We start from the raw sequence: 143,662 nt of genomic DNA, 5'->3' as shown, positions 1-143,662 counted from the left end.
ACAAGGCAAGTCTTGTCGCTATTAAACAAACATTAAAGCCGCACCCAACTTTAGTTTGATTGAAATTAACACATTTTTATTTTCTAAAAAGCAATAAGATTACTTTTGTTTTTTATTTAAAGGCAATTTAGGGGTGTGCTAATGTGATGCAATAGGGCAGCATAGAAATAAAACCTGAAGTTTATGTTATCATTCAAAAGCATTTACTAACAAAACACAGGTGTAAATAAACTCCAAAACGTTATTGATTAAAGATAACCCAAAGAACTATAAACTCCAGTATAGGGAAGTGTGTTATTATTTACTAAGTGATGTCGTCACCAGGCCCCGTGATGACGTCAAAATTGCGCGCCTGAAACGGGCTCAGACTCGGAGACTTACGGATCGAAAACACCAGAAGCTTCTGTTTTGCTGTAATTTTGTTTAAAGCAGACAAAATGCCGAAAGTAAAGAGGAGTAGAAAGCCACCCCCAGATGGATGGGAGCTCATTGAGCCCACTTTGGATGAGCTGGATCAGAAAATGAGAGAAGGTAGGTCGGATGTTTAATGAACGAAATGGCAGGAGAAAAGGATACAGGAAGCCTGTGAGATAAAGCCTAATGTCCCTATTTACGTGCTTCTAATGTTTTACCTACGTAAAGTAAAAATATGTCCATGCTTATACTTTAGTGGTGTGCCATGGGCTTTTAAATTAAGATAGTCCAGCAATAGCTTTGGAAAGGATTGCCAACACAAGTCTGGCATTAAAGCTACCAGCCAGACAGTCTCTAAAATCTTATACTAAATACTTAAACTAAAAGCATACTCACTTTAGATATAGTTTGTCACAAAAAAAAAAACAAAAAACATTTCAAGGTCGTTTTTTTCCCATTTTGTTAGGATATTTGGCAATAAATCATTTAATCAAGATCAAAACTACCCTCCAAAACACAAGCACGCACATGCCTCAAGTGACATCACACAAGGCATAACCAAAGTGTTTTTTAGTCTACTTAGATCTATAACACATAAAACAGACAAAACGGTTCTGTGGGTTCTTAAAATAGTAGTTTTTCTCACAGAAAAATGAAAAAAAAAAAGCTCTTCATCAGATTTTTACTGATGTCAAAAAAGTGCATAAAACACATTCTGTTGTTTTGAAATGGTTTCAGTTCTTTATTAGGATGTTTTTAATGAATTGGAAATAAATCAGATTTTTCACTATTTGACCTTCAGATCACTTTGGCTCAGCAAAATAAATTTCTAAGTTTCCCACGCCAATACATGAAGGCTTCAAAGTCTGTTGAAATGTGTCATTAGTCACTTGTCCACTCTGCTTGGTGCTTTGTGCCTCTTGTGATGTCATCATCCCACACAAAGCCGAATCAACTCTTTATTTTTCTTTTTTGCACGTTTTGAAAACCTCTGCTTTTGGAAAAAATCCTGGTTTGGAAATTAAAACAAAATTAGACAGGACTGTTCTTAATCTTAGTGTTAATTTATTAATGGGGAAAATTACTGACATATTAGTAAGCAGGCTCCAATATTTTTTTCCTGCTTTATTTTGGGTTAATACACAACATCTCTGGATAATTTATTAAAATATCTTCACACAATATTTCCGTCTGTGTCCCAGCTGAAACAGACCCTCATGAGGGGAAGCGAAAGGTGGAGTCTCTCTGGCCAATTTTCAGGCTGCACCATCAGCGCAGTCGATACATCTACGACCTCTTCTACAAAAGAAAAGCCATCAGCCGAGGTACGCAGGACCCACAGAGATGCTCAGCACTTGTTTCTCTGCTCTTTCTTGACTGCTCTAATGATTTAAATGTAAATGTTACTGTGTCTGTGTAAACTTTTGAATGGTAACCTGAAGTCAGGGTTCATGCAAAATTTGTAAACTGATATTTGATATTGTCCAGATCTGGACTAGTTTGGCAAGATGTTTAATTTCCAGATGCCATTTCCCATCCCATTTTCTAAATGTTGTATCCTTCCATCATCTCTACATCTCTAGTTTATCAAATAGGAGAGCAGTTTATATCTGCCAGATTAAATGTTTCTTTTGTTTGTTTTTTGGCAGAGTTGTATGACTACTGCATAAAGGAAGGCTATGCAGACAAGAACCTGATAGCCAAGTGGAAGAAGCAGGGCTATGAGAACCTGTGCTGCCTGCGCTGCATCCAAACACGAGACACCAACTTTGGAACTAACTGCATTTGCAGAGTCCCCAAGAGCAAGCTGGAAGTCGTACGTTTGGCGGAGTTTTAGCAAACCTCATTGTTTAAACCAGCTTTATTTTTAATGTGTTTGCTACAGAAAGCTGTCTGGTCTTATATTGAAATTGTCTGTCTTTTGCAGGGAAGGATCATTGAGTGCACTCACTGTGGATGCAGAGGATGCTCTGGCTGAGCGAAGTTTATGTTTGACATGAGGACTCATCCGGTTTTCATAACATAAGCCTAAAGCATTTGTTTTTGTTTCATTCATCTGCATCAGAAACACATCACACCATCACCCTCAGCTGTCCTTATGTGGGATCAATATTCTTGATGTTCCTCTGTGTTTAACCACAGCAAAGCAGTGGGGAGAGCACAGTGGCTGGGGCCACTTTTTTCCTTACCATCAGTTTTTATGTGTGCTTTTTATTCTAGAAGTGAAGGACTGTTTCTGAGTCAGTCCTGTCATTTCAGATAGACAAGCTCACTATGAAGGTCAGTTCTAATGCATTGATTTTCATTTGTTGTACTCTGAAGTAGCTTTGGTCTTGATTTTATTTTGGGGATTTTGGGAGTTTTTTTGATGAAAATCTAAATGTCTCTCCATCATTATTACAGTATGATTTTTAAATAAAACATTTCAGTCATTTTGTGTCTTTTGTGCTATTCATTTGGCATTTAAAGACATTTACAAGTTTAGTGTCATCTTTTTCAGCTGTTGCATAAGTATATTTAAAAATCCAATATTAGATACATAAACAGAATTCAACAGGGCGAGTTTTAATCTTCCTCAAAATTAATTAGATGTTGAGAGTAATGTTTGAATTCTCCAGCTGTCCAGGGTTTGATTCCCAATCCCAGGGCCTTCATTTCAGATCTTTCTATTTGTGCCTGTTTTCTGACTGAATATTATTAATAAAAAGCACACAGGCAACAAACCTTCAAAAAAGAACAGCTTTTTATTTTTTTTCTAACAAATGTCTATCAAATCTGATCAAAAAAGGTACTTGATTTTTAGGACTCGTGTGTAACGTATAGTACAGACCAAAACTTTGGACACACCTCATTCAAAGAGTTTTCTTTATTTTCATGACTATGAATATTGTAGCTTCACATTGAAGGCATCAAAACTATGAATTAACACATGTGGAATTATATACTGAACAAAAAAGTGTGAAACAACTGAAAATATGTCTTATATTCTAGGTTCTTCAAAGTAGCCACCTTTTGCTCTGATTGCTGCTCCACACACTCTTGGCATTCTGTTGATGAGCTTCAAGAGGTAGTCACCTGAAATAGTTTTCCAACAGTCTTGAAGGAGTTCCTAGAGATGCTTAACACTTATTGGCCCTTTTGCCTTCACTCTGCGGTCCAGCTCACCCCAAACCATCTCGATTGGGTTCAGGTCCGGTGACTGTGGAGGCCAGGTCATCTGGCGCAGCACCCCATCACTCTCCTTCTTGGTCAAATAGCCCTTACACAGCCTGGAGGTGTGTTTGGGGTCATTGTCCTGTTGAAAAATAAATGAAGGTCCAACTAAACGCAAACCGGATGGAATAGCATGCTGCTGCAAGATGCTGTGGTAGCCATGCTGGTTCAGTATGCCTTCAATTCTGAATAAATCCCCAACAGTGTCACCAGCAAAGCACCCCCACACCATCACACCTCCTCCTCCATGCTTCACGGTGGGAACCAGGCATGTAGAGTCCATCCGTTCACCTCTTCTGCACCGCACAAAGACACGGTGGTTGGAACCAAAGATCTCAAACTTGGACTCATCAGACCAAAGCACAGATTTCCACTGGTCTAATGTCCATTCCTTGTGTTCTTTAACCCAAACAAGTCTCTTCTGCTTGTTGCCTGTCCTCAGCAGTGGTTTCCTAGCAGCTATTTTACCATGAAGGCCTGATTCACACAGTCTCCTCTTAACAGTTGTTCTAGAGATGTGTCTGCTGCTAGAACTCTGTGTGGCATTGACCTGTTCTCTAATCTGAGCTGCTGTTAACCTGCGATTTATAGGCTGGTGACTCGGATGAACTTATCGTCCGCAGCAGAGGTGACTCTTGGTCTTCCTTTCCTGGGGTGGTCCTCATGTGAGCCAGTTTCTTTATAGAGCTTGATGGTTTTTGCGACTGCACTTGGGGACACTTTCAAAGTTTTCCCAGTTGTTCCAACCGACTGACCTTCATTTCTTAAAGTAATGATGGCCACTTGTTTTTCTTTACTTAGCTGCTTTTTTCTTGCCATAATACAAATTCTAACAGTCTGTTCAGTAGGACTATCAGCTGTGTACTGTATCCACCTCCTGCACAACACAACTGATGGTCCCAACCCCATTTATAAGGCTTGAAATCCCACTTATTAAACCTGACAGAGCACACCTGTGAAGTGAAAACCATTTCAGGTGACGACCTCTTGAAGCTCATCAACAGAATGTCAAGAGTGTGTGGGGCAGTAATCAAAGCAAAAGGTGGCTACTTTGAAGAACCTGGAATATAAGACATATTTTCAGTTGTTTCACACTTTTTTGTTCAGTATATAATTCCACATGTGTTAATTCATAGTTTTGATGCCTTCAGTGTGAAGCTACAATATTCAGTCATGAAAATAAAGAAAACTCTTTGAAAGAGGTGTGTCCAAACGTTTGGTCTGTACTGTATGTCATATTTATGTAAGTAAAGTAATTTATGTAATGGTTTGTATTTAGCCCTTTTTACTATAATACCTCTAAAAACAATGCACTACAACCATTTGTCCTCAGACGTCACCTTATTAATACACAGAGTGCATCTGTGCCCATCTAAACTGATTTAGGGATCACGAAGACCAAGCATGCGACCATGTGCAGAGGCTATATTGCTTGATGCGGCTGTCCTGGGTTCGAGTCCCGGACCCGGTGACCTTTGCCGAAAGTCTCCCCCTCTCTTTGCCCTCTTTCCTGTCTACCTACTGTCAAAAAATGAAAAATAAAGGCCTCTAGAGCTACAAAAAAAAAAAACAGGCAAGTCCGGGACATGGTTCTTAGCAGGGTTGAGAAAACATCTCACTGTTCAAAATCCATCATCAAAAGATGAAAGGAGATGGGCGTCCACCTATACTGACAAGCCACATATAAATGGGTCCACAGAACTCTGGAGGAGCTGCAGAGATCCACAGCTCAGGTGGGATTATCCATTAACAGGACAATAAAACCTGCCTATATGGAAGTTTAACGAGTTCGCAGTATGCTACAAGCTATGTAGGAGACATAAAAAATTATGAACAAGGTGCTCTGGTCAGATGACAGACCAAAGAGAGTTAGACTAGAGACCAGGGCAGAGGTTCATCTACCAGCAGGACAATAACCCTAAACACATCACCAGAGCTACAATGGAATGACTTAAAGCTTTTTTAAAGGTTAGAATCCATATATTCAAAAGTTTATTATAAGACTCGGGTCTATAATTATAATGAGACCAATCTATATATAAAACTACAATTGAAAATATAAAAGAAAAAAATAAAATCATATACAAAATATAATTACAAGTAATCAACATGTAAATCAGTGCATTCTCAAACTGGATAAGTGGAAGGAACAACTCAGCAGGACAATAAAACATTTCTTAAATGTGCTTTAAATGTGCAAACGTCTGCAGTTAAAGACATCTGACTGGTACTCCCCACTCTGGGTACTTTAAGGAGGATTCTCAGTGCATCTGTCTATGCAACACTGAACGTCTGCAGTGTTTGTAAGAGGACCACAGATGGACTGCATAGAGTGATGTGCAACATGCTTTTAAAAAAGCCACTCTTTCTTGAACTGTTAAGAGCAAACCTTGGCTGGAGTTGGATTTGTCTGAGCAACAACATTTGCTCAGAATAACATTGTGTGTTAAAATCATCATTCATTTGATATTACTCCACAGGAGCATTGTTGGGACATTTTAAGCACAGGAACATTTACCCATATGTTCTGACGTTATGTTTCATATCCAATTGCATACAATATGCTGTCCGTACAGCACTAAAAACAGCACTACTTGGGCTGAAGGTCACCAGGTCATCTGCATATGTTAGATGGTTTATCATACAATCATTGTTACAGACTCTCAGCTGCATAGACAATTTATATTTTTATAGCACAACCCTAAAGACTGGCAGCTGTTTTGCAGTGAGATGTGGTTCTACAGTAAAACAAGAGGTGGCAGCGTTTAGCTTAGAAGCTCTTTGGCCTCGGAACAAACTCCATGAAAACCTCAGATGTGCAGAAACTGTTTGGCTCTTTAAACAGGGACTGAAAACATTTTGGCTTTCCTGTAGAGGTCAAATATTGCTTCATCCTGTGATATCTACCATGTCTTACTTAAATATGCATTTTGACGTTTCTTTCATGTGACTCTTGTGTTTTTATATATTTAGTGTTTAACGTGTCTTATCCTGTAAGGCACTTTGAATTCCCCTGTTTGTGAAGGGGTTCTATACAAATAAACTTGCCTTGTCTTACAAAGTCTTGACCCAGGAAAGCTGAATTAAAATCCACACTTTGTGTTGATCTATCTCAGACATGTCAAGGTAAGGGTCCACAGACTACATCTGAGCCGTCAGATAAGTTCATACATTAATGGTCTGCTAGTATCACACTACATAACCCATAATTCACTGCAACAGCTACTCAAAGCTTAACATGGGTCGTGCATAAACAGCGCTTGCGGCAGACAGATGCAGGAAGGAAACTTAAGGTGTTTTCCCTGTTGCCAAGCAACGAGAAACCAAGTCAGCTCCAATGTGTTTTAAAATACACATCTTGTGCTGTGAGTTCACCCTAATTCACTGACTTTGAGCCAAATAAAATAATTTGGTTCTGTGGATATCTGTTCGCTTCTGCTATGGATAGAGAACCTGGATGTATCCAGATGGAGCTTGTAGAACTTCAGAATAACAGCAGAATCAATGCAAAGTTTCCCCTATTCATCCCCAAGATCATGTCCCAACTCCACCTCCAAGCTACACAAATATGCAGAGCTGAGAGTAACTGATCTCAGTGATGAAGATAAACATGATGGCTCACATAAGCCAGCCGACCGATGCACACATTTAAAGTATGCAAAGATGTTCACAATGAGCGATAATTAACTTGTTGTAAATAAGGAAATATTTGCCAAGCATTCTTCAGATGTGAAAGAGTTCTAGGTCTGTGAATACTATACCAAAGACTGAATTAAAAGAAAATCCCAAAAGTGGTCAGGTACAAATAATGGACTGAAAACCAAAAATGAAAAAGCAGTTAATATTCTGAAAAAAGCTAGAACTGCTGACAGACCACTTTAAAACATAAGAACATAGTTTGGATTCAAGGGAGCAAAAAAAAGTAAATGTGGCCTTTGTACATAATTTTATGTTTTATTCAAACGTTGACTTCACCGCTGCTGCTTTTAAGAACATTGGTATCTCCTTCACAGAATGTTCTTTCATATTCTGACTCTGACCAATCTCATTACAGATGTGATCAATATTAACCTGCAGGGAGGGTAAATAGATAAAGTGCATCAACTCTTCCTCTGAGCATCTCTGATCGATTCTGCAAAAGAAAAAGCATCTCCTGTAGCTCATCTCTCATAAATTGACTATCAAATTCAGTTTTTACACGCTAAATGCTGAGGCAAACTAGTTCACATCACAAGCTGCACACCGAGCCGCCCACCCGCCTTTTAGTGCAGTGTTATGATGGATCATATTGTTGCAGGCTTGTTTTCGCATCAGACACCTTTACATCCGCTGCTCCAGCAGGGCAATTAGAAGTGTTTTGCAGATGAGCATTTATTATTCATGACATCTCAGATGCTCGCACATCCGTCATCGCTGAAGTAAGTCACAGAGACGGGGCTGTTGGTTTATTGGAAGTTCAGCAGAGTTGTACGTTTTCAACCAGCAAGTGAAAACAAACGAACAAAAAGGCAAACAGGACATTCACATCGTGCTTTATTCAAATTCCTGCAGGGCTGAATGAACTCAGCGGTCTGCTGATGATGAGATACAAAAAGCAGACACAACATGGCAACATAAGGACACTGGGTGACGACTTGTTAAGCACATAAGCGGCATGGCTTCTCAGATTACATTCAGGTTGTTTTTTTTTTGTTTGTTTTTTGCATGAACAGGAAAATGACCAAAACAAAACAAATTGATCGGGTGTAACACTTCATCACATGCGGCAAAAATATCCACAAGGTAGTTAAAAACCGCACTTTTGACCTTTCACATTAAACTCTGACCATGCAGTCATGTAATTACCATCCTACAGAATCACAGACAGCACAAAACGAGATATAACCTCCCCCAAAGATTAGCAGCTTCTTTGAAGATTTATTTTTAGTTTGTTAAATCCCAAATCAGAAACTCTGACATGGGGAACTTGTATCCTGGAATGGTTTAACCACCGAGATGCACCAATTAATTGGCGAGAGATCAGGAATTAGACAGTGTTCCCATTTTGTCTCTGATTGGTGATCAGCAAGTCAAACACACACAAATATCAGTTGCATTAATACCAAGAACTCCCACCACTGTTCTAAGGTTATAAAAATCAGATGATTAGCAACATGCAGGTGAATCTCAATAATTTAGAATATCACTGAAAAGCTGATTTATTGCATTTATTAAAGTCAAAATATTTCAAGTTTTTTTCTGTTCACTTTGATGATTGTGGCTCAAAATTCACACTCTCACAAAATTTGAATATAAGTTAATACCAATAATAAATAAAAGTATTTAATTTCAGAGATGTCATTTTGTGGCCTACACATTTTGGGGAAGAGTGTTGACCCGACAGTTACCCAGCAGACAGTCATTGACCATTAAGACAAGTCACAGAAGGCCATTGATAAGGAAGCTGGCTGTTCAGAGTGCTGTACATATGAATAATAATGGAACGTATAGTGGAAGGAAAAACTGTGGTTGAAAACATTTACAAAAGCAACAGAAGTAACCACAGGCTTGAGAGGATCCTGAAGTAAAAGCCTATGTGGATTGCCATGTGGGCTTTTTGTTTTTAAATCAAGGTCCCAGAGTCTGGAAGAAGAGTGAAGAGGCACATAATTAAAGCTGCTTGAGGTCCCGTGTGAATTTTCCACAGACAGTGATGATTTGGAGAACCATGTCATGTGCTGCTGTTGGTCCACTTTGTTTTATCAAGCCAAAAGTCAGAGCAGCCGTCGCAAGTTGATCACCTCCATGCCACACCTCATTGATGCAGTAATTTATGCAAAAGGAACAATTATTGAGTGCATCTACTGTATGATACATGGACATACATTACAGTAGGCTAAACATTTGTATATAAAAAAATATCATATTCTTGTTGGTCTGAGTTCATATTTTAATTTTGAGAGATGCTGAATTTTGGGTTTTTATTATTGGTCAGTCATAATCATCAAAATTAACAGACATAAAAGCTTGAAATAAACTATTGTGTGTTTTACATTTTAAATGAATGCAAAAAAATTTACTTTTTATGATATTCTAATTTATTACGATGCACAGACATAAGTTTCTTAGGGATAAAACTCAGTAATTATGTTTCTGGTGGATTCAAAACTACTACTTTAAGGAACTTGCAGCACATTATTTCTTCTTTAATGCGTTATAGTCCTCAGACAAAAGAAACAAACAAAACACGACTACAACGGGCATTTCTTATTTAAAAAAAAAAAAAAATCAGTTTCAGCCAGTAAAAGCCTGATTGGTGCATCTGCATTTAATAAATAAAGGTTAGGCAGGTGTCTGGAGTGAAACTTAGGCTTCTATTGGCACGAGAAACAAAAGTTTATTCATAAGAGCTTAAAAAAAGCCATTGCTTCAGTAAATCTTACTGAGACAAAACTGAAATATTAGCAACACAATGATCACTCTGACACAAGAATGTCCCATGCTGACAACACATCACTCAACTTTAAGACAACAGTGAAATTCAATACATTTAGATTAACTAGCTTTAAAATCTTTCATTATTTCTCTGGACCGACAGGATGTAGCTCTCATCCCCCTTTGACATCCCAACCCCCCAAAAAAGGTTTGAACAAATTGAATTTACTTAGCAACAACTCTGAATGATATTGCTATTTGGAACAAAATGGACATGTGTCAGTTTCTGCAAGAATGTGGGTTGCAAAAACTAAAAATATTGTTGAGTGAAGCAAAACCATAAAAACAGGACAGATGGGAGTCAGTTTCCAAAGAGAGGGGCTAGTTACAAAACCAGGTGCAACGCGCCCGTGTTCCACGAACTGACGTCTGTTCCCAGCGGACAGAAAATGTCAGCATACGTGGTGTTGCAGTGCTGAAAAACATGTTTACGTGTGAATGATATAAAAGCTGTTGACACATAGGCTGAACCTGCTGGCAAGCCGGTCCAAGTCAAACCAGACGGTGGTGATGCTACAGTTCTTTGCCAGTGGGTGAGAGTTTTGTTTTTGCTTCATTTGTATGGACTTGAAAAACAAAAATTCAAAGGACTGCCTGTGTAGCTAGTCTTCATCTGCTCTGATATGAAAGTGTCGCGAAGAGGACACTGCAGAGACATTCAGCGCTCGGTTTTCTCTGCAACCAGAGGAAGGTGTGAGATCAGAGAGAAGCACAGCGAGCCAGACATGGATACAACAATCAGTGCAGAGATTTTAACCTTAGTCAGATCACTTTTGGTCCAAATGAACCCAAAGTATCACCGCTGATGTCTGCTAAGGTGTTGGTAAGGATCCAGCTTGTCCTGCAGAATCAGATTTTGTATAAAACGCTGGTTATGTAGTTAAAACTAAAGGATGGTAGAGCAGCACTACAGCTGCCATTAGCGGACTGCAGGTACTGCTGAGTGATGAGCCGGCTGAGGTAGAGCATGATCTGCATGTCCTCCTCATCCAGCCCCAGCTGCTCCTGCAGGAAGCACCGCCGTCTGGCCTCCACCACCTTGGGCCCCTCCGTGGGGCTGACCGGCAGGTGGAGGTGGTGCGTGAAAGTGAGCAGGAAAGCCTTGGCTGCCAGGCGACAGAGCGTGCTCTGTAGGTGGAGGAAGTAGGTTGAGCCGCGGCGGATGTAGGTGCGGTGGTCGGCCATGTTGGCGAGGAGCTGGCCGCGGTACTGCGGGCAGCGCAGGGTCTTCATGTCGACGTCCAGGATGGAAATGTAGCGGCTGTAGCGGGACAGGGAGTAGAGTGCGCTGGAGCTGGCTGGAGATGCAACCCTGTAAGAAAAAAAATCACAAAGCAGAACTTTGCATACAATCATCACGAAAGCAAATGTCATTCCTTTTGGGCTTTTAATGATTTTTGACTCAAGATGAATGATTACACAACAGGCAGGATTAGATTGATTTGAATTTTTTTGTGATTAATCTCTAATCCACACTGGGGTACAACTACACATCTAGAGTCAAATGCATACATACACACCCCACTGACATCCACTTAAACACCCTTTAGCGAGTTGCACCACATGTTTTTTTTTTCAAGCCATCAACAATTTCCTGGCATAATTAATCAATCTCATTTGCAGAAATGGCAAAGTCCATGTAAACTGGCTACATTCCTGATCAGACTTTTAAGCACAATCCATAACCTTTCAATAGGTCAAGGTCATTCCAGAAACCTAATGCAAACCTGCTTTATCAATTTCCCAAACCAGTTTGACGTGTGTTTGGGAACACTGTCCTGTTAAAACACCTCAATGTGTAAAAGTTACAACCTTCTGACCTTCAGATGACCTAAAATTAGTTAGCATGATCAGGAACAGCACAGGAACTGCCGAGGCTCAAGCCGACCACAACCTCATACCTTTAACAAAAATCAATGACACTGTCCAAAGCAAACCAGTTTGAGATCAACATGAAATGAAAAGGTGCAGCAAGTGAAAACAAGACAGAGCTATTTGGTCCCAATGACAAGGAGTATATCTGTAAGTCTCAAGCTGAAGCTTATAAACCTAAAAACACCAACAGCTGTCAAGCATGTTGGTGGCAGGATAATCGTGTGGGTAAAGATGATGGAACAACAAGAAGTAGGACAATCTAAAAAATGCATCAACTTCACTTCAAATAAAAAGAAACTGACACACCTGGGTGGCTGACAGGAGAATGACCCAAAACACACATTTAAACTGGTTTAATAAACAGTAAAGCCAGCTAACATTTAGCTTCTGGAACAGCCTTGACCTCAACCTTGCAAAAAGCACGTGGTTGAGGTGCATGTTGTTAAGGGACTTTTACCCAAAATATCATGTTTATTTTGAACCTGCATGTAGGACTTTGCTTCTGTTCCTTAGAGAAAATCCACAACAAATTGAAATGTCTATCCTAAACTCCATTCGTGTTCTTGACTGTGGATAATAAAGAGTTCTGAACAATTATTAAAGTCCATAATTTAAGGGCATTAATGTCAGGATAAGTAAATGTTAACTTCAAATTCTATATGCACAATTAAAAGGGAAACAAAAACCTCTCGTTTCTTTACAGTTTCTTCTCTTTGATTTTTAAACTACCTAAACATGAGAGTGTGCTTGTCGCAGCCAATATATATATATATAAAAAGAAGTATATTTGCCTGCAGATGCATCATTTGAAGAGTGTAAGAATGCAACGATAAAAGCACACGCTGACTTGACAAATGGGGTCACCACTTGGTGCATTTTATCCTGATTGGTTTTTAAATGTTCTTCTTGAACTCTTTTCACTCAAAATGCCCAAAACTAGGAGATTTTATACATAATGTGTAATTTAAAGCTCATGAACTCAAAAAATACTGAATAAGAATCATGTTTTCAAATCAGCTAAACGCTCTCCTGATTTTTAGATTCAGATTTCATTTCTTATTTGCTTTTGTTCCTCTCCTTTAAAAATGCCTCGAAGTGTTGAAAAGTCATGGTTCTGTTTGCAGAAACCGAGCAGAAAAGAAACGTTCATGGACAGATGTGCATGAAAAGCTGCATGGTTGTCAGCGTGAGTCATCGAGGGCTGAGTCAGAGCAGATGAGTAACTGTGGAATGATAGAACCTACATGGTGATAAGCTACAGGTGATGATATCATCAGCTTCAAATTTAACTGTTGCAGAAACTCTGCAAAACCCTCAGAAACTGAAGGTTTCATTCTGGTGAATAGTGACATGTCTGATTTCTTGTTCTGCAGCAAATGCTGCCTTAAAAAAATGATTGATACCTGCTGAACATTCTGCCACATTCCATCACAAACCTTAATGTATATTAATCACTTTATATGTGATAGATCAAGATAAAATTGTACATAATTGCGCAAAACTGCTCAAGCTCGGTCAGACAGGCTGGAGACCATCTTTGATCAAACCACTGATTCTCAATGGGCTTTAGACTGGACTTTGACTTGGCCACTCTAACATGAATTTAATGCATTCCACACTGTTAAATTATAGATCTAGCTGTATGTATCGTCGCCCTGCTGTAAGGTGAACCTCTGCCCCAGACTCAAGTCTGTTGCAGCCTCTAACAGGGTTTCTATTAACCCATCATTCCTTAACATCCTCCCTGTCCCTGAAGAATTCCTGACAGCATGAAGCTGCATCTGCAGTATTTCATGGTGGGAGTAGTGCATTCAGGGTGAAGTAGTGTTAGCATTTTGCATGTAGGCATCTCCTTCCACACGTTTACTGTGACAAACTGCAAAACAGGTTTTCTTTCAGCAGTAACTTTCTTCTTGCCACTCTTCCATAAAGCTAGATCTCTAAAGTGCACCACTAGTAGTTGTGCTGTTGACAGGTTCTCGCATCCAAGCTCTGGATCTCTGGATCTCCTCCAAAGTTACCACTGGTCTCTTCGATCTGATTACCGTTTTCCGTGTCCAGTCTGTATTGGTAGGTTTCTTTCATTCTCTTTCCATTGTCAGATGCTTGGATTGAACAGTTCTCTGTGATAAATAGAAAGCTTGGTATTTTGTTTAATAACCTAACCCTGCTTTATTTCTACATAACTTCCTCCCTTTCCTGTCTGCTGTGTTCCTGGGTCTTCATGATGCTGATTGTTCATGAATGTTCTCTAACAAACCCCTGAGGTTTTCACAGAACAGCTGGATTTAAGCGAGATGAGTTTAAATTACAGAAAAGGTGCAGCTTAATAACAGATTTGTTGAATTCTGAAGGCAATTTGTTGAGCTGAATTTTATATGGGTATTAGAGTAAAAGGACCCAAATACATATGCATGCCACACTTGTGACTTATTAGTAAACAATGTTGAAAACCATGTATCATTTTCCTTTCACTGCACAGTTCTACTCTGTTTTGTGCTGGTTTATCACCTAGTATGCAAATAAAATACAATAGAGTCATAGTTGAAACATCAGTCACTTTCTACCACTTCTTCCATAGTGGGTCGCAGGGAAGCTGGTGCCTATCTCCAGCAGTCTATGGGCGGGAAGCAGGGTGCATCCTGGACAGATTGCCAGTCAATCGCCGGTCAACACAGACAAACACAGGACAAACAACCAAGCACACACTCATTCACACCTAAGGGCAATATAGAGAAACCAATTAACCTAACAGTCATGTTTTTGGACTGTGGGAGGAAGCTGGAGTAATCGGAGAGAACCCACGCATGCACGGGGAGAACATGCAAACTCCATGCCCTGGCTGGGAGTCGAACCCAGGGCCTTCTTGCTGCAAGGCGCCTGTGCTACCAACTGTGCCATGACAAAATGTAAAACTGCAACACGACAATATGTAAAAAAAACATCCATGTTTATAAATATTTCACGGGGCTCTGTACATCGAGTTAAAAGCCTAAAATCACTGATTCTTACCTTTGCAGTCCAATTAATTTCCACCTATGAAGGTCAGTGAGGGTGAAGGAACTGGTCAGCCAGGGTTGAACCCTCTCTCCACTCTTCCCGGGGCTGGGTACAAAGAGCACCAGAGCAGACACAAGGCGGCGAACTCTCCCCTCGTCCGCCCCGAGGACCACCAGCGTTCTGCCGCTCAGCAGACACCACAGGGCTTGCATGGCAAACGAGTACTGACGCACAAACTTCAAAGCGCCTTGACCGGCTTTTTTCCTCTGACGGAGGGTCACCGATCCCCCGTAGCCGAGGGGTGAGGCGGCCCGATCAGAGCCCATGGAAGCACTCATGGTATAGTCCGACCCATCCTCCACAGAGGTCTGCGAAACTGCATCGCCAAGAGTGCCCACAGGAAGCTCCAACCCTGTTGCTGGACGTTCTGAGCACGGGGAACCCACCGTGTATTCATCCTGGATAAGGTGAAGGGCATGGGGCTCCTGGTTGACCACCAGAATCTGAGAGGGGTTCAGGTTAGAATTTGGACCCGCATCAGGGTCAGCTGATTCATAAAGAAAACCCTCTTGGGCCATACAGCAAGCTGTGTCCATGGGAACCAGCAGTTCTGAGTGAGTTCCCACCTCACACTCATCATCCTTCCTGGCCTCCAGCTCAGACGCTATTTCCAGCAGAGACATGGGGGTCTGGTCTTGTCCAATATCACAGTCCTCACTACTGCTTTCTCTCTCTGGGTAAGTGATTTGGTCAGGTTCTGGTGTCAATTCTGAGTATGGATCAGGACATTCTGTATTCCTACTCGCCAGACTCTCCTGCTTCTCTCCTTGGTCTGTTCCACTCTTATCGCTGCTGAAGCTTTTGGTCCCTTCTGAGCTCTCCTGTGTCTCCAAGGTCTGGTCTGAGGGAGAGGACTCCAGATGGCTTCCCAGAAGTCCAAGCTCTTGAGCAGTGGTGGTTTCACGCATCAGGTCTAGTGTACCTTGAGGTTTCAACCCATCAAGCTCAAGAGCCTCTGATCCCAGGACAATATGAGGTGGATTTAAGTGCACGTAGTTGTCTATGGCGTGATTCACAGCACAGAATGGTCTTAGTGTCTCAGCTTCATCCTCCAAATTATCGTTGAGGTCTTCCTCAAACAGGAAGCTGACAATTTTCTGCTTCCTGTGCAGTGCCTTGTCCAGGCGGCGAGTGTAGAGGTAACACAGGTTGCCACGGAAACTCCTCTCCGTCTCCTTCAAAAGATCCACAGTGGCCTCGTAGAAAGTCTCCTCGCACAGTTCTTGCAAGGTCTTGAGGCGTTTGTCAAAACACTTGGCAGACTTGGCTTTGATCAGCTGTGGCGTGTACGATGGCCTTCGTTTAATACCTTCATCATCCACCTCTTCTTGCCCTCGGTCATCATCAAATTGACTTTGCCCACCTTCTCTTTTGGGAGGCCTTTCGCTGTAACCAAGGGGATTTGCAAACTTGGCGTATTTGTCCAACAGCTCCTCACATTCTCTCAAGCACTCACTCATACACTTCTGACATGAGACGGCATGCGGATCCCGTCGTGGACGCCGATGGTAGGCGCTGATCTGTTTCAGAAGGTCTCTGTGTTCATAAATGCTCTTCTCTACGTTTGCAAGCTCATTCGCCTTCTCCACGGTGGTGGCAGAGTAAACGCATTGAGGACCCGCCCCTCTTTGCAGGCCCTCCTCTCGCTGCAGCACAGAGTGGGTGTACCTGAGCAGAGCAAAACAGATGCAGCGAGACATTTCATTGCACGGTTCTAAAAATACCAATGATTGTCTGCAACTGATTTCTTTTCATTATTTTGTCAGGATTTAAATACTTAAATAGTTAATACTTTGATTATTTGAACATTTTAGAAATCAAGGTTATAATGATAGAGCTCACCTAATTTACCAATCTGTTTATAGTAGCACTATGAAAAAGCAGCGCAAATGTAATATTATAGTTGAATATTGCAAAAATGTTGAGTGCAATTAAGGTACAAGAAAGAGCTGCCAAAGGAACCAAAAGCTGATCCAATGACCATGGTGCTACTGTGCTTGATTGACCAGTAAGCTGGCCTGACCTGAACCCCGTAGAGAATCTTTGGGGTATTGTCAAGAGGAAGATAAGGAAAACCAGACCCAATGATGCAGCTGACCTGAAGGCAGGTATCACAGCAACCTGGCCTTTCATTACACCTCAGCAGAACCACAGGCTGATCGCCTCCATGCCGCGCCGCATTGATGGAGTAGTTCAGGCAAAACGAGCGCCAACCTAGTACTGAGTGCATAGAAATGAAAATACTTTTCAAAAGCCTGACATTTCTGTTTAAGATATCCCCTTTTATTGATCTTATCCAATTTTATTAATATTCTAGTTTTCTGAGACACTGAATTTTGGGTTTTCATTATCTAGAAGAAATAAAACTACAACAAATAGAGGCTTAAAATATATTAAACTCTGCGTAATAAATCTATATAATACACGAGCTTGAATATCTGAAATAAGTGACAACAAAAATTTAACTTTTTTACGATATTCAATATTTTTGAGATTTTTTCCAAAACTTTAAATCATCGTCTGTCAAAGCAGGTAAGAAATTTTACCACTATTAGATAAATTCTTAATACAGAGTGCCCTGAGACAGGCAGCTCCTTTTCATACCAAAAAAGTTTTACACAAAATGATCAAAATTGCAAAAGGCAAGGGGGCAGTGTAACCTCCTACCTCACAAACTCTAATCAGGCAATTCAGACAATCTGAAGCTTCCACTGTCAGATACTTAGCTTCATATTCAAGACACGCTTTAGTTTACAGGTCCTTCTCAAAATATTAGCATATTGTGATAAAGTTCATTATTTTCCATAATGTCATGATGAAAATTTAACATTCATATATTTTAGATTCATTGCACCCTAACTGAAATATTTCAGGTCTTTTATTATCTTAATACGGATGATTTTGGCATACAGCTCATGAAAACCCAAAATTCCTATCTCACAAAATTAGCATATTTCATCCGACCAATAAAAGAAAAGTGTTTTTAATACAAAAAACGTCAACCTTCAAATAATCATGTATAGTTATGCACTCAATACTTGGTCGGGAATCCTTTTGCAGAAATGACTGCTTCAATGCGGCGTGGCATGGAGGCAATCAGCCTGTGGCACTGCTGAGGTCTTATGGAGGCCCAGGATGCTTCGATAGCGGCCTTTAGCTCATCCAGAGTGTTGGGTCTTGAGTCTCTCAACGTTCTCTTCACAATATCCCACAGATTCTCTATGGGGTTCAGGTCAGGAGAGTTGGCAGGCCAATTGAGCACAGTGATACCATGGTCAGTAAACCATTTACCAGTGGTTTTGGCACTGTGAGCAGGTGCCAGGTCGTGCTGAAAAATGAAATCTTCATCTCCATAAAGCTTTCAGCAGATGGAAGCATGAAGTGCTCCAAAAAATCCTGATAGCTAGCTGCATTGACCCTGCCCTTGATAAAACACAGTGGACCAACACCAGCAGCTGACACGGCACCCCAGACCATCACTGACTGTGGGTACTTGACACTGGACTTCTGGCATTTTGGCATTTCCTTCTCCCCAGTCTTCCTCCAGACTCTGGCACCTTGATTTCCGAATGACATGCAGAATTTGCTTTCATCCGAAAAAAGTACTTTGGACCACTGAGCAACAGTCCAGTGCTGCTTCTCTGTAGCCCAGGTCAGGCGCTTCTGCCGCTGTTTATGGTTCAAAAGTGGCTTGACCTGGGGAATGCGGCACCTGTAGCCCATTTCCTGCACACGCCTGTGCACGGTGGCTCTGGATGTTTCTACTCCAGACTCAGTCCACTGCTTCCGCAGGTCCCCCAAGGTCTGGAATCAGGCCTTCTCCACAATCTTCCTCAGGGTCCGGTCACCTCTTCTCGTTGTGCAGCGTTTTCTGCCACACTTTTTCCTTCCCACAGACTTCCCACTGAGGTGCCTTGATACAGCACTCTGGGAACAGCCTATTCGTTCAGAAATTCTTTCTGTGTCTTACCCTCTTGCTTGAGGGTGTCAATAGTGGCCTTCTGGACAGCAGTCAGGTCGGCAGTCTTACCCATGATTGGGGTTTTGAGTGATGAACCAGGCTGGGAGTTTTAAAGGCCTCAGGAATCTTTTGCAGGTGTTTAGAGTTAACTCGTTGATTCAGATGATTAGGTTCATAGCTCGTTTAGATACCCTTTTAATGATATGCTAATTTTGTGAGATAGGAATTTGGGGTTTTCATGAGCTGTATGCCAAAATCATCTGTATTAAGACAATAAAAGACCTGAAATATTTCAGTTAGTGTGCAATGAATCTAAAATATATGAATGTTAAATTTTCATCATGACATTATGGAAAATAATGAACTTTATCACAATATGCTAATATTTTGAGAAGGACCTGTACACAGGAGGGCTTGGTCATCTTAGTGCAAAGAGAGTGCCAAGGTCCTGTGGCAGCGAACCCAAATCATCACGCCTCTGCCCCCGTGCTTGACAGGTGGTATGATTTGCAAATGCTGCATTTTAGGTTTCAACATTTAACACTGGCCATTATAATCAAACTGGTCCACTCTGGTTTTGTTTGTTCAGCGTACACTGTTCAGGAAGTTTTGTGGTTTATATAAAATTAAAGTTTGCACATCTAAGCCGTGCTGTCATTCCTTTTTTAAAAGAAAGACAGACTCTCTCTCTGCAATCCTTCCTAACAAGCCATACTTAAAACTTTTTTTCCCTTATTACTCTGACATGCATTTAATATGCAAGCAGATAATCTGTTTTCTGAATGGTTTCAGTAAAGCACATAAAAGCTGTCAATTTCTTACCTGCAGGCTTATGAGGCCAGAGTTGTTTTAGATAAGACAAGATTTGCTCATCTCATGTACCCATTGTTTTTTTTAACAGTTTCTTTAACCACTGAACCTCGACCTCTGGCCCCATGTAGCTGATTGGCAGCATTCTGCAATGTTTTCCACATGTGAGTAATTCAGAATCAATAATGATGGACTCCATTGTTTGTAAATTCATGTCTAATCCCTCCCAGATTAATGTAGCACTGTATTGAGTTAATGCACCTCTAAAAACTACAAACTATCAGGTCGGCCCTGAAAAGCTACAAACTACATGGTGCATATCATATATAGATGACTCATCGCACCTATATATAGTGCACATGCTCTTCGTGCACATCACTCGCTGCCATAAACGTTTGCTTCCATGGACAAACTTACTAATAACCAGCTATGGTAATGCATTTGAAAAACAGAGCTTTGATGGTAATGTTCTCATGTAACCGCTTTACTGCTTCTGGATATTTGCCTGGTTTGATTTGGACAAAGTGTAACATGTTTTTGTTCATTGGAGTAGGTGTTAGCCTAATCCTAAAAACTTGTAGGAAGCACATAATTTCAGGTATATCTTCATACACAACCCTTTAGGCGATCATTACAGTTACTGTAAATTAAACAACAGACCCTTTATGGCAGCGGTTCTCAAAATGCAGGCACATATTCCTATTTAGCTAGTCAATCCAGAACCCGTCCACACCTTATTTTTTGGGCACTATGATTACCGAGATGCGAACCGAGTCATAACAGTGGACATAAAAAACAGAGGAATATGATAGAATTTGGCAATTTTGGTGATTTAATTTGAGGTCCCAGTGGCCGGGCACTTCCCTAGAGATAAGGTGAGGAGCTCAACCATCTGGGAAGAGCTAAAAGTAGAGACACTGCTCCTCCAGAGGTGTTCCAGGCACGTCCCACCAGGAGGAGGCCCAAGGGACGGCCCAGGACACGCTGGAGGAACTATGTCTCTCGGCTGGCCTGGGAACACCTTAGGCTCCCCCCCGGAGGAGCTGAAGGTGGTGTCCGGGCTAGGCGGCTCTACGTCGAGTATGAGCACGAGTAATTCGAGGTTGACTGAAACGGGGTTTTCTATTGCCAGGAACAATAAATAAAATTCAACAAGTCATATCAAAAAAGCTATGGTAGCATTAGCCTTGCACCTTAGCTAACTTCACCTGGTGCCAAGTTTCCTCAGCAAAGTGAGATCCGAGTTTATTGTAAAATATTTGTAGCTGAATGTGTCGAGGCGGAGGGCCCTTTCAAATAAATGATAAAACCTAAGTGCAAAACCCACACAGTTTTTAGAATGTTATAGCAGCTTTATAAAACCCAAGTAAGAGTTTTGAAGACCTATGATTTTACAAAAAGAATTATGGAAGAGTGCCGAAACTTGACAGACAAGTAGATAATACTTTAATTTTATTTTTTTTACCTGTGTCAACTTTTACCGGCCATAACTTTGATTTAAACTAACATAACAGTTTTAGGCATTGGCAATGCTGTATGTATATATTGCATATTTATTTTACTATGTGTAAATGTTAGACAAATCCTGAATTTACCATATACATTTTTTCTTATTTTGTGGCACTAGAGGCCTTTATTTCACACAATACCGACAGGAACTAGCCAAAGAGAGAAGGAGGGAAGACATGCAGCAAAGCTCCCAGGGTCAGAAATCAAACCCAAGACAGCTGCTCTACTTCTACACCATGTGCCACCCCTCAGCACTTGTTATTCCAGACCTTCGACCTTATGTAGAAATCAGTTTTAGACTTTTCAACAAGAAACTTTAGAACCCCTTCTATGTAAGATAGTAAGTAAAATTTTAAATAAGGCTCTTACTCCAGGTCCTGGAGCTTCCTCTGGAGTTCCTTGGCGAATGCTCTTCTGTTCCCGGCTTTTAGACACTCAGAGGCTTGAGAGAAACGGAGGGACAGCTCCTGAAACTGGAGCATGATTTTCTTCTCATCTGCTGCTACATACGCCATGCAGAAGGGCCGCACAAAGCCCCTTGCCTCCAAGTCGTAAAGTGTGAAGTGATGGACATACGCAAAAGCTCCCTCCTTCGAGTCTCCCAAGACAACCCTCGAGTCCTCCACAAAGCTGAGCCTCGGATAACCGCTGCCAGGCGGATGCCCCACAAAAGAGGCTTGGTAGTCCACGGACATGATCCGTAGGGAAAAGTAGTTAAGATCAAAGGTCCCGCAGACTTTTGGATCATCTGGGATGGTGAGGAGAGGCTGAGGGCCGACTTGCTCAGAGAACTCCGAGATGAGGATGAAGTCTTTGGTGAACTTGGCGTAGGAGGTTTTGGCCCAAGGATTGGAGTCTGCCAGCGGGTGGAGGGGTATGGAAAACTCCTCTGGGAGATCCAAAGGCTCTGGAACTGTCTGCCCATATTCATCCTCTTTAGTGAAAGCTACCACATCTGGGGAGCCTATCATAGTGTTATTACTGAGAGAGGCATGAGAAGCAGCAGAAGCACAAACTGTCATAGACAACAGAGATTCAGACTGGCCATCATCACACTAGTAGGACCTTCACTAAGGTGTTGATGCTGGAATGTAGCTGCTCCATAAAACAATGCAGCTTGCTGAAAGCATGCAGAAAAGAGCACCGGAATTAACATCGGCAAGAAGCAGTCTGCAAATAAATAAAAAAATACAAATAATTAACTCGACAAAAATACTATTCAGCGCCTTGGTTGAGAAAAGCAATCATCAGGAATCACAGCGTCCGAAGACTCAGTAGAGCCTTCATGTTGCAGCCGCCTCAGAGAGCGTCGGTCCTCCACTTCCTCATGTCTCCATGTGGGGCTACTGTCCCTCTGCTCCCTGATGTCCGGATCAAAGTCCGTGGAGTGGATCAAACAACCGCGCTGACGGAGAAAACGCTACATCTGCCGTTCACATCCAGAGACAGCCGCCATGATTACCCAGCTGGACGCTGCCTGGTCATGTGATCACAACTCCGCCTATCGAAAGAAAACTCCGTCGGAAATGTAGATTTTTTTATTGAACAAATACAGTTACGTAATAAATAAATAAATGAATGAAATTATATTTTAAAAATAACAGTTTTGAACTTATTTATACTCCTCTCAATAATTAATAGAAAAAATGAATTTCCATTATAGCAATTAAATCCCTTTTGTATTTGCCGATAATTTTTTGCATGGTTCCACTGGTGTTTTAATGAGTAATATTTGGGGCTGGAAGGCCTCTTTGCCATCACCCTAATCTTCAGCTCCCTCCACAGATTATCTATCAAATTCAAGTGAGGATTCGGGCCGGGTGACAACACGCGTTAGTACTTAAAGTCAAAAGAAACATGATGGTAAAATTAAAAGATTACTTTACCCCTAAATCTGGCTGGAGATTAATCTTTTTTTTTTTTTGCTTAAATGTGATTTCAAAATGAGGAAAGTGTACAAGTGTAAGACAAAATAAGGAAGAAGGCTGACCTGTTTATCAATAGGAACTAATAGGAGAAATAAAATACAGCAAAGATCTCTCACGGGAACTGACAGATGCATCACCCCCCCCAGTTAATTTCCTGTATGACTGGATTTCAGCTGTTACTTTGTGGAAGCTTTAAAACTGTGGCAAAAGATGAGATTGGCAGAGCAATGGCTGCAAACCTAGAAAATTCTGTTCACCATCTTTGCTATCATACTTTCAAAAGGAAAAATGTGTTGATTTAACTGGAGAAAAAGTGGCCAGTAGGACCGTAGAACCAATTTGTGTCTCCTAAGTTGTCTATTATGCATGGGAGAGAAACATGATTCATCCTGTGAGTTTATGGACCTGTTTGATGCCTGAGTGGCACATAGGTCAGCTGAGCAGTGTGAGCTGGAAAAATAAAATAAGAACTTGACAAAAACAAATCAGGTTTTGACTTTACTTTCTCATTTTTCTTTGCAATCCTGCAAAAAAAAAAAAAAGAGAGAAGTGAAACAGACAAACAGGAGACCATGTGATCTAAAAAAAAAAAGCATATTAGATTGTGAAAATGCAGAGCTTCAGCACCCAGTTTAGATAATGGCTTTGTGACCAATCTCGAGGCTCGTATATTTCATTCGGTTTACTCCAGCTGTTTGCTAAAAATAGAAATAATGAATGCAACAGAAACAACGCATTTATTTTTAGCCTGTTTCCCATTAGATGGCATGTGGACATTTTACACGTTAGAATTGTCAAAACCAGAACTGACAGGCCTACAATGAAGGATGCAAACTTGCTTATAACACCTCATTTGTCATTTTATTGTATTAGTAAAAGCAACCAAAAGAGAACAGGGACCTTGAGATTGCCCGATTCAGATTCAAAAACAAATAGATAAAAATCAAAATGACTAGATAAAAACATGTAAAAGAAGCCTGATAATATAAAGTGCATAATCTCAACAGTACTCCAATGACCTTCTCGGGTCCCCTTATTATCCTGTGCAGGGCTTCCTTGTCTGTCATGTTGCAGCTGGAGAAACACACTGAGATGAGGCTCGTCAGCATTGGAACCCTGAAGAATAGCGAGAGGGTGCTGATAGGAAGTTATGCATGTTGCTGTTTCCTTTCAAAGTGCAATCTTTGTCCGGACTCGTTTCAATATCCAAATACCAGGGACAGTTCTTACAGAAATAGTGCCTTGGGTGAGGCATCCGTTCTCATTTAGGCATCTAGGCATCAGTTCTCATTTTTATTCTTATAACTGGTTTTCATCCAGTCATAAGTAGCAAACATAAAAATAAATTACTGGGCAAACACAGTGTTCCGAATCATCACAAATAAACAGACAATATCAAATAGTCCGTTGATCTCTGAACAATTTCATTTCTGTCAATCCTATAAGTTAGGTTTTTTATTGGTTGATTTGTTTGTTCTTTTTTTTAAATGTTACATTTTTTCTGAACGTTTTTCTTTATTTCTACAATCTGACCATCTAAACCATAGTTGATTTGTATATTCTCTAAGTCGTCAATAAGTGATTAAAATGTGTATTACTGAAATGTATTATACAGGGGTTGGACAATGAAACTGAAACATCTGTCATTTTAGTGTGGGAGGTTTCATGGCTAAATTGGACCAGCCTGGTAGCCAGTCTTCATTGATTGCACATTGCACCAGTAAGAGAAGAGTGTGAAGGTTCAATTAGCAGGGTAAGAGCACAGTTTTGCTCAAAATATTGAAATGCACACAACATTATGGGTGACATACCAGAGTTCAAAAGAGGACAAATTGTTGGTGCACGTCTAGCTGGCGCATCTGTGACCAAGACAGCAAGTCTTTGTGATGTATCAAGAGCCACGATATCCAGGGTAATGTCAGCATACCACCAAGAAGGACGAACCACATCCAACAGGATTAACTGTGGAAGAGGAAGCTGTCTGAAAGGGATGTTCGGGTGCTAACTCGGATTGTATCCAAAAAACATAAAACCACGTCTGCCCAAATCACGGCAGAATTAAATGTGCACCTCAACTCTCCTGTTTCCACCAGAACTGTCCGTCGGGAGCTCCACAGGGTCAATATACACGGCCGGGCTGCTATAGCCAAACCTTTGGACACTCATGCCAATGCCAAACGTCAGTTTCAATGGTGCCAGGAGCGCAAATCTTGGGCTGTGGACAATGTGAAACATGTATTGTTCTCTGATGAGTCCACCTTTATTGTTTTCCCCACATCCGGGAGAGTTACGGTGTGGAGAAGCCCCAAAGAAGCGTACCTCCCAGACTGTTGCATGCCCAGAGTGAAGCATGGGGGTGGATCAGTGATGGTTTGGGCAGCCATATCATGGCATTCCCTTGGCCCAATACTTGTGCTAGATGGGCGCGTCACTGCCAAGGACTAGCCGTAAACATTCGTGAGGGACCATGTGGCATCAATGGTTCAAACATTCGTATTCCTGAAGGCGGTGTCCGTGTGTCAGGAGGACTAATGCGCTAATACACACAGCAATACTGGTGAAAGATTGGTTTGATGAACATTGAAAGTGAAGTTGAACATCTCCCATGGCCTGCACAGTCACCAGATCTAAATATTAGGTGAGCCACTTTAGGGTGTTTTGGAGGAGCGAGTCAGGAAACTTTTTCCTCCACCAGTATCACGTAGTGACCTGGACACTATCCTGCAAGAAGAATGGCTTAAATCCCTCTGACCACTGTGCAGGACTTGTATATGTCATTCCCAAGACGAATTGACCCTGTATTGGCCGCAAAAGGAGGCCCTACACCATACTAATAAATTATTGTGGTCTAAAACCAGGTGTTTCAGTTTCATTGTCCAAGCCCTGTAGATGTTTAGAAGGTTTTTCCATGAAAAAACAATAACAACCCAACATATAGTATATGGGTACAGCCGTATTAAAACTAAAATGTTTTGTTATTAATTATTGCATGGTGGACAGTGCAGTAGACAGCTATCCAAAGGTTGATTTCTTGTGTGAGGTTTACAAATCAGCTTCAATTCACTTCAATGTGTCACACCACACACTGTCACCTATTGGCCAGCCAGTGTAAGTGCACAAATGCATTTAGACGTGCCAAACACATTAGAATTATCTAGCCAGCCCTTGTATAGTATTGAACGCTGGTAATAATAATAATAATAATAATAATAATAATAATTTATATAAATTAAGAACTGACAACATTGTTAACATTTTGAAGCACTGGTTTCTTTTTCTATTAAATTACATAATGCACCATTGGTTTACTTCCCAAGTCATAACTAATTCTCAATTCATTATAGTCAAGTCACAAGTCAAGTTATAAGTCAAGACTAACAAGGTCCTAGTCCAAGCCCTATGGTGTATGTTTTAAGTCATAATAAGCGAGCCATGAAACACTATGCACACAAAAAAAAAAAAAAAAAATTGTTTGGTAATTTTTTTACCTTAATTAAAGCATCAGTCATTTCAAGTACAGACGCTCAAGTCCAAGCACAAGTCTTTTCTAATATAACCAAGTTCATATCTCAAGTCATCAAATCTGGTGACTCTAGTGTGATTTGAGTCAATGTCCACCCGTCTACTATACTGTTCTTGAAAACATCTCTCAACAGGAGCAAATGTTGCTGCAGGTACAAAGTCATTTGTGTTAACAATGTGCTTACAGATAGCTTTTTGTAACCAAAACTATATTTGTTGGAAATTAGTCCAGTAGTCCGAGTTTCACTTAAGCGATTTCTTATTTTGTAAGTCTAAAGTGCAGTGCATATCAAAAAAACAACAGGTGGGTAGGGGAGTTAACGTTTAAATCAATGAGGATGACTGTGCCTATAAATGCCGATTAGATAGGGAAGCACTGCATAATGTTATGTGTAGGGACAGCGGGGCAGAGGAAGCTCCTGCCACTTGCCAGAGTTAAATTATACAGGAAGTGGAATAAAGGGACCTCAAATGAATCAGTTTTTTGTGTGGCAAAATATACAGTTAAAGAAGGGAGAGAGGATTAGAGCAACATTTTGGGAGCATAGGCTGAATAGCAATGAAAATTTTAGCAGCAGTTTAGTTTTGGTCATAATCTTTTGCTAAAAAGTAACTCATAATTGAATCATATGTAGGGTATGCAGTTTTTACATTTCTGTTACATTTATTGTAAATTTTGTCAAATGAAACTTAGAGTCATAGAGTAGTAATCATGTCTTTGCATCAAGGTGCCACAATTCTCCTGGGACTGAATGGAAGTCAAGTTTTGGAAAGAAATGGGCTCATTTACTTTCAATTTGAAACAATTTTAGATTAAGTCTTTTTCAGCTTGTCCTGCCTTTCCATAGAGCTACAATTAGATAAGACTGGACGTCATTCTCTAATATTTTCATCTGTTCTGTTTTTTTTTTTTTTTTTTTCTTTTATAAATGTTCTTATAGTTTTAGCTGTTCTTTGTGAGTTTTTATTTAGTTTTAGTCTAGTTTTTGTCCAGAAAAGGTTTGTTTTCAATGAAGAAAGTTTTTAGTCCACAAAGTTTACACTGTTGAGGAATTCGTTATTTTTTTCCGGTGATTAATATTGGAAAACTGTATTTGTTTAGCAGCTAAATTTTTATGTAGCTTGCAGCTTTCATTGAATAAAGATAATTATTAATTTATGTTCATGCTTTAAAAATAAATGCGTACAGATTTTTAAAAACAAAGATAAAATATAATGAGTACCGTTATTATAATTCGTGGATAAAATGATGATTACTAATTTCCCTTAAATCGACTCGACGTTTTAGACTGGTGACTTTACGACACTTTTTCGGTCTGCTTTACGGTAGCTTTGACTGTCAGGCGCGGATTTTGTAAACAAGGCTAACTGTGTCAATCTGTCTGAGTTCGATTCGCTTCATTTTATTAAGAAGATTATATACCTTAGTATTTAGTTTTTTTTTCTTTTTTAAAACTATTTCTCATAGATAAAAAGAGAAAGTGTTCTGCTGAAGAAAATGTTTCAGCTGTTTGGGAAACTTTCTGAGAGCTGCGGCAGTATGGCTTTAACCAGCACCGCTAGCTAACATGCTAACGGTGCGGAGGAACAGCAGCAGCGGGGAGGCTGTCCGAGAGGAGCCGCTACTTCTTCATGTGACAGCGGCCAGGCATGCTATTAGCGCACCTCCTCGGCAGATTGACGCTTAGATCCAGATTACCGCGGGTAAGGCCAAGCTTTTTCTGGGCGGCACGGAGCGGCTGGTGCTCGGACACAGCGAAGGGGGAAAACATGATTCGCAGCCGGGGTCAGATCAAACGGGTCCTCTGCGTGGCCGAGAAGAACGACGCAGCCAAAGGCATCTCTGAGTTCATGTCCAGGGGCAGAGCCAGGAGGGTCAGTCACAGCTGATTAGACATTCACCGTTACTAAAGCTTTTAAATATAGAGCTGACATCATTGCAATCTGAAATAGTCTAAAATAAAATAAAAAATAGCGACACGTTTCTGCTATTTCTATTGTTGTGTAAATATAACTGTATTGGCTTATGTTTATTTGTCAGTACAACTCATAATATGTTTATCTGTTGTAGAGGGAAGGATTTTCGAAGTTTAATAAAATATACGAGTATGAATATCATCTTTTTGGCCAGGTGAGCAACCCACACATGCACCTGAACATCTCATCCTCATTCACCCTGATTACTCTGATTGTTGTCCTGATCTCACACCAGAATGTGACAGTGACGATGACTTCAGTGTCAGGCCATTTGCTGGGCCTGGAGTTCAAAGCACCTTTCCAGAAATGGCAAGTTTAAACAAATAAGCCTTCAGTTGAATATGGTTGCCTCAGCTGAGTGTTTTAACAGTGGAAGTTGTGTCCCTTCTCCTCCAAGGCACAGCTGCAATCCCGTGTTGCTGTTTGATGCAGAGGTAGAGAAGTATTGCCCAGACAACATAACACAAATCAAGGTATGTGTAGGAGTTAGAGAAAAAAACAAAACACCAAAACATGTCACCTTGCATTTCATTAAGCATCCATATTTGTTCATATAGCCTGAATGAATTGAGGAGGAAAGTCCCAACAAAGCATGGGGTGGTATGAGATTTTTGTATTAAGAAAAAAATCCTATGTTTTTACACTATTATCAGCAATGATGTTATGCTATATGTTAAATGTTATTTAGATTTTTATACATACACTTATGCAAAATATAGAATAAACACCTGCTAGATTTGGTTGTAGTTTTCAAGTGTCTATTTTGCAGAATAATACAGACCCTTTCAGTGAATATTGTTGAAAGGTTCATTTATTTCAGTAACTTGGCTCATTAAGGGAAACACATTATATAGATCAATTGCACACCAACTGATAGTTTCAAGCCTTTATTTTTGTTACTTATGATTTTGCGCTTACAGCCTAATGAAAACACGACATTTAAGATTGGAATATTACATCAGACTGATCCTATCCATCTGCTAGAAACTTGCCATCTATAGTTTCAAAACTGCTTTAGTTTCTACATCACGCCGGTCTGTGTTTTTTGCAACCAGAAATATTTTGAAGCAGCCAAATTTGTCAGTTTTTATAATAGAATACGTAACTATCTGTATTTCAATCCAGCTCCTTTGTATCAGTGGTCAATAATTATGTTTTATACTCTGAAATTTTAGAATGTCACCTGGAGTAGTTTCATTGGATTATTAACATTTGTTAAGTTATGGTACAGTGTTATCACACCTTAATAATATTTTGGAATAAGGCAGAAAGTTTCTCCTTTTTTTTTCCTCTGCATTTTGTGTTCTGTTTTGTTCTCTGTAGCGGACTCTAGAGAAGGAAGCGAGGCAGTGCCAGGCTGTGATCATCTGGACTGACTGTGATCGGGAGGGAGAAAACATCGGCTTTGAAATCATTGATGTTTGTAAAGCAGGTAGTAGGACTGTGTGTTGATATAAATCATGATGGAGAGTGCTAAATGTTTATATTTGTCCACAACCAGGGTTTGGTAATTGCACGTTATTCCTGTGTATGCTTTATTTTCTTTAGTGAAACCCAATTTGCAATTCTTTCGGGCAAAGTTTTCTGAGATCACTCCCAACTCAATTCAAAGAGCGTGTGAGACGCTGACCGAGCCCAACGTTAACATCAGCGATGCTGTGGATGTCCGGCAGGAGCTGGATTTACGGATAGGTAAAGTGGCGACTGCTCCATTAAACATAAAAACATAGAATAAAGATTAAAAAAAAGATTTTTTTAAAATTGAAAATTTGGGAAAAAAAGAATGGATGATCTGGAACAATATTCAAGAGTGAATAACATAATTATACAAGGACTGGAAACAAAAACACTGAACATATGGAAGAGCTGTATCAACCGATAGGGAGGATGGAGAGTATGCACCAGTTGAACTAGAAACATTTGAACAGCAAAATAGGAACATGTCCATCCAGAGTAGTTGCATCAAAGCCTGTCACACGATCCAAACAAGGATGAGAAGGCAAAACCTGCTACAGGTTCTGGAACAGAAAGCATAATATTGAGTTACTTAAACAAGCAAAAAAAAAACTTAAGGATACTGAGATTTACTTAAATGAGCACTTGACTCCAGCTGAAATTGCCAAACATGCACATATTCTTAAGAAACAACAAAATTAAAGCAATATGGATCAGAAATTGTAAGGCGATGATGCGACCCAAGGACGGAACCAGAGTTCCGATTGTTAAAGAACTCGAAGATTTAGACAAATATAGATAAGGTAGAATAAATGCTGCTTATTAAAATGGAAGCATTAACTGAAAGTAAATGAAATGAATACATTCATTAACGTCTGGTGTATGAAAATAAAACATTTAGGAATGTCACATATTAATGAGGAGAAATGCAACCGTTTACAATGGCAGCCAGTCATATTTCATCCAATGATTTAGGGACACAACAAAGGATACTGGATTCCGAGCACTGGGAACTGAAATCGATTGAGTACACTGAACACAATGCATTTGACTTAGAAGATGAACTGGACCCTGATAACAAGTTTTAGCATCTAATTACTAATGATTGCAACTACTACACTGAAGATGATTATAATAATTCTGTGAAATCAGAACGGAAATTCTCAGTTCTTCATTTCAATAGTAGAAACATGTACTCAAACTTTAATATTATCAAAAAATATTTACAACAATTTGTTCAGCCATTTGGTATTATAGCAATATCAGAGACATGGTTTAATGAAGATATTGGAATTAATTTCGAGTTAGACGGTTGCTAAATATGTTTATAAAACATTCAGATTTCAAGTAATTAAAAATATGACATCAACAATAAATTGTGTATTTGAATGCATAACAATGGAAATACTCAATGAAAAATAAAAAAATTATTGTGAGTTGTTTATATAGGTCACCAGGCTCCACTTTGGTAATACTTACAGAGTGGGTGGAAAAAACATTTTCAAAAATAGGTAACAAAAAATATTTATCTGTGGGGATTATAATATTGATTTGATAAATCCAAATAATCATGAAACAACTGATGAATAAATCAACAGGATGTACAGTATGAGTCTATTTCCAACTATTACAAAACGCAGTAGAATTACATTGGACAGTGCTACTCTCATTGACATTTATACAAATAATATGGAGTCTACTAATGTCAGTGGCCTGATGATTTGTGATATACCTGATATGCTGATGATATAACTGTTAAGTACCACAAAGCACCCCAAAAAACCCATATATAAACAAGTGAGAACTGAAGACGTAATTAACTCCCTTTGTTCCAACTGAACAGAACAAGACTGGAATACTGTATACATAAAGAAAGCGGCGGATTGTGCTTTTGATAAATTTTGAGGTGTTTTTAGTTCAGGATACAATAAAAATAGTCCAGTTCGACAATTTAGTTAAAACAACACATTTATAAAATGTCGATGGTTTACCAGGGGTTTAAAAAATTCTTTGTGGACAATTCATCAGATTAAGGGCTAAAGAATCTGAACATAGATATAAAATATATAAAAACAAATTGACTGATATTATAAGAACTAATAAGAAATTACATTACACAAGAATACGACTAAAAGGCTCTGAGGAATACTAAATATTGGTATTAAGTGGAATACAAAAAAATACATATCCAGAATACTTTATTGATAAGAACAGTGAGAACTATAATATGAATGAAATTGTAGGTAGTTTCAATAAGTTTTATGTAAATGTTGGGCCAGACTGGGCAGATAAAATCCCTGAGTGTGTAAGCAATAAATTTGATAATTCATCCATAGAAATAAATTCAAAGATGATGTTTCTGTCTGGAGTAACTAATGTAGAATTAATACATATTATTAAAAAGTCTAAGAACAAAAAATCATCTACTGATTGTTTTAATATAGATATGATATTAGTAAACGGAATTATACATTGTATCTCTAAACCATTAACCTATATATGTAACCTATCATTTCAAGCCGGAACGTTTCCAGTCATCGGGGTGCACCCTGGACAAGTCGCCAGTCCATCGCAGCGCAACAGAGACACACACACGACAAACAACCACGCACACACTCAGTCACACCTAAGGGCAATTTAGAGATACCAATCGACAGTCATGTTTTTGGACTGTGGGAGGAACCCGGAGAGAACCCACACATGCACGGGGAGAACTTGCAAACTCCATGCAGAAAGACCCCCAGCCGGGAATCGAACCCGGGACCTTCTTGCTGCAACCAACTGCCCCACCGTGCAGCCAAGTTTATTTGGAACTTTTCCAAATAAAATAAAAATTGCACTAGTAATTCCACATTTCCACTAACTATAGAGCAGTTTCTCTGCTCTCTGTTTTCTAAAAGTTTAGAAAAACTCTTCAATAATAAATTAGAGAAATTTATAGATAAACATATTATAATTAATGTCAGTATGGTTTTAGGTCAGCTAGGTCAACATCACAGGCCATAATTGATCTGGGTGTTTGGGCATTGGGCTTGTGGGGTCCCATAGGGATCTCTATTTGGTCCAAAGTTGTTTAATGTATATATTAATAATTTATCTAATGTATCCAAGTTATTACATTTAATTCTAGTTGCTGATGACACCAATATATTTTACTCTAGTGATAGTTATAGTGAAATAATGTAAAATGTAAATAATGAACTACTTAAACTAAAATCATGGATGGATATTAAATTATCTCTTAATTTAAATAAAACTAAAATAATGTTCTTTTGAAAGTACAAGGAAAATTTAAACTCAGTAATAAATATAGATGGTGTTGGTATTGATACCGTGTCAGAAATTAAATTTGTGGAAATACCTATTGACAACAAATGGAGCTAAAAACCACAAATCAGACACATACAAAGTACAATTTCTAAAAGTGTCTCAATTATTAACAAGGTTAAATACTTCTTGGAAAATAATCCACTGCACTTATTGTATTGCATATTAGTTTTGCCCGATTTAACCTACAGTATAGAATTTGGGGCAGTAACTCTAAAAGTTTACTACATCCCCTCTTTATACTCCAAAAACGTGCTGTGAGAGTTTTACATGAAGTGTGTGGTGTTAAACTTTGGAACCGACCGGGATGGCAGCTCAAGCATTGTCTGGCTTGCAATAAACCTTAAATAAAAGAAAACATCTATTCAGCTAAATATGAAAGCATCTGGGACTCGTTTATCATAAGTTGTAACTCTAGAGTTTGTCTGAAAATATAAACCTTATCAATCTACCCCTCAATGTAACCCTGTGATTATGCTGATCATCTTCAGGTGCGTCCTTTACTCGGTTCCAGACGCTTCGCCTGCAGAAGATCTTCCCCAAATCCTTGGCTAATCAGCTGATCTCATATGGCAGCTGTCAGTTTCCCACTCTGGGATTTGTGGTGGAGCGGTTTAAAGCCATTCAGGCCTTTATACCCGAGACTTTCTATAAGATTAATGGTAAGAATAAAAGTTGATAATTATGTTTGGTTTAAAACTTTGATAGTATGGTCAATCTTATCTTATCTGTCTTTGTTTCAGTGCTCCATGAGGTGGAAGAGGACTGCGTTGAGTTCAGTTGGAAGAGAAAACGTCTCTTCCACCACACAGCTTGCCTGGTGCTCTACCAGATCTGCATGGAGGTATGCTCCAGTTTCTTAGAGCATGTCGTGTGATCAGGCTGTGTGTTTAGGTCTTCTGCGTCAATTCTTGTGGTATTTCTCGAGAAGGTTTGCACATCCAGAAGCTGAAATTTGTCCCCATTTTTCTTTGCAAAATAGTTCAAGCTCGCCCAGGTTAGATGGAGAGTGTCAATTACCATCGATCTTCACGTTTTTCCACAAATTCCTCCTAAAGAGTTACCATGGGCCTATTGGTTTCTTCTTCAATCAGTGCTCTCTTTGGTCAGCCTATCAGATTAGGTGGGCGGTCATGTTTTAGTAGGTTTGCAGCTGTGCCATACAGTCCCGTGGTGGTCCCAATTTTTAAGAAAGGGGACCAGAGAGTGTGTTCCAATTATCAAGAGGTCACACGTCTCGGCCTCCCTGGGAAATTATACTACAACTGTGTCCCCAAGGTATTACGTGAGGGGTTGCTGCCCATCCCAACCTTATGGGCTCAAAGCAGGAGCTGCGTCTGCATTCCCGGCATGATGTCGAACCTGCTCCCAGTAAGCGTTGGACTCCTTGCCCCTTGTCATTGATCCTGTTTGTGGTGTTCATGGACAGGAGCTCAAGGTATAGTTGTGGAGAGAAGCTTGCCTGATCTGGGAACCGATGGATGGATGGATGGATGGATGGAAGAGTAGAGCTGCACACTATATTGAATCGCAGTCATCAGCGTCACAATCTCAAGATACTGTATTTTAATCACCATGCATGTAAGTTCTGCATGGCAACAATATTTTTGTCCTGTTTGAGAGACTTTCACCATCCCTGATGCCCAAAATGTCAGGGTGGTTGAGACATTGCGATTAATGAAAACACAGAAATTGTGTATCAGTTGCCGTTAATATTGACACTAGAATAAAATTGCAATTTCCAGCTTTGCTCATATCCTGCAGCCCTGCAGAAGAACCTTTGACTAAACCTACTGAGTGAATCATTGAACTACGGTACTCCTTATTTAAAAGGGATGGGTAATTGCGATGATAAACTATAATTGATGATTGTTTGAAAAACGGACAGTATGGTTGGGATTGTTATTTTTATCGTTATCGCAATTAATGTCTTAAAATAACATTATAGAGGTTTTAAGTCTGTATCGTACTTTCTTATACCAAAGTATTTTTTGGTGTTTGTCAGGTTTCCCAGCAGCTTCACCAGAACAACAAATCTGAACACAGAATGGCTGAAAAAAACAATCTATATTACGACATAATGATGAAGTTTCCTGCATACCAACAACATTCAGTATTGCCCCCCTGTACACCTTAAACATTCTGTTTTTCTGAGGTTTGTGCTCAGACTGAGTGAGGTTGGATCATCTTTCTAATCTTCTGTTTGTTGATCCAGCTTCATCACGTTTGAGCTCTAAATCCCGAGTGGTTTCACTCACTGACGACAGAACAGAAGAGGTGTCGTCTGAATCTAGGAGCGTCATCAAAAGAAACACTTATTCTTTCCCAGCGAGGCTGACGAGCCCTGTAATTATCACTCAGCTAGTTTTTCACTGTTTCCCACAGAGCGAGCTGTGAGTGTCAGAAGGCAGAATCAGGACAGAGCGCCTCGCACACTCTATCACAGGCTGGCTATTATTTCTATACTTCTGTTTATTCAAGGTTAGCTCGTTGGGGGGGTTGCATTTACATTTCACTGTAACAGGGCTCCAAATGACTGCAGACTTTAATACATCCATTGTAGTCATAAAGCAGCCAAGAATCTATAATCAATTACATTTTTTATTCACTGCATTCCTTTCATGAACTTAAAGCTGGTACCTATTACTTCAGATGGCATTCGGTATTTCTAAAAAAAAAAAAAAAACCACAGTGTGAGTGTTCTAGCATTTGGCCCATTTTTCCAACATATACTACATTGTGAGGATCCACTGCCTCTCATGGGGCCCAAATCCTAGACCCCATAAGAAGAACGGCTGTTTTGGGGTTAGGGGTTAGGTTTAGGACTAAGGTGTGAATTGAGTTAGGGTAAGGCCATAAAAATGAATGGAAATCAATGCAAAGTCCTTGTAAAGATAGAAAGACGTAATAAGGGTCCGTGTGGTTGTGCAGAACGGCAAAAACTCACCCACTTTAGAAGAGAGATCGAATTTAAAAGAAAAATATCACAGAGGCGGAGGCTAAGACATAAACATAGAAAAAAATATTCCTCCACAGACTTCTACACCCAGTTGGGTGTTGGCTGGATACAAAATCACATTTACATTTAAAAAAGGTTTCTTTTATGGCAGCTGCCAAACCCTAAGCTGGATGTTGTGCACTGATAACAAACAGTTAACCACATCTGAATGTTAACTATTGCATTTCCTGCTACTCCCGACACACTGAGAAGCATTCCTCTTTATAGGGATCTACATTTATTGATAAAACATCTGAGCGCTAAGAAAAGCACTCAGAATGAATGATCTGATTTATTTAATTTTTGGGATTAATAAAGTATTTTTGAATTTGAATTTTTCGGTGACTTCTGACTGCGGCTGGTCGCACACAATTTTATTTAGGGGGCATCAGAGTACAGGGGGCTGAATACAAATGCACATCGCACTTTTTAGATCATCATTTTCTTTCCTCTTCACAATTATTCACCACATTGCGCTGATATATCTAAAAAAATCTGTGTATTGTAAACGGAAGTTTGTGGTGACAAAATATGAACACACTCAAGGGGTGTGAATACTTTTGCATCAGGCCTTTGAGGCCTCTGTGTGTGTTGCACCTTCCAGACTCATGCATGTCTAAAATGTGAACCATGTCGAGCGTTTTGGAGCCAGTTATGCTGGCTACGCTGGCTGCTGTCACAACTCACTGTTGTCACTGACTGTAAGATGCTCTGGAAACTGCCTGACAACACTGTTTCTCTATTCGTTATGCACAAGCACCCGTTCTTGACGTGCCAGCTCTGTTCAAGTAAAAATATTCACATATCCAACGCTGGTCTAGATGTGCACTGTGTTACATCCAAACCTGACCATTTTTTCTAGATGCTTAACTGTTTCCTGACTAAAAGGAGGGTTAGAAGGTTATGAAGGTTAGAAGCCATGACTTGACCAATTGTTTTTTAAATTACTATGATATTTAGTTTTCTGTAAATGATTGCTTTTAATTGGTGTCCAAGAACTCCCTGGTGATAGTAGAACTTGCACATTAAACCAACGCCAGCAGTCTGTGTGTGTCTACTCTCTGATGTAAGCATACAGAGGTGTATTTTACGAGCAACACACCGCGGTCCATTTTGAAAACGTTGCTGACTTGTGTGAATAAAAATGGTTTAAAAATAACATGTGGAAACAGAATATATTATAATTTATTTCCAGGATCCCATGGCAACAGTCACCTCAGTAACGAGCAAACCCAAAAGCAAATGGAGACCGCTGCCTTTGGACACTGTTGTAAGATGATGAAACCCCCCAAAAAAAAAAAAAACACAGTCCCACACAAATAATGTAAGCTCCAGCATTAAAAACTAATCTGTTCATGGTGCAAACTACATCAAATGCAGGTGGGAGATAATAAAATGTCTCTTTCTTGTTTGCAACTTCTTCTATGTTTATCTGGCCTGCAGGAACTGGAGAAACTGGCATCTAGGAAGCTCAGAATAAACGCCAAAGAGACCATGAAGATTGCTGAAAAGCTTTACACTCAAGGGTGGGTATGACACACTGTATGTGCTGCCTCTCAGAGAGGCAAGTGTGGTCTTAGTCCAAGCCGCTAAATCTTTACTTGGTTCACCACACCAGCCCAAAGCCGCCTTAGTCACAGTCAAATGTCCTTTTTCTTTACCTGATTGTCAAACTATTTTGCATTTATAAACATGCATCTGGGGTTTTGCACAGCATCATCTCCATGACTTGACACTGCATTTTTTTCCTGCTTAGGTTTATCAGCTACCCTCGCACAGAAACAAACATATTTCTTGCAAACCTTCCCCTCGCATCCCTGGTGGAGCAGCAGGCACAGAGTCCAGAGTGGGGAACCTTCGCCCAGCGGGTGCTGGACCAGCCTGGGGGCCCCAACCCACGGCAGGGCAAAAACTCTGACCAGGCCCACCCTCCCATACACCCCACCAAGTACACCAACACACTGCAGGTGGGTTAATTCACATCTTTGTTTTCATCCATTGTCTTTTTTTCTTTCATTTGTTCATTGGGCAAAAAATGTGCACTGAAGTGTTTTAGCAAGTACTTACTTTTGAAATGTTGTACTGAGTAATCATGGGCCTGTATGAGATTCTTACAGTAAGGTAACCTTGACTAAAAACACCAGAACCTTGTTGTATAGATGCAACAATTTCAGACAAAAAAGTAAAACATTATTTAAGTTTTTTATTTAAAACAGAAAGACACCAATTATTTCTACTGCTGCTAAAGTTATTTAACCAATTGATTAAGACTACGAGTTTTAATAATGTTATGTTTAACACTTCTTTATTGTTACTTGATTGTATTTTATTGTATATTTTATTTCTTTGTGCTTTTATGCTCTTTATTGAGTAACACAAGTATGACAAGCTGTTATCAGCTGGTTAATTAGTCAGGCTATCTGCTCCGATAGCTGCTTAACAGACAGCTGTACTCTGCACTCCCGCAATTTTATTAGAATGATTTCAAACCACACGAATGATATGGCTGAAAATGTTAAAGTTAAAACTTGTCCCTTGTCTAATACTGAGACAATGTTTTAATTATTTGTTTTGAGCTTTGTTTTATGCAAGCATGTAGTTTATTGGAATATATTTTAAATCATGCATTGCAGAGAGTTGGCCCAGGAATTTCATATATAGTCTGAGCAACTAAAAATGCAACTTTTTTTGCATTTTGCAAATTAATAAAAAGAAGAAGATTTACATATGCATCTATTTGGGGAAAATAAGTGATTTATGTGTCCCCTTTTTTTAAGTGAAAGAGAACTTTACAAATCACAGTCACTGTTTGTGAACTTTGATCTTGTGAAACAGTCTGCAGGGTTAGACAGCTGCTCACACTGAGCCAGGTTCTGGATCTGCTGGAGGTTTCTTCCTGTTAAAGCGGAGTTCTCCATCCCGCTGTCTCTACATGCTCATCCAGGAGGAGTGAACTCTGCAAAGTCACTGACTCGATGCAATCTGCTGGGTTTCCTGACATAGAAAACCGTTTAACTCATTTGAATAATAAACTGCATTGTTTGAAAACTAGGATCAATCTGAAAGGGATCTGTTGGTTTGATGCCATTGAATCGACTTTTTTTTTGTAAAGTGCCTTGAGATGACATTTGTTGTGAATAGGCGCTCTGTAAATAAACTGAATTAAATGGAAACTGAATTTTTAGGCTGGCTTAAAAAGTCTGCAAAGGTATGAAACTGGCTTTTCGTAATTGTAGTTTGGGATATCGGTGGAACAGAGAAAACTGAGGACAAGAGTGATACATTTCAAACTTTATTGCTTATTGCTCCAGTCTGATCATCATGTTGTTTCGGGATTTGTGGATCATGTAGATACTAAAACCCAGTTCGGTAAATGTTTAGCACTCAAATGTCCAGAATGTTGTAGATTCACTTAGAATCTCGATTGTGTATCCTGTTTCCAGGGCAACGAAGGACGTGTGTATGAGTTCATTGTCCGGCACTTCCTGGCCTGCGTATCCCAGGATGCTTTGGGGCATGAGACCGTGGTGGACATAGAAATTGCTCAAGAAAGGTTCTCCACATCTGGACTCATGATTATTGCCAGGAATTACCTGGATGTTTACCCGTACGAGAGGTGGAGTACAAAGGTAGGTATACCTTTTAATAATGAAATAACTGCTTAAATTGTGGTCATTATTACTAACTTCCTCTTGCTCCCTTTAAGTGACTAATTCAGGAAAATTTGTTTTTTTTAGCTGATACCAGTGTATGAGCAGGGCTCCCAGTTCCAGCCCTCTGCTATTGAGATGGTGGATGGACAGACCAGTCCACCTCAGCTGCTCACCGAAGCCGACCTCATATCGCTGATGGAGAAGCACGGCATTGGTACTTGAGCCACAAATACTTTCTGTGGGAAAAAAAGAGATCAAGAACCTAAAAGCAATAACGCTATTAATGACTTTTCCTATGAAAAAGTCAGTGAAACACAGAGGCATTGGGCCTGTGGTACTTTCCACGAGTAGGAACCCTGAAGAGAGTACTCCAAGTTAAAAGCAGCAGCAAGCATGTTAAGGACTTTTATATTGTAATAATCTAGAAGTTTTGTAAAATATTTATATTATAATAAAAAGACAGAAAAATGCAGAAGCAGTGGACCAGAAGTGCTTTCTCTTGGAAAGAAAAACAAAGAATATTCAGAGTTCATAGCAGCTATAGGTCAGTCCAGAAAAGAGACCCAGGTTAACATGGAAGATTGTTCTATGGGTAGAAAAAACAAGGCAACTAATCAACATCCTGAACTTAAAAGCAGCTACTTTATTTGAATCGTCATAGATGTTTGTTCCAGATGTTGGTGCATTTTCTACACTAATTGTGTATCTCACAGGTACCGATGCCACCCACGCAGACCATATCGAGACCATTAAGAGTCGCATGTATGTTGGTTTGACAGCGGACCAGAGGTTCCTCCCAGGAGAGCTTGGCATGGGACTAGTGGAGGGTAGCTGTGCACACATGTCCATACCATAGGTATCAGCCGGCTGTGTGAACTGTTGAGCTATTACATGTTGTCACTCCTTGTAATTGTGAGTTCAGGTTACAACTCCATGGGTTACGAGATGTCCAAACCGGACCTCCGTGCTGAACTGGAGGCCGATCTCAAACTGGTGTCTGAGGGCAGGAAGGACAAGCAGAGTGTGCTGCAGCATCACATCCAGAAATACAAAACTGTCTTCATAGAGTCTGTTAGGAAAGCAAAGAAGTTAGTTGCACTTTAAATTCTATTATAACTTGATCTGTTTGTTTTAAACGATAGAATGATGGAGTAGGTTGGCATCCTGCATTCTTTGTGTTCTTCTGTTTCTTCAGGTTGGATGAAGCCCTGTCACCTTACCTGGGTGCAGCTCATGAGATCCCTGAGGCAGAGCAGCAGGACATGGAGATCCCGCTGCCTGTGAGGAAGTGTCCAAACTGTGGTCAGGACATGGTGCTGAAGAAGAAGAGGGAGGGAAACAGGTCAGAGCAGAGGAAGAACAAGAGCACAAACTAACTCTAACTAATCTACATTTAATGATTCTTCTGAGACATAACTACTCATATTTTAATCTTCCTCCAGAGGCAGCAGGTGTTTCTGTACACATGGTCTTACTTCAGCTTTGTTTTAGCTTGTTTACAAAAGCATGCATAAGTATTTATTTCCACATTATGTAACTTTACAACCACAAACTTCAGCATATTTAATTGAGATTTGATGTGATGAAGCAACACAAAGTAGTACATAACTGTGAAGCAGAAGGAACATGCTACAGCATGGCTTTCAGAAAATCATTATAATTATTATTAATCAGAAAGGTGTTGTGTGCACCTGTATTCTCCGAGTCAATACTTTGTAATACCACCATACAGCCGGATGTTCATAGATTATTTTTCAAGTCTTGCCAAAGATTCGTAATAGGATTTGGTTCTGGAGTAAAGGAACTGAATACAAATACATGCCACACTTTTCAGATTTTTACTTTTTATTTTTAAAAAGTAAAAATCTGAAATTGGCAGCTCAGGCATAGAAATGTCAACAGGAACAACAAGCAGAACCAAAAAACAACTTTAATAACAGACCTTGTGCGCGTAGCATAGGAGTCATGAAAAATAATCATTGTTTTATTTTTTTTATTTTTTTTGAGTTTCAAAAATGTTACAATATTAGAAATTTAAGTCTGTTGTTCATATTTTAAATTATCTGGAGTGCAAATCTGAACAATTCTGTTTTGTTAAATGAGTCTGAGCATAATTGACTGATAAGTTAACAGTTTTTATCTGACCTGCTGGCTCTGTGTTTGTATCTGCAGTAAGTTCCTGACATGTGTGGGCTACCCAGCCTGTAAGACAGCATTGTGGTTCCCTGACATGGTGCTGGAGGTCAGCAGGGACGACAGTATTTGTCCCACTTGTCAACCAAGCCCCATTCACATGTGAGTATTGACGTTACGCCAAACTATATTTCTTTAGATTCACTCTAGAAAAGCAGCAAACAACAGGCTTAGTTAAGTACCCTTATACGACCCTTCCACTGGATCTAATATCTTAAAAAGAGACAACACACAGAAAAATAACTTACAAACCACTTTAGGTTTCAGGAAGTTGTTTTGGCTGTTTAATCTGTCCCTAGATTCATTAAAATTTCCAAAAGAAAAAGGGTTTTTTCTGGTGCTGTTTGTCCATCACAGCGATGTAAGGGGAAGTATGATGGCATATTTGTGTCAACATGGGGACGTCCCTGTGAATTGTTTCACTCCGGCTCCCTGTTGGACTGCTGTGGTTAAAAAGGTAATAAAGGCATTTGTTTGCTGCTAAATTCAGTAGAAACTGTTGTGACACATTAAAAGTTACAGCCAGGGAAGTCCAGCTTTTATTTATTTATTACTTAATATAAACTAAATCAATGAGCAGATTACAGTAGAGATACACCAAGTAATCAAAGAGAGATCAGAATGTTCCCTTTATTCTATTCAGTAAATTGTTTAAAACTACACCCACCTTTTTCAGTTCATTAATTAATCAACCAACAGAATGTACTTTTATGGAGAATGTTTGAGTAATAAATATCAGATAAGGGTCAGGCACATGAATTGGTATAAATTTATAATTGCTTCATTTTATGTTAGTTTCAAAACTACTACCTCTATCAGAGAGCCTGCTGCACATTTTTATCTATAACATTCTTACAAAAATTGAAGATGGCCTGAACTGGTATAGCTCTTTATCAAGTACCCAGACACCCCAAAGCTCTTTATACTACAACCAGTCATCCACCCATTCACACACTGACAGTGACAGGCTACATTGTACCTACAGCTGCCCTGGGGCTGACTGACAAAGGTGGGGCTACAATTGGTCCCACTGAACCCTCTGACCACCATCAGCAGGCAAGTTAGGTGAAGTGTCTTGCCCAAAGGACACAACTACTGAGACGGACAGTAGCTTTTTAGCAAGAGCTTTTAAAAAAGATGTCCACTCCATCTATTATACAGTGTGGAGAACAAGTATTTGATACACTGCTGATTTTGCAGGTTTTCCTACTTACAAAGCATGTAGAGGTTGTTAATTTTTATCATAGATACTCTTCATCTGTGAGAGACGGAATCTAAAACAAAAAACCACAATCACATTGTGTGATTTTTAAGTAATTAATTAGCATTTTATTGCATGACATAAGTATTTGATCACCTGCCAACCAGTCACAATCCCAGCTCTCACAGACCTGTTAGTTCTTCTCCACTCATCACTTGTATTAACTGCACCTGTTTGAACTCGTTATCTGTCTAAAAGACACCTGTCCACACACTCAATCAAACAAACTCCAACTTCTCCACCATGGCCAAGACCAGAGAGCTGTGTGAGGACATCAGGGATCAAATAGTAGAACTGCACAAGGCTGGGATGGGCTACAGGAAAATAGCCAAGCAGGTTGGTGAGAAGGCAACAACTGTTGATGCAATTATAAGAAAATGGAAGAAGTTCAAGATGAGGGTCAATTTCCCTTGGTCTAAGAGCTCCATGCAAGATCTCACTCCACGAGGTGAGATCAATGGTCATGAGGAAGGTGAAGGATCAGCCCAGAACTACACGGCAGGACCTAGTCAGTGACCTGAAGAGAGCTGGGACCACAGTCTCAAAGAAGACCATTAGTAACACGCTACGCCGCCATGGATTCAATGCCTGCAGCGCACGCAAGGTCCCCCTGCTCAAGCCAGCGCATGTTCATGCCCGTCTGAAGTTGGCCAATGATGAATCATCTGGATGATCCAGAGGAGGAATGGGAGAAGGTCATGTGGTCTGATGAGACAAAATAGAGCTTTTTGGTCTGAACTCCACTCGCCGTGTTTGGAGGAAGAAGAAGGATGAGTACAACCCCAAGAACACCATCCCTACCATGAAGCATGGAGGTGGAAACATCATTCTTTGGAGATACTTTTCTGAAAAAGGGACAGAATGACTGCACCGTATTGAGGGGAGGATGGATGGAGCCATGTATCAGGAGATCTTAGCCAACAACCTCCTTCCCTCAGTAAGAGCATTGAAGATGGGTCGTGGCTGGGTCTTCAAGCATGACAACGACCCAAAGCACACAGCCATGGCAACTAAGGAGTGGCTCTGTAAGAAGCATCTCTAGGTCCTGAAGTGGTCTAGCCAGTCTCCAGACCTGAACCCAACTGAAAATCTTTGGAGGAGCTGAAAGTCCACATTGCCCAGCGACAGCCCCGAAACCTGGAGGATCTAGAGAAGACCTGTAAGGAGGAGTGGTCCAAAATCCCTGCTGCTGTGTCTGCAAACCTGGTCAAGAACTACAGGAAACATTTGATATCTGTAATCGCAAACAAAGGTTTCTGTACCAAATATTAAGTTTTGTTTTTCTGATGTATCAAATACTATCAAATACAATGAAATGCAAATAATTACTTAAAAATCACACAATGTGATTTTCTGGATTTTTGTTTTAGATTTCGTCACTCAGTTTAAGAGTACCTATGATAAAAATCAAAGACTTGTAGGTCCTTTGCAGGTGGGAAAACCTGCAAAATTGGCAGCGTATCAAATACTTATTCTCATTGCAGATCATCACTGCCTTAATGTTCAGGAGTAAATACAACCTATTCTGTTCTCAACACCATACAGGCCTACAGGAGCTACACTAATGTACTGTTGGGACTTTTGCTTGGAGTACCTTCAGTTCCCTCTGAACTGTGACAACAGCAACAACAAAAGCTTGCAGCGGCCTCACTGGTGCAAGTAATCTGTGTAAACTCTTGTTTGAACAAGTAGGCGTTAACCTCCTGAGCACTGGCCTCAGCTCAGTCCAAATATAGGGCACGCTCGCTCAGAGCGAGCCAAAGAGCTCCACACCAGCTTGCATTACCATAGCAACCAAGCTGTACAGAGCTCAAAGTTGAGCTTCAGCGTTTGTTCAAAAGCAACATTATTCTCTAATCAGTTGGGTAACTTCAGCAGCACATGTCGGACTAAGCCGTGTCTATCTCAGAAACTTATCCTCCTGATTTTTGGGTGGGTTGTGTGCATCTGTGGTTGGCTACAGCTGGCTCGGGCTAATCGAGAATATCAGAGGGTCTGTTTAAGCGTCTTTGCCTCTCGATTGTGTTGTGGTCACCTAGTGTTTTTCAGCTTAGCTCATTAGTCTGTGGCCCCGCTGCTCTGAAGAACCTGCAGGGCTCCCGCTCTTTTACCAAAAGAAATCACGTTAAAATAAATCATGTTTATGTATGTAGTAACACTTAGAGAGACTAGTTTTAACAGTTTTATGTGTGAAACATTAAATATGTGTGACAGCTGGATAAACTAAATCTGCTTAAAAATGGAAAAAATCCCATCAGCATATGATACCTCCTTGAACATGAATTTAATACACTTAAAGAACTTCATAAGAGTATAATTGCATATTGGAATGAGGCAAAATAACTACTAAAAAATAATTACAAAATAATATTTTTTTTTCTGAAAAGAATCTGTAAAGTGTGGTGTGCATTTGTGTTTAGCCCCCCTCTTCTTTGATGCCGCTAAACTGGCAGGCTGAGCAAAGAGAACATTTGACATAGAGGCAATCAACAAGCCCATGTTAACTCTGGTGGAGCTGCAGAGATCAAGAGGAAGAAGCAACCCATTGTTGGAAGAAGGCCATAGGAAGTTAAGCAGGGGACACAACAAACACGTAGAAGAAAGTGTCATGTCCAGATGGATGATAACAAAGCTACAGTGGAATGATTTTTTCATTCCCATGCATTCGAATGGCCTAGTCAAAGTCCAGACCTAAATCCAATTGAGAAAATTGTGGCAAGACTTGAAATGTGCTCTTCAGACACTCTCCAAGAAATCTGACTGTGTTTAAGCTGTTTTACAACAAAGAATGGGTAAATAGCTATTAGGATATTCCCCATAATATCTGCAGCTTTGAACAAAGAAAATAAAACTGATGTATTATTTTACCTTCATTTCATAATTACTCACTACTTTGTGTTGGCCTGTCAAGTAAAATCCCAACACAACACAGTGTAGTTTGTGGTTTTAACATGACAAAATGTAACTAACTTTGCATGATCAACTTTTTGAATGATCATTTATATAAAACTTAAGCTGTCTTTATTTCAAAGACCAAGTATGCTTTGCTGCTAAGGTTAGTTTTTTGGGTTTAAAGAGGGGAGGCAGTTGTAGACCTTTTTATTCTAACTGATGCTTTTTTTATCTTGTTTCCTCTGTGGGCTCGGTTCTGGACACCACTAAATTTGGATCCTGTGTGTCTCGACTTTTTCAGGGTGAAGTTCAAGTTCCGCAGAGGCAGCCTGCCTCCCATGATGCCTCTGGAATTTGTCGGCTGCATTGGTGGCTGCGACGAGACACTCCGATAAGTGCTGTTCCTCAAGTACCTCCTCTGAGGTACTCGAGGTCCAGCACCTCAAGTACCTCAAGTCCTCTGCTACCCCCTCCTCCTCAGAGGAGGCGGAGGGGGAAGCAGAGGACCAGGGGATGCTGCAGGACGGAATGGAGGGTGGGGAGGAGGTGCAGGAGATGATCCTCCACCTCCAAGGCCCCCTAGACCACAACCGCCCAGAGCTCCAAGCTCAAATCCTCGCTCTTCCCTTCCTGCTGTTCCTGCTTGGACCCCACAGCCAACACCTCCGCTGGGTGGCAGCAGTATTTGCGTAGATCCCAGCAGTGATGCAGTTGTGTGCAACTGTGGTCAGGATGCTCTCCTCCTGACTGTGCACAAAGACGGTCCCAACCAAGGTCGTCAATTCTACAAGTGCAACTCCGAGACCTGCAATTTCTTTCTGTGGGCAGATCAACCAAGTCAGCAGGGGGCGCCGCAGCAGAGCAGAGGGCCTCTGCTGTCGGCACAGAGGACCCCTTAGCCTCCAAGGCCCTCGTTAGGGTTCGGAAACATATCCAGAGGGCATGATGCCGGCACAGCAGGACATATGGGGCAGACCATGTGCAACTGTAACGACACCGCTGTGAAACGCACAGTACAGAAGGACGGCCCGAACAAGGGCCGGATGTTCCACACCTGTGGGAAACCTAGAGACCAGCAGTGTGGCTTCTTCCAGTGGGCTGATGAGAACGTACCTCCACCAGGCAAGGCTCTCACACACACACACCCATTAAACCAAAGTCCTTTGGACGTCTACCAATTTGCAGTAATTGGACAGTGGCTGAGTTGTCTGCCTCTTGTCTGAATGAGGTCCCTAAAGCGCTTTCTCGCACATGCAAGTTGGAAAAAACCCTATGAAATAAATGAATTCTTACAGTAAACATTCTCTTACAAAACTATTAATACCCCTAGAATTTTTTCACATTTTCTCCTGTTACAACCACAAACTGCAATGTATTCACCGGGACTTCATGTGCTATACCAACACATAGTAGTGTATAGTTGTGGAGTGGAAGGAAAATGGTGCATGGTTTTAAATTTTTTATTTATAATATATATTCAGCCTCCCTGAGGCGCTGCTTTATAGAACCACATTTTGCTGCACCTCCAGCTGCAAGTCTTCTGTGGTACGTACTAGTTTTGCACATCTACAGACTGAAAGATTTATCTACTGGCCTTTGCAATGTTGTTCAAACTCAGATGGGATGGAGAGCGTCTGAGAGCATCAATTATCAAGTTGTTTTTTTTTCCCACAGATTCTCAGATTAATTTAAATCTGGACTTTGACTGGGCCATAGCAACACATAACCATGCTTTCGTGTTAGCTATTGTATTGTAGTTCTGGCTGTGTGTTTAGGGTCGCTGCCCTGCTGGAAGATGAACCCGTAGCTCCATCCATCTTCCTATCAACTCTGACCAACTTTCCTGTGTGCTTTGTCCACTACATGGTTCATGATGAACTGCAAGCATGATTTCTTATTGTCACTCTTCCATAGATTTGTGAAGTGCACAGCTAAAAGCTGTCCTGTTGGCAGATTCTCCCACCTGAGCTATTGATCTCTGCAGCTCCTCCAGAGTTACCCTGGGCCCCTTGTCTTTTTCCATTTCAGACGATACAGTGAGAAAAATAAGTATTTGAACACCCTGCGACTTTGCAAGTTCTCCCACTTAGAAATCACGGAGGGACCACAACAAACACAAATGGAAGAAAAGTGGATTAAATGGACGTTATTTAAAACCAAAGACAGCGACCAAGGATAGAAAAAGAACTTGACAAACAGGACTTGTCAAGAAGATTCTTAGAAAAATAGCTCCCAAGCAAAAGTTTTTTGGGTTTTTTTTTCTTGCTTTTGTTTTGCGGAACATTGAATGTGAATTCTTCATATTTGTTCTGTATGTCAGCAGTTTTGGAAGTGGCAATAAAAAGTTAAATGATAAAAAAGAAATCATGGAGGGGTCTGAAATTTTCATCTTAGGTGCATGTCCACTGTGAGAGACATAATCTAACAAAACAAAAAAATCCGGAAATCACAATGTATGATTTTTTTATAATTTATTTGTGTGTTACTGCTGCAAAAGGGTATTTAAACACATGTGAAAATCAATGTTAATATTCGGTACAATAGCCTTTGTTTGGAATTACAGAGGTCAAACGTTTCCTGTTGTTTTTGACCAAGTTTACACAAACTGCAGCAGGGATTTTTGGCTTTGGATTTAAACTATGACGTCTGAGTGTATTACCAACAGTAACCTTGGAAACAGTGGTGCCAGCTCTCTTCGGGTCATTGACCAGCGCCTCCCGTCTAGTTCTGGGCTGATTCCTCACCTTTCTTAGGATCATTGATACGCCACGAGGTGAGACTTTGCATGGAGCCCCAGTCTGAGGGAGATTGACAGTCATGTTTAGCTTCTTCCATTTTCTAATAATTACTCCAACAGTTGATCTTTTTTCTCCAAGCTGCTTGGTAATTGCTCCGTAGGCCTTTCCAGCCTTGTGGAGGTCTACAGTTTTGTCTCTGGTGTCTGTGGACAGCTCTTTGGTCTTAGCCGTGTTAGTAGTTAAGAGTCTAACTGATTGTGTGGGGTGGACAGGTGTCTTTATGCAGCTAACGACTTCAAACAGGTGCTTCTAGTTTAGAAAAATAAATGAAGTAGAGGTGGGCTAACAGGTCTGTGAGGGCCACAATTTTTGCTGATTGGCAGGTGTTCAAATACTTATTTGCAGCAGTAACACATAAATAAATTATTTTAAAAATCATGCATTGGGATTTCCAGATTTTTCTTTTTTAGATTATGTCTCACAGTGGACATGCACCTAAGATGAAAATTTCAGATCCCTCCATGATTTCTAAGTGGGACAACTTGCAAATTTGCAGGGTGTTCAAATACTTATTTTCCTCAATGTATATTGACCAGAGCTGACCAGAGCTGTGTGCATTGTCGTACAAGCAATCCCTGCTTTAGACATCTCTACACATTTCTCTCTGTCCTGTCCACTGTGTTCCTTGGTCTTCATGACGCTGTTTGTTCTCTGATGTTCTCACAGAACACTGTGACTGCTTTGTGTTGGTCTGTCACATAAAATCCTAAGAATATTAATTGAAGCTTGTGGTTGTAATGTGACAAAATGTGAATACTTGGCACTCTTTGTTTCCGAACACAAAATACCTTAATCAAACTTTTACATGTTGTTGTTCTTCATCTGGTTTCCCTCATCTCAGGTAGTTTCGGTGGAGGATTTAATGCTGGCGGAGACGAAGGGAAGAAGGGGAGGAAGACAATGGGAGAGGGCGCTGTGACCAGACCTCCCGCCGCAAAGAAACACACCTGAGTCACCTGTCCTCAGCGGTGACTGTTTTGTCCAGAGCGCTGTGACGTCACTAGATGTAACTGAGTTTGCTTTCAGGTGGACAACACATATGATCATCAGGTGCCTCTTCGCAGAAGGTCATCTGTTTCTTCATCAGTTTTTTCGTCTGCTCTTCCTGTAAGGTGAAAACAGGTTTGACTGCAGGACTAACGGCTATAAACAGATTTTCACTTTCTGATTATTGTATGCTGGAGAGAGAAATGTGAAAACCAGTTTGTGCCTCTGAACAATAAAATGAAAAGAGAAACTAAAGTCATCTGATCTGATCTGAGCTGAGCTGTTCTCAGAGGACAGCTCTAAGTTTCATAAGTGACTTTTTTTTTTTATCCGTGGAGGGAAAGACAGAGGTGGAAGTTAACCTTTCGAGGACAAAAATCAAAACCAAAACAGATGCATACAGATGCATATTGAACCCTTTTAAGAAGGGGAATTTAAGATGGTCTGCTTTGCCTACTTACTAATATCAAACTGTTAATTTAGTGCTTATTTGCAGCTTGTTCTCCTTTTCTGTTGGAGGGAAAAATCGAGGTGTTGGACTACTTTTAAAACTTGTAGGTGTTTGTAACCACGGTAACATAGAAGATGCTCAACAAGTTAATTGTTCATTCACTCTGCTGAATTTAATATGCTGACTCTTACTTTTAATTATTTTCCCTCTTCACTGTAAATTAGAGGCATTTTTACAGTTTTTATTATTTTGTTGACTTGTAAAGTGTTTATTAAAATTTAATGCGTACAGCAATGATAAAGCTTTGCCTGCTCTGCATATTTCTAATGTTAAACCTGGTTGATGGTAATAAACTATTCTGTCTTTTCACATCTGCAGGGCTTTGCTTTTAGAAAAGCTAGTTTGCATATTGAGTCTGTGGTGCTTTTCCTTTTTGTTTGCTTGGTTTTACTTCTGCTGTTGGGTCTTTTAGAAACTTGGAAAAAGTCCAAGATCATCTGCTGTCGTTGCATCACCTATTAAGTCCGTATTGGGCAAGCCTTTTGACCTTAGTTGAGTTGAGTACTTGATGCTTTGGACTTCCTGGCAAAAATGTCAACTCATTAGTCTCATAGAAACCAGATGCTTAATGTTAGCAAGTTCTTTAAAATGCATCTATTTTCCTTTGGATATGTTTTCATCGCTTTTGAACTTAATCTCATTTTGTCACATTTCAAGCACAAACTTCCATGTGTTTTACTGGGAATTATGTGATAGAACAACACATAGTAGTGTAGATTTGGGAAGTGGAAGTAGAATGAGAAATAATTTCCAATTTCCTTTAATAAAAAGGGACATGGGATGGGTGCATTTACTCTAATGTCCCTAAATAAAATCCATTGCCTTCTCTTGCCTTGAGCAGTCACATAATTAGTAGATAGAGTCCACCTGTATGTATAAATGCAGCTGTTCTCTACAGGCCTCAGAGGTTTGTTAGAGAACATTAGTGAACAATGAAGATGAAGGACCACAGCGGACAGGTCAAGGGAACATTGTAAAGCAGGGTTAGGTTATATTAACACCCAAAGTTTTGGATCTCGCAGATCACTGTTCAGTCCATCTAAAACCATTTGAACTAGTAGAGGATCAATCAGACACAGCCAGAATGTCTATGTCAACTCTAGAGGAGCTGCGAGGCGGAGAAGGCCTTCCAGCCTATAAGACTTGGAGCTCAATCGTCAAAATACCTCTGGAAAGATTTTAAAAGGCTGGTAGGAAGTTATAAAAAGTGTTTGATGGCGGTAATGTCAATAAATGTTTTTTACACCGATTAAGGGTATAAATTATATTTTGCATGCAATTTTTTATTAAACTGGGAATAAAAATACACAGATTTTATTATCTTTTGAGGGATGCCTGTATCATATCCTGTCAGACACAACGTCCTTGGTACAATGAAAATCATTTTAAATCTGCCAGACTGGGAACAATTTTGGGATTAATCCTGGAAGAAACCCGTTAGAGGCTGAGTGAATTACCTAAACATACAAGATATCCAGTGGTGTGAGTGGCACAGTCAAAGTCCAGACCTAAATCCAACTGGTCCAATCTGACGGAGGTTGAGCTATTTTGGGAAAAGAACAATGGACAACAACGTCATTCTTTGGATGTGCAAAGCTGGTAAACACATGCGCCAGAGGACCTGCAGCTGGAACTGCAGTGGTTGACTCAGAGGGGGCTGAATACCATCACATAAAATCAAAATGAAACAGTTGGATTTATGAGACAAAATGCCAGACAGTTCACGGGGTTTGAACGATTCTGCGCGTCTGAGTGGATTTCCGTGCAATTTTATGATAACATTCCCAGAAATGATTCCGGACTGAGTTCATTGAAAGCTCATTTAGGTAGAAGCCCGCAGGAATCAGTGCTGGGATGAGGGAAAGTAAAAGCTTCCCGGTAGGAGGCTGTAGGTTAACCTAAATGTTTTTTTAATTCTTTGGTTTGTGTGTGTTGCTATTCCAGAGAAGACGCAGTGATCGCTTTCCTGGCACGTTTGGTGACTCGTGTGAGTCAGAACATGTGGGTGGGGGCGGGCTCAGCGGTCCCTCCTTCCCGTGTTGTTTTTCCTTTCTTTCCCCTCACCGCACAGACTCCTAACTCCGCGATTACAGGAGTATCCAGGCAGATAACAAGTCATGTGATAGGTCGTATCTTTTCCTTGAATTGCTGTCAGTACGCTTCCACTTACGGGAAAAAAGCGCTGCATCCCTGTAGGGAGGCCGGAGAGGCGGAAAAGAGTAGTTAAAATCCAGTATGTCGGATAGGATTTACTGGAATTACTCCTTTTGTTTTTTTTACCACTCGGTGCTAAATCACTGCTGGACATCTCCGTACCGGTTTGCATGTTTAGGATACTGAATAATTCAGTGCCTGGTAGAGGTTTACATACCTACACTCATGGGCAGGAGTAAAATTATTATTTAGGATTTTTAAAGGCAAATCTAAACTGTTGACACAACACATGCATTTGATAGATTTTAAGAAACAATGTGAGGTTTCTCTAATTCACTCAGAATCAGAACGATTCATACAGGCTCTGGTTCATGCATACATCCTCCTAATATCTGGATAAATGTCCATGCAGGCTCCACTGTTAGTCGCCCTGAACAAGCTTCAGGTGGATTTCTCACCGCTTTCCGTATCCTAATTGATGGAGTTCATTTGAACACCGACCAGGATTTTAAGCACACTCCACAAGTTTTCAATAAGGCTGGGGTTCGGACCTTCCCAAAAACCTAAAGTTAGCCTGCTTTATTTAATCCAAAACCAGGTCTTGTTTCAATGTTTGGGAACATTGTTCTTTTAGAATACAAAACTGTGTTCATGTTTGCAGAAAATTTGGAGGCAGTACTTCGCCTTCATGATTCAAACCAACTTGTGCAATGCACTAAAATCACTGGCAGCATAAAAGAACCCCAGCATGATGCTACTATTACCGTGCTTGAATGTTGGCATAGTGTTCTTAGGTTTTAAAGCTTCAACACCTTCTTCTCCAAGCATTCTTACCTAAATCTTTCTCTCTCCTGAGCATGAAACCTTTCTTCAGATGGCGATTGGCTTGTCCCTGTGGGCACCTGCAGATTTTAATAAATTTTGGAGCAGCAGCTTTTTTCTTGGTTGGCAACCTCTTAGTCCATATTGATGTGAAATTGAATTCATTGCAGAATAGGATATTGGTATTTCAACATATTAAGGTTTCAGTCTAATAGTTCCTAAACTGTTCTGTTCCTGACCATTCTAACCAATTTTCTCTCCTCTCAAGGTGGCAAATGGGTAAGATGACTGAAACAGTAACAGAGTTTGGTGCTTCAACCAGACAATGATCCTAATCATCAAAACTGGGTTTGAAATTGATAAAGCAAGCTGATATTAAGCTTCTGGAATCCCCCCAACCTCAAACTTATAAAAGTAAGGATATTGCAAGGAAATGAACCAATTTACATGAGTGTCTACCATTTTCTGACATGAAGGGAGGCCAAATATACAGCTAGAAACATGCTAAATGTTTGTTCCTGACTACAAAGAAATGTTGAGTTCATCTCAAACTTGCTAAAACACATTTATGCAACTATAAACTGGATTCCAGTGCTGAGTCTCCCAGGAACCTCGACGCAGAAGTCCTCCGTCCCTGTAACACTAAGCGGGGTAAAGGCAGAGAATCTCTTCCAAGGCTGGCACCTGGCACTTCTTCGTCGATGTCCCCAGAGTAAATCAGTCAAGGAATCCTGTTTGTGTCGCCAAATTGTTGTAGAAAAATTCGCATCCAGAGACTGATGATTGTCACACAGAATCAGCTTTATTTTAATCTTGCAAGAGAGAAGGATTTTACAGCATTGGAGATGCGCTCAGAAGTGCTGCCAGATCATTCTGACTAGATAAAGCAAAGGTTCTCCTTATAAGCTACAACAGTTTTCAAGGTAACTCTCATGAGACCCAGAGAGACGAGGTCCCAGACATAATCTTAACAGTGTGGCATACATATTATCTCACACAGGTGCAAGCAGAAGGCTGAAAAACCATTAGAATGGAACAACACTGAGGGGTTCCAATACTTTTGTCAGTTCCTGTAGAGTATCAAGGAGCAAATCAAGTAAGGCACTAAAAATTCTCATAACATTATATATATATTGAGTCAGTATGCATAATTTTGGCTCTGCTGGTTTCTCATTACCACTCAGCCTGCGAAAACATGTGTTAAATTCCTCTTAATCCTCGTGCTTTGTTTCCAAAATAACTCTGATGATATCATAGTGAAGTCACTAGTCTTCACTTTGTTTACGCTTCCTTTAGATTGGAAACTGTGGTGCAAGAGTTTCCCATGACGACCAAAAACACCATCCAGAACAGATGCTGCAGGTTTGAAGACACTTTTCCCTGAAACATCAGTTGTTTAGACGGAAGAAACACCTGCATACATCGAGTCAGTGAACAACTATAGGTTTAGAAATGTTATCAGAGCATCACATCTGATTCAATCATATAGGGTTAACTTTAGGGAGGTTAGGGGTCAATAAATCTGTTTTCAGCTCTTCCTGCTGCGTCATCCTCATCATTCTGCTTTTCTGCAGTCTCCATAACAACAGTTACCATGACATCCAGTGCTCGTAAGTGATGTGAGTTTTCCAGGTGCAGAGAGACCGTGAACCATAGGCAGCAAGACGAACTGCGTACATGTGCAGAGTCACAGAAAGGTTTATCGTAAAGTGATTCAATGAAAGCTAACAGGAGTCTTATTTAACAGCACTACCTTTATTACATGCTTCTCTAGGGACTGGATGAGAGAAAGATCAGGGATGAAGTTAGAAAAGTGTCCGTGCCACTCTGAACACCAAGTTTTCATATCTCCAGATAGGTCATATTTGAGACTTTCTGTCCGTTTTTTCCCCGTTTTGGTTAAACATTTGGATCAAACACACTTGGATGGGCTGTGCATTTCCACTGAAGGAGAAGTGAGGCAGGACTGTCATTTCCATTGCAGATTCTGATCTTTGCCGGCTTTACTTCTGTTACATAAAAATACATGAGCTCTCACTGTTTTACTGACAAGTTCAGTGAGTTCAGTGTTTTAACTACGCCGCCTCACATTGCTTACTGATCGGTCTTTGAAGCTGGGATGGGGCTGATATGATCTATTTCTTCTGTATTTTAAAGGATTAGTATGTATAAATAACCTTATTGGATTCCTGATGCAGAGTTCAAAGCAAAACTGATTATTTTTGTCTTGTCTGTATGCTAAACATGAAGCTAAAGTAAGCCTCCATATAGAAACTTTATGATGTAAGAAGATTTTTAAAATTAGAAGTAAAGACGTTTTACCTCTTTTTTTGTGGAAAAATCTGTTTCCTTTAAGCTATTGGATGGAGTATGTCAGCTCATCAATCTGTCTTTATCTTCACACAATTTGCCACACATGATAAATTAATATATGGATATACAGTGTCGACGATACTTATTGGCACCCTGGTAAAAATGTGTTAAAACAGTTTTTGGTTCCCCTGCTGTCTTTGCCTTCTTTGTTGATTTGATCTAATGCTTTGGATCACAATCCTGTTTAAATACACAATACTGACCCATTTTCTATTTTCTGGTAAAGCTTCTCAGACTTTAACATCATGATACTCTAACAATGTTCCCAAAGCTGTTAGAAGAGAAACAGGCCCACAGCATCACAGATACTCCACCATACCTACCAGTGGATATAAGGTGCTTTCCCAAACATTCCTCCTTTGTCATCGCAAACCCAACTGAATTGTCAGTGAAACTCTCAGCTTTAGTCTCATCTAGGTAAATCACAGGGTTACAGTTAAAATCCCAGTAAAGTTTGGCAAACTCCACATTTCTGATGGTAGGACAGTTGTCTAGCAGTGCACCTCAGAGTTGCTTTTCTTTTAACTCCCTTACCATCCTACTGTGGGGGCAAGAGAAACTTGGGTCCTTGTCCATCCTAGTGCCAGATGGGGGCTATTGATAGTCTTGGGGTGAAACATTATAACCAAAGGTCATAACAGAATTTTAAGAGTTTTATCTTGCTGTCATCATATGGGGAGAGAGGTTTGGTCTGCAAGTGTGTGACACATTTACAATTTACAAAATGTACCGTACATGAAAATAAGCTCCTCTTTTCTCTTAAACACATATTCATAAAAACTTTTTAAATTTTGAGACCATCTGACCAAGAAAGCAAATGCGGCATGGCAGCATGTTAATAGGGGTGGCTATTACCCCTCCTTACCACCCAGCACTGGTCGCTCTATTATTATTGTCATGTCATATTCATACCCCACAAAGTCACTGATTACTGATCAGACAGATCTAGAAACTCAGATCAAGCTCACAAAAGTAAAGTACAAATAGAAAAATGATGGTATTACAGTTATTTCAAACGTGTTGTTTGGGTCACTGATACTTTAGCAAATGGTGTTTTTAATAAAAAAACGTTGTCTCTTACTGCTTTATTTAGAAATAAACACCTTTTCAGTGTCTGGTTATGCCTCTGTACCAAAACGTGGATTCATTCAGTTATTCTAACCAGTCGTGAAATTAACTTTGGCCAGCAGTGTGTTCTATCAGGGTGTTCATTAGTGAACATATGTGAGAATATCTTGAAGGGAAATAAAGCAGGAGGGATATCTAAACTTTAATGTTCTTTAGTAAATGGCAAGAATAAATCATGGTTGCCTGAAACTATTTTTACAATTAAGCCAGACAATAAAATAAAAATGCTTTTAAAATATTAATTTTTTATTGAAATCCCCCAATGCCCTCACTAACCTTGCCTGTGCCTTTCTCCTCCCACTTCATCCTCTGTCCCTCCTCTGCACTCTGCTCCAATTGTCTGCGCGTTCTCGTCTCCACGGGCACGTTCATTGGGGGCTTGGCCCTCGACGCAACAGAAAGGGGGCGCGCCCGCATTAAAGCAGCGCGCTGTTCAGCGTTGATGTGTCGCAGATTTTAAAAACTGAGGCAGGAGAACGGCAGGAGTTTCTGTGCAAGGGGATGCGCACAACGCTTTGCGGAAAAAAACAAGAACACTCAGAGGGAGCCGTGGAAAAACACCTTGCGCGCTTTTTTTTTGCATTCGTCCGTCCTCCTTTAACTACTTATTCCCGCACGTTGGGAAGTAAACTAGCAGGGATCCAGTTGCGTCCCGTTTGGATCGCCGCGATGGAGCTGATATCAATTGGAGAGCAAGTGTTCGCCGTTGAGTCAATTACAAAGAAGAGAATCAGAAAGGTAAGAAACACCACTGCTTATGAGATAAACTCCCCTTTAATAACATTATTATCCTGATGTGTTTATGCTAATGTAGCTTACTGTTCTAACCGCCGTCCTCGCGCCGCCAGCAACAACACTAGGCTATGTGCGGGATGCGTGAAGAAAACATTACAACTACGTGGTTATTTTATGCAATTGCGCCAAAGTTTCTCACAGTTTGCTGCATGACCGTGTTTTGGGGGAGCCTACGCAGTTGTAGTAAAATTAAAGAAGGGGGTGTGTGTATCATTTAAAGGGGACAGCGAGCGGGCTGCTGCGCAGTTTCTATTATTTACGCCAGACTGAAAAAGGCTGAGTAACATCCCAGAGTGCAGCGTGATGCTGATCGTATTTGGTTACGGCGGGGATGCGTTGTGAATTCAGACTGACTTACATTGACCCCACAGCGCTACAGGTGCTCTCTGCTAATACAAGTAAAACATAGCGATCCAATCCAAAGTTCACGATGTCGTAGGACAATGAGGGGCTTTCATTGCTAACGAACCGCTCTTCCCTCACATGCGTTGTAATTGTTAGAAAATATACATTTTTTTAATTGATTTAAACTTTGTCTTACTCAGTTTCGGACGTGAACGTTGCGCAACATTACTTGTTTACATGATCCGGCGTGGCCCCACCTATCCCAGCCACCGGTGTAATGTTCTAGAAAGTGCCCCTGCATGCTGGAAGGAGCGCTCCTGGAGCGTGCACGTGATCGCGACGCGAGCGCAGGGCTGCTGTTTGGAAGCGACGCAGCCCCGCTGTCAATGACGTCAGCCTGCAGAAAGAAACAGAAAACGTGGAAAGGGAGAAGAACATCCCGACCCTCCTCTTCCTCTGTGGAGGTCCAGATGTGCTGCAGTTCAATGAAAAAATAGAAACAGTTTACGGACTACCTAAATGTGCCTTTATTTAATTAAAATGTAAAACACGTGATAGTAATTAATAAAAAAAAAAAAGATGGTGCAAATAATAAAATTTTTTGCAGCTGTTGTGCTATTTACTATTTGTTTACGGTCGCTATCCAATGCCAGAAGAAGACAATATAATAAATAAATGTGTTATGTAACTATTTATCTGTGTCATAATTACAATAACACTGAAAGTAATTGCCTTCAATAAATAAGAAATAAATATAGATAATGATTATTGATAATTATACGTGAATTTCATTAAGGAATGAATTTTCCTCATGAAATGAATAAATAAAAACATCCATTCTATTTACAAAAAGCACTCGTAGCTGTTTCACTGTTTAACTGTTTCATGGTCATCTGCTTCAACGCGTATTTATTTCATCATGTGGAGTCAATGTTCAGAGCTACCGCTGCTCTAGTCAGTATAGGTGGTCTGAAGTTGATTTGTGTGCTGCTTAACCAATCACTGCTGCCTAACTCTGACAGTTTAAGTTATTCTGGAGCCCACTGCAGCACAGGAATCATAAAGAAAGCCATTACACAATTGTATATGGCTTTAACATTTATTAATTTAACATTTTACTGCAAAAGTTTCACATAATTATTCAATTCTGCATAAGTTGTTGGTAATCATAAACACATTTTAATAGTTTTTAATTTTATTTAGGACATATATGAAAAACTGTTTTCCCCATTGTGGTGCTTTCGGCTCTTGATACTCCTCCTTCCCTCAGTCCACACTTTAAAGCGACAGCCACCATATATCTCGCACACAGGAATGCATTTAAATGAAAGGTTCACTGAATGCTGTCCCTCCTCTACATGTGACACCTCCCCCCTCTGTCTCGTTCTTCAGGGTAATGTGGAGTATCTACTGAAATGGCAGGGATGGTCCCCAGAGTGAGTAAGCCTTGAGTCATCAACAGACCTCATCACTTAGTGATACCCATGAACCACGTCTTTTATTCATAGTTAGATGTATAGACAGATAGATAATCATTATATATTTTTGTCTCTGCAGGTACAGTACTTGGGAGCCAGAAGACAACATTTTGGACCCTCTTTTGGTCTTGGCCTACGAAGAAAAGTGAGCAATAATGGAAGCAAGCATGGTTTCCCTTTTGTTTCCTCACAGTTGTTTTTTCTTACTCTTAATTTCTCTTTCTCTGCCTCCCCCACTCTGTATCTTCTCTTCTTGCAGTCAGGAGAAGGTCAGATCTCTGAGCTTTCGAAAGAAAGGTCTCAGACCCAGAAAGCTGGTGCTGCGGGTAACGACACTTATCTTGTTTCTTGCATCTCTAACATTTGTTGCATCTTCTTTCATTACCAGAGGCTGCCCACAGCTGTGTATTTAAGGCTCGTAGTTACAAATTCAAACAAGTGCAGACATTTCAATAATTTGTTTTGTTTTGCATAATTTCCAGTAAGTTGCATCAGTAAATGCTTTCTTAAATTATAAAAAGGCTACTGAGCTGAATAAATTAATTGTTTAATTGTTGTATTTATTGATTTGGATTTAGACATAATCAAACTTTTCCAATCATAGGATTTGTATGGAAATGTTTTTATCTATTTATTAGGTTAGTGTTTGCTTTTGATTTTAAATTTTGTAATGCAACATTAATAATAATAATACAAAATAAAAAGCTAAATAAAGTTTATTAGCATCAAATTATTATTATTAGTAGTAGTAATTTTAAATGAAATAACATTTTAAGTGCAAACCCAATCCAATTTAGTAGTGATTTGGTGCATTTGTATTTTCTTCATAGTTGCTTAAAATACTGCGACGCTTTAAAAAGAAAACTACCTCAAACATAAACTAATTCAACTTAACTTCACTAATTTAACTTGGCTTTTCATAAAGTTGAGGCTGTTACTGAATTGTGGATTTTCCAAGCTCAACCAGATACAGCCCAGATTACATCACTATGGCAACCCTAGGGTTATTATGGAAACTGTTTTGATTCACTGAGTAGTTTTTTTGAGTAAAGGAGAATCCACCTTTAATTACAACCATTCAGCCAGGTAAGAAGAGAGGAAGCAATGCAGCATGATTGTTTGAGCTGTTTAGATGCTCCTGCAGCCTAAATCACTGATAACAGTTTCTCATAAGGTCAATGAGTCGGTCTGTTTGCACTGATCAACAAACAAGCAGAGGAAAAAATGTCATTGCAGCTGCAGAAATGCAGGTTTTGTTATTAAGAATAACAACTTAACAATCTGCTCTCTTACTGCCACAACATCACTTTCACCGCTGCTCTCCCGGCCTAAACTAAGCTTATATTACACATTAATGGAGGAGGTTGTGAGAAGGTTTCCATCTGAAATTTAGGATTGTGCATTATTTTCTGTAAACTGAGCTGCATATGGAAAACTAATTATCTCCCCTAATGTACTGATCCAATCTAGATTTCCTTAAAGAACTTTCACAGTTCTTAAAACTCATTTATGCTCGTTTTACAAGAATTTATCTTCTTGTTATAACACTGCAAAAAAATATCTGTTGTGATAAAATGATGACAGATTTGTAAACCAGTAATTATTGCTCCCCTGATGACTCTTCACTGGTCTTCCTCAGAACATCTTTGGTATGGACCTCCGGAGTGCCCACAAAGATAATGAGAAGCCCCCGCCCCGCCTGCGCTTGTCCCTCACCAGATCCATGAGCACAGACGTCGAGCAGGTGTTTCGGCGCCCAGCTAGGAGGAGGATCAGACAGAGAGTGGCCAAAGCCTTCCCAAAACACTCCTCCAACAAGCCCATCCATGAGCAGAAGATGAGAGTGGAGCCGGTGGAGAAGGATTGGGGTGAGGAGGACAAACCTGGATGTGAGAGCACCATTGAGGAGAGATGTGAAGACAGCTCGTATGGTCAGTCCACCAAGCTTTGAATGACGGCAAAATTTATTTGAATTGAATCATTATATATAACCAGTGTTTTTCCTGCTGTCTCCTACAGGTCAGTCAGAGTGCAGCTCACCTCAGTTCCTGGAGGAACAGGACATAGACATGGAGGTGGAGGTGGAGGAGAAAGCTGTCTGCCCAGATATGTGGACCGACGGACCAGACGGAGGAGTCTTTGACACCAGTTGGAGACAAACACACACACATGCACATGAGCAATCAAAGGACAACACCTTGGCATCTGAAGCCAAACAGGGAGACGTTTCCCCATGCAGCAAGTCAGACTGGGGAGAGGTGAAAGGTGAGGAAGTCTGTTCAGAATGTCCAAAAGTGGAGAAGAAGAATGCAACCTCAGTGATAGTGAGGGTCCAGGGCTGTGGCAAGACGATGGGTGACGCCGTCTCCGTCTGCTCCGACTCTGAGCTGAAGAAAGATGAAGTGAGAAGAGACAGTCAGAGCGTCATCGTGACTGCATTGGACCGTCCAAAAGTTCCTACCGAACCGCTGCATCCCGAGAAAGTGATTGTGACGAACGTGACTGTAAACTGCCTGACGGTGACTTTCCAAGAAGCCAGGGGTGCCGAGGGCTTCTTCACCGGCTGCTGAACCAAGACAGGGAAACCCAGAGAGGGATCAACATAACCATAGTTAGACTTACCGCTCATGGTGAAGTAAATAACACAAGCAAATAGTGTCTGTAAGGTCATTCCACATGGTTTTAAATGAGTTCAGTAAGACATTGCCTTGGAATAAAAGTGAGTGGTAATCTTATTATTATAGTGGCTCATTTTTTGCGTGGGACAGGAAACAATGCACTCCAGATTAAACAAATCTTAGTGGCAGAGTTTATTCTTACAGCAGCGAGGTTTAGCCCCGCAGCAGGAGAAGACAGCTTCAAACAAGTTTACAAAACAACTCTGATGCAGCTACTGTTCCCGTTGTCCTCAGTGCTTTCCATCAAGATGCGGCTCTGAGTCAGACCTGCTTCCACTCCACTTTTTTACACAAAAAATTATGTTTTTTGTAAATGTTGCTCACTATCTCGCACTGAGCTACCCGCATGCGCCCATCAGTCTGTGCCACACATGCACGCAGCTCTGCCGTGCTTTGTCAGAGGGGTTTATTTCTGTAACAAAAGAGAGATCCAACAAAGACGGCGGATTAATGCCTTGTCCTCAGATGGAGCCGTGCATCTAAAGGAGGACGGACGCACAAAAGGAAACGCACAGTGGTGTTTGCTGTCTCTCTGTCCTTTAACTTTCCAAGTATGAAATGCTACCTGGTTCTATTTTTGTATTACCGATTGATAGTCCGCTCCTTTCACTGGCTTCTGTGCATATCAAAAGAGGAGATATCAATTTAACACGTTGCTTCTGCTATGTAGGTAATGGTGCAAATGGAAGCAAATGTACTTTGAGTCAAACTGTAGTGAGCTGTTATTTATTGCATGTCACTTGTATAAACTAATTTATGTCTTTTGATGTTTCTGAATCTCTAACAAAGATGGATTGTCAAACATTCTTCCGCTCACAATAAAAGAAGATTTCTATTTGACTGCATTTTCAATAAATGTGTATTAAAAATAATGTGTCTTGGTGCATGTTCATCTTGGGTTGGTTTGGTTTGGGAAATAAAAATCATCTCTTCCAGTGATCCTAACAGAGTGGAGGCTTGATACAACTACTAGATCTTCCTAGAAACTTAAACTTAGAATCAAAAACCTATTTTCTTTAAACCCAGAAGTTCTACATGTTGTCAAGTTCTGTTCAAGGAAAGCGCAGCTTTAAAAACCCAAATGACCTGGCAGCAAAGAGAAGATTGTAGACAGAATATTTTATGAAGTACTGTTACTAAGTATTACCACTAGAGGGCATAATGTTCTCATTCAGAGAAGGTGTTTGCCTTCAGATCCTGATGTGATTCGTAATAACTGCCTGCATGGCTAGGGTGTCTACTGCTGCTGGAAGAACAAAGCAGCCACAATGCAAACGCGATTTGAAAATATAGCCAAAATTGGGGAAAAATGTGCTTGAAAGTCCCAGATCTTCAAAGAACTCTGATTTAGCAATTTTCCAGGTCTGGAAGAGTATGGGAAAAACAACTAAGAGCATGGGAAACTATGTTTGTTCCAGATTTTCCTTCCTTGACCTTCCTCTCTTTCCTTAGCTGCTTTGTTTTGTCCTGGCCGGCGGTACTTTCTTTGTGTCCTCCCTTCCTCGTGTCCTTATTTTCTTCATATGTACATATGAACTTCTTCCTTGTTACCTTCCTTTTTGGTGCCCTACCTTCCTTTTCTCTGGTTTTCTTTCCTTCCTAGTATCCTCTTTCCCTTTTGCATCCTTCTTGTCCTGCATCCTTGTGACCTTCCTTCTGGAAAAATATAGAATAATCACCTGATCTATATAGTGGTAGTTTTCATGTGCTTATTGTGCAGAACAGGAACCTTTTTGCTATTCTGCTATTCACAGAGTAACGCTGGGAGTCTAACAAGCTGATATTAGCTGGTTAATTAGTCAGGCTATATGCTTCTGTAGCCAGCCTGCAGTCAGCTGCTTAACAGATATGCTGCTCATAGTTTGCCAACTGTAGCCTACGTATTAAACAATATTGCCTAAATAAGAGTGAAGTGTGGTGCTCCTTTAGTTTCCACATCATGGCTACATTTATTGGGACCCCAAATGTTACCAAACAGCATGATTTGTATAGACTATAACAAAAGCAAAGCTGACTTCCAGCATCTTAAAACAACCACAATTTCAAAACCTTCAAAGCAGTTTATGAGGGAGCTATGTTATGAAATATTAAACCACCCTCATGTTTGCATTGTTTCATTACAAATATCTTTCTACATGTCATGTGGAATTGCAGGAACTTTTAGCTAACAGCCTCCAATAACCCTGCCTGCAACTCAGGGCCCCAAAAATGAATAACTTCCAGGCAACCCAAACACTCAGAACCACAGCTAAATGTGTGACAACACTAGACCAATGAGACACACCAATTATTATGAGATTTTCATTGATTTTCTATTTTGTATTAAAATGTTTATGAAAAATTATTGATTTTTATTTAATTGTTTCCAGGTCATGTGAGCAAAATACTTTAAATCGCTGCTTAATTGTGCTACTATACTAGACATAATAAGACACACTATCAATTTATTCTTTTCCATTTTTATATTAATATATTTATGGGGAAAAAATCATATATTCCCAACAGGTTCTAATGTGGCTAAATTAAAATAATAAGAGAACTTCCCTTTAATGTGTCTCTTTTTTACACTGACCATTTTCCTCCATCCTTTCATCCCTTTGCAGTTTTACTTATGGAGTCACCCTAGAAAGGTTTTGTAACAGCTTTAACAACTGATTATTTAAAGTCATGTTCTATACAGGTCCTTCTCAAAATATTAGCATATTGAGATGAAGTTCATTATTTTCCATAATGTAATGATGAAAATTTAACATTCATATATTTTAGATTCATTGCACACTAACTGAAATATTTCAGGTCTTTTATTGTCTTAATACGGATGATTTTGGCATACAGCTCATGAAAACCCAAAATTCCTATCTCACAAAATTAGCATATCATTAAAAGGGTCTCTAAACGAGCTATGAACCTAATCATCTGAATCAACGAGTTAACTCTAAACACCTGCAAAAGATTCCTGAGGCCTTTAAAACTCCCAGCCTGGTTCATCACTCAAAACCCCAATCATGGGTAAGACTGCCGACCTGACTGCTGTCCAGAAGGCCACTATTGACACCCTCAAGCAAGAGGGTAAGACACAGAAAGAAATTTCTGAACGAATAGGCTGTTCCCAGAGTGCTGTATCAAGGCACCTCAGTGGGAAGTCTGTGGGAAGGAAAAAGTGCGGCAGAAAACGCTGCACAACGAGAAGAGGTGACCGGACCCTGAGGAAGATTGTGGAGAAGGGCCGATTCCACACCTTGGGGGACCTGCAGAAGCAGTGGACTGAGTCTGGAGTAGAAACATCCAGAGCCACCGTGCACAGGCGTGTGCAGGAAATGGGCTACAGGTGCCGCATTCCCCAGGTCAAGCCACTTTTGAACCAGAAACAGCAGCAGAAGCGCCTGACCTGGGCTACAGAGAAGCAGCACTGGACTGTTGCTCAGTGGTCCAAAGTACTTTTTTCGGATGAAAGCAAATTCTGCATGTCATTCGGAAATCAAGGTGCCAGAGTCTGGAGGAAGACTGGGGAGAAGGAAATGCCAAAATGCCAGAAGTCCAGTGTCAAGTACCCACAGTCAGTGATGGTCTGGGTTGCCGTGTCAGCTGCTGGTGTTGGTCCACTGTGTTTTATCAAGGGCAGGGTCAATGCAGCTAGCTATCAGGAGATTTTGGAGCACTTCATGCTTCCATCTGCTGAAAAGCTTTATGGAGATGAAGATTTCATTTTTCAGCACGACCTGGCACCTGCTCACAGTGCCAAAACCACTGGTAAATGGTTTACTGACCATGGTATCACTGTGCTCAATTGGCCTGCCAACTCTCCTGACCTGAACCCCATAGAGAATCTGTGGGATATTGTGAAGAGAACGTTGAGAGACTCAAGACCCAACACTCTGGATGAGCTAAAGGCCGCTATCGAAGCATCCTGGGCCTCCATAAGACCTCAGCAGTGCCACAGGCTGATTGCCTCCATGCCACGCCGCATTGAAGCAGTCATTTCTGCCAAAGGATTCCCGACCAAGTATTGAGTGCATAACTGTACATGATTATTTGAAGGTTGACGTTTTTTGTATTAAAAACACTTTTCTTTTATTGGTCGGATGAAATATGCTAATTTTGTGAGATAGGAATTTTGGGTTTTCATGAGCTTATCTCAAAGTCTGCTGTTGAAAGGTGCTCATATTACTTTAAAAAGATTTTTCATCAAGAGAAGGTGACTCAGAGGGTTATAATCGGTTGGAAAACCGGGGTTAGAACTCAAAATAAATGGGAACAAAAAGTTTTAATTAAATAAATAATTACATTGAATCATTACATTTTGCCACATTGAAACCTGTTGCCAATATAAGATACTTTTTTCCATAAAAATGTTAAAACTAACACCTAACTTAAAATTAACTTCTGTGAAAGAGTAAGAGGACATTTGGAGGGAAGGAGAAGGAGTATCCGTTTATAACGGTGACAGAGTGGAGTCAGACGTCTGACCCCGCCCAATATCCGACCCCCCATCCCATGAGCTGCAGCTGGGACCTTTTCACTTTTAGGGTTCCCAGGCCAGCAGGTGGCACTAAGTGGCTGCATACACTTCTTGTGCCTTGGGCTGGCATGCTTAAAGTCTTAACCTTGACTTGGTTGATATATGGATGCAAATATGTAAAACTATTATTTTCCAATTGGAAATATTTTTTCAGCATTTTTGGTACAAGTTACTATAAGACAACAGATATCTGGACACCAGCAGGGGAAAAAGTTACAATTTCCCCAATTAAGGAGAACCTCCTATCGGAGATTCCCATCTCTACTTAATGGATGCTGAGGAAAATTAATGTTTTTACAATAAAATTGCTAAAACCTAAAGCTAACTTCTAGATTTTTTTATCAGTTTTTCATCTTCCACTAGTTGGGTGTTTGTTTTCAGTGAACGCAAAACAGAAACCAGAGGCAGCAATGATTCTGCTGACCTTTAACAAAATTTATGGCTCTGTGTAAAGGGAGAGTCCTTTTATATTGTTTCTAGTCATGAGGAGCAGGTTACTTCAATGTAAAACTGAGCTACATGTGATGCTACATCACAAATTCAGCTGACAACGCAGTTCCACAAACTCACTATTTGCATGAATATTATAATTCAGATCTTTTAAAGACATTTAAAATATTCTTCCATTCAGGTTGGTAGTGTGATGCAACAAATCAATTACTTTTGTTTTTTAAACGGAACTGGGTCCACACGTTTGAATATTTGGTGGATTTCCCCTAATCCACATTGACTCAAAATTATACAAACGTAGATATTTACACTCAATATTTAGGTAAATGTCGCTAAGCAAGTTAGACCTGGACGACGTGTTTGCAGACTAACAAGATCCTGACAATATTCTGGCTGGGTATTTGAGCACCTTTAGTCAGTATTAATATAAGTCCTTTATGCTATCTTAGACTCAATTGGCTTTGCTCAAAATATTAACAAACCTACCCACCTTTGTCTTCATTCTCTGGACCTTGTGCTGACATATGGCACTGAATGTAAAGAGATAACAATATTTTCTCATAACTCTGTCCTGTCTGACCATTTTTTAATAACCTTTGAGTTTAATTTAACCGAGTACTCCACACCTGAAAGAAAATTTCATTATAGTAGATCATTATCAGACAATGCTGTAACGACCTTTAAAGAATCGGTTCCACTTTTACTTTCCTCAATATCACAGAGAAACACAGTGGATGGCAATAATTTTGTTTCTTCCCCTTCACAAATTGATTTTCTTGTTCATAGTGTTACTTCATCATTGCGTGGTGCATTAAACAATGCAGCCCCTTTGAAAAAGAAGGTAATTCTTCTTAAATAAAATTGATTCTATTAAAAATAAAATCTTTGACATACTCCTGAAGATGATTACTTCATCCTCAGCAAGTGAGACAACATTGGAAATAATTGTAGAACCTGATTTGTGTTAGACCCAATCCCAACCAAATTATTAAAGGAAGTTTTCCCTCTGATTACCAGCCCCATGTTAGATATGATTAATCTATCCTTAGTAAATGGATATGTACCACAAGCTTTTAAGGTAGCTGTAATTAAACCTTTACTTCAAAAACCTTCGCTTGATCGAGATGACTTGAAAAATTACAGACCTATATCCAAGATAATATAATATATATATATTATCTAAAATTCTTGAGAAAATAGTTGCTAATCAAATGTGTGAGCATTTACACAGCAATGACCTGTTTTAAATCTTATTTGTCTGACAGGTTCCAGTTTGTTCAAGTAAATGATAAATCATCTTTAAACTCCAGGGTTAATTGTGGAGTACCACAGAGTTCAGTACTTGGGCCAGTTCTCTTTACTATATATATGCTTCCAATAGGTAAAATTATCAGGCCGCATAGAATAAATTTTCACTGTTACGCTGATGATACTCAGCTTTACTTAACCATAAATCCTAATGAGACCAACCAGTTAGATAGACTACAAGCATGTCTTGAAGACAAAAACTTGGATGACTTTAAATTTGCTGCTTCTAAATTCAGACAAGACAGAAGTTGTCGTCTTTGGACCGAAGTCTTTAAAAAAGAAACTGCTTAGTCATTCACTTAACCTGGATGGCATTAAATTGACCTCTGGTAATAAAGTAAAAAACCATGGTGTTATTTTTGACCAGGAGATGTCATTTAAATCCCATATTAAACAGGTTTCTAGGATTTCCTTCTCTCACTTCCGGAACATTGCCGAAATTAGAAATATCCTGTCCAGGAGTGATGCTGAAAAACTAGTCCATGCATTTGTTACTTCAAGGCTGGACCATTGTAATCCTTTACTGTCAGGATGTCCACAAAATGCAGTTAAAAGCCTTCAGATGATTCAAAATGCTGCAGCAAGAGTTCTGATGAAAATTACAAATATAGATGATATTTCTCATATTTTAGCTTCCCTTCAATGGCTCCCTGTTAAATCCAGAATAGAATTTAAAATTCTCCTCCTCACATATGAAGCCCTTAATGATTGTGATGGCCACACCTGCAGCCACACAGTCGGTAACCCCACACACAAACATTTTTTCATTTTGAGTTTTCATATACACACTCACTGCAGCAAAAATACATGGGTTTCTGTTTATATTTTCATTTGACAATATTGAAATACATTAGTTCTAATTGTAGCGCGCACATTTGGTTAACTTTTGTATATTTAATTTTGTCAAATATTTAACATTTTCTGTGTTTTCTTTACTGGTGCTGTGGGGGAGTACCTTGAACTGAAGCAATGGACTCTGGCTGACACACTCCAATTCCAGATTGACTGATTGGGTGATACCATCTGGAGTTCCACCATGGGGGAAGACCATGGAGTCTTTATTTTAATTTTTGTTTTTGTGATTTGCTTATTTTGTTTAGTTATTAGTCATTCAAGTACATTTTTAAGCTAACTGTGTTTAGTTATTTTTGCCAGTTAAATTTCTATAAATGTTTTCCTTCCCTTTTCCTCAGTGTGTTAGTCTGGTCTGATCAGCCAGTATTTAGGTCCCCTTTGTTTGTTGTGTAGGAGGTCAGTTTGTTTGTTTGAGCAGTTAGTTTGAGGTTTTGTTATGTTTAACCCTGTTTTTTTTGTCTTGAGTTTAGCTTCTTTATTGGACCTCTTTTGAGGGCACTGTAACCGTTATTTGAATTTTGTTAGTTTGGGGAAATAAAACCCATGTTCTTTGAAAATTATTACTGTTCTCATGCTTGACCAGCTTGGTCCCTCACAATGATCTAGCTCCATCATACATCAGAGATCTGATTGTTCCATATATTCCTAACAAAGCACTTCGTTCTCAGACTGCAGGTTTACTGGTGGTTCCTAGAGTCTCTAGAAGTAGAATGGGAGGCAGAACCTTTAGTTATCAGGCTCCTCTCCTGTGGAACCAGCTCCCAGTTTTAGTCCGTGAGGCAGACACCCTGTCTACTTTTAAGGCTAGGCTTAAAACTTTCCTTTTTTATGAAGCTTATAGTTAGACTGGCTTAGGTTATCCTGAGCTATCTCTGGAATTCAATTCAATTCAATTTATTTATATAGCGCCAATTCACAACACATGTTGTCTCAAGGCACTTCACAAAAGTCAGGTACATACATTCCAATTAATCCTAATCATTGAACAGTGCAGTCAGATTCAGTTATTTATTCAAATTGGATAAAATGTTTTTCTATTTAAGGAAACCCAGCAGATTGCATCCAGTCAGTGACTTGCAGCATTCACTCCCCCTGGATGAACATGTAGAGACAGTGGACAGTCACTGGCGTTGACTTTGCAGCAATCCCTCATACTGAGCATGCATGTAGCGACAGTGGAGAGGAAAAACTCCCTTTTAACAGGAAGAAACCTCCAGTAGATCCAGGCTCAGTGTGAGCGGCCATCTGCCACGACCGACTGGGGGTTTGAGAGAACAGAGCAGAGATACAAAGAGAACAAAGAAGCACTGATCCAGGAGTACTTTCTATGGGAAGGAAAAGTAAATGTTAGTGGATGTAGCTCCTTTAGTTGTTTCACCTAGAAAGAAAGAACAGATAAACTCTGAGCCAGTTTTCAAGGTTAGAGTCTGAAAGAGAGCACATATAATTAGTTACAGTAAAAGCTCAGTCAATCGACATGTCTAGGAGAGAGAAAGGGTTAAACACTGAAATACAGTGCCAAGTGTATCATCAGTAGAGGGTGAGCATTAAGTTGTTGCCAGCAGAAGCTTGGACGATGCCCCTCTCCAGAAAGGTGTCACAGGTAGACACAGAGTCAGGCCAGGTGTAGCTTCTAGGAAGAGAAAAGAGAGAGAACATAAAGTTAAAACCTGAAGTAACAGCAAATAATGCAAAATTGGAGAGTAGTATGAGAATGTAGTGAAAAGGGTGAAAGTGGTCATTATGTCCTCCAGCAGCCTAAGCCTATAGCAGCAAAACTACAGAGATAGTTCAGGATAACCTAAGCCACTGTAACTATAAGCTTTATCAAAAAGGAAAGTTTTAAGCCTAGCCTTAAAAGTAGACAGTTTGTCCATCTAGAGCCCACTGATTGCCATTATTATACTGTTGTGGAATTTTCTTATCAAAGTGGGTAGAAGTTGACTCATAACAAGAGAAAATCCGGACTTTGTCTTTATAAGTTTTATTCAAAGGCATTCAGCGTTTGAATGACTCTGTCACCGAGCAAGTCAGTTGAAACAGAGCCCCGATCAACATTTACACACAGTATTTATACCAGAACATGACAGTGTTATCTCAACTTCAAAGAGTCTGTGTTTTATGACCCAAACCCTTCTTGAGTTCAAAGGTGACAAGGTTATCTAGGAACAGACCTAACTGCCCTTCCTGACATTGTCCTAAAAGATGAGTCGGAACCATTAAACTTCTGATAATGGCTTTTACAGCTTACTCCCTAACACAGATGTTCACAGAAGTGAGGTAACCCAAAGGTCACACACTTTGGAACACTTAATAAAATAATTTCCATTACAATACTAAAAACCACAATGATTGGGATACCCCTCTCTGTCAGATTGACCATAACCACTGGAAAACAGAGGGGGTCATACAGGTAGCAGAAATGGAGGGAGTGTTTGCACCTCAACCATAACTGAGCTGGTTTAGATCTCAGGCAGCAAAACAGACCCCCAGCATGACGCTGCTACTACCATGATTGACAGTTGGTAGCATGCTCTTAGGTTTGAAAACTCATGCTTCTTGATGTTTTCTTTCCTAGCAATTTGGGTCAGTTGGGTATAACTTGGACACGATTGGGTGCTCCAACAGGACAATGATCTCAAACATCAAAACTGATTTAGAAATAGACAAAGCAGAATAACATTAAGCATCTCTTCTTGGCCTGAACACAAAGCATGTGGTTTCCTCTCCAAATTGCCAAAGGACATTTATCCAAACATTAATAAGAGTGTATGTACAGTATATTGTTAAAGTTATTTCTTCACCCCTTCAAATCATTGAACTCAGTTGTTCTAATCACTTCAATGGCCGTAAGTATAAAATATCCTGCAATTAGACATGATAGGATGCCACCTATGATGTAATTCTAAATATTTAACAGTTAGGTGTTGTTACTGGTGTTATAACAAATAGAAGCCATTGTGAAGAACAGAAACTGAGGTGAGGAAAGGGCTTGGCCTTATAAACACATGACAGGGTCAGCGCATGTTGAGGTGCAAGGGGCAAAGCTCTGAAAAATCATTAGCTACAGCCTCTGCTTCCCCCAGGGAATGCCAGATGGCAGGATTGAGGAGATCCTTGAAGTATTCCTTCCACAGACCGATGATGTCGCCACTCAAGGTCAGCAGCCTCCCACCCCCACTGTAAACAGTGTTGGTGAAGCACTGCTTCCCTCTCCTGAGGCGCCGGACGATTTGCCAGAATCGCTTCAAGGCCAACTGGTAGTCCTCCATGGACTCACTGAACTCCTTCCCAGCCCGAGTTTTTGCCTCTGCCACAGGTACCCGTCAGCCGCCTCAGGAGTTTCACAAGCCAACCCTAGCTGATAGGACTCCTTCTTCAGCTTGACAGCATCCCTTACTGCTGGTGTCCTGACCTTATGGCCACAGCTACGGGCAGCAGCATCGACGATAGATGTGGAGAACACGGTCCACTCTGACTCTATGTCTCTAACATCCCCCGGGATCTGGTCAAAGCTCTCCCGGAGGTGGGAGTTGAATACGTCCCTGGCCGAGGGCTCCGCCAGACGTTCCCAGCAGACCCTCACTATACTCTTGGGCCTGCCAAGTCTGTCCAGCTTTCTCCTCTTCAGGCGGATCCAACTCACCACTAGGTGGTGATCAGTGGACAGCTCAGGCTCTCTCTTCGCCCAGGTGTCCAAAACATGCAGCCGAAGGTCTGACGACACAACAACAAAGTCGACTGATGAAAATCCTTATGCTTGAACATGGTGTTCATTGTGGACAATCCGTGACTAGCAAAGAAGTCCAATAACGAAACACCACTTGGATTCAGATTGGGGAGGCCATTCCTCCCGATCACGCCTCTCCAGATGTCACTGTCGTCTCCCATGTGGGCGTTGAAGTCCCCCAGCAGAATTATATAGTCCCCGGGAGGGGCACTATGCAGCACCCCCAAGAGGGAAGCCAAGAAGGACAGGTACTCTGCACTACCGCTCAGCCCGTAGGCCGAAACGACAGTCAGAAACTTGTACCCAACCCGAAGGCGCAGGGATGCCCCCCAGCTCAGCTGTCTCGTGTTGGGGTTTACCCCAGTGGATGAGAGTGTCGCATCCCTGCCCATAATAATAGCCCATACCAGTACCCCACCTCCACCTTGCTGTCATCTAAATGAAGCTCTGTGCCCATACTGATCCAGCCACTGGCCCATCTATCTAGTCCATCAAGAGTCACTCTCAATTCATCCATAAAACCCCTAAAAAATCTGCCTTCAGATTTTTTATGGCCGAGTTTAGGAGCTTCAGCTTATGTGTCAAGTTCAGCAGTGGTCGGGTTTCAGCCTTCCTTACCTTGGCCATGTCACTAAAAGCTGAACATCTTGTACTTCTAGGTACTCCAGGTAAGTTAAAGTTATGGAACATGACAGCACTGGAAGATAATGGGTAATTGGTAGATTCACACTTGATTCATCTCAAATCCTTGGCATGTAATTTGCGTCTTTTTTTCCTCGACACGTTTCTTGCGACCCTGTTGAATGTTTGCAACAAAACGTTTGATGGTTCTGTGATCATGCAGCATTTTCTGAGCATTTTCAAGAGTGCTGCATCCCCTTGGGAAACGTTTGGATTTTTTTTTTAGTCAGTTAAATCTTTTTTTTCTTCCTAAAGAAAAGAAGCTGCTTAATAATTATGCACAACTTGATACAGGATGTTGACCTCCATAGACCACCCCCTAACGTATTACACAGATCACCTGTTATGTTTAAATTCAGTCAACTTTATCCAGTTTGAGTTAAAACATATGCCTAAAAATTATGATATGGACAAAATACTCCCTTGCCTGATCATTTTATATGTAGAGGTACGTCTCAAAAAATTTGTATGTTGCCAAAAAGTGCAATATTTTTTGCCAGTCATTTCAGAAAGTGAAATGGTTATTTTATAGAGATTCATTCCACATAGAGTGAAATATTTCAAGCTTTTATTCCTTGTAATTTTAATGAATGTGGCTTACAGGTAAAGAAAACCCCAAATTCAGTGTCTCAAAAAATTAAAACATCACATTAGACAAGTTAAAAATGAATGGATGTTTAAAGCACAAATGTCAGGCTTCTGAGAAGTATACCCATTTCTATGCATTCAATACTTGGTAGGGCCTCCTCTTGAATGAATGACTGCATCAATGCAGCATGGCATAGAGAAAAGCCTGTAGTTCTGTTGAGGTGTAATGGAAGCCCACACTGCTATGGTATTTGCCTTCAGGTCATCTGTCTTGTTGGGTCTGGTGTCTCTCATCTTCTTCTTGACAACAGCCCATAAATTTTCTATGGGGTTCAGGTGTGGGGAGTTTGCTGGCCAATCAAGAACAGGAACACCATGGTCACTGAACCAGCTTTTGGTACCTTTGGCAGTGTGGGTAGGTGCCAAGTCCTGCTAGAAAATAAAGTCAGCATCTCCATACAGCTTGTCAGCAGAGGAAAGCATAAAGTGCTCTAGAATTTTCTGGTAGAAAGCTGCATTGACTGTGGATGTTGACCAACACCAGCAAAAGAAATGCACACTAAATCATCGACTGTGGAAACTTCAGACTGGACTTCAAGCAACGTGGATTCTGTGCTTCTCCACTCTTCCTCCAGACTCTGGGACCTTGATTTCCAGATGAAATGGAGAATTTACTTTCAAGCTGAAAGCAGGACTTTGGACCATTGAGCAACAGTCCAGTTCCTTTTCTCTCAGCCCAGGAAAGACGCTTTTGATGTTGTCTCTGGTTCAGAAGTGGCTTGACACGAGGAATATGACATTTGTAGACCATGTCTAGTATTTGTCTATGTGTGGTGGCTCTTGATGCGCAGACTCCAGCCTCAGTACACTCCTTGTGAAGCTCTCCTAAATTCTTGAATGGATTTCACTTGACAATCCTCTCAAGGCGGCGGTTCTCCTTGTTGCTGGTGCAGCTTCTCCTACCACACTTTTTCCTTTCACTCAATTTTCTGTTAATATGCTTGGATACAGAACTCTGCGATGACATTTTGTGGCTTACCCTCCTTGTGAAGGGTGTCAATAACTGTCTTCTGGACATCTGTCAAGTCAGCAGGCCTCCCTATGATTCTGTAGCCAATGACCCAGAGTGAAAGACCCTTTAAAGGCTCAGGAAACCTTTGCAAGTGTTTTGAGTTAATTAGCTGTTGGGGGGCACATAATGAATGTACAAAAATGAACTTTTCCATTCTAATTTTCTGAGACACTGAGTTTTTGGTTTTCTTTACCTGTAAGCCATAATCAACATTACAAGAAAAAAAAGCCTTGACATATTTTACTCTATGTGGACTTAATCTATAAAATAACCGTTTCACCTGCACTTATGCAATATAAATTTTTTTTTTAGATGTACCTGTACAGTATTGACTCAAATAGCTTTTTAAAATAAATGGTTAAATTCATGTTAAATTATATCACCTTGAAAAAAGAAGTTTAAATGAGTCTTTAAAGCCTAAACTTAATGTGAAATTCATGCATGTGGACATATACAAACTTCTGATAAGAACTACATCAAACCCACAACATTCAGAAGGTGCCAAGGGTTAATAAACTACATGCAGGACAGAACTGTATTGCTAATTTTCATTTTATTATATAAAAAAAACAGTATCTGAGTCCACAGTTTGTTTCCTTTGTACAGTAAAAAATATTAAATTAACTCCCAAAGTTCTGAGCAGAAAGATAAAGAGGATACAGTTTTTAAGGAGGGAGCTCGACCTCCCCCAGAGGAGGATAAAAAGTCCAAAGGAAGCAGCAAAGGGGACGAGGAAGAAAGAGACAAACCGCTCATATTGGCATCTTTCGCCTCATTTCTGTACAACACAGTTCATTTGGATCACCATCCTCTGTTTACTCAACAGTAGAATCCTAAAAAAAAAAAGAAAATCCACCCATCCCGTGTTTGTACATCCCAGCCCACATATGAAAAACGTTACAGGCACAAAGGTATGCATCCCCCCCCTCCCCAAGCCTCCGCAGCTCCATCTGAAGTCTCTAAAAGGAAGGAGTGGGCACACATTCGAGGGAGAGGGCTTTGCATGTTTGCGAGGGGAAGAAGTCTCTTCCAGCCTGACTGATGGACGCCAAAAAAAACGTGTCCGTCGAACATTTCGGACTGAGCAGAGCCACCATCTCGGCAACAAAACACCGATGTCGTTTCTACCTGGACAGTCCCGACTGTAGACAACTAAAGCAAAATAACAAACTACTAACAGAAAGAGAGTACAGGAACCAAAGTGGTCTCAGGACAGCCACACCCCATCCCCCTGATCAAACAGAATAAATAAAACAAGCCCAAACGACAGCGAAAAGAAAATATGCATCGTGTTTAAATTTACACCAATAACTTGCATCACTGCAAAAACAGACTAAATGATGCAAAACAAACAAAAAAATTACTTGCATTAAAATAATTTTAACCCTTGACCCCCTTTTAAAATCGTAAAAACATATCTTAAAAAAAGGCAAGTACATTTTACTAGGGAAACCCCCCCGCCCTCTTTGTCCTCAGTTGGCAAAAATATATATTAACAGCAATAAGTTACCATTCATTCTAATTCATTTAACAACTGCTCCATTTATTGTTCATCTCCCATAGGAAGTTCAGTTCAATGCATCTTTATTGAAAACATTTTAAATAACTTTTTAATAATAGCAAAAAAAGTGTAAGGAATAAACAATAACACTGTCCTTGGTGAGTGCAGTTTGTGCAGAAATTCACTGAGCCTCTCTTCAGCTCCTACATGTGGTCTAAGGAGTTGTGGTTCATCTTCTGGCCCATTGAGTCCGGACCGCTGCCACCCGGCCCATGCAGACCAGCCATGCCGCTCAGTTGAGAAAGCATTGCGCTCTGCTCAGAACCAAACTGCTCCATAACGTTCTGCTGCTGGCTCGTTGGCTGCTGCTGCGGGACTACCATTCCTGGATGGTGCTGGTTCAGATGGCCTGGGTGCGGAGAGCCCGTCTGCACCTGTGGGGAGATGTGATGCGGCGACGGCTGAGGCTGCATGCGTGGAGATGGGCTGGAGTGAGGTGGCTGGGACTGAGGTCTGGGTGAGGGCTGCGGCGAACGCACCTGGTTGGCAAGCGACGTTGGCAGAGCCTGGCCCTGCAGATGGGGATGTGGGGACTGGGCCATCTGCTGAGGGCTCATAGGATTGCTGTGTTGGGCTGGTGACCCACCTGAGCCGAGGTGTTGTTGCTGCTGCTGCTGCTGCTGCTGGAGCAACCTTTGCTGCAGAGTTTGTTGGAATAGGACCTGGGAAGACTGAGGGGTGGGTCCACCTTGAGTAGGCTGTGGGCCTTGTGGTGTTTGCTGAGGAACACCTCCGCCCCCACCGCCTGGCCCTCCATCACCACTTTGAAGGGCAGCCATGGTATTCTGCTGCTGCTGCATCTGGAGTTGGTGCTGCAGCCTCTGCTGGAGGGCAGCTGTGGCCTGCTGCGGGACAGACCCTGGGTAGCCCTGCGCCTGCTGACCTTGGGGGCCTCCAGGAGGACCCTGCCCCACCACAGGAGACTGCATCCCTGGTTGTCCCATGAATCCCTGCCCCTGAGGAGGTTGTGGCTGCTGGAACTGACCGTGATTAGTTCCCATCTGTTGCTGCTGCTGCTGTTGTTGCTGCAGTTGTCGTCTCATAATCAACTCTCGAACCTGAAGATTGTTGAGACTTCCCACCTGCGGCCCTTGGGCTTGCATACCTCTTCCCACCCCTTGCTGCTGTAAACCACTGAGCATTGGCCTCTGTTGCTGCTGCAACTGCTGCTGTAACTGCTGCTGCTGTTGCAATTGCTGCTGCTGCTGCAACTGCTGGTGCTGCTGCTGCAACTGCTGCTGCTGTTGCAACTGCTGCTGCTGCAACTGCTGCTGCTGCTGTTGCAGCTGCTGCCGCTGCAACTGCTGTTGCTGCTGCTGCTGCAGCTGTTGTTGCTGCTGCTGCAACTGCTGTTGCTGCTGCTGCTGCAGCTGTTGTTGCTGCTGCTGCAACTGCTGTTGCTGCAACTGCTGCAGCTGTTGTTGCTGTTGAACCTGCTGTAGTTGAGCCATGGAAGCCATGTTGACATTCGTTCCTCCCTGACCCCCCATATGCATCCCTGGCTGGCCTGCAGCAGGAGCATTCATGTTCGGTTGTGGGTTCACTCCTGCAATGACATTTCCAACAGGACCTGCTGTAGGGCCGGGACCTCCTCCTGGAACAACCTCTGGTCCACCTGGCCCTCCCTTATATTTTGAAGATCTTTGCTTAATGAAAGCAGACATGAGCTGTGGATTGGATCGTAGGATGTTGAGTACTTGCTGTTGCTGGAGTGGTGAGCTAGGTGAACGGAGGGTGCGTAGTAGCTCCTGTAGAGCTGCTTGGGGGATGTTTCCACCAGCAGATCCTTGCTGCTGCTGTACTATGTTCATTATGGCGGCATGCCCCTGAGTTGGTTGGTGCGAAGGCTGTTGCTGCTGTTGAGCTGCCATCATGGCTTGGTGGCTCATCTGGTTCATCATAGCCTGCCGTTGTTGTGGTGGTATACCTGGGCCTGTCCATTGCTGCTGCTGAGGGTTCTGGAGAGGAGCACCCATCCTTTGCTGTTGCAGCTGCACCTGTGGGGGCAGGTTACACTGCTGGGGGGACTGCTGCATGTGCCCACCACCGGCCATCATCCCCTGCAGGGCACCTTGCTGCTGATCCATGTGGGCTCTTGCAGCTGCTTGGTTTTGCGGCGGGATTCCCTGGGATCCAACCATCCCAACGGGTCCTGTGTGACCCATGGCCATCTGCTGAGCTTGACTCGGTTGGTGGTGTGGGTGAGACGGCATCAAGCCTGTAGCTGCTGCTACTTGTCTCTGCAAAGCCATCTTCCTTTGGGCGTCAGCTACCTGTTGAATCTTCAGAGCTATTTCTACTGCTGCTGGTGGGGGGCCCGATTGGGGCTGCTGAAGCGAAGGCTGGCCTGTGGACTGACTGGGAGGTTGCTGGCCTCCTATGTTTCCAGGCATTAAAGCCCCACCAGGTTGCTGAGGAGGCGTTGATGAGCCAATAAGCGGTTTACCCTGGGACTGGTGGATAGGGGAGGAGCCTGGTAGTCTGTTGGCATAAGGTGGGTGAGGATTGGATCCTGGGCCACTTTGCTGCTGCTGGATCTGAGGAAGCATCTGTTGCTGGTGCTGGGGAGAATTCATAATTCCTCCGGCCCCACCAGGTCCACTGGTCATCTGCTGAAACTGATTAAGTGGATGTTGAGAAGGCATCCCTCCTTGCTGCTGTTGCACTCCGTTTCCTGGTCCCTGTGCTGGGACTGAAGGCATATTCTGAGTTGGGGTGGAAGGGGTGGGAGGTTGGGTGCCAACTGATGTCGGTGTACTGGGCGCTGTGGTGCCATTGTTTCCCGGTGATGGAAGTCCTACCATAGGTCCTCCAGGTGGCCCCCCTGAAGGCTGACCGACCCTCTGCATGGTGGCCATCCTCCTCCTTAACATCTGAGCCTGCTGGAGCCTGTGCTGCAGCTGTTGCTGCCGGAGCTTCTGCTTGATGTTCAGACAAAACGGGACGGGACATTTGTTCTCCTGGCAGTGTTTTGCATGGTAGCAGCACAAGGCAATAAGCTGCTTGCAGATAGGACAGCCGCCGTTGGTCTTGCGCTTGCAACCCTTTGTGTGCTGAACAACTCGTTTCATCTTCTGACAAGATGGGAGGGAGCAGTTGGCGTTGCGGCATTGGCATGCATGGACCAGTGACTGGATGCAGCGCTGGATACTAAGGCGGCGAGAGTCACCAGGACTCTGAGTTGCTGCTGCAGCCTGGTTGTTGCTATCATCATCCAGGCCAAGCCCCAGTTTATCCATCTTATGCTCATGGCCTTTAGTGTTGTAGCAGGTGATGCACAAGTCATAATCCTGAAAAAAAGAGGAGAAAATGGGAAATAATGCAGGCGAGTTTTTATATTTTTCGCTTTTCTGGCCAAAACATCCTTATTCTTACCTCACAAACGGTGCAGTGGAACCGCGTTTCAACATGATGTTTACACTCATTACAAGTGTACACAAAGCGGTCCTGGCTCTGATTGTGAAGCTCCACCAACATACACATGGAGCTCCACTTGGACCTCCTCAGAGAACTGAACTCCAAGTGCTTGTCACGGGCCAAGGTCAGGAAGGCGTCACGGCCGTCCATCAGGTCACAGGCCATTAGGGGGTCGGGGTCCGTGATGGAGGGCAACGAGTTGGCGGTGGGGCCAGCAATTAGGCGGATGACAAAGAAAACCTACCCAAATGAAATGGAAAAAGTTGGTTAAATATTGAAAAAATGTATTTCTTTAAAATCTGTTTTTGGTATTTTTGTATTTCTAGTGTATTGCCACTACAAATAATACAAAAGTCAATTTTGATAACCAAGAACAGAGGAACAGCAGCACTACCACGATGCCAGATCAACAGATCGTATAACAGATCAATATATTCAGATTCTTATGCATCTTTTCCATTCAGGGTTCCAGAACCGCACGACTCCACTCCACTTGACCTCTCTCTACTCAGCAGAAAATCTATTGTGTTTCCACTGACTCACAGATGTCAGCATTGTGTGCCATCCTTCATAACCAACCAAAACATGTTGTCATTTTTCCAAGACACCACCTGCTAAGATGCACAGAAAAGCCTGGACCTCATCGTTGCACCAAGGGTTAGACTTGCTGGTTGCTTGTGAGGATTCCATGGTTTGCCTGTAGTGAAGCGAGTTTGGAAAATGGTGGCTGTTTTTCTGCTCACGGACTCATACAGCTGATCACATCCCATGGCCAATCAGTGAACAGCAGTCTATTCACGCCACATTTCGGCCCTGCTATACCCCAAGAGGACCTGCCACCAAACAGGTATCAAAAATGCCAGTGCCAGGCTGGAAAAGCCATTAATTGCGTATTAATAATCCGAGTGTAGTGGAGCTGAGTGAAGATTATGGAAAAGGGGCTTGCATAAGCTTCCCTGTCCGTGCTAAAGAAAAATATCCCCACAGCATGAGGCTGCCACCACCATGTTCATATATACTATCTAACAAACCTCTGAGGCCTCAATAGAATAACTCATTTATGCCAAGATTCATTTACACACAGCTTGACTATTTACAAATTAGGTGACTTCTGAAGGCAACTAGTTGCACTTGATTTTATTTAAGAATATCAGAGTACAGAGGGCTGAAGACATGAAACATATCCCCTCAAATAAAATCCCAGAGCAAGTGCTACAGGAGTCAGACTCTAGTACCTCTTTGTGTTTCTCCATGGTGGCGTAGAGTTTCTGGGAAAGGTCATTGGAAACACTGGGCATCCCGGGTTTCTTCTTGTTGGCTCGGCTCAAGCTGCTCTTGTTCTTGTTCGCCTTTTTATTGTTCTTCTTTTTGGCGCTCTTGCTGTCTCCTTTTGTGGCCTGTGGATGTTTAAATAAAGACAAAGTCAATGCACGTTGTGAGACTGGGTTAAGATGTGACCACAAGCAGATTCTTGCTCTACTCACATCTGTGCTCTCATTGGAGGTGCTGTTCTCCTCCCTCTTCCTCTCCTCTTCTTCCTGCTCCAGTTCCTTGATGCTCTCCTCGAGTACGTTGGGCCAGAAGTCGCCCTCAAAGTACGGCAGCTCCTTGGCACTAGTCAGGCGGTCTTCTGTTGCCTGCTTGAAGATATCCTAAAGACCAAAAACACAAGAGATGCAATGAAAAAACAAATCAATATCTTAACAGAAGTATTTGCATTTTTTGTGATGTGACAAAGCGTACAAAAGTTCAAAGTTCTGTAACAACTACAGTATTAATAGCCTGGAAACAAATAAATTTAAGCTAGATTTCTAATAAAAGGTGTCACCTTGTAATCGTGGATGATTCGCTCAGCAACAGCCTTATCCAGCATCTTCTTGTACCACTCCTGCAGGCGTTTTGGCTTTGGGATCTTCTGGTCCAGTGGGTGACAGTGGAAGATGTAGTCGTCCCCCTCACTGGGAGGACAAGCCCAAATGTGTCCCGTTGTATACCTGTGACAAGATTTTTTTTTTTTATTCACCAATATTAAAATGTACCTCTTGCGTTTTCAGAAACACTCTTGTTCTCTTACCCCAATCTTTTGACGTACTCCAGGTAGCCTAACAGGATCTCATGGTAGACGACGGTCCTCAGGTGTCGAGGTTTAAAAAAGTGCACACTGTCCAAGTAAGAAATGTATACCCGTCTTTGATTTGGTTGTGGGCAGTCGGAGCCGTACTCTTGAACATGCATGCCAAAGAAACAAACATCAGCTCCGTCGATGTCCTCGAACGCGAAAAGGGCTTTCATCCTGTACGGGAAAGACTTGGCCATCTCTCCGTTGTCCACAAACCTGGAAGGAAAACAGCCATAAAATTCAGGAGAAGATAACACTAACCTGAAACAAACATCAGCATAAGTAACAACTACTCATTAAAACTCACCTGGACTTCATGCCCGGCTTGACATCGACCACCTTGTCTGAGACGTGGACCACACGCACGGTGACTTCTCCTGACTCAGGGTGGCTCTGCCGTTTGAGGTAGTCGTTCACTCGCGTCTCCAAATAGTTCCCCAGCTTTGTCTGAGGAAGTCCTGCAACAGAAAATACCAAAGAATGAGGAGATGAAAAAGTCTCTCACTAAAGGTCCAGGGCTGACCACATTTATTGGTATCCCTGGTAAAGATGTGCAAGAAGCTTTAGAAAAATGGATCTTTCATCGCAGCAGCCGAACCTCATACCGAAAAATAGTTGAGAAGTCCAACCTTTTTAATTTGAGCAAATGTATTCAGCGTGTGGGGGGGGGGGGGGGGGGGGGGGGGGGGGGGGGGGGGAGGGGAGGGGAAAATCTGACTTTAAGAAGTTTTTTTTTTGGCAATCAAAGGGGGCACACAAAGGCGCGGCGCTGATGGTGTAGGGGTTAAGCATAACCATATACGGAGGCTACAGTCCTCGAAGCGGCCGTCCCGGGTTCGAGTCCCGGTGACATTTGCCGAATGACTCCCACTCTCTCTACCCCTCTTTCCTGTCTGCCTACTGTCAAAAAATAAAAGTAAATAAAGGCCACTAGTGCCGAAAAAATATCTTTAAAGGGGGGCACACAAATAGGTACCTTAAATAATCACTTTAATATAAATGTACCTAAATCACTTTTTAAATGTTGGACTTTTTATTTAGGTTGATCACAGTTTCTATGAACTTATAATTAGTGATCAATGACCTTCTGTTACTCAGAGGCCTGTTTGGTTCATGCATCTGTAGCGTGACTGGACAAGGACCCAGACTTATCTAGCCACTGAGCACTGTGAGCAAGATGGTAAAGGTGATCAAAAATGTTCCCACTTTACTGGGACTTCAAACTTTGATTTTTTTGAATTTTGTTTAGGGCTTTTTGTATACATTTAACAAGAGGGCCCATATATGTGGCTAGCAGTGAACAGTATGTCTCTGTCAGATTATGATTCATAAAAAAACAAGCGGAACGCGTCAGCATATGAAACAAAAAGCCAAGTCTGGAGCTGCACTTACTTTTGGCTGCATATTTGTTCTCTTTTCGCGTCTTATTGGCCTTTTTCAGGCAGTTGTCACATACAAAGCTGTGAATGGAAAAAACATGAACAGTGATCATCACAGGTTAAGATCAGCTCTTAAATAAATACATTTGGCTTACAGGATCAGTTAATTTCTTCAAACAAGAACACTAAAAAACAGCTCCCATGTTTAACCGACAAACAGACCACCCATGAAGGGAAATTTTACTTCAAGGAATCATGATGGGCTCTGCAGTCTGGTCAGAGCTCAAATGTTGTTTTAAAATTGCACTTTAATATTTCAAAGCCTTTTTCAACAATTTTTAAAGACTTCTGAAGAACACAAATGTACTTTTTTCAAACACACGGTTGAGCAATAGAATATGTGCATGACAGCCTCCTTACCCTGATGGCCATATGGTTTCATTATGCAGAACGCAGATCTGGTGCATTTTACGACCACAGTCGATACATTCCACGAGTCTGAGCAGAGAGAAAACAAGTCAGGAACAATATTCAGACCATCCTGACTGGAGACCCACTGGAAGCCCACACCCTGCTGATTCAAACAATAACGATGGATAGTAAAGAGAGAGGACTCGCACATACAGCTCAGGGTCGAGCGTGTCATTCTTCTTCTTCTGGAACTGCTCTTTGTTGATGGACCTGTGGGAATAAAGGAAACATATGTGATCCTCCGAAGACTGCTGCATAAAACCATTTCTGAAAGTGCTGAAAGCTTAATATTTGCATGTTGATATCCTGATTATTACAGAACACGATTAATTAAAACAGATATCCACAATCTTCAACCCAACATATCCCACTGAGATTTAAGGCTGACGCAAAACAAAGAAATTATTTTAAGAAGCAAAAAACAATGTTAAATCCACTAGACAAATGTAATAAATTAGTAAATAATTTAGTCTATGAACTAGAACTTTCAGCTGCAGCAGAGTGACCTCCTCTGCTGATTTAAATGCTTTAAAGATCACAGCAAGTAACTCATGTAGATTGTTTAGATGTAGATTGGTTTAAAACCGCTTTAGTTGCACAAGTCTGACTGCTTCTTTTCTGAAAAAACTCTCATTAAACCCCTTGGCTCACCTGTCTTTCATTTTCAGATCACAGAACCCAAAAACAGAACTCAATGCTTCAGCGGTTTTATTTGAACAATTATTTCAATCCTTGCTGTTTCCTGCCCATTTAACTGTCGTCTGATACATCACTGCTCTTAGATCTAGAGGTGCTCTGTGAAATTGGCAGCTGACCAGAACCCGGCATTTCTCAGATTGGGTCGGCCTGACTGATGATTGGATGATAACGAATTTAAAAGTCATTCAAAAATAAGTCATAGGAAGGACAAAAAGAGAAAAAGGTACTAAAAGGAAAAGGCTGAACTGAGTGGTGCAAAGCTGCTCTATTTTATCATTAAGCTTTTGACCTCTGGAACATGCTGGAATTGTTTGCAGTCTTCTGGGATTTTTAAAAAGTTAAAGTGGGGGTCCATTTTCAGCCTGGGGAGTAATGAGACCCTCCAAATATGATATTATACTAGGAGTAAAAATACCAAGATTGACAGTGTTTACACAACCTTAAAATGTAAAACATCATGTTTTCGTTTTAAACAGACAACAATCCCTTATGTACCAAAAATAATGTACCGATTGTTAAATATGTTTAGCGTCTATTCAATTTATTCCTAATTTGATTCAGAATAAAATAAACTTCTACATTTAGCAATAGCTTCCAATGCTTATTGTGAAGAATATACCTGTTTGCCATTTATTTTTTATAGAGTGACAAGTACTGCAGGCTGATATTAGCTAAATGAATTCATCTAACATTTTTCCAGTCATACTGATCGCTCAGAGCTTTGTGAGTGTGATGCACCCAAATTGTGCCTTACCTACGGGCACATCGGCATGTAGTAGCAGGCTAGAACCTAACCTACAACTTTCTGATTGTGAGACGACTACTCTTCCCACAGAGCCACGGTCGCCACATTCTGGCTCATTAGCCTGCTAGCCTGCACTCTACTGCTTGACAGATATGCCATCTGCAGCTTGCCAACTGTTGTTTTAAAAACATTAATGGCTTATTTCATTAGAGCTAGGTGGTGCTCCTTTAGTTTTCACACCATGACTGACTGGAAATACTTTGGGTTGCAAAAAAACACAGTTTGTCGTTCCTTTAAGTGAGGGAAACACAGTGGCAATGTTCTTTTGGCCAGCTCAGCAGCAGTGTGCAGCAGCTGCTGGAGAAGGGTAAAACTATACTATGCTTCATACAGGCAGGAAAACTATGATCACTCTTGAAACTTTCACTGGAATGTCACTCAGCGGTTTTTGAAACCAGCCTGCTTACTCTACCTGCATCACAGACTCCACTGACACACCAGCAAATGGCATAGAAACAATAAACGAATTAATGATTCAAATATTACCTGAAAAGTACAGCTCTATTTAATAAAGAAGGTGCACTGTGGACAATTAAAGCTCAAACATAATACTTATACACCACTGCCTAGTAGGACCTTGTAGGTTTTCTACGTGCTGGGTGTTAAGTGTGTGATGGTACTCACGTCTGAGGCTGGGAGGGGTCGTCCCCCAGGGAAACACTGTCACCTTGGATTTCGTTGAAACACTTCTCACAGAAGTGGTACCTGTCAGCAAGAAGCCCATATTTTGGTGAACTACACCGTTCGTCATCAGCACAGCCAATCACAGAGAGGGTGCGAAGAAGCAGCCACCAATCAGGGCAGGGCGGGGCAGGGTAGAACAGGCCGGGGGAGCGAGCACACAAGGAGGGCAAGGTGGGTCGTCGCCAGCAGGTAGCGGCCAATCGTGATGCGCGGATTTTGTGTGGGCGGGCGTGTTTTGAGATTGCGCATTAATTTTGGAGTGGATGATTGGTCACACCAAAGCAGGCCAATGCAGACATCACAAGCGTTAAAAAAAAAGACAGGAAGGAGAGGGGGGAGATGGGGGAGGTCAAAATGAAATATAACAAACAAACAAACAAAAAAAAGACGTGAAATAAGTTGTTACAGGTTGGACACAGACAAAGATGGAGAGACAGAGGGGAAGGGGCAAACAGGAGGTGGAAAACAACCAACAGAGGACAGAGAGCCAAGGCAAAGCAAAGATTAGCATCAGACATCCAGTGGTAAACAACAACAAAAACATTACAGCAACATGAGAGAGCACTAGGAGCCATGGGGCAGCAGGGCAGCGAGGATACAGGGCTCCAAATATGAAAAGGTGAATGAGGGAAAGATAAAGCAACAGCGATCCATCATCCTTTCTGCCCTTTCATAAAGTGGGAGACTTTCTACTGGTGGAGATAACAAACAAACCCTGCTCCCCAAAAGAAAACATGAGCTTTTACCCAAAGGCAGGAGCTAGAGAAGGAAGGAGCCCACTTTATGAATGACATCATGAAAATTAAAACAGTGAACTATGAAGATGGTCATGGTGCCATGGTAAACATATGAAGCCAAAAATCAATCTCTTCTGTGATTGCACTGACTGATGCTACACTGCAGGAAACTTATTTATTATGGAAAAACAAATGCGATAGACTATATGATCCCAGTAGCTTAATTTTTCTCTCAAAAACAAAATGTTCTGAAAGCAAGTTTATGATGTAGGCTCTTACCTGTTCTGGTAACTAAAATAAGAAGCATCACGTTGGATGGTGCATAACTGTTTTCCGTAGCAGCAAAGAGTTTGGGGAGAAAACTCGTACTGCAACAGTGAAGAGAAAGAAAACGCGACAGAAAGGTTACAAAGTGAATAAAAAACGCCTGTCGTACACAACAATTTATACCAGTTAATCTCAGTGATTTCTTATTTAACTTCAACATATCTACATTTTTAACTCAAATCTAAAACAATTTGAATATTGTGAAAAAGTTCAGAAGATTCAACACACAGAGTGAAATATTTTAAGCCTTTATTTGTTGTAGTTTTGATGATTGGGGTTTACAGATAACGGAAACGCAAAATCTAGTGTATCAGAAATTTTGAATATTATGAAGAAGATAAATATTTAAAATGGTCTTACATCTTAATCAGCAAATCAACTCTAAACACCTGCAAAGGTTTCCTGAACCTCTAAATGGTCTCTCGGTCAGGGTCAGTTGGCAACATAATCATAGGGAACACTGGTCACAGAGTGTTATATCCAAGCATATTCATAGAAAGTTAAGTGGAAGGAAAAAGTGTGGTAGGAAAAGGTGCACCAGCAACAGTGATAACTGCAGCATTGAGAATCTTGTCAAGCTAAATCCATCCAAAAATTTGGGGGAGCTTCACAAGGACTGGACTGAGGCTGGAGAACCTTTTCGTGATATTCTAATTTTTTTATTTGTACCGATATATCTGCGAAAAATGCTTTGGTTTCTTACTGAAAACAAGTATTGTTTGACGAACAAAATAATGTGGATGGCTTACAAGTTTTGCTAGCTGTACACATGAAAATAGGCTGCGATTTTTAAAAACGCGCCATGGCTTGCTAGAAGTGCACATTAAAAGTAGGTATCAGTAGTTTAGATTTATCAGAAATGCAAGCGCTAATCATTAATAAATGCCGGGACTTTGATTGGATACTTGGGATTGGATCGGATCCTTTGTAGTAAACAAATAATTGAGCTATTGGTTTTGAATATAACGATAATGCTACTGATTCCAATTCACACATATGTTTGTTGCTCCTTTTTGTGTGGTTACAGTCGACCAAGAGGACCAAATACAATGCTAGCAAGCTGAGCATGAATGCATGGCACTTGATAATAACAGCCTGTCAAATATTGGATCCAAGATCTTGCATTAAAAACTGCAAACCTGCAAAATGATAAAACTTTTCAATCATCATTTTGGCCAACACTAGTCATGTGTTGAGTCAATCTGAGGTACTGGTTCGGGGTTATTAATGAGGCTTTAGTACGGTCATAACAAGCTGTATTACATTAAAAACAAAACAAAAAAAGAAACATCGCTCTTTTAGCGTTCACGGCTTGCAAAACTGTTTTATAAGGCTGTACGTATTATTTTGTTGGGCTAAAGAATCGGTGCTCTGGGTGTTTTTCACTCTTTACAATGACGATCACAGTAAAGAAAAGACTGTTTGTTGCTGCAGCTCCCGGTCTGTCAATGTTATGCAACATTCTCTGCACATGGTGCTCAGATTTAGAGGTGAGCAGAAAGCAGCGGAAACACAAGTAATTCAATTTGATGACATTTGATGCAAAGCACTAAGTTTATGAAGCAGAACAACCTTTTCTCCATGGGTGCGAATAAATGATAAAAATAGTTTTAGTTGAGAACTTTTCAGAACACTGTAACAGCTTTCTTAACAGAGTTAACCTGCATAGGAGCAGCATGTTGAGGCTATAAATATCTGTCGCTGTGAAAAATGTCATTAGTGAGTGAAATGCAGATCATTTAATACTGACTATGCAAGGTATTGATTTTATGGTAGTATCAGACTAGCTCAGCATCAACAAAAACCTGGTCTTAGATGGCTGATCAGGACATCCTCCTATTAAGAAGTCTTTAGAACACCATCCTTTCAAACCTACTTGTGTAGAGGTTCACTTGTTTTTCCCGTAACCCAAACATGAACAAATGGTTCCGATTTACCTTCCTCCCACAGCAGTAGCCCAGGCCCTGCATAACAGGATCGATCTCCGACTCAAACACCTCGGCCAGCTTGGAGCAGTACTTGTAGACCCGCGATGTCTTTCGGTTGTACAGCCAGGCGTTGTTGAACATCAGCCAGATGTCCTCAATGTACTGCCATGGCTCCTCGTACTGTCCCGTGTCCAACTTGCGCTTGATGGTTGAGAGGTCCATGGGGTTTTTGACGATATCGAAGTAGTCCTGGATTGGGATGGTCGTCCACATTAGAGGTCAGGTTGAGAAAAAAGGGTAAAGGAAGAAGATGGAAAAGAGGAGCCAGGCGGTTGGGTCATCGGAGGTCAGGATAAGTTGGTAGATGGAGGGCGACCAGCATCATCAGCATCGTTGACGTCAGGGAATGGAAATGCAGGGAAGCAACAGGACCAGAGTAGAGAGAGAAGAGGGTGCAGGGGGACAATGTTGTTGAGCACTGCAAAGAAGGTTCATGTGCAAACAGAGAGACATGACAACTTCTGCCCTCCAGCTCTCTGCTTTGCACCCAACATTTCAAATCTAAATACCCATCTGCGCTCCACTACCTCATCCAGATGACCGGTCTGATCAGTCAACTGCTGGTAAAAATCTACGTAAAGATGCAAGAGGATTTTACATGATCATGCTGCAGTTGAAGCAGAGCATGTCACTGTCAAATCGCTATCAACTGGTCCTAAACACACAGCTGGATGGATGTGTCCCTGCTAAAATCCGAAAGCAAACAAAATCTGCATGATAGGCAACTGACCAGGGTGCAAAGACATGAAAAACAGAGCAACAGGCAGGTCGGACCTAGGCTTTTAGCTATAATGCCAGCAGCATGAGTGGTAATGAGATGACAGCGGTAAAGCCAACAGTGTTGAGGTGAGGCAAATGCATCAGGGGATGGAAGGTTCTCCAAGCCGTGATCCTGTGTGTGCAGCCTACCCTTCGCACCTCCTCAAAAGGCAGCGCCATTTGATAGAGAAGCAAAGAGGAGGGTGAGGGAAAGAGTGGCATTTCGGGAAATCTAACAACAAAAAAACTAATATGTGCAAGTTTCAAAGAGTGGGGACCATCTCTGTGTCACCATGGCAACAGGAGATATAAAAAGACCCTCATGTCTGAATGGAGCCACTCACACAAACAAACAAACAAGTGATGCATATTAGCAAGAGAGCTAGATAGATTTTATGTCTATAATATTTGAAACATTTTCTCCGTATTTTTTTCTGCAAAATAGATCAACCTCTGTCAGAATGAATTAGGGGGCGGCATCAGAACTGCAATATTTGGGTTGAAATCTGGACATTGACTGGACCGTTCTAACTGAATGTGGCTTGATCTAAACCATTCCACTGTTGGTCCACTATCATGCTAGAAGGTGAACTTCCACCCCAGCCTCAAGAACTTTGCAGCCTCCAGCAAGTTTTCTACCCGTGTTCTCCTGTATTTAGCTCCATCCCAGTAAACTCCCAAGGATCATTAAAGTCATTTGATTTGTTTTTCTGTGTTTGATTTTCTGTATCATTGTAATGTTTTTCCTCACGTGCAGCGCTTTGAGGGCCTTGTTCCTGAAAAGCGCTATATAAATAAACTTGACTTGACTTGAGCGTGGAGGACGTGAACTGTGTGGTCTCGCCGATCTGCTACTTTGGTCTATTTTCGACCGAACTGTTAGCGAAATTCTGTCGCCTTTAATTTAGATGCAGTGAGGGCAGAGTTTTTGAGCCACTCCCACGCCTCCAACCTGAACACTGTTAAATCAATACTGATGAGGAATTGAAATGGAAAGCTAGCAATGGCTTATAAGGATGAAAGGAATAAAAAAAACTTAAGGAAAAGCTTCAAATTAGAAGCAAAAAAAAATTAAAGTGACAAATAAAAGCATCTGGCTCATGAACTGTAGGTTATTTATTAATTATTTCCACTTTATTCTAATCAATTAGAATAAAGCGTGCAGTGAGCTACTAATATAAAGGTTATTCAATTCTTCATATTTGGTAGCCTCTATGAAAGAAATGTTCTTCTGTGTTTGAAATAATAAAAGTTCATGAGAGCCACTGCTTTGACTTGCAAGATTAAACTAAAAACACAAACAAGCAAGCCTATATATGATTTTCTTAACTTTCAGCATGCAATAAAAAAAAAATTAAAAAAAAACAGCAGCAAGAAGACTAAACAAAACTCATTAAAAACTATGGTAACAGTGGGAGGGGAAAAAATATACAAAACAAACAGAAATAAAAAGGTTTGCTTGGATGGAGTTGAAGCAAAATGGCAGCCAGTGCAGTCCCTTACCAGGTTAGTTTTGTTACTAGTTCGAATACGTACGGGTATTCCCAGTAACGGGGGGTCCACCGGCTGGCGGAAGGGAAGGGACTCAGGGTCCTGACGGTATAATGCCTCCAAGGTCGGCATCAAAGCCTGACGCAGCTCCTCCGGCTTAAAGACTGCAGAGAAAAGTGTGAAAGAAAAAAAAATTTATATCAAGACCACTTGAACTAATACGAAGACTCTGGGTTTCAAATTGCCTTTAGAGGCTCCTCTTTCTGCTGTGCTACAGGAGAGCTGGCACCCACAACACACACGATTTAGAAACTACCGAATTAGGGCTTACAGTTACAGTGCTGGCCAAATTTATTGGGACCCATGGTACAGATTTGGAAAATAAATCCTAAAATAAATAATCTTTTTATTAAACCACCCTATTAATTGAGTAAATTAATTCAGTTGGGGTGGGGGTCCAATTTTAGGAAATAATTGTTTCACACTAAACCCACAGGAGTGTTCCTTAAAAGCTCAATCTTGGTAATCTGGATTGTTAGGGGAACCAAAAACAAAGGATGAATGAATAAGTGGAAAAGCACCTCGTTTCCTCGCGGCATCATGAACTCCTTCAAATACCAGGACAATGTAAGTAAAATCCAATGTTCACTGATGTTTTAACAGGATATTAATGCAAACATATGTCCAGGTAACCACAGACATGGTTCATCAGACTCGAAATCAATGCTCCAACGTGATGAAGTATCACAGAAGCCCACATGCTTTCCTGCTGCTAGGGTTGGTAGGTAGGTTTTATTGTTTAGATGCATGTAGAGCCCGATGAGGAAAACATGAAAAGGGTTATGGCTCTTCAGGCTGATCCTCTGGTCGGGTGATGTCTTGTTAGTGCATCCTAAATGCATTAATTTAGACATACTGGGGAGCACTTACTTTTCTTCTTGCTCTGGCTGCTGGCTGAGGAGCTGTTGGTGGCTGATGACCCTGATCCCTCCTCTTCCTCTTTGGGCTCCTTCTTCACCTCTGGCTTCTTGTCTTCGTTTGATGTTGCTGACGAAGACCCAGTAGAAGATGATGTGTCCATGGGCTCAGGTTTACATGCATCTACTGATGCCTTGTCACCCTCAATCTGTGAGGAGGATGTTTTAGTGTGGCAACATCTTTGTTCTTCATTGATGATATACAACATTTTTACTGTACAGAAGATAGGCTTGGGCAATCTTACCTTATCTTCATTCTTCATCTGAGATTGAGCCTTGCACATCTTCCCCTTGCCGTTTTCCTCAGGTTCACCACCTACACCATCTTCCTCTTCCTCCTCTTCCTTTTCTATCTTTGTTTTGATGTTGTCCTGGCTTTGAGCATGGCCCTCCGCAGGAGCGAGCTGGGAATTGTGGTCAGAGCTACTTGTAATTGATGCTGGGGATGGAGCTTGTCCTTCAGCTATCAGGGAAGGCTTAGGGGACGGCTGAGGAACAAGGACAGAGAAGAAGAGAACAGTTTAAAAATGATAAATGCAGCTTTTCTATTCAGGATTACTTGGGTAAAGTAGTGACTGCACTCACTGGGGTGTGTGGCAGCTGCAGTGCATGATCATTCTGCGTTGGGACCAAAGAAGTCTGAGCTGCTGGGGGCTCCGGAGATGCAACACCCCCAAGTGTTTGCTGTGAAAACTGATTGACCTTTTCTGAGTTCGCTGTCGGTCCTGATGGGGCGGGCTGCTGCATTTGCGAGGTTTGTTGTTGTTGCTGCTGATGCTGCTGGGGGTGCTGCGGGGTTGCCACTTGTGGTGTGTTTGGGGTCTGAGGCTGAGGGGTCTGAGAGCGGGGTAGCGTAGGCGGTGTCTGATGTGGCTGAGGCGTTAAGCTACGTGCTGGTGACGGGGAGTTTGTGCGGATGGATGGGCAGTGAGGGAAGGAGGAAGGCTGGGAGGGTGGATGAAAGTTTGGCAGGGGCCCAGGACCGTTGTCGTTAGAAGGACCTAAAGATCCTCCAGAACATGGGACAGAGGAGGTGGACTGTGCTGCAGGGCTGCTGGCGGGGATGGATGGAGGCGTTGACATCTGGTTCTGCTAAAGGGGATCAGACACAAGATGTAGATTTCTGTATTAGAATTCCCAAAAAGAAGCTTAGTATGTGAATAGATACTTACAGAAGGCACCGCAGCCTGGGTTCCTGGCTGGTTCATGCCAACAGGATCAGAACCGAAACCAGGACTGGAGCCAGGAAACTGGCCTGGAGGAAGGTACTGGTTCTGTAGCTGTGTGGCACTGGGTTGACCCATTCGTGTGGCTCCCATACCCATCTGGAAAAAAAACAACAGAGAATACATAAAATTTTTCATTTCAGCTGCAGTTTCTTTCAAAGTCCGGCAGTAAAATAATCCTGCCATCCCCATGTTGCAGATAAAGACTAAATCAATTTCCAAAAATTATTTGCTGTTTTCAACAACTACAAAAATCACAGACGTATAGGCTAACCTGGGTCATTTGAGGATTGATTTGAAGAGGCGGCGTTGACCTCTGGTCCATTGTTTGCATCCCCATCTGAGCAAACTGGGTCATTCCTAAAAGTGCAAAGAGGGAATAAAAAAAAAATCACACAACAGTTTTATGTGATCAACAGACAGCAGTGAACCATGGTGATATGAATTCAATGTAAATTACTACTTATCTGTTTCCAGAATTCAGAGTAAACAGACATACCTGCTGGGTTCTGCATCCTGTTGACCATCTGATTTGGACCAGCAGGTCTGATCATGGACGGATCAGCATGAGGACCATCTGAAAAGGAGAACAAAGTTACGATAGAATGGATGAAAAACAACTTTAGCTTCAGTACGGAACCCAGCACTTTATTCATGATATGCACAGGTGGAGAAATTAGTAAGCACCTCCTGTAAAAATGTACCAAAAGCCTAGGAATAAATTCCTACTTAACTGCAGCAGAATGATCACACACTGAAACGTTTTTAAAACAAACCTTTATTTTAAATATATATTTAGTATATGAGCATATTAAAGTTTTCAGTAGGAAAAAAATTCCTTTCAAACAATTATACTTTTAAAAAAAATCATTGATTAACACACTGCTGTTAATATGTTCTCCAACCGATGTTTGCCAATATGACAGAACGTTATTTTACAAGGGTGGAGCAAACCATAAACCATCCAGAGTTCTGGTCCGCTCTAAAGCGCTCTTCTCTTCAGTTCTCCCCAGAGGTTTTGCCAGACACACCAGGAGAGTTTATAACAGAAAAGCTCAATTATAGGTTATGTTCACACTGCAGGCAAATGAGACCCATATCCGAAATCAGTTTTCAGAGCGTCTCCAGTCTGAACGGTCATCTGACTTTTAAATCATTGTCCTTGCTCCGACTATGCCTTTCTTCATCTTGTTATGATGTGGTCATAATATTGTCGGCTCCTATAGCTTAAAAATGTAATAAAAACACAGACGCTGACATTATTATTTCTTTCATAAACAGTCCGCTGCCGTTTGCATTCTCTTTCTGCGCATGGGGGTCATTTTAGGGTCAGGAACTGTTCAGACTAAAGTCTGGTGGCGGTCGCATTTAATTAGTATTTTGAATGGCCATGCCAAAAAAAAAATAAAAAAACTAAATCTGAATTGAGCATCAAGACCTGAAGTGTGACCGTAGCCTTCGTCTCACCTGACACAAGCAGTTCCATTCAAAGTGATTTTCAGAGATGTATTTAACCTCCCTTACCATTGTCTGTGGTGTGGCCAGTGGTTAAGCAAATGGGCCTATGTGTTACCTATTTCTATATCTAAATAACATAACGTGAAGGATTACTACTTAAACGTTCCCAGAGAGTCTGATCAAATTTAAAATGTAAAATATAAAAAAGCTTCAGCAGCATTTATTTTAATGGGATTGTTAGGGGGACCAATAATTGTGCCACCAGTTTAAAACAATCATTTCTTAACATGTTATTGTTTTCCCCAACTAAATAAATTCGCTCACATTAAAGGTTGGATTATTTTGCTAAATTTTCTCCTGTGTGAAATTATGCTACCCCAGTCAAGTTACTGTAAGGCTTTTTATCACCTTTACCAGAGGTCCCAACAGGGCTTTATATACTGATCAGTGCAATGCTAATGCAGCTTTAAAAGTGCAACCATTACTTTCATGCAAGCAGCATCCAAATTTATAAACACAGAAATAAGGCAGATATTCTTTACTTACTAGGGGGTTGCCCAGGGGGCACTGGGGGCTGGCCAATGCCAGCAGGACCCTGTGGGAGGCCAGAGGAAGGAATGCAGGGCTGGCCGGGCATCATGCCCTGCTTTTGGAGCCGTGTTCTCCTCTTTTCTTCCAGCTCCTTCTGGATTTTGTAGATCTTCTCTGCCAGAAGGTGGTAGTACTCCGCCTGGAGGCAGCAGAGCAGGAGGTGGGAGAAAATTACACAACACGAATAACAAACATCCCATGTTCACGGCACGTATCTTCATCCTCGGTGTGACGGATGCCTACCCTACTGTTCGCCGACTCGTACATGTCTCCCTCTACTTTCCGAGCGTAGGCCACCAAATTCTCCATCCGCCTGTCCTTAAGCGCGGCGGGGTCAGGGGTGGGGAAGATGGCTTGCACTCTGTTCGTACAGAAAACACATTTGAGAACCGATCATTTCTATCGGCATCCGGAGCAGCAGATGACAAGATCCAGATCTATCTGATGCATCATTTCCTGAGCTGCATTTTAAATTACAATACACAACCGACTCACAGCTTGTGGACAAGGTGGTTGCGGAGGTCTTGCGTGATGTCTTCATGCCAAGACTTCCTCATCCCTGCAGCAGAAGGTGGCGTAGCCGTGGGCATGGAGCCCAGGTTCCCCACAACATCATTCATCAAACTGGGGTTGGCAAAGAACCAGACAGCTTAACATTTCAGACAATACTGGGCTAATTTTGAATTTATAACAATGGTGGCTGTATTGATGCAGAGATAAATCTGTAGCAGCTCTTGCCTTTGTGCATTCATGTTGTGCAACACAGCATCTGGCAGCAGCACAGACTGCTGGTTCGGAGGCTGCACCCCAACAGCACCATTGACTCCTATAGAGTTACCACCTGGTAGGAAAAGCACAACAGTCAACCTTTCATTTTGGAAATACTACAAACATGAAACTGAAGTGTTTGCTGCCAAACATTTGACTATTAGGAAGTCATTGACCAGAAGGACATAGAAGGATGCCATTTTCCCTTTCTTTATTTCTTTATTTATGTGTCCAGCCACCACTGAGTTGATTCTTTTCAGAACCACCTTTTGCTGCAATTAGAGCAGTAGGTCTTATTAGGTTTCTCTACCAACTTTACAAATCTTAACACTGAAGTTTCTGCCCATTCATCTTTGCAAAAATAGTTTCAAGATCAGTCAGACTGGATGAGGAGCATATGTAGCAATCTGGGAAACTTGATACAAACCCCCAACTAACTTTTAGGTTCGGACTTTGGGTGGAGCTGAGGTTCACTTTTTCTGCTGAGAAGTGAAACTCAGCTCCGGTCTCTCGCAGCCTCCAACAGATTTCCTACAAGAACCAACCTCCATTTCCAGCCATCGTCCCATCACCTTACAGCTTCAATGCTCCTGCTAAAGAAAAGCACCCCACAGCATTATGCTGCCACCATGTTTCACTGTGAAGATGGTGGGTCCAGGATGATGATCGGTGTTAGCCTTCTGCTACAAATAGCATTTTGCATGTAGGCCAAAAGACACAGTACACAGATGCTCCCACATGAGCTGTGGGTCTGTGGAGCTCCTCCAGAGTTATAGTGCCCGGTTTAGGTGGATATTCATGTCTTGGTAAAAGACTAAACAATGCTTACTGATATCTTGGCATCAGAGGTTAGAATATTGTTTTAGGACTTAGTCCTACTTTAAACTTCACCTCTTTGTCTCGGACCCACCTGTTGTGTTCCTTGGTCTCCAAGATGCTGTTTTTCACGAATGTTGAACTTGGCTGGATTTATACAGAGATTAATTGACACACTAGAAGACTTTATTTACTTGCTGTTTGACCTCTGAACACAGCTAGTTAACCAAGATTTAATTTATTGGTGTGAGATTAAGGTGCCAAGTACAAATGCACACCACGATTTTCAGATTAATGTGTTTAAAAATTATATTCGCTTTACAAACATGCGCTTTCGTTGGTCTCTCATATAAAATTTCAGTAAAATACACAGAAGCGTTTAGCGGTAATAAGGTAATTCATGGGTCTGATAACCTTTAGAATATATATTGCTCTATATGCTGTGAGAATTAGAAACTGAACAAACCCATTAGGTTCAAAGCCCTCATCCTAGGCTGCCCCTGAAGGCCTTGGTTTGGCATGGCGGCCTGTGGCGGCTGCTGCTGCTGCATCTGGTTGCCCTGGTATGTAAGACCTAATGCAGCGTAGGCTCTCTCTATGGAACTTGGGTCAATCTGGTTGGGAGGGTTCAGGCTCGGGGTGCTTGACTGTCCGCCTGCCCCCGCTCCACCTAAAGAGTTCACTAAACTTACAGCTGCACTGTTGACCAGAGCTGCAGAGATATGGGGGAGAGAGAGGAAATGAATATCAGTGATTTTAAACTCATGTTTTGGTTAATCATTACTCAATGAGACCAAGCAGGGTGAGAAGTCGAAACACTCACACTGCTGGTTCTTCTTGTCTCCAGCGTTTTTCAGTGGCAGGCATACAGGACAGTCATGTCTCGTACAATTTTTCCAATGCGAGATGATCTGTCTGGATGAGGCACAGTGTGCAACTGAGGGAAGAGACAAAAACAGAGAAACGTTTGAGAAAAAGGTTAATGCATGAGGAGAAAGAAGAGAGACCCAATGACATTTGTGTAAATGTGACAGAATGAGAGAATGAAATGAATGATGAGACAAGGATAAAAGGCAAAAAACGGAAAAAATGTGTCAAAATGAAAACAGACGAAGTAGAAACTTAAAGTTCTTGTGTGAGTCATTCAGTGCAATAAAACTACGTCCAGATGGAGGCTCAGTGAGAGTGGGAGAAAAGACAAATTGGAGAAGAACTGCCAGCTGAGGACAGGATATCTCATCCAGTAATTAAGGAAAAATTAGGAGCAATCCAGGACGTTTTATAATATAGAAACACAAACATAAACGCAGCTTTACAAACATGCCTGTTGACTATGTTACAACCTGCACAACATGATATCAAAGCAGTTAATATTACTGTATCAGACTCACCCTGGCAGGACTTGCCAGCCTGGCAATGAGTCATGTGGTTTAGCACGTTCTTCATGGTGCGGCAGTGGGGCAGGTTGCACTGCCGCACCTCCCCGTTGGCCTGCTCCCTCCGCTGGCACTTGTGCGCGTGGAGCAAGAGGACAAGTTGCTGCTGGATGAGCTTTCGCTTCTCTGGGTCGGCGGTGGGGGCCGTGGTTCCTGGTCCTATTCCCACAGCGTTCAGTGCAACCTGGGCCCCACCCACCGATGCTGACATGCCGCCAACTGCACCGGCCTGCTGCTGCTGAGTGGCCTATGATAGAGAAACAGATGAGCTTCAAACAGGGACAGTTATTTCTTTGACAACATACGTATATTTGTACGTTCAACACAAAAACACAACCATGTCAACCCTGGTATTAAATGCTGAATGTCTTCAGTAAATAGTTGATGATAAAAGTATTAATTTTCTTTTCTTAAATAAATCTTAATATTACACTAAATTATTTATCATACGTGGAGAGTCCACTTATTTCTATGTACTTTTATTTTGCTATAACCCGCAAGTGATCACAGTAGTGCATCTTTTTATACATTACATCACAATGTCAGCATGTGCAAAATTTAAATCACAAAGGAACTAAAACAAGTCATTATGTCTAAAGTGCTGCGCTTTTAACATATCTGACCACTCAATAGGACCCCTAACGCTGGAGATGGCAACATGAAGCACAAGTGTTTCTTGCCATCACAAAATTCAACAATAATTTTCCATCCCACATTTTCACATAACAATGTAAACCCAAAGCCAAAACCTCAATATTTCAGGTACGTGAGTAGAAGGCCTGCACTTGTCTGCACTTTATCATGTCCGAGGGCACTTTACGCAACAATCAGTCATCCACACATTAACACACTGACAGTGGTAAGCTACTTTGTAGCAACAACTGCCATGAGGCAGACTGACAGAAGTGAGGCTGCCATACAATCAGCACCACCAGGCCCTCTGACCGCCATCCGCATCAATAAAGCAAGGCAAACAACCTATACGGAGATTGGCTAGTTTTGACTGTGTGTGCTGCTGGGAAATGTCAGCCTGAAGCCCCTTGCCCTCTCTTTCTTGCACACCCCAAAAAGGAGGCCATGTGTCTGGTTTGTTATACATTCTGGGGATTTGCCTAAGAGAAGCAGCACATACAGCCCTTCTGACAAGGTAATCAAATCAAAAGTGAAGAGTATCTGCATCAGTCTCTGCTGAAAACACGGTTTGCTTTAGGATTACGAAACAACAGAAATCTTTTTTAAGCAAACCAAACCTAAGAGAGAGGACACACAATTTATGCTACAGCTACTACAGATAGCTTAAACAGGATGTAAACAGAACACTGAGGGAAACTGTAGTTGTGGTTTGTGAGTAAAACGTTAATCAGCAAAGAAAACACTTTCGCCAGCGGTTTATACATTTTGTGCTGTTAGTCTGTATATAATGTCTGTTGATGTATGCAGATCATGTTAAATAAATAACATCTCTCTCCAAATAATCCCCCTACATGTTTAGCAGTGAGCAACAGATTCAGTTGTGGGTTTTTTTCCACTTTGTTTGAACCAAATGGAGCCAAATGCCACGGCATTCCAACTCAATACTACTTTTTGGCAACTAGCTACGTTCTCGACTGCCTTCTGCGTGCCCATTTTCTTCCTTTTAGGTTGTTTTTTTTTTTTTGTTTTACTAATTTCCCGATTTCAACCATGGATAGGAATAAAACTATCATAAACTACAAGCCTGAACACAACCGAAAAGAAAAACCTGTTAAACGTTGTACATAAAAACTCCTGTAACTACTTAAGGATGTAACAGGATCTACAAGAAAATGAATTCCAACTTCATTTTTTTATTAAAGAGAAGTCTGTCTTGTGAAGGACCATCCGGTTACTGGAAACATGTGTTTGTGGAAAATTGAGTGTAAACTAATATTATTGGCCCTGGATATGAATGTGTTTTAAGCTTGATGACATGTACCCATTTTTGGGACTCTTGTTTGGAAGTAAGAAGGGAAAGACTTCTTGGGTCAACAGTGTTGAATATTGAAAACTGCTGGCCGACAACGTTCTTTTACAAAACCATAGAAGCCCCCATCACTTTCAAATTGTTAATGTAGAAGCATTTTAGGAACTGGGCAGAAAAAATAAACCACGGCAGACTTTCCAAGCTACTAATGAGACCAAAGGTAGAACCTGCTTCTCAGATTCTTATTGGTGCTGAACTAAAGGCTGTTTTACAGATTTTTAAGTGTGGGCTGCATTAGACCAGCTGTAGTTCAGGATCTAAAATACTTTCAACCCTATCAAACCTGAACTGGATAAATCTACAAAGACAGGACATTGTTTAAAAATCACTTTAAGATTTATGAAACCTTTATTCTATTTGTGAAAACATAACACAAAGAGTATCTCTATTGCCATTAGGACCACGATGAAATTAACCAAGCATAAAACCCAAAATATATGTTCTGCTCATACCTGGATTACACTATAGTGCAGTTTACTGAAACACAGTTTCTGATTTATGAAATATATATTTTTTATTGTGAAAAAAAAAAAAAAAAAAGGAGGATTACTAGCCTTTCTAAAATTCTTACTAAAACCTCCTTTGGTCTTGTTTTTCAAGGCACAACTGTGTGTATCATCTCTCACTCGCAAGTTGGATTGATTATTAACTCTGTAATAACTATAAAGACTGATGAGACTGATAAGCAATGGTTCAATATAAACAAACCATTTTGCACACATATAAATATGGAATGAGGGAACAAATGGGACAACTGAAAAAGAGATGGTTTTACGTCACTAAAACCAAAGTTTTGATGCATTTAGTAAAATCATGTTGATTTCACAACATCTGACCTGCCAATCACCAGTCAGAGCTGAACAAAGCGAAATTTGCAGATATTAATCAGTCACCAACACAAAGACTACTTTGTTGTTTTTGGTCTGGCTTGCTTTGTAGCAACCCTCCTCTTATAACTAGGCTACGTTCACGCAGCAAGGAAATGCTGCCCAAATCTGATTTTTTTTTTTTGCCCAAATGTGACCCATATTCAACTTTTTCATAACAGTTTGAGCAGCCTGATTCTGTTTTTTTTTTTTTATTCTTAAAAATGATACACTGGTATCCATTTTAATTTTGTGAACAGCGTGCTGCTGTGTGACAACTACATTCTCCTCCTGTGCATGCAGGTTACGAACCGTTCAGACTGAATAGTGTGAACCAAAAAGGGGCAAAATATTGGGCACAAAACCTTATCCAGCCTTAAAGGAGAAAGAGATATCTGTGACAGCCACCTGTACAGAACATAACTAAAACAAATCCTACCATCCCCGGAATGCCTTGACCAGGAGGTGTCTTCTTGTCTATGTTGAACTGGGCAGCCATACTGTTGGGTAGGCCTGTTTTATTCTGAAGTTGTGTGCCCAGCCCCTCTCCAGGCAGCCCCTGGCCAGCAGAATGGCTGTATGGACCACCATAGGACCCCGAGTTGGCCAATAAATTCATCTGGAGAAGGATGGAGAAAAATGAAGGACAAATCTAATGTGAGGGAAAGACAACAAACAACGACTTCTCACTGACCTTTTCTAAAACTAATACATCAACGAAGAATGCAGAGAACTCAACAATATTCCAGGATATATCATTTCCAACTACACGGCAGCCGCAGGAAAACGGCTCCATCGAGCCACTAAACCAAGGTTAACAGAGATGCCTCCATACACGTTTGGAAGAAAATCACAACTGATGTGGTGCGTCGACTAGCAGGGAGGTTAACCATTGATACCACAGAGCAAACTGTGCAACAGCTGTGAGTCCAAGACATGACCACACTCTTCCCTGCACCTGCTGTAAAAAACCCATCCTCAGCAGCACTGTAACACAAACTACAGCTTTTACCTATTGATTTCATGTTGTTAAGAAACAAACATCACTGTCCATTTTAACTGCAACCTTTCATGCACTATCCTTGAGAATAAATCATTTAGATGCTTTAACAGATAAAAAAAAGTTCTACTTGCTTTTTATATTTGTAACTGTAAGAGAACATCTGCTGTATATATTCAAGGGGATAAACTCAAATACATCCAACAAAATAAGTAAAAATAGTTGTCATCTAACTAGTGTTTGGTCTTGCTACTGCAAATGTACCTACTTGTTTCAGGGCACCAGGCTGATGTGGTCTCATTCCCGCTTGAGCCCCAGCTCCCAGGGTCGGACCACCCTGCTGCTGCTGCAAGGTCTCTGCCAAAATGTTACTATTGCTACCCATTCCTGTGTTGCCAGGGTAAACCATTCTGGGCGAGCCATTTACAACCTGTCCCCCCATAAGCCCTTGGTGCTGATGTTGTCCAGTAGTGCCCTTTTGGGCACCCATCATTGCTGTTGCCCTATTTTGCGCTATTCCAACCTGCTGCATTAGCCCAGGTTGCTGCTGCTGTTGGCCCTGATGGTGCATGCCTTGAGGTCCACCGACTGCCCCCATCATTGTCATGGAAGCCCCGGAGGGTGCACTGTTGGAAGCAGGGCCCCCTGGCTGCTGTGGCGCTCCAGCGCGCAACAGTTCAGAAAGTTGTTTGTGTTTCGTTGCCGCATCCTGAACACCTCCTCCGAAACTGGTATGGAACTGGCTAGGATCTCCTCCATTCGTCAGCCCTGGGTCTGAGGAACTGATGAGCTCATCTGGCAGGTCATGCTCCAGGTCAAAGAATGAACCAAAGTCTAAATAAAAAAGGCCAGACATAAACATAGTGCTCCATTCAATTTACTGAAGCTATTTTGAAAACATTCAAGGTTTATGCAACATCACATGACTTAAAAGCCTACAGTGTCCTTGCAAAAGTATTCATACTCCTTGTACTTTCCCATGTTGTCATGTTACAATCACAAATTGCGTTCCATTTTATGTGACAGACCAACATAGTCCATAACTGTAAAGTGAAAGGAAAATTATTCATGGTTCTCGTTTTTTTCTTTCATTTTGTAAAAAGCTAAAAGGTATGTCATCCATTTGTATTCAACGCTCCTGAGACAATACTTTGTAGAACCACATTTGGCTGAATTAACAGCTGCAAGCCTACCAGCTTTGCACACCAGGTGACAGAAGAATTTGCCATTATTCTTTGCAAAATACCTCGTATTACATCATACTGGATGAAGAATATCTGAACATTAATGTTCAAGTTCTGCCACAAATTCTTGATCGACATTCATACACTTTAACAATTCCATAGTATCCCTGGCTGTATGTTTAGGCTCACTGTCCTGCTGAAAGCTCAACTTCCATACCATTCTTGACTCTTTTGCAGCCTCTAACATTTTTCTTTCCTTGCATTGTATTTAGTTCCATTCGTCTTCCTATTAACTCTAATCAGCCTCTCTGCTCCTGCTAAAGAAACAGGGCCCCCACACCATGATACCGCTACCATGTTTTATTACCAGCATAATGAGCACTGTTGGCTTTCCACAATGAATAGTATTTTGCTTGTGGATCAACATTTTTTGGTCTCATCCCTACATAGCTTAAGGCAAACTGCAACTAGAAATTTTTATGGTTTTCTTTTAAACAGTAACTTTCCTCTAGCCACTCATTCAAAATGGACAGATTTGTAGAATGCATGGCCTATAGCCACCCTGTCAACAGATTCTCCCACATGAGCTAGGGATGTCTGCAGCTCCTACAGAGTTACTATGGGGCTCTTGACCACCCATGATAATAATACTGTCCTTCTCCGGTCTGTGAGGTAGACATGGTGAGATGCTGAAAGCTTATAGTATATAAACTAACCCTGCTTTACACTTCTCCAAAACCTAAAGTTCTTCACTAATGTTCTCTGACAGGTTGCTCAGGCCCTAATCATGTATATACGACATAAAAACCCAATAAATACATTGAAGTTTGTCCCTGTTGAATGAGAAAATGTGGAGTTTAAGGGGCATGAATACTTTTGCAAGGCAGTGGAATTGTATGCAGTAGTTTGAGCCTAACCCGACCCAGAATGTTCTCCTGGGTATTAGCTTGTGGTTTGGTGGGTTTTCATACGTTGAGAGCAAACAGTGGGGACATGGTGAGAAGCCACAAAACGTAAACACCACAGCATCAAGGTAGTTCTGTGAAATTATCAAGCAGGTTTAGGGCTTAAGAGCATGGAAATACAGGCAAAACTGATTGCAGCAGGAAGATATTAACAAAAATTAAATAGAAAAATAAATAAGTGTACTGGGACATATTTAAATGACAAACTTGACAAAGACGGTTGCTTTTAGACAGAACACTAGCCACATCTCTGCCTGATCTTTATATGACCGAAAGCACATAGATGATGCAGAGAAGTGAGGAAGTATCAGGTTTGAAATTTTGAGACTGAAAAGGTTCAGAACCAAAAAATAATGAGTGCAACAAAGAGGAACGATGCTACACAGCTTCGTTTATCGTTTGCTATAAATTTACTTGCTGTGGCAGTTAGCCGTCAAGGTGAAATACGTTCAGTTACTATTGTTGGCTACGATTCCTTGTTATTTTATGTAAACTACAAAAAGTGCAGCAGTGCTACCCTGCAGACAATGGAGGGCGAATAGTTAGCTTCGCTATAGCGTATTTGGTTTATTTCAAAGCATTAAAAGACCGTGAATAAATTCAGGGAGATTTTAAAGAAAAATACTTGAAGTAATACATCTAATAAGGATTTTCTGTTCAACCGAATCAAAGTGTTTACAGAAACACCGCTACAACGTCAGCTGGTCAACACCTCTTCGCCCAACTTAATGAAGTGTTGAACAATAGCTAGCTTGACAATACTTGCCTTGAAAACATTAGCATTTGCGTCGGTAATGCAACAAATTCGAAACAAGAAATCTGTTTATAGCTATTAAATGTTTGTTTTCTAGTTTAAATTGTTAAAATAATGAAATGAATGTTAAACTAATGAGCAATTTCTCCACACGGAGTTCAGCTGAGTTGCTCCGGTGGGGGTGTCTTTTAAGCTAGTTAGCTAGCTAACTCGGTTTCAGTTACTAGCTCTAAAAGCTAATTTCCAAATTTTTATTTCCCGTTATGACAAGTTAATATCTCCGAAAACTCGGTTTTACTGTATATTCACCCGTATGTGTTTACTTTGATAACTTTTAAAGTAGCAAAGCAAGTTTAAGCGAAGTGGGTGTCTCGACTCGTCCATTGTTTGGAGGAGGATCTTTTTAGTTGCGGCTAGTTAGCCTGTTGAGGCTAACGCATCAAAACAGAAGTGCTGGAAAGTAGCTCCTGCTGCGTTACTACAAATAAAATCAAACTTAAGCGATCATAGCGCTCAGACTGGCACTTTTCTCTCCAAGTAATGACTATATTCACGTTCAGAAGCGTCATTTAACAAGCAAAAGTTACTGTGCAACTCTATAGCAACTTGACACTCTGATCAAGTAAGTTTTAAAGCACCAATCTCTAAACTAGTTCATGTTGGAGTAATGCATCAAATATATTTACCATTTCCATCACTGGTGGACACAGACAGAGCTGGAGAAGCCAGCTTGGGCCTCTTGGCTGAAGGCGGGCCAGACTCCAGGACATTATCGGCCATATTTTTGACGAAATAAAAAAAGGAGCTGTATATCCACGCAGGGCCGATGTATTCCCTTTATTTCCGCCTTCTTACTCCCTTTAAGAAATGTTTCAGATCGTTCCCCCACCGCTTGGGGGACGGTAGGGGGAGAGGACGGCGATGTTAAGCACTTTCTCAGTCCTCCTGAGTTTGTAGTACCTCTCTGGTAGATATCAGTCCCCCCTTCCCTGTCGGGGATTTTGTTTCTTCGGAGATTTCAACAAGAGGCGGTGGGAAGGTGGAGTCGTCGGGCGACTGACAACCTTATGACATAAAAACTGTCCCAAGATCCGTCTTCCGAGGTCCAATCAACTCGGTCTTCCATAGTATACTGATCAAAATCCTCTGTTTTTGTCCCAGATCTTAAAGTCTGCTGGGGAGATGATGCGTTTTGGCACAAAAATCACCAGTTTCCAAAGAGGAAAACTTCAGATTGTTGTTTCATGGAACAGTTTCGATATCCTGTAGAGATTTACTAGTCCTGTCTTATTGCTGTCTTATCACCGACTTCTTTAATTTTCCACGGCAAAAAGGCAACAAGCAGTAGTATGAATGCAAGTGTTGGCAATGCTGCAACACAACTCAACTAGCTTGACAGTGATGTAAAAGGTAGTATAACTGGTTTGAGCTGAGATCCATCAACTCAGATGAAAAAAAAGTCCACAACATGAAGACCTATGTTCACATACGTGACTTTTTTGCATGTGCATGCTAACTTATATGTGCACTTAGTGTTGAACCGTCCAAAAGGCACTGAAGAACAGACTGAGATTGCAAATCTGGTTGATGCAACCCCGTTCGCCAGTTATCTGTTGCAAAACAGACCCTTATAATACGAATTTTGCTGCCAGTTTGCACGCAGTGTTTTGGCTCGTAGATCTACTTCTCGGATCACAGCGCTAATTGCCAATCAACAGAGCAGTTGGATTGATCTAATTAAGTTAGATTTATTTTTATTATTTTTAGTAGGCGATGATCAAACTGGTTACTTATCTCATGCTCCCTGCAGAGGTTCCTCCTCTAGTTCCTGCTTGTTTCAAACACAACTGAGATCTCGGATGATGAAAAATGTTATCAATAGTGTCACTTTTTCAATGCTTTAAAAAGATTTTGCAATGCACGGACAAAAAGCAGTAACAGCGCTTAGGCGAAATGTGATTTAAAGAAAATAATATGGCTATTTCGAAAGCGGAATGCTTCAAATCGGCACAGTAATTTTAACAAATCCCCCTAAAATCATCTCATTGACTCTTTGTGGTGGTGAAAGCCCCCCCCCCCACCCCCCTCGTGTTGGTCCTGGCAATATAACCCCCTTCTCTTCTCTTTAAACCCGTCTTTCCTTCCACCTCTCCCTTCTGCCCGGCAGCAATTTATTTATATAATTGTCTATGCGGACTCGTTCCTTCCTCCGCTGCGGACACATAATGATTTTTCATGGTGGTATTCTCTTCTTATCGCAGGTTTTTTCCTCGTATTGTGCAGCCCTCCTCCCCCTCTCCTCCCCGTCGCTGCTCCGCAAAACACCCCCTTCCTTGAATTTTTCAGAGTATTTCTTTCTCTTGCATGCATCAATATATTTATATATGTATAAATATATAGCTACATGACACCTAGACGGCTTTCCCTCCACTGACGTTTAGCCTCCTTCCCTGCTGCTCTCCCTTCCACCGGACAGGATTTGGTTACTGTGCCTCTTCCCCCTTGCGGTTCCCGGAGCGGCTGCCGTCGGCGACCCGGGTCGCTCCTTTTTCTATCGGTGATCTCCTGTTTCTGACGGTCTGTCCGCCAAACAAAATGGCGGCTTGTTGTTTCTACTCCTCTGATACGGGGGGAGGGTTAGAGGTACAGCAACATTAGGCGTGAAGAGGAGGAGGAGGGACAGAGGAAAGGAACAAGAGGAGAGGTTGTCTTCGTAAGTGTTCGGGAGTGTCCGGAAACCTGTCCCACCGTGTCGGCAGCCATGAAGTTCAGTCTGCAGGGGACAGTGGTGCCCCACTTTTACCTGTCAGTGTATCAGCCTAACGCCGTGCAAATCACCAGTCTGTTACTATTATTATTTAATTAATTAGTTTTGATGTAGTTTACAGTTTATTACACTGTGACGCACAGTTAAGGATGCTCAATTAACAGAACAAACATGGCTGCCAATCACTAAAGTCCTATATTTAGGTGACAACAGATTAAAGTAAACAAGTAAGAAAGTATATTGATGACTTATATCATCATTGAATAGTTGACACACTCAAAATGTTGTCAGCACAATGCCTTGGAAAAGCGTTTGCATCTTTAAGTTACTAACTTTTACACTTTTGTCAAGTTTTAACCACAAACCTCAATGTATGTTGTTTCTATTTTTACACCCTATTTACTCTGAAAACCCCAAATAAAATCAAGTCCAACGAACTGCCTCCAGAATTCAGCTATCATAAATAGAGTCCACCCGTGTGTAATTTAATCCCAGTGTAAATACAGCTGTTCTGTGAAGGCCTCAGGGGTTTTATTACTGAACATTAGTGAACAAACACCATCATAAAGAACAAGGAACACAGCAGACAGGTCTCAGAAAGCATTCAATACCATCGTCTGAAAATGGAAAAAGTATGCCACAACTAAAAACCCACCAAAACACAATTGTCCACCTTAGCTGCCATCAAGAAGAGCATTAACATAAGAAGCAGCCATGATGTCCATGGCAACTCTGGAGGACCTGCAGAGACCTAGAGTTCAGGTGGGACAATCTGTCAACTGAACAAATATTAGTCATGCACTCCACGATTCTTGGCTTCATGGAAGAAAGCCATTGTTTAATGAGAGCCATAAGTTCTGTTTGCAGTTTGCCACAAGCCATGTGGAGGATCCAGCAGAGACATGGAACAAGGTGCTGTTGTCCTTTGGAACCAAAATTAAACGTTTGGTTCTAGATGGAAACAGGTATTTGTGCCAGAAAACTAAATGTTCATAACCCTTAATACCTCATCCCCATTTTGAAATGTAGTGGTGGCAGCATTATGTTGTAGGGATGCTTTTCTTCAGAAGGGACAGATAAACAGGTCAGATTTGATGGGAAGATGAATGGAGCTAAACTACCCTAAACATACAGCCAGACCTACAAAGGAATGGTTTAGATCCAAGCATATTCACGTGTCGTAATGCTCCAGTTACATGTTAGTAGAACCTCTCTAGAAAGAAAAATGGAAGAAAGAAATCTGGCAGTATGCACCCTGGTTAGGTTACCAGTCTTCAGACAAGGATAACTGGAGTTGATACAAAAAGCAGTTTTGAAATTCTGATGTATTCTAACCCACCCACAGCAGCAACAACTGCAATTGCTGTAATTGAAAATCAGTACTTTACATCCCTTTGGTGGGATGTTGGCCCAGACTTTCTGTTGAATGTTTACTTTCATTGTGTTTTATTTTACCTGTTTTTTTTCAGCACTTAATTTTAATACTTATTTTAGTGGCTTTCTGTCCAGCACTTTGTTATGGTTTTTCTCTGTGAGGTTGCTTAACAAACTATACTTACTTTTTCTTCTTTGGAGGGTTGTTTTATTTCAGCCTCACTGTTGGGTTTGTGAGCATTTACAGCCTGTTCAGGGTTATACCATAGCATCTCAATCAGAGTTAATTCCAGACTTTGACTAGACCACTCCCAAACCTTCATTTTAGGGTTTTTTTAGTCACTTGGTGGACTTGCTGACATGTTTTGGATCATTTCTCAGCTGTGTAACTCTTGAGCTTAAGGTCACAAATTGATAATTGGATATTCTCTTTGAGGATTTTAGGCTAGAGCGAGAGCAGAATTTACGCCCGTCAGTTATGGCAAGTGATCTGGATCCTACCACTACCATGTGACTGTCAGTACGATTTTGTTTTTTCTGAATTGCTGTTGATTTTACACCAGATGTAACAGGATGCACACCTTCCATAAAGTTCCATCTCAGTCTCATCAGTCTACAGAATATTTTCCTTAAAGTCTCGGCGATCATAAAGAGGTTTTTTGAGAAATATAACACAAGCTTTTGTGATTGTTTTGGTCAGCAGTGGTTTTCAACTTGGAGCTCTCCCATGGAGACCATTTTTGCCCAGTCTTTGCTTCTTATTTTCTGAATCATAAACACTGACCTTAACTGAGGCCTGCAACACTTTAGATGTTACTCTGGGTTATTTTGCAGGCTCCTGGATGGGTCATCGTTGCCCTCTTGCAGTAATTTTTGCAGGCAGGCCACACTTGGAAAGGTTCACTACAGTTCCATGTTCTCCTTGTTTCTCACTGTGGCTCACCCGTGTCCCAAAGACCTAGAAATGGCTTTGTAAAGCTCTCCAGACTGACAGTGGTAAAAGACTTTGTTTCGCTGCTGTTCTTGAATATCTTTAGATCAGGGCACGATGTGCTGCTGTTTAGATCTTACAGCCTACTTCAAGTTGTCAGACGCAATAAGTTGTTGACATGTTTAAGGGATCTTGAGACTACAGGTTTAGCAGTAATAGGGCCTGTCCGCTGCTTTTGAAATTAAGCAAAAACAATTACTGTTAATTAATGAAATAATGGGTGGGTAAATTATATTTTCAAACAACAAATCAGGCTTTTGGACAACAGGAGCATTTGTGTGCACCACAGCAAAAAAACAGAAAGAACAACTGATAATGGATGGCAGTACAAACGATCTAAAGGGCCAGTTTTCATTAGAGCCCTTCCCTCTAGGCACCCAGATCTAGATCCAAGTGAAGGTATAGCCCTGAGATGAATCAGTCTGCTTCCCCTTTGGTCTCTGGTGTTGGTAACAGAAGAGAAACCAGCTGAATTAGTTTGTCTTGCAATAAAACTCTAATTTTATAAAACTCATAAACACACTTTTATTCTGAAAGAGAACACAAATTTTTTTTCTTTTTACAGAAAAGACAAACACACGTTCACACCGACTCACTCAAACTCACAGTATAACATATCTCATTCAGTAAAGTTTAGCAATCCAGTTTTATCACAAGCAGCCATGTTGGAGGCATCACTCTTTCTTCATCCCTAAATAGATATGATGGTTCTAAAAAGTCCATCTGTCAAGATGTGTTCTGCTTGTATTAAAGTGTGTTGATGTGTTCCTATTTGGTGGTGAAGCACTTTGTCTTTCAGCATGAGCATAAATTATAATTTGTTTTAGACATAAACTCCTGTCGTTAGTTGGTCTAAAGAAACAAAAGACGAGGAGAAAATAGATGAATTCAGAATGAAAAAGAAGTCAGAGTTTTTCTATTTGAACTACTATGATTTATGGGGAATCTATGCAAGTAAAAAAAATAATTTCAAGTTCAGTGCATGAATAGGATTGTTCTTCTTACTGCATCTTAACAGAGGACCAATTCAAACTTTAAAGCTACAACACACTCCAATAACACTCAGCTGATCTTCCCCTTTTCAGTGCTTTAAGCCACCTCAACTACTACTGAAGGCACAGCTGTGATGGATCTTAATTGTCTTGTCCATTTTGGATAAAGTGAGCAGTGTATTTAAGATGATATACCTGTCTGCACGGTTTATCATCTTTAGGACCCCATTTCTAAACTTCTGAAACCTTGATACACAAAAGTTAATCCCATCAAGGCGTCTGTAAACTGTCACAATCCGAGCTCCTGAGCTTCTTGAGACAATTGAAAATTACATGAACCGTCCATGATATATTTCTCTTTCTCTCCTCGCCCTATCCCATGCCACAGGCCTTCTCTACATCAGCTATAGTCTTTGGAGCACTGCAGGATAAAACCAGAGGTTCCCCCTTTTCTCGGATAACCACGTCATCCTCGATCCTGACACCGAGGCCACGGAAATGCTCTGGCGCCTGGTTGTTGTCTTCGCAGATGTATAACCCTACGACAAAGGAAAACGATTAGGAAAGATTTTTGCTTGTGTCACATGTTCACTGTCTTGCAAACACTTTCATACTGCTTAAACATTTTGACCCATCAAAAACTTCACCATATGTAATTTTATGTAAAAGATCAAAGGCATTTTCAACTTTTCATTACAATCTGAAAAGTGTGGTGTACATTTGCATTTGGCCCCCTTTATACTGATATTGCTAAATAACATATAGTTCGAACAATTGCCTTTAAAAGTCATAACTAGTAAATATTCAGTCTGTGTGTACTTTAATCTCAGGATAAATCCAGCTGCTTTGCGAAGGCCTCAGAGGTTGCTTAGACAACATCAGTGAACAAACAGCATCAAGAAGACCAGGAACATAGCACACAGGTCAGGGAGAAGTTTAAATCAGGTTAGGCTATAAAACAATATCCCATATTTTGAACATTTCACAGAGCACTGATCAGTCTGTGTATGGCACAACTCCAAGCCCACCAAGACTTACAGCTGTCAACCCAAACAGACTGCCCAGGGTGAGCAGAACATTAATCAGAGAGGAGGATAATCCCCACTGTGAAAGATGGTGGAAGCAGCATCATGCAGTAGCCATGCTTTCTTTCAGGACAGTAGGAAACCTGCTAGAAGCAGCAACAAGATTGAGGTTTTGAGCAGAGGTAACGCACCCTTAAAGGCTTGCAGGTGTAACTGCTGCAAAAGGTGGTTCAAGAAAATATTGACTCAGAATGGCTAAATATAAATGCTGCACTTTAAGATTTGTTTTGTTTGAAAACTTCACAATTATGAAGCACTTTGTGTTGCTCTGTTGCATAAATCCCACGGGAATTAACTAAAGTTTGTGGTTGTAATGTTACCAAAAGAAACAAATAATGAACACTGTTGCAAGGGATTGTAATTGAGCAATTTGTACTTTTAGTTCATGTCTACCTGGTTCTATAGTGATGACCATTCCAGGCTGGAGAGGCTGTGATCTGGATAACTCAGGAGTGTCGTGGACGTCCATGCCGAGATAATGGCCAACATGGTGGGGGCAGTACCTCCTTGCAGCCTAGGATCAGAACAAAATTAAGAGCTTTAGTGCATGTAAACATTCTGGCACCATCTGTTATAAGCCATGGTATTCATTCTCACCAGCAGATGTTTGTGGTACCTGACAGTTTAAAGCAGAAATAGATTTCCAACTAACCACATCTGGTAAGTGAGGTTTATTGATCTGTGAAGCTCTTAGTCTTAATTATGTCTGAAACTGTTGTAAATTCTATAAAGGCAAGCTGTGAGCACATGTAGCCAGCTAGATGGGTCATGGAGCATAATTTCACTCCTTGACAAGCCCCCCCCCCGTCCTTTTTTCTGGTATTTTATCTTTAGCACATCAGCATCACTGGTGCCAGCCTTCAGGATGCCGAGGCAATTCAGCTGGCGTCCCAACAGAGCCAGCATGGTGCTGTAGATGTGATCGAGACTGATGCCGGGGGAACAGAAGACAAGCAGGAGCGCTGCACCTCCAGGACGGCCTCATACAACTCAGCCTGGGCGGGGCTGAATCTGGCAGGACAGTGAGATGGGTAGAACGCTAAAGTAAGCTTGCCACTCGCCCTTTGTTAGGTAACAAAACTTTAAAACACACAAAAATATCAACAATAAACCTCAGATTATTCAACAGTTGGTGAATTTTCTCTCTATATCTTCTGTTTTAGTGATACAGGGGTTGGACAATGAAACTGAAACACCTGTCATTTTAGTGTGGGAGGTTTTATGGCTAAATTGGACCAGCCTGGTAGCCAGTCTTCATTGATTGCACATTGCACCAGTAAGAGCAGAGTGTGAAGGTTCAATTAGCAGGGTAAGAGCACAGTTTTGCTCAAAATATTGAAATGCACACAACATTATGGGTGACATACCAGAGTTCAAAAGAGGATAAATTGTTGGTGCACGTCTTGCTGGCGCATCTGTGACCAAGACAGCAAGTCTTTGTGATGTATCAAAGGCCACGGTATCCAGGGTAATGTCAGCATACCACCAAGAAGGACAAACCACATCCAACAGGATTAACTGTGGACACAAGAGGAAGCTGTCTGAAAGGGATGTTCGGGTGCTAACCCGGATTGTATCCAAAAAACATAAAACCACGGCTGCCCAAATCACGGCAGAATTAAATGTGCACCTCAACTCTCCTGTTTCCACCAGAACTGTCCGTCAGGAGCTCCACAGGGTCAATATACACGGCCGGGCTGCTATAGCCAAACCTTTGGTCACTCATGCCAATGCCAAACGTCGGTTTCAATGGTGCAAGGAGCGCAAATCTTGGGCTGTGGACAATGTGAAACATGTATTGTTCTCTGATGAGTCCATCTTTACTGTTTTCTCCACATCCGGGAAAGTTACTGTGTGGAGAAGCCCCAAAGAAGCGTACCACCCAGACTGTTGCATGCCCAGAGTGAAGCATGGGGGTGGATCAGTGATGGTTTGGGCTGCTATATCATGGCATTCCCTTGGCCCAATACTTGTGCTAGATGGATGCGTCACTGCCAAGGACTACCGAACCATTCTTGAGGACCATGTGCATCCAATGGTTCAAACATTGTATCCTGAAGGCGGTGCCGTGTATCAGGATAACAATGCACCAATACACACAGCAAGACTGGTGAAAGATTGGTTTGATGAACATGAAAGTGAAGTTGAACATCTCCCATGGCCTGCACAGTCACCAGATCTAAATATTATTGAGCCACTTTGGGGTGTTTTGGAGGAGCGAGTCAGGAAACGTTTTCCTCCACCAGTATCACGTAGTGACCTGACCACTATCCTGCAAGAAGAATGGCTTAAAATCCCTCTGACCTGGCAGAAAACGCTGCACAACGAGAAGAGGTGACCGGACCCTGAGGAAGATTGTGGAGAGGGCCGATTCCAGACCTTGGGGGACCTGCGGAAGCAGTGGACTGAGTCTGGAGTAGAAACATCCGAGCCACCGTGCACAGGCGTGTGCAGGAAATGGGCTACAGGTGCCGCATTCCCCAGGTCAAGCCACTTTTGAACCAGAAACAGCGGCAGAAGCGCCTGACCTGGGCTACAGAGAAGCAGCACTGGACTGTTGCTCAGTGGTCCAAAGTACTTTTTTCAGATGAAAGCAAATTCTGCATGTCATTCAGAAATCAAGGTGCCAGAGTCTGGAGGAAGACTGGGGAGAAGGAAATGCCAAAATGCCAGAAGTCCAGTGTCAAGTACCCACAGTCAGTGATGGTCTGGGGTGCCGTGTCAGCTGCTGGTGTTGGTCCACTGTGTTTTATCAAGGGCAGGGTCAATGCAGCTAGCTATCAGGAGATTTTGGAGCACTTCATGCTTCCATCTGCTGAAAAGCTTTATGGAGATGAAGATTTCATTTTTCAGCACGACCTGGCACCTGCTCACAGTGCCAAAACCACTGGTAAATGGTTTACTGACCATGGTATCACTGTGCTCAATTGGCCTGCCAACTCTCCTGACCTGAACCCCATAGAGAATCTGTGGGATATTGTGAAGAGAACGTTGAGAGACTCAAGACCCAACACTCTGGATGAGCTAAAGGCCGCTATCGAAGCATCCTGGGCCTCCATAAGACCTCAGTGCCACAGGCTGATTGCCTCCATGCCACGCCGCATTGAAGCAGTCATTTCTGCCAAAGGATTCCCGACCAAGTATTGAGTGCTTAACTGTACATGATTATTTGAAGGTTGACGTTTTTTGTATTAAAAACACTTTTCTTTTATTGGTCGGATGAAATATGCTAATTTTGTGAGATAGGAATTTTGGGTTTTCATGAGCTGTATGCCAAAATCCTCCGTATTAAGACAATAAAAGACCTGAAATATTTCAGTTAGTGTGCAATGAATCTAAAATATATGAATGTTAAATTTTCATCATGACATTATGGAAAATAATGAACTTTATCACAATATGCTAATATTTTGAGAAGGACTTGTATATGTCATTCCCAAGACGAATTGATGCCGTATTGGCCACAAAAGGAGGCCCTACACCATACTAATAAATTATTGTGGTCTAAAACCAGGTGTTTCAGTTTCATTGTTCAACCCCTGTATATTATCAACTATTTCAAGTCTTTGGTTCATCCTTAAGCCTTTAAATTATTCAGTCACACTTACCGCCCATTCACTGGCCACGTTCGAGTGATGTCACTGACGTAACCAAAGTACTCAGAGCCACCATCAAGAAGAACCATTTCACCATCCTGATTAAGGATACAGGGAGAAAAAACTTGCAGAATCAAAATTTGCAGCTACTTAGTGTAAAAACAAAAAAAGAGCAGACAAATGAAAAACACTTAATATTTTCTGTCCTAATTGAAAATACATAAGCCAACCACAGTTGAAATCAGATGTTTACGTATACTTTAGAAAAATTCACATAACCCATTTTTCTTGTTGTCTAAAATTGAATGTGACTAAAATTTTCCAGCTTTAGGTCTATTAGGATAACTCACATTATTTAAATATGCTAAATGGCAGAATAATAAGAGACAGATCTTTTTTATTATTATGCTTGAATTCATAATTTACTTCCATTTCTTTAGTATTCGGTAGAATAGCCTGATTTGGTTCCAGCATTTTGAGTTTTCTTCCTTCTCACAATACTTTGTTGAAATTTTGGCCCATTCCTCCTGACAGAACTGGTGTAACTGGGTCAAGTTTATGGCTACACACCTTTTCAGCTGCGTCTCCAATTTTTCGATAGAACTCAGATCAGGGCTTTGTGATTGTTACTCCAAAACATTGATTTAGTTTTCTTTAAGCCACATTGTAACTAATTTGGTGGTGTGATTAGGGTCTATATGCATTTGGAAGACCCTTTTGGTTCCAAGCGTTAAATTCCTGGCAAATGCCTTGAGATGTGGCTCCACTGTTTCCATATAATGTTCTTTCCCCACGATGCTATCTATTTTGTGAAGCGCACCAGTCCGTTCTGCAACAAAACAACCCAACATCATGATGTTGCCACCTCACGTCCTTCACAGATGGGATAGGCATTAACGGTTTTGCGACCATTGCTGTTGCTTTCTTGGTCCCTGCTCATCGGCAGGTCCCATCGGGGGCTGAGCAGGGCTGAAATGTGATGTGAACAGGCTGATCTTCACTGATTGGCCTGAGTGTGGTCAGCCATATGTCTGCGGCATGAGAAGGTGTTCACTGAGATAGCGGAGAGAATAACGAGCCACAGATTTCACCGCACACAGCAGTGCCAGGAGGAGCTCAAAAAAACTCCAGAGTGACTACAAAAATATTATGGACCACAATGGCCGCAGCGGGTAAAAACCAAAAGCTGTGCCGGGGGTTGAAAATCATGACAACATTTGTGGCCATTGTCGCCCGAGTTGTGGACTGGAGGGTGGTCTGGAGTCCACAACCTCACTGTTTTAAGATGACATAATGAGCGACGGTGAGAGTTTATCTTACTCTGCACAGCACATGAGGCAGAGCAGAGTGAAGCTGGGAATGGAAAAGAGGTATGAGTGGCTTTCAGCTCATGTTGGTAGAGGACTTGTTTGACAATCTCTCGCATCTCGCCTCTGGAAATTCTACCCATAGATGAGCCAGACTTGTTTGGGTCAATAATTCTCTTTCTAACATCTTCCCTGATTTTCTTTTAGATTTCCATGATGTCACACAAGGAGTCAGCGAGTTTGAGGTGTTGCCTTAAAATACCTCCACAGATGTTGTGAATTAGCCTATCAGAAGCTTAGAAAGTCATTACATCATCAACTGGGCTTTTCAAGGCTATTTAATCTGATTTAATGTCAGACAGGGAGAAAACAGCAGCTCAAATGCCTGGTTTCAGCTGTTTGTATCATTTCTGATATCCCTAAATAAAACATAGTGCAAATGCCGCATTTTCTAATGGATTATTTATTTATTTACATCCTTAACAACTGTATCTTGTCTTTTTGTGCCCTTTTTGTTAATGTTTGCAATTTCATTGTACAAGTATAATGGAAGTAAAGTCTGTTCATTAAATTACTGCCGTTTATCTGCAGGGAAGTCCAATAACGTTTCTGACCTCAAAATTTTTACTTTGTTTATTGTCTCCATGAAACGTTTTAATGTCGGTTAAACAAGCAATGTTTATATCTCAGTGTTCAGTGTTAGTCCACCTGCTTTCAGAGTCTTGACCCGCGGTTTAAATACTTGGGATAAGGATCTGGAGAGCTTCCAGACTACAGAGCCAAAACTTTGAGAAAGCTTGTTTTGACTTTTGATTGTGACACATTTCCTGGAACATAAAAACATCATCAGCAAACTGTGCTTGGACTGCTGGAAGATGCTGCACGGTGGAGAACCAACAAGTCTTCGGAGGTCCATCCTGGTACCTCCATCAGAATCTCTCTCTATTCTTGATGCTTTTCTAGGAGATAAGTGTCTTGATTGATGTCCTGCTTGTCACTGGCTGTGCAGATGCTCTCACAGAAGTCTTAACATTCAACAAGCTCTGGTGGCAACATTACTCTACAGCTCCCTCCTCAGTTGCAGATTGTCATGGTACTTGCTGCACACGGATTTCCAGAGCGCCTCCTCACAGCAAGTGAGCCTCTCATCTTAAATGTCCTGATAATCCAGAACATGGTTATTTCAGGTAAAATACTTTTAACAGACGTTTCTGCACATGTCAGGTCGTTTTTATGCAAAGTAATAATGCTTGCAGATTTTTCTCTGCAAGTTGTCATTCTAAATGTACAAAACCATTGATTTCCATCCCATCTTCCCCTCTTAACAGCAACCATTCGCCTAATTAGATCTACAGACTGATTTCAGACAGTCTTTCACAACTAAACTTGTGTTTCTGAGTTAATTATCCTGATATAAAGTTTTCCTCTCATCAAATACAATTATTATTAATCTCTTTTATCTTTACATTTGATCTCTCTGCATTTAACCACTGTGTTTGAATGTTTTTAATCACTGCAAAAACGTTTGGCCACGACTGAACAGCAGCCACTAACTATTTAGAACAAGCAAGATTTAACTGCGCCTCAAATGTAAGGATCACCTTGATGATCTGGTTGTTGTTAATGTAGTGCAGCGTGTTTGCCCGATTTCCTCCGGCAACCACAGGGGGGTAGGCCAGGAAGTTGGCACCATGGATCCGATTCTCGAAATCAAACTGGAAAAATAAGAAGAGTCTTTGTGAGGTTTACATTGAGGTGGAAAAATATTTATCCCCTACTCTTCTGTTTTTGTTTTTTACACGTCCATGTTTCAGATCATCAAACTAATTTTATCACCACACAAAGATGCACGGCTAAATAAAAGAATGCTGTTTTCAAATCATGATTTCATTTATTAAGGAAAAAAACCTATCCAAACCAAGCTGGCCTCTTGAGAAAAAGTATTTTGTTCTAAATTTAAACTTCTGAACCACAAATGGTGGGAAAAACTGTGTTGACATTTTTACAATAGTTGGAAATCTGCTGTGAAGAATTTTGTCCTGTTCTTTCTTAATTGTTTTATTTGGTCACTCTGGACGGTTATTAAGCATGAACGATCTGAACATAATCGTGCCATAGCAGTCCCCTCAGATTTAAGTAAGGGCTTTGACTAGGCCCCTCCAGAACCTGCATTTTATTTTTTGGAGCCATTCAGAGGAGGACTTGCTAAAGTGCTTCAGTCCATTGTCCTTCTGCATAACCCATGGCCGGAGTTTCATCAAGTCATCCAGGTCCTGAAGCAGCTCCAGATCATTACACTACCACCACCATGTTTGGCTGTCAATTTTCTAATATGCTGTGTTTGTTATACGCCACATTTATTGGGATGCAAATCTTCCAAAAAGTTCAACTCTGGAATGGATTAAGAAGATAGATATCACCTTTCCAGAGTGATATCTGTTAATGACTTTAATTCTCAGCTATTCTTGAATTTCTTTAGATCACAGTATGATGTGTTGCTTTTCGAGATCTCTTAGTCTTCATCATATTGTCAGACAGGTTCTGTTTAAGTGATTGTTTTGAGTCTGGGAGTAATCAGGCCTGCATGTGGCTAATGAAAATGAGCCAAAAACCGATAACAGCTGATATAAAAATTTGTTTGACAACTGTAAACATTTAGGCGTAAGAGAACACAGATGAGATCTGTAAGGTAGCAAATACATTTTCCCAGCATTGTAAAAAAACATCACTAGTGTTCTTCTGAATTCTTCTGAATGCTGAAGTTTTTCTACTCTTGGTGACAAGTTTTAACAACAACTTAAAATTATTAGGGTCCACAAACTACAGAAGAAATTAAGGACACAGCAGAGGTCATTGAATCTAGAACCTACCTTAGCAAACAGGACCGACTTGTCGACGTCGCCTTGTGATAAAGCCATCGTCCTCCTAAATGCCTGAGAGAAAACAATGTTAATCGGTGTTTCTGCTGATGCAAATGCACCAAATCTGAGAAAAACATGCTGCACATGAAACCCCTGACACACCTGAGCTGTGATCCGACCCGCCGTTTGCATGAGCGATACCTCTGCAGGGCTCTTGATTGCCCGGAGAAAGTGGACGAGGGGTCTGAGAGAACGCGGAACGGGACCTGCTTCGAGCAAGGGGAACACGTGAGCCTGGTGGAGCCGAGAGTGGGCCGGCTGAGAGGTATCATACCAGAGCTGAGTTCCTACAGAAAAAGGAGAGGACCATCACAGTTAAAAAAAAGTCAAATAGTGAGTTTTTTAATTTTTGTTTGTCAAATGTCAATCATGTTTTCAGCACTATCTACTTGTAGAATTTTATTATAAATCTGATGGAGCAGAAAAACACAAACCCAGTTATCTTTATAATCTCAGATTGTGAAAATGTACTATATTACTGCTGCATCCATCAGTGACTCTAAAAGACTTACATATTCCAGTTAAAGCGCCACTTTTCTGTAAAAAAAAAACCAACCTAACTGTATAGGTGTGCACACCGTTTAAAGGGATACCGGATTTAATTTCATCATTTAGTCTTACGGAATTCCCACCGGCTCTTAATTATTGTGAATAGGATGAACCTGAAGTAAACTTCAGCTGTCTTAGTAGCATTTTATAGACATTTGCATCCTTTTGCTAAACCCAGTTTGCCAAAAGGTTACAAACGACCAAAAAGATCTTACTGTGCGAAAGTATCAGTCAGGAGAAGGATGCAAAAAGGATTACACAGCATTACATATCCACTATATTGCCAAAAGTGTTCGCTTCTTAGCCTGCACACACATGAGCATGAGGGACAAATCATTCCTAATCAGTAGGGTTTATTATGATGCCAGGCCTCCTTTTGTAGCTAAACAAGTTTCAACTGTTCTAGAAAGGCATTTCATAGGGTTTAGGTGTGTTTATGGGTATTTTTGATCATTCTTTCAGAACCGCATTTATGAGGTCAGACACTGATGTTAGATTAAAAGGCTTGGCTCTTAATCTAATTCTAATTCATCCCAAACATGTTCCATTGGGTTGAAGTCAGGATTTGTGCAGGCTTCATCAGCTGTTCAGTTCATAGGTGCACACAGATCAGAGACCTGATATCATCCTAAAGTGTCCATCTGATATGAGAAATATCTGGATCAGCAGAATCTGATCAGGATTATAACATGCTGAGGAACGTGTGGAACAACATTGTTTGTATTTAAAGCATAGGCTGCATTCTGGATAGCCTGCATGAGGATCGTGACACAGAGCTCAGCCCTGGGGAAATTCCCTCAGGTAAAGGCTACAATTTATTAGTCACGCCCAACTGATTCCACATTTGCTGCTACATGATCTGAATGCTCACATAGCCCATGATCTCAGTGTATCTTTTTGTATGATGTAAAAGGACAGAATGATCTGTGATGGAAGAGGTTTGGTTTTATTTATTGCAGAATTGTGATTTGAAAAAGGGTTTAATGTCTTTATGGACCTTGATTTAAGAACTTGCCCACAGTCATGTTGGAACAGAAAGGGGCCATTCCCAATCTGCTCCCAGAAGGTTAGGAGCATGAAATTGTCCAAAATATCTCGGCACGTGTCATCCCCAATCACTTGCACTTTGGTATATAATACATCTAACCGTGGCCTGCGATTTATTTAGCAGCAGAGATGTCTCTGATGTCCTGAGAGTGACGCTTTCTTTCTGCATGCCTAGCGGCTGGATTTTCTGCACCTGGAACATATGAATTCAATGATTTAGGGAGGTGACCCTCCATTCTGGCAATATAGTGTACAGTGGAATGTAAAAGTATTCACACCCCTTGGACCTTTTCGCATAATGTAACATTACAACCACAAACATAAAATATATTTTATTGTAATTTTATGTGAAAGATCAACACAAAGTGGTATACAGTTGTGAAGTGGAAAGAAAATTATACACAATTTTCTTTTTTTTAAACTGAAAAGGGCATCGTGCAAAAGTATTCATACCCTGAGTCAATACTGTGCAACCACGTTTTGCTGCGATTACAGCTGCAAGTCTTTTAGGGTATGTCTCTACCAGCTTTGCACATTTAGTGACTGAAATGTTTGGCCATACTTCAGTTCAAGGGGTATGAATACTTTTACAAGTTACTGTATGTATGTAAAATGGCAAAGTGGAGATCATAATCAATAACTAGAGAAATAACAAGTCTACAGTCACTTTAAAAAAACTGGATTGATGAAAAAATATGGGAACAGGTCAGAGAGGCTGCCACGAAGCTGACAGAGACACAGAAGAAGCAGCATGAGTTTCTACTTTCTTCATTTTTTTGATGGCAGATGAAAATATGAACATTACATTATGCTTCTGGATGGACATAAGAGTCAGGTTTAACCACAACCTGCCTCCTGGAAAGCTGAAAGTGTAGAGGGATTTAATGATTCAAGAAGTAATTTTAAATCTGCCCCAAAAAACAGTAGGTTGACTAAGAAGATCTGTGGAGATGAGATGTTGCTAAAATCTGAAGATCTAAGGAGCATATATGTAGCCAATTCAAGATGTGGCAGGCTGACAGGAGTTCTACTAAAGAAGACTAAATGCAATTAAAGCCCAAGGCTTGTACTCACAAAGAATCCTAAGACTAAAAGTAGCTCCTAATGACGTCATTCTAAGATAAATCTTAGAATTTCTCGAATTCTTGGATTTTTCTTAGAATTTTCCCTCGAAAAGATAAAAGTTATTCATAAAGCATCTTAGGCCATAAGAGAGTTCCTAATGTGAGGAAACGTTAATAGTAGTGAGGAAGACTTTTTGTGGGCTTAAGAGTGTCTTAAGCAAGGAAGATGGTGGAAAGACAGAGAGAACGGAGAGATATTCTCTGAACAATGAATAACGATGAATTAATAAAACGCTACCGGCTAAACTGCAGAGGGATCCAACCCCTTAACAGTCCAGTAAATAAGCACATAAACGTCTATATCAATCATACAATTATTAATATAAAGATAAGATTAAACTTATCATCCCCCTATAGGGTGAAATTAAATAGTTCAATAAGACAGGTTAAAGATGCACTTCTAATACGGTAATAGTAGGAAGGATAAATAAATAATAGAAACAATAATAAATTACCATGAATAAAAAGTGAACAAAATTACAAACAATATCGTACAGAATTATTTTGGATATTTACAGACTGTAAAATGCTTTAAAAAAATTTATTTGGAAAAAATTTTAAAAACTCAAAAAAATGTATATTAATCTAGACAAGATACAGTACAATAATCTAAACACTATATATATGCAGAAGGAAGATGTAAATGAGGTATTAATAAGTAATAAGTATTTGCTGTATTGTTCATGATGATGTCAGCAGCCTAAGTCTAAGTGGTCATCTCCAACGATCCCCGTCTGTGGAGAAGTTCTCTGGTGTGCTGCTATCTCCTCTCTAGCTTCTGAATGCAGCAGCTACCAGAGCTGCTCACATTCCAGGCTGGTGCTGAAAGGAGAAGGAATGACGCATTCATCTGATCGAGAATGTTTGTTCTGACCGTGATCCAAGGACCAAATCTACCTTTCAACACTCCTCTCTTCTCCTCCACCAGCAGTATGGAGCTAAATTGGGGCCATAAAAATTGTTCAAACAAAAAAATTTGAATCTGATAAATAAAAGTTTGTTCAAAAGAAAAACATTTGAACCTGAAAATTTATTTTGACCATCCCCCCAAAAAATTTGAAAACTGGAAAAAAAGTTTTGCAACTGAAAAGAAAAATTGATGTGAAACTGGAAAAAAAAAAGTTCAAAACTACTTTTCAGATTCAAGTTTTTTTTTCCGAATTTGCAGATTTTTTTTTCAGCTTCAAACTTCTGGCCCTGTTTTCGTATGGAGGGCGGGGCCTCAGATCACGGGGTGAGGAATCATGACTGACAGCTCAACACAGCGGCTGAACAACATATTCCCAGCTGTTGCATTCAGGGACCGTGGGAACTGGAATACATCAGCGATATTCTTTATATATGTGATTGGTTTTGAAAGATAACCTGCTTCACCGATAGAAGCAGCTTACGCGTGCGCGCACACTGTATGTGTGCGCGCACGCGTGTGTGTAGGGACAAGGGTTAGTTTTTAATGGGCTGGTGGTTCACTTCAGTGCGTGAACCACCAGCCCACCGCCCTGCACAGACGCAGGGCGAGCGCGTCATCAAGTACGCAAGAGGCGACAGTTTCTGGGGCGCTGATATTGTTCTGGACCATTGTGCCCTAAACGTTGCCATATCAACCTGTTAGGGATAACTTTTATTTATATGACTCATAGCTGTTTTTCCCACTTATACCATAATAATATTAAGCATAAATTTTAATGTTTCCTTTTTGTTACATTAGGATAAGAAGCTCATAAACATACAGTACAAGGATAAATGGCCCAAGGTTTGTCATGAATGACCTGTGGCTGGGGCACTGGGTTTGATGGTGGAGCAGGCTGTAACTGGGTTGATTAGAAAGCTACAGGACACTTAGATTAAGGATGGACACCTGCTACTACACAATCTAACAGATAGACACCACAATGGTGACACAGTCTACTGATAATCACTGAGGGAGGGAACATCCACGGTCCGAGACGGGAGCCTCAGCGCTGATCTCTGTAATCATTCCTCTTCCTTAATTTAGATTAAAAAGAGCTAAAAGTAGAAACTGGTTGAGAGTCGTTCCTTTAAGAGTCAGTGTTAGAGTCTGATCGCCTCTGGGAACCAGGGACTGGAGAGACTCCCGAGAGGTCTGACCGTCAACAGGGTGCAGTAGCTGGGACAAACCTCTCCTCTGCTCCAGTCAGGGAGATCAGCTCTGCTGCACGCTGGCGAACAGCTGATCTGTAACACATGAACATGCGCTGCAGGGCGGCCAGCTGAGCTGACAATGAAGAGCGGAGATCAGAAAAAAAGTCCAGGCTTAATTATGCAGGGATATTCGGAACATACCGGCTCGTTTTGCATCTGGTTTCGTTCCCGCCGCTTAGCGATTCGTTTGCTTTATGTTGAGAGCATGGGAAATCTCCAATATGAACTTAAAATGCTGTGCAAATCTGTCAAGGTTATATTTTCTCCTGAGATGCGTGTCGTGTATTCATGTAAGCTGCTTCTATCGATGAAGCATGTTATCTTTCAAAACCAATCACATATATAAAGAATATCGCTGATGTATTACAGGGGCTGATCCTATGATTGTCTACTTGGAACAAGAACATTGCAACCGATTCTTAAACAAGTTGATCTGGCTTTACAGATTTGACAGGGCTGGCCTTTGATGGTGCCGAGTGTCTTATTCTGTCCAAGACTCGAATTCAGTGTTTTGGTTTTAGAGAAGAAACATCTGTTAAACACAAGACTGATGTTATATTTTTGACTGGATCTGCTTGGTCTTTCAAGATCTGAGACATGCATTAAACGTACTGTATAACACCTTGCCTAGCCTGGCCAGAGACCAGAGCTAAATCTGACATAAAATCCTGATAGACTGTGAGACCTCACAATCTATCAGCTAAAGTGGACAAGTTTTTCCAAATAAAGATGGGGGATGCTGACAAAGACCTACCAAAGGAGATTGAATGTTGAAAATTAAACAAAATGTGCTTTGGCAGAGTGTTAGTTTAAGGGTTTGCACACAGATTGTTGCACCTTTTGTTAATTTTATACTGAAATATACAGGATGCATCGTACTAAAAGGTGGAAAAAGTTTGGAAACAAATTATTATGGTCTCAGTTTAACGTCACAAACACTGAAAAAGGTTTTTTAAAACTTTATCTATCAACTTTACGTTATTAGACAAAGAAATGCTGTTATTCCACTATTTTCCAGACTCAGTTTTCACTGGATTGTTAGTCTTTTGCATTGATTTTAAAGAAAGAAGGAAAGATTGAATGAAACACGTGGAAAGAAGGAGAGACAAGGAAAGAACGAAGGGAGGACTGAAGGAACGAAGCAAACATGGGAGGAGAGATGAAACTACTCAAGAAAAGAAGGGGAGAAACAAACAATATAAGAAAGGAAAGAAGGAAAAAAGCAAGAAGGTCACATGAAAAGCAAGAATGAAAGACAAGTCAGAAGAGAAGGAAGGTCACAAAGAAGGAAAAAAGAAAATGATTAATGGAGGAAGGAAGGGAGGAAAGAAGGAAGTATATAAGGAAGGGGGACATAAGGAAAGAACAAATAAAACAAGAAAATAAGGATAGAGGGAAGGACAAAGGAAAGAAAAAGAAGAACACGGTGAAAGGCAGTAAGGATATAAGGAAAGAAAGGAGAAAGACAGGCATAAGGAAAGACACCAGCAAGGAATAGAGGTAGGATGCAAGGGAGGATGAACAATGAGGGAAAGGAAGTAAAAATAGAAGGAAGCCATGAAAAGAAATCAGAAATGAGTGAAAAACCAAAGGACATGTTAAAAAAGAAGGAAGGACATGGAAGTAAGAAAGGAACAAATTAAGGCTGGGCATAACTGAGGAAGATAGGAAAAACATAAGGGAGTATACAAGGAAGGACATAAAGAGGGAAAAACAGGAATAAATATATATATATTTTTCCAATACTCTTATTTTCTTTCTTATCCACAAAATTCCAGACTTTTTAAACTTTCCAAGACAGTGAAGGAACCCTGTGAATGAAGATCAAACTAAATATCCAGTGTGAAGCCTGTCAGAACAGTACAAACTCTACATGTATGCTGAAGTTTACTATATGCATGTAAAAGCTGAAATAAGCTGTCTGTGTTTGAGTTTAGTAGAAGTCGACTGTCAGATAAATGAGATGAATTATCAGAAGCGCTGTGACCCACCTCCAGCCCGTGTCCGCCGCGGCAGCAGCCTGACAGCAGACCGCATGGAGCTGCAGGCTGGGGACAACATTGTTATTAAAGCTGCTGCTGCTGGAGGACACCAAGGATCATTCACAGCATGACGTCCTGCAGGGGACAGAAGGAGGCAGAACCAACCAAGAAACAAGAAGTTCTATCTAAAACAAAGCAGCAGCAGGTAGGTTTGAACCTCCCTACGGTAAAAATCATCCAAAGTAACCGTTCTTTAGTGGTTGACAGCTGCCTCTGCTAGCTCGCTGCTCTATTAGCCACGCTCATTCGCATGGGGAAATTCCTGCCCTGAGTTTGGTTTTTCAGGCACCATACATACATCTGAACAGCCATTTGCTAAGATGCTGCTGAATCATTTTTGAAAAATAAAAATTGAATTTAAACAAAATACATAAACATTACAGCGTGTGTGGGTTATGTAGACTGATACAGTCCCCATACTGATTAATTCTGTTTGCCTTCTCACACATCAATGTTTCAGATCATCAAACATGTTTTAATGGCTTACAAAGATAACCAAAATAAATATCAAATTTCATTTTGAAATGTTTATGTTCGTTTGTAAGAAGTGAGTCTTTGTGCATCACTGGGGAGGAATTCTGACCTACTCTGTTTTGTAGAATTTATTTAATTCAGCCACATTGGAGAGTTTTTTATCATGAACAGCCTGTTTCAAAACACAATACACCATCTAAATCAAATTTAAGACAATTTAATTTTGTTTTGGTGCCATTAAGATGTTGACTAGCTGGACTGCTTTGGATCATCGTCTGGCTTCAAAATCCAAGTTGCACATGAGCTTAGGGTGACAAATTGATGGTTGGGCATTTTGGTAGAGATCAAAAATTTATGGTTCCATCAATGATTGCAAGTCATCCAGGTCATGAAGAAGCAAAGCAGACACAGACCATTACACTGCCATTATTCCAATATTCTTTAAAAAAAATTAGGGGAAAATGTGATACGGGCCTTTTTGTCCTTTTCAGTCAGCAGTTGTTTTGCCAGTGAAACTCATCGGATTTGATTTTTGCTCAACCTCTTCCTTATCGCTGAATCCTAAAAACAGACCTTAAGGCAGACTTTCTAGAAAACTGTTCAATGATTCAGAAAGGGGAAATAGGAACCATTTTTAGCTCATCTGAACTTCTCACTTTTACTGAGGCTGTTGTCGGCTGCAGGAAGATGTCTGCTATGGCTTGAGTTCACCACATGGGATCCCCTGGAATAAGCTGTAGAATGTTCAAAAAGTACTTAAAAAAGGGGGGATTATACAAAATCAAAATTCTCATTTCATTTAGTTTTTTTCATGAAAATAACAAAATGAATCAACGTCCTTCCTCTTTCTGCTTCCCTCTTCCTGGTCCAGGAGTTGTTGGTCTGTTTTAAAGCAAAATTATATTAAAATCAAACCAAACAGCAATACTTGTTAAACATATTTTTTAACATACAACATGGCGTTCGTAACGAAACTAATTTATATTAAAAACATGTAACCAATGCCAACCGGTGAAATCTGCCTGACAATCTGTGACGAGGGCAAATTTTACACATATATTCTCGGTCTGTCCGTCTTTTCGCCTGAATAAAACTCAGAAGCGACGCCGTCTCTAGTGAAGCAGTGTTGTGGCGATAAAAAACGACTGCAACCTTCCTCTGCAGTGCTTTTCTTCTCTAAAAAATTTCAGTCAGGTTTGTTTACTTTTTCCCCCCCAAAAGCATGCAATATTGAATTTCATTCAATCACGGTGCTTATCGCAGCGTTGTTTTCATGCGTCAAAGGGTCGATACGTCACGCACTGATCCACATTTCCAGAAAGTTCTCGCTTTCAGCTATTGCAATATTTATTTAACTTGTTCTTAATGTATTTGTTTTGAAGACTCCTTTGTGGCTATATTTCGGTTTAACAACATTGTATGATGAATAAAATAACAAGAGCTGGTAGCTCACGTAAATTGTGTGTCAGTATGCTAGCACTACCTAGCTTATCACGAAGGGCTTAATCAGCTCAGCACATAAACAAAGCCCCACCTGGCTGAGTTGTTGCCTGTGTTTCTCTCTGCTTCCAGGCCGCTCGCAGCGCTCCGTGTGCTGCACCTTGACGAGCCAGCATGGACCCACGAAAAGTGACAGAGCTGAAGGGCTTCGTGCAGTTGTGCGAGTCCAATCCAGGAATCCTGCACCTTCCAGAAATGGGCTTCTTCCGCACCTGGCTGCAGAGGTCAGGGTCTCTGAAACATAACGGCTGATCCACCCCGCGATGGCTCACTTTTTACTGGGGGAAATAATTAGACACAATCTTTGTTTTCGTTCACAATAATATTTTAATTCATTAACACCCTGCGGACTGACCACGTGCTCTGACCCTCCCACCTTCCAGTAAAAACCAGTAGCCATTTTTTTGTGTTTGTGTGTGTTGTTGTAACACAAACCACCCGCAGAGACTAATGGCCAACACCCATTTGATTTAAAAATGTCCAAAAACCAGCCTTAATCATTATATGGGCCTCTGTGGGATTAATAGGGGTGTTTGTGAAGGATTTAAAGTGTTGCTGTCGGAGTTTTTCCAGTTTTAATACCATAAACCAAATTACACCTTTTTATCTATGGGTGGGAATTTGTAACAATACAGTGCCTTGCAAATGTTTTCCTACCTATTAAACAAAACAAAAAAACATTTTGTTAACATATTTTATTGTTATTTCAAGGGATGGACCAACACAAGGTAGTGCTTAATTGTGACGTTCAGGAACACATATCCTAAAAGTGTGGCATGCATTTGTGTTCAGCCCCCCCTAAACTGTTGCTGGAACCACCTACTACTGTTGAACCACCTTTTGGTCCGGGTACACCTGTAACTCTTTTGGGAATCCAGTTAAGCCCAAAAGGATTCATCCCCCTGGCAGATTTAGAGTTAGTCTTTTAATGTGACATTTCTTCTCAGTGGAAGTAACAGTGGAGATTTTGGTATGGAAATTCTGGTGGGGCCCAGGCTATTCATACCAGAAAATCTGATAATATAATCCAAACATGAACATATAACACTGAACCTTACCCTCAATACAAATACAACTTGCTGTGCACAAAGTGCGTAATCACACAATAATGAAGATGTGATGACATAATTTATTCTATCAACAGTACCAAAGTGTTTAAGAATCCATGTTTTTTACTAACTAACAACTACAAGCAGATTGTTCAATCAGAACCATATGAAATGGTCGTATGAACACTGACAGCACACACAACAAACAATGCTGCTGTCCATTGTGTTGTCGGAAACTGAACGCATCACCTGCATCATTTGGAAGATTTGATTAATTGAATTAAACAATAAACCCAGCAGCAACAAAGTAATGTGTATTTTAAAGATACATTAGGACCCTGATAGAAAAAACATCATATATTCTGAAAAATCGCTTTAACCCCTGCAGCAGTCAACAGTTGATAATTAAGCATAACAATATATTAGACTCACCAGTGAGGTTCACTTCTTGAAGAGGAAGGAAGCCCAGCGGTCCTTCATGTGTGCAAACTTCTCTATGACCTTGCTGTTAAAGTCAAACAGTCCATGGATAAGTTAATTTTCAATGGCCAGCATTGCCAGGGCATTCAGTCTGTGCTGTCCCATTGTATTCCGTGTAAATGTTTTTATCCTTTTTAGAGTGGAGAAGTTTCTCTCAGATTCAGTGCTTGTCATTAGTGTTGTGATGATGATTTGGAGAAGTGTCACGGTTTCAGATGAGGCCTCTTGGAGGTTGTTTTCATTAATGGACTTCAATAAAGAAAGCGCGGTGTTGTCTTTGCTGAGTTCACTGTGCTGGTATAGGGACATCAACTCGGTTTTCAGCTTTGCCTTATTTGTTATTGGCCATAGTTTAATGGCACATTCCAGTTCAGCTTCTGGAAATGACTGCACAAACTTGGAGAAAAGTGTGCAATCAATGAGTTTTGCTGCCATCAAATGGTCACTCCTAGAGAACCTCTCCTCCACTTGACTCATCACGGTGTCGCAGGCCTCTTTCATGACTGTAGCCGTGTTGGTTTTCCTCCTCTTACTTCCTTCTGGATTACTTTCTTGCACAATCACATCAGCTCGATCCCTAAAACGTCCTACATTTCTGTTGAAGGTTTTCATCGCGTGGTTGATGCCAGCTGCATCAATGTCCCGTTTTTGCTGTACACTGTAAAATATGTCCACTTCTGGCATGAGCTCGGAAAAGAACTGCAAGAAGTGAAGGAACTTTGGTTCCTGCAGGTGCATAGACAGACCATAGGCCTCGTTGATGGTCACCCTGTCCCATCCCTCTGTTGTGCGAATGTGGTCCAAACACTTCTTAATCTCTTCACGGCATTCCCACACAGCATTAACAGTTCTGTTTTCTGGAGGTCTGGGGATGCGCCTATCTGATGTTTCGGCAAGACCACCTGTTCTCTTGGGTGAACAAGAGAAAAAGGTGGCGAAAGCTGACAGATAAAAAACACTTTTAATTCAGAAATCCTTGCTGAGCAGATTTGTTGAAGTGTTAAGTTTAACTGATGTGCGTAACAGTGCACAAAATGGGCGTTTGGATATCGCTCCTTCAGAAGAGTCTGAACTCCAGGCACACCTTCATTCATTACTGCAGCCCCGTCATATGTTTGCACTATGATCTTGTCAGTCAGGTTCAGAGGCTCAAGAGATGAAAATATGGCATTTGATAAACCAGCAGCCGTTTTGTCTTTCGCCTCAATAAATTCCCAAAACCTTTCTGTCACTGTGCCGTTTACCATATAGCGCAGAACGATGACCATTTGTGATTTACAACACATCGGTTGTCTCATCTGCCTCCACGGCTACAAAAGGTGCATTTGTCACCTGCCGAAAAACCTCATCCTTGTAAACACTGTACATGCAATCTAAAAGTTCATTTTGAATGACTGCTGAGGTGCCCTTATAATAGGGTTGAGCATCATAATGGCTCCTGAGTCTGGAGTCTCCCTCGCAAATATGCATCTAAGAATGCTGGGATTTAAGGAACCAGCACACTCGTCATGTCCACGCAGGGCAATCTCACACTTTCCACAAAGTTTTATACAGGTTATAATTCAGCCGAGAACATACCTGTTTTCTTCAGTCTGTCGGTTATGTTGTTCAATACCACGCTGGTATGCCCTGTCAAGCTGCGATGCAACATTCGTTGTCCCTAGTAAAGCTAACTTGATAGCATTATCCACATGTGATGCACCACTTTCGTGTTTTACCAGCCTTTCTGACAGATGTTTTAAATCTTTAAATCCAGTTGTCGTCCAGACAGTTTCCCCTCCAAAGAGAAGACAAGGAAAGCAGAACAGGGATTTTTTCAAAATGCTAGCCGTTAGCCACGTTTTCCTTTTGAACCACTCCTGGTTAAAGGATCTTATTTTATCTTTACCTTCTTGAAAAATGGTAAAGTCATCTGGTCGATGTGGTCCCAAACGTTTCATTTCCAATTTCTCCTCAAATGGCAAGATGCAAAATCGAACGGTCGTTAAGTAGTCCACACAATTCATCATTAGTAGCCTACTGTATTTATATTTCGTATCAGTCCCTCATTAGCTAAACAACAGCTATCGCAAAGGGCATGCCCGCCCTTTTGTATCAACCAATGGGAACACTTCAGGGGCCCTGGCCGCCTGGCCCTACTTACAAAATTAAAGTGCACGTTGAGCACGCGCACGCGCAACAGTTTGTCCAGCTCATAACAGTGGCCGTACAGGGCCAACTCTGCTGTGCCCCACAGAGCGAAAACTGGCGAGCAGCATAAGCACAGAGACAAATTCACACACTACTACACTATTACCTTAAGCTCAATCACATTATTGTGTCTGATTTATAAAAGAAATTATAAAAATGTATATCTTATATCTGATTTATTAAAAAAACATATATCTTCTTGTACAAAACAGCCCCACTGGTGGGGCCGTGCCCCACGGGCCCCTAATGCAAAAATGCCACTGGGAAGTAATATTAACATTTTGGAGCGACCCATCTAGAGTCTTGACTTGAATCTGAGTTAAAGATTAGGGTGATGGCAGTGAGGCCTTCCAACCTCAAAGACTTGGAGTTCATCACCAAAAATAAATGATTTACACACTAGTGGAAGTACACTGCCTTGCGAAAGTATTTGGCCCCCTTAAACTGGTCAACCTTTTGCCACATTTCAGGCTTCAAACATAAAGATATCAAATTCTAATTTTTTGTGAAGAATTAACAACAATTGGGACACAATCTTGAAGTGGAATGAAATTTATTGGATGTGTCAAACTTTTTTAACAAATAAAAAACTTAAAAGTGGGGCGAGCCATATTATTCGGCCCCCTCAGTTTCAGTGCAGTAAACTCACTCCAGAAGTTCAGTGAGGATCTCTGAATGATCCAATGTTGTCCCAAATGACTGATGATGATAAATAGAATCCACCTGTGTGTAATCAAGTCTCCGTATAAATGCACCTGCTCTGTGATAGTCTCAGGGTTCTGTTCAAAGCACAGAGAGCATCATGAAGACCAAGGAACACACCAGGCAGGTCCGAGATACTGTTGCGGAGAAGTTTAAAGCCTGAATGGGGATACAAAAATATTTCCCAAGCTTTAAACATCAAAAGGAGCACTGTGCAAGCAATCATATTGAAATGGAAGGAGTATCAGACCACTGCAAATCTACCAAGACCCTCTAAACTTTCATCTCGAGCAAGGAGAAGACTGATCAGAGATGCAGCCAAGAGGCCCCATGATCACTCTGGATGAACTGCAGAGATCTACAGCTGAGGTGGGAGAGTCTGTCCATAGGACAACAATCAGTCGTACACTGCACAAATCTGGCCTTTACGGAAGAGTGGCAAGAATTTCAGTCTCTCAATGTGCAAAACTGATAGAGACAAACTCCAAGAGACTTGCAGCTGTAATTGCAGCAAAAGGTGGCGCTACAAAGTATTAACGCAAGGGGGCCGAATAATATTGCACGGCCCACTTTTCAGTTTTTTATTTGTTGAAAACGTTTAACACATACAATAAATTTCATTCCACTTCACAATTGTGTCCCACTTGTTGTTGATTCTTCATAAAAAATTAGAATTTTATATCTTTATGTTTGAAGCCTGAAATGTGGCAAGAGGTTGAAAAGTTCAAGGGGGCCAAATACTTTCACAAGGCACTGTATTTAAACAGCTGCTTAGCAAATAAAAGAACGGTTGTATTGCTGTAAGGCCAAAAAACATTTTTTGATTGATTATTGAGAAGGATATAAATTTTATACATGCCATTTTTTCCAAATAAAATGTAAATAAAAACATTTGTTTCTTAAGATTATACCTTTTTTTTAATGAATTCTTGTGTTTTGAGAGATGCCGGTCTCATTTCCTGTCAGAAATTAACTTCTTTGTTGAATGGGAATAACTGTAAATCTAAATGTGCCAGGGGTATGGATAATTTTGGGTTGAACTATATGCTTCGATCTTAACCAAACTTTGGTCCTTGAGGGCTGCAAGTTTTAGATGTGTCTCTGCAACTACAACAGACTCAAATCACTTAATTATGGCCTCACATCGATGACATAAATGGAAGTTTGTTGTAACTGGATAACTGGATAGTTATACTTTTGCGAATAATTGCATAAAGACTGGGTTTAGAATATTCTCATAGATTGATTAAAAAGGTTTTGTTGCATCCAGCACCATGAAATGATTGAAAAATAAGGGTGGGTCCTTTGATCATTTACTAATTCTTCATGATTTTGATTCACAGTATGGGCGCCAATATCCCTCCTCCGACCAAGAAGCAGGATTCATGCCAGGTGACGTGCAGATCGTCGTCTAATCAAACGTTTTCTTCTTTCATCAAAAACACTTTGAAAAGTGACAAGAGAACAGCTATGAGTGACGGGGTATTGTATGATGTTTAGGGTGGCTGTCCATGTGGTCCTTCCCCTTCAGCTCCGCCGCCTCCTGAGCCTGAGCCTCCTGTGGACTTTGAGAGCGAGGAGAGCGAAATAGGTATTGAAGAGATTCCTATGCTTCTTTCATCACAGCAATGAGGGTCTTTTAGTGGACAAATGGCAAATCAAGTGTGACCCACACTTTTACTCACTCTGTGCACTTACCGGTGACACAGTTATTGGTACCCCTGCTGTTAATACGCCGTAACACCCCCTTTTGCCAGTAGAAAAGCACTTCTCCTGTTATTTACAGAGAGATGAATCTTTTACCATTTATTTTTGCACAATCTCTCTAGATCATCCAGAGTTCTGGGTTCTCTGTTATGCTCTTTTGTCTTCAGCTCCCCCCACCAAGTTCAACAGGATTTGGGTCTGGGGACTGAGATGATCACAGAAGGTTGATTTTTGTATCTAGTGAACCCTTTCTGTTCTGATTTGGCCATATGTTTGGATCATTAACCCGTTTAAAGATCCAGTGATGACACTTTTTCAGCCTATCAGATTTCTGTCTAAAGTCTGGTATTTTAAAAGGTTCATGATGTCCTTACTCCAACAACAACTACTACTACTACTACTTAACAGTGTAGTAGTGATGAGGTGATTTTTTTGTTTACCTCGGCTTCACACTGAGTGAAGTATACAGGTGCAGTTAATGTCCTAGTTCAGTAAACTCCTCATGGTTTGTGATGGTAGGACAGAAAAGGCTCCCTCCCTCCCTTCCTTCCTTCCTTCCTTCATGTTTCTATTTTTTAGGTGGTCTAAACTTAAAACTTGGCCATAGTAGAACTATCTGCCATAGATTCACAGTCAACATTTCTAGTTTGTTTTTTAAAATGAACATAAAGGACTAAGAAGTGGTAGGTTGAACCTGGAAAAGTGTGGAATTTGTACACGAAAACATGTAAGACATCTGGTGATATTATGCTCCTGCAAAAAGATCGATTTATTTATTTATTTAAAGGCTCTTTTATACCAGGTGTACCAATAGATTAGCCCGCCTCTATACACCACCTTTGTTTTTTTTTGTCAATGTCATCAACGCAAAGCATATTTTTAAAGAAAGAACTGTTCCATTTCAATGTAATCCATGTTAAAACTTTCATAAGCTGACACTTGAGATCATTGTTTCCCATTTTCTCCATATGTCTATAACCGGCTTTCTGTAATTGACACATCTAATTAGCTAAATGGAATACTGTTTGCAGTTTATTGTCATACATTAAAGTACATTGTATTAGTACAGCCCAGGAAGCCAAGAATTTGTATTAAATCTTCTTTGGCTCCATTGTTTTTAGTATGGACAGACCTCAGATAAGTGGAGGATAAGAGGATGGGAAGCTGACAAACACAGATAAGAGTACCTGGAATGTCTACGTTGGGATGAAAAGACATGATGCTTATTTGTTTTAGAAATCGACAACGAGGGAGTGATTGAGCCGGACACAGATGAGCCGCAGGAAATGGGAGAACCTGAAAACACTGAGGTAAAATATTTCTCTTATACCAATGAATACGTTGTACTCACACTAAAGCTGTATTCACTCTTGTGTTAGCAGTTCACTCAGACATTGGCTTGAAATGATTAATCGGAACATCTTTACACAGATTACAGAGGAGATGATGGACCAAGCCAATGAGAAGAAGATTGAAGCCATCAACGCTCTAGGAGAAGGTTGGTTATAGTCTTTGAGAAATTAATGAAAATGATCTCTAAGACTAAAAGGGATTCTTTGTCTTCATAACCTCCATCTTGATTCCAGGTGACCTTCAGAAAGCGTTGGATCTTTTCACGGAAGCCATCAAGCTGAACCCTCGCTTAGCCATTCTTTACGCCAAGAGGGCGAGGTGAGCATCTCAGGGGTGTATTTTCATTCAGATCTATAACTCATCCTGTTCTAAATGTTTTTATGTGTGTTTTAGTGTGTACATTAAAATGCAGAAACCCAACGCAGCTATCAGAGACTGCAACAGAGCCATCAGCATCAACCCAGACTCTGCACAGCCCTACAAGTGGAGGGGCAAAGCTCACAGGTACACGAGAGCTTCTGCTGCTCAGCTACTGTGTTTTCTCAGAGGGATTATTCCTTGCTTACAAGTGACATCATCAAACCCACGATGTTGACACATGTAACCCAGCTCAACAGGTCCGTGGCACATTATACTTCCTCATATTGTGGACCTGGATGTAATACCTTGCAAGGAAGGGTATTCTGCTAGAACTTTCTTCCTTTCTGGGTTCCTGTGTATCATTGAAGAAAATAGTGTTTGCTTTTATCATTTCCCAGGTCTTGATAATGCTTAAAAGATAGTCATTTTTAAATTGCTTAAAATTTTAAATGACATTCCTTTTGATTTCCTACATCAAACCTAGATTTGAACATTTTACTCATTTAAAAAAAAAAAAATGGCAATTTCACAATTTTGTTTTGGTAGAAGTAATAAATTCTTACCAACAATTCTAACCAAAAATAATTTCTTACACATATATACCAGACATACACTCTGGTGTTGTGATTATTGGGCTCACTGCACTAAATTATTACAATTAGTTAATTGTCATTAATAACTGAGAATTATTAGCCAAAACCACACTAAAGGTCACTGTGTTGTCAACCATTTTACCGAATGGCGTGGAACACTAACCTTAGTTGACAGATAATCACTCTTACACAAAACAAACGCTGTGTCTTTATCTGTGTGAAAATCTATTAAACCAATAGTCCCTCTTACAATCAACTATTATGGTCCAACAACTTTCATCTAATTAAGTACGCACTGTTCTACGAAAAGGGATAAATTAATAACCAGAAATAAGGATGCGCACTGAGTGTCGACAGTAGAACATTAGAACAGCAAGCAGAGAAGTTCAATAACATTCATGCATAACCAAGTTAATACGTTGGATTAACTGTGACGGTCCTAGATCACCTTAATCTACCCCTCACCCTGCCCGAACTAGCAAGAAAACTATCAAATTTATAACAAAAAGAAAGAAATTACTTCAAAACGGCGAGTCTGAGGATGGGTTGTAGGTATGAAGAAAGGAGGGGTTGTATTAGTTTTAGATGTCACACGTCCGTGAACAACTCAAAATGGTCAATTTCTCCTCTGTTGTCCAAACGGGAAAACTATGAAGAACCTTTGGCAGTCGACTAAAACAAACAAGGAGGAAATTTGTCTCCTTGAAAAACCTCTTTGGGTTCTTCACCTTGCCTGGGTAGCGGCTACAATCTTTGATCGATACATAAACCTCCGGACCCTCTTATATCGACAAGATTTCCAGCTTTGCCAAGCTCTTCCTGGAATGGCCAGTGTGGAGGATAAAACTAAACCCACCCGTGAGCTTTTATTTCTTCAGAGATTGACTCTTCGCGTAGACTCGGCACACTACGGCTGGAAATGGCCCTTAGCGTTAGCTTCAGCGGCTATTTATCACCTCTGTTGGTGACGTCAGAGCTGCAATGCATGCTAGGAGTCGTAGTAGAATGTTTACCTCACAAATTAGATGAGGGCCCAACAAAGCAGTGAATTGACCCGACATTCTGAACCTCAGAAGGCATTTTCAGCCTTGTGGTATTTCATGATTTGTGGAACCTACAGATGATCACACCTGACTACTTGTTATTCAAGCACTTTCAGGGATTACATTTTATATTCAAATGTATATTCAAATCAGCGCTGCACGGAGGCGCAGTTGGTAGCACTGTTGCCTTGCAGCAAGAAGGTCCTGGGTTCAATTCCCGGGGGTCTTTCTGCATTGAGTTTGCATGTTCTCTCCGTGTATACCTGGGTTCTCACCGGGTACTCCGGCTTCCTCCCACAGTCCAAAGACATGCCTGTTAGGTTAATTGGTCACTCTAAATTGCCCTTAGGTGTGTGAATGAGTGTGTGCTTGGTTGTATGTGTGTTGCCCTGCAATGGACGAACCCCGCCTCTCACCCATAGACTGCTGGAGATAGGCACCAGCTTCCCCGTGACCCACTATGGAATGAGTGGTAGAAAATGACTGACTGACTGTATATTTAAATCAGAAACTGATTTGCGAACATTGCCAAACCTCAGTGTGTTTAATTGGTTTTTATGTGACCGACCAACACAAAGTACAGCATCATTGTGAAGCAGAAGCAAAATCCAAATAAAACTCCGGAGTTTTGCTGCATTCCCACAGCATGATGCTGCCTCTGCAACACATAGCTGCGTGTTTTTGGTAATCGGATGTTGGCTTTTTCGAGTTCCCAGACAAGTCAAACACAGCAATGTATCCCAATGGGTTTAATTTTGGTCTATCACATTAAAAATGCAGTTAGCAGTTGTATTGTGTCAAAATGGGCAAAGGTTCAAAGGTTTGCCCATTTTGCTACACATGCTACCTTGTTTGTGATTTTTGTGTCTGTCTGCGCAGGCTGCTTGGTCACTGGGAGGAGGCAGCCAAAGACCTGGCCACAGCCTGTAAACTTGACTACGATGATGACGCTAGTGCGCTGCTGAAGGAAGTCCAGCCCAAGGTACAAAAACAGGGAATAATGAAGGCTCTGCAACATTACAGACAGGGATCAACATCAATAATGATAAATCTGCTTAATTTCCATTAATTTGCTGTTTGTCAGGCCAATAAAATCCTGGAACACAGACGCAAATATGAGCGGAAGAGGGAAGAGAAGGAGATCAAAGAGAAACAGGAGCGCGTAAAGAAAGCTAGAGAGGAGCATGCACGAGCACAGAGGGTGAGTCTGTGAGGGAAATTTATTTTAAGTGAAAACAATCCACTCAATATGCCTCACCTTTTCCATTTCACTACAGCAGGAAGAGGAAGCAAGGCAGTTTGGAGGAGGATTCTTCCCAGGTAAGAGTGGAAGCGTGATGGGTGCTCAGTTTCTTTCTGCTACACAGAGTATGATGATGTTTCTTGACCTGAAATCTTCCTTATGTGATTGTTAATGGATTTGTGTTTTGAGTGATGCATCAGTCAGAATCACCGGCTAACTTTCCTCTGAACGTCATGAACATGTAGCCACGGTTTGGGTCTGTTCTTATGTAGGAGCTGCTGGATTCCCGGGCGGGGCCCCCGGTGGTATGCCCGGTCTGGGTGAGCTCTTCAAGGATCCTGAGCTGCTCAACGCCATGAAGGTGACTCCGAAATTTAACACGAATCCCTCATGTCAAACCACCTCGGTCACATGTTCAAAGATGCTCAGCTTCTAAGTCTGGAGTTAATTATTTTGATTTGGAGAATTTAAAACAACCATGTCATAAAATCAGGGCCATAAGGGTTCTGAAATGACTCAAATGCTGCAATCCAAACAGTTGTAAAGGGAAAACTCATTTGGTTGTGGGTAGACCAAAAGAGATTTTGTTCGTGGTTTTGGATAATCAGTCAGCTTTACATTTCAAAAAGAAACGGTCACTATTACATAAATGTCCTGCAGAGTTCAGTCCCTAAACCCAACAACGAATGAATCGACACTGAATCACCATGGTGGTATAAGCAACGGGACTAGAGGTGCATCTAAATAAATTAGGACAACATCAAGAAGTTAATTTATTTCTGTTATTTCACTGAAATTTGAAATTAGTTATTAATGTTCATTGCACACACCGTGATATATCTGAGATGTTCGTTTTGATAATTGTGGTTTACAGCTAATTGGTTTTGTTCCAGAATGTCAGTGAACTGAAACAAATGTCTATGTACTACAGTAAAGGCATTTAGGGTCTGGGCTCCTTTTGCTTGATTTACTGCATCAATGCAGCGTAGCATGGAGGCAACCAGCCTGTTGGTCTGCTAAGTCTTTAAGGTAGCCCAAGGGGCTTTGACGGTGTTTTTCAGCTCATCTTCATCTTGACAATACTCCTTAGATCAGGGCTACTGTCCCATAACTTTTAGATACACATGAGTCAAATGGCTGAGCTCCATCATCCACATGCAGTCATTCAGCTCTGAGGAGGCCTGGTAATGAGCCGTCCGTTTGATTGAGATGCGTTGGAGCAGGGATTCATCTAAAAGTTGAAGCTCCTGTTTCTTAGAAACTGAATTTTAGCTTTTTGTTACCTGCAAGCTATAATTATTCAAATTAATAGGGCAAATGCTTTGAATATATCACTGTGTCATCAATCTATAGGAGTTTTACTTTTATTTAATAACTGAAATTTTTGTTAAGGTTTGCACATTCTTTAAGACAATATATGTAGTAAGCTTTGTGTAAAAGGCCCGTATATAGCGAGCTTTAGGTTCTTTGTGGTGGACTGTGGCTTTTAAAGGTGACAGCGTCTGTTTTTCTTGTCCAAATTCAGGACCCTGAGGTCATGGCTGCATTCCAGGATGTGGCGCAGAACCCGGCCAACATCTCAAAGTATCAAAACAACCCCAAAATCATGGCCCTGGTCACCAAGCTGAGTGCCAAGTTCGGAGCCCCCCCACAGCCATAGGTGGGAAAGAGACCAGAACCGAGTGGTTTAAACAATCCAGAGAGCGCCGCTTTTCAACAATTATTCACTGTGTTTAGTTCAAAGTGGGGAGCTGATGATGTGTCAACTGGTGCAGTGTCACAAAAAAACCATCGTGCAACTTTTTACAATGTTCCTAATCAGCCTGTTAGCACTTAGCGACATCTGAATAAGGCGATAATTCAGAAGCAGGTCTGGTTCTTCAGTACCTTCACAGATGTGTCTCAGCCAGGACTTTATTTAACCGCTGGTTGACTTTTCTTAACCTCCATCTGAAAGAGCTGCACTGAGAGCCCCTTCATTAACGCCTAGCCTTTCTACAAACATCTAATAAATGGTAAAGCTTTCCCTCTGGTTTCCTCTCTGAACACACCTGAAAGTCTCACACAGGTATTGATGTGTTTTGTTATCAGATCTGTTAATAAGTACTAATGTTGATGTTTGACCCTGTTGGAAAAAAATATTCACAATAAAAACCTCTTGATGCAAAACAGGTTTTATTATAGCTCTAACTTGCATTTTATGCTATTTTAATTGGCAAGTCCATGACTTCATTTGTGTATGTTTTTTTTTTTTGCTTCCTATATAAAAAATTGTACCTGTGTATATTATTTTGGCCCTTAATCCCATGGTGGGCATTTACAGAGTGCATTTCCGGGGATGAGGCGGTTGGGAAAGATGAAGCACAGAGGATGGTGGGTAAAGGGTTTGCTGGTGGGACGGGGTCAGACGACCAATCAGGAGGTCTGAAATTACGTAATTAATCATTGATATTAAATATACACTTTTTGCATCAGTTTACGGCTTATGCAGTAAAATTTGTGAAAAACTGAAAATTTCGAATTAGCTGCATTTACTACAGGTCCTTCTCAAAATATTAGCATATTGTGATAAAGTTCATTATTTTCCATAATGTCATGATGAAAATTTAACATTCATATATTTTAGATTCATTGCACACTAACTGAAATATTTCAGGTCTTTTATTGTCTTAATTCAGATGATTTTGGCATACAGCTCATGAAAACCCAAAATTCCTATCTCACAAAATTAGCATA

The 143,662-nt window shown here is 41.1% G+C and overlaps 6 protein-coding genes and 1 pseudogene across 10 annotated transcripts; 4 read left to right on the top strand and 3 right to left on the bottom strand.

Moving 5' to 3' along the window:
* Window positions 1-337: 337 nt before the first annotated feature.
* LOC124863316 (protein BUD31 homolog) lies at window positions 338-2,846 on the top strand. The gene is made up of 4 exons (XM_047357650.1): window positions 338-531; window positions 1,617-1,739; window positions 2,064-2,230; window positions 2,342-2,846. Exons 1-4 carry the CDS (start codon window positions 438-440, stop codon window positions 2,390-2,392), a joined length of 435 nt encoding a protein of 144 aa, XP_047213606.1. The 5' UTR covers window positions 338-437; the 3' UTR covers window positions 2,393-2,846.
* Window positions 2,847-8,319: 5,473 nt separating this feature from the next.
* Window positions 8,320-22,811, bottom strand: LOC124862260 (guanine nucleotide exchange protein smcr8a-like). The gene is made up of 3 exons (XM_047356078.1): window positions 21,686-22,811; window positions 14,989-16,704; window positions 8,320-11,413 (listed from the first exon to the last, which is right to left on the bottom strand). The coding sequence occupies exons 1-3, from the start codon at window positions 22,336-22,338 to the stop codon at window positions 10,951-10,953; spliced, it is 2,832 nt and encodes a 943-aa protein (XP_047212034.1). The 5' UTR covers window positions 22,339-22,811; the 3' UTR covers window positions 8,320-10,950.
* A 5,385-nt stretch (window positions 22,812-28,196) lies between these two features.
* Window positions 28,197-50,922, top strand: LOC124862247 (annotated as a pseudogene).
* Window positions 50,923-57,695: 6,773 nt separating this feature from the next.
* On the top strand, window positions 57,696-63,463 carry LOC124863493 (M-phase phosphoprotein 8-like). The gene is made up of 6 exons (XM_047357881.1): window positions 57,696-58,033; window positions 59,828-59,871; window positions 59,993-60,058; window positions 60,173-60,239; window positions 61,553-61,844; window positions 61,933-63,463. The coding sequence occupies exons 1-6, from the start codon at window positions 57,797-57,799 to the stop codon at window positions 62,481-62,483; spliced, it is 1,257 nt and encodes a 418-aa protein (XP_047213837.1). The 5' UTR covers window positions 57,696-57,796; the 3' UTR covers window positions 62,484-63,463.
* A 12,865-nt stretch (window positions 63,464-76,328) lies between these two features.
* Window positions 76,329-107,435, bottom strand: LOC124862729 (histone acetyltransferase p300-like). 3 transcript variants are annotated; one of them, XM_047356805.1, is made up of 30 exons: window positions 106,961-107,435; window positions 103,640-104,205; window positions 102,811-102,990; window positions 99,459-99,750; window positions 98,891-99,004; window positions 98,534-98,779; window positions 97,222-97,324; window positions 96,979-97,107; window positions 96,727-96,844; window positions 96,439-96,622; window positions 94,934-95,011; window positions 94,709-94,794; window positions 94,381-94,533; window positions 93,794-94,300; window positions 93,454-93,696; window positions 93,162-93,357; window positions 92,277-92,395; window positions 89,931-90,170; window positions 87,946-88,034; window positions 86,870-86,980; window positions 84,895-84,951; window positions 84,691-84,768; window positions 84,284-84,351; window positions 83,199-83,349; window positions 82,847-83,107; window positions 82,601-82,766; window positions 82,257-82,424; window positions 82,008-82,169; window positions 80,731-81,012; window positions 76,329-80,645 (listed from the first exon to the last, which is right to left on the bottom strand). In XM_047356805.1, the coding sequence occupies exons 1-30, from the start codon at window positions 107,052-107,054 to the stop codon at window positions 77,499-77,501; spliced, it is 8,388 nt and encodes a 2,795-aa protein (XP_047212761.1). In that variant the 5' UTR covers window positions 107,055-107,435; the 3' UTR covers window positions 76,329-77,498. The 3 variants fall into 3 exon arrangements, with proteins under 3 accessions (XP_047212761.1, XP_047212762.1, XP_047212763.1); XM_047356806.1 differs by having other exon boundaries at window positions 93,794-94,297; XM_047356807.1 differs by lacking the exon at window positions 102,811-102,990.
* A 4,476-nt stretch (window positions 107,436-111,911) lies between these two features.
* Window positions 111,912-129,777, bottom strand: LOC124862820 (xaa-Pro aminopeptidase 3-like). The gene is given in 10 exon segments (XM_047356962.1): window positions 111,912-112,937; window positions 113,877-113,997; window positions 114,312-114,430; window positions 114,433-114,494; window positions 117,092-117,177; window positions 119,988-120,101; window positions 121,257-121,319; window positions 121,410-121,594; window positions 128,182-128,307; window positions 129,363-129,777. Coding segments are annotated over 9 exon segments (987 nt in total). The 5' UTR covers window positions 128,252-128,307; window positions 129,363-129,777; the 3' UTR covers window positions 111,912-112,770.
* LOC124862819 (hsc70-interacting protein-like) lies at window positions 128,266-143,095 on the top strand. 3 transcript variants are annotated; one of them, XM_047356960.1, is made up of 13 exons: window positions 128,266-128,377; window positions 130,279-130,430; window positions 135,971-136,019; window positions 136,128-136,218; window positions 137,571-137,644; window positions 137,766-137,832; window positions 137,921-138,005; window positions 138,081-138,191; window positions 140,563-140,665; window positions 140,768-140,884; window positions 140,961-141,003; window positions 141,199-141,287; window positions 142,452-143,095. In XM_047356960.1, the coding sequence occupies exons 2-13, from the start codon at window positions 130,321-130,323 to the stop codon at window positions 142,584-142,586; spliced, it is 1,074 nt and encodes a 357-aa protein (XP_047212916.1). In that variant the 5' UTR covers window positions 128,266-128,377; window positions 130,279-130,320; the 3' UTR covers window positions 142,587-143,095. The 3 variants fall into 3 exon arrangements, with proteins under 3 accessions (XP_047212916.1, XP_047212917.1, XP_047212915.1); XM_047356961.1 differs by lacking the exon at window positions 128,266-128,377 and adding an exon at window positions 129,814-129,891 and having other exon boundaries at window positions 140,964-141,003; XM_047356959.1 differs by lacking the exon at window positions 128,266-128,377 and adding an exon at window positions 129,868-129,891.
* The last annotated feature ends 567 nt before the right edge of the window (window positions 143,096-143,662 follow it).

This window comes from Girardinichthys multiradiatus, chromosome X, assembly GCF_021462225.1.
Source record: "Girardinichthys multiradiatus isolate DD_20200921_A chromosome X, DD_fGirMul_XY1, whole genome shotgun sequence".
Taxonomy (NCBI): domain Eukaryota; kingdom Metazoa; phylum Chordata; class Actinopteri; order Cyprinodontiformes; family Goodeidae; genus Girardinichthys; species Girardinichthys multiradiatus.
Note: the sequence above shows the minus strand (reverse complement) of the source record. Positions and strands in the feature narration are given on the sequence as shown.

Excerpts from the sequence above, each read along its gene's own strand:
- LOC124863316 (XM_047357650.1), top strand. The coding sequence starts at position 438 with ATGCCGAAAGTAAAGAGGAGTAGAAAGCCACCCCCAGATGGATGGGAG. Across the intron at positions 532-1,616 it reads GGATCAGAAAATGAGAGAAG|CTGAAACAGACCCTCATGAG; the intron begins GTAGGTCGGATG and ends TCTGTGTCCCAG. Across the intron at positions 2,231-2,341 it reads CCAAGAGCAAGCTGGAAGTC|GGAAGGATCATTGAGTGCAC; the intron begins GTACGTTTGGCG and ends TGTCTTTTGCAG.
- LOC124862819 (XM_047356960.1), top strand. The coding sequence starts at position 130,321 with ATGGACCCACGAAAAGTGACAGAGCTGAAGGGCTTCGTGCAGTTGTGC. Across the intron at positions 130,431-135,970 it reads TTCCGCACCTGGCTGCAGAG|TATGGGCGCCAATATCCCTC; the intron begins GTCAGGGTCTCT and ends TTTGATTCACAG. Across the intron at positions 140,666-140,767 it reads TGAAGGAAGTCCAGCCCAAG|GCCAATAAAATCCTGGAACA; the intron begins GTACAAAAACAG and ends GCTGTTTGTCAG.
- LOC124863493 (XM_047357881.1), top strand. The coding sequence starts at position 57,797 with ATGCGCACAACGCTTTGCGGAAAAAAACAAGAACACTCAGAGGGAGCC. Across the intron at positions 59,872-59,992 it reads TGGCAGGGATGGTCCCCAGA|GTACAGTACTTGGGAGCCAG; the intron begins GTGAGTAAGCCT and ends TTGTCTCTGCAG. Across the intron at positions 60,240-61,552 it reads CCAGAAAGCTGGTGCTGCGG|AACATCTTTGGTATGGACCT; the intron begins GTAACGACACTT and ends GGTCTTCCTCAG.
- LOC124862729 (XM_047356805.1), bottom strand. The coding sequence starts at position 107,054 with ATGGCCGATAATGTCCTGGAGTCTGGCCCGCCTTCAGCCAAGAGGCCC. Across the intron at positions 96,845-96,978 it reads AACCACCTTGTCCACAAGCT|AGTGCAAGCCATCTTCCCCA; the intron begins GTGAGTCGGTTG and ends CTGTACGAACAG. Across the intron at positions 82,170-82,256 it reads CCTCCAATGAGAGCACAGAT|GCCACAAAAGGAGACAGCAA; the intron begins GTGAGTAGAGCA and ends AAACATCCACAG.
- LOC124862260 (XM_047356078.1), bottom strand. The coding sequence starts at position 22,338 with ATGACAGTTTGTGCTTCTGCTGCTTCTCATGCCTCTCTCAGTAATAAC. Across the intron at positions 16,705-21,685 it reads AGGAAGCTCCAGGACCTGGA|GTACACCCACTCTGTGCTGC; the intron begins GTAAGAGCCTTA and ends TGCTCTGCTCAG. Across the intron at positions 11,414-14,988 it reads AAATTAATTGGACTGCAAAG|GGTTGCATCTCCAGCCAGCT; the intron begins GTAAGAATCAGT and ends TTTTTCTTACAG.